The sequence below is a fragment of the Myotis myotis genome, unplaced genomic scaffold (assembly GCF_014108235.1).
Source record: "Myotis myotis isolate mMyoMyo1 unplaced genomic scaffold, mMyoMyo1.p scaffold_m19_p_11, whole genome shotgun sequence".
NCBI lineage: Eukaryota > Metazoa > Chordata > Mammalia > Chiroptera > Vespertilionidae > Myotis > Myotis myotis.
Genome location: NW_023416315.1, coordinates 76,085,573 through 76,229,751, shown reverse-complemented (window position 1 = coordinate 76,229,751; position 144,179 = coordinate 76,085,573). Strand labels below are relative to the sequence as shown.

The 144,179-nt window shown below is 39.6% G+C and overlaps 1 protein-coding gene across 1 annotated transcript; it reads right to left on the bottom strand.

Moving 5' to 3' along the window:
* Positions 1–63,295: 63,295 nt before the first annotated feature.
* On the bottom strand, positions 63,296–113,058 carry PPP1R3A (protein phosphatase 1 regulatory subunit 3A). Its single transcript, XM_036328925.1, has 4 exons — positions 112,222–113,058; positions 69,830–69,888; positions 69,610–69,734; positions 63,296–67,712 (listed from the first exon to the last, which is right to left on the bottom strand). The coding sequence occupies exons 1-4, from the start codon at positions 113,004–113,006 to the stop codon at positions 65,352–65,354; spliced, it is 3,330 nt and encodes a 1,109-aa protein (XP_036184818.1). The 5' UTR covers positions 113,007–113,058; the 3' UTR covers positions 63,296–65,351.
* Between the last annotated feature and the right edge of the window lie 31,121 nt (positions 113,059–144,179).

Genomic DNA, 144,179 nt, shown 5'->3' with positions numbered 1-144,179 from the left:
AGTGTTCCCAGATTCTCCCCTCATCAATTTTCTTCTTGGTTTTTGAAAGAGAGAAGCCCAAGTCATTTTCCAGACCTAGTTCCTTGTAATTACTATTGAAAATTGCCTTAATATGTATGTGCTATGCGGCTGTACATATTGAAAATAGGGGAGGCTCACTGTGTAATCTATGCATAACATGAAGGATTTATAAAAGAAAAGGCTATTTATAGATTATGACCTAAACTCTTATCATGTTCTTTTCCTTACCAGAGAATCCCACTTTGATTTCTCTTTTTATCCCCTACCTTGCTAATGAAATCTTTCTTTTTTAATGCCTGTCTTTGTTTTGCTTTTTATGAAGAGAAACTTCAGTTTTTACTCTTGGTTTATCCATTTTTATCTTGTTTTCTAATGGATAGATGGTCTGTTGCTTTGTATTTCACTGCTAAGTTGGGAAATTTTCCACCTCATTTATTTCATGAACTAATTACAATTCTTCCGACTTTAATTTGATCAACTACAATTTATGTTTGGTTACCTCAGGTTCCCAGACTGACAGAAATTGTGTCACTTCTAGCAGCTACAAATGCCATTGAAAATAAAAATTTGGTGTCTTTCCAATCAGTCAGCTCTCCCTTCTCCTTTTTAATTATTTATTTTATTTTTTTAAGGCTCAACTTCTGTCATTAGGAAGCAAGTTGTTCATTATTCCAAAACCTGCTAAGAACACGATTGCTACCCAAGCAGAAGAGAATCTGTTTTAAGTGGCGAGACATTGGGTTGATTGTGGAAGAAAAAGGTGCCTCATACTTTCCCTTCACTGGTAGAAATGCTTTATTTTAGAATTCTCAGACCTGGTCCTTAATCACATTATTCTCAAAATAGAACGTAGTGACATTTATAAAGGAGGAATGAATTTTACTTTTTTTTCGTTACACCTAAATGATTTAAAATTTAAACACATCATGAAGAAAGATCAACAAAGTTATCTATTAACAGTAAAATACTTAATTTAGTGGATTCAAGTCTGTAGAATGTTAAAACAATAAGATTAAGTGTTGAAAGACTTATTCTAAATATTTATTTAGCTACATCTACCTATATCACTGTAATTGGTGTTTCTCTGAGATACTAAGAAAGCAGAATTTAATTTGATTCAACAAATATTTATTAAGTTACCACTATAACCAAGATACTGTGCAAACTACTACATAAAATACAAATACAGAAATATAGTCTAGCAAAGACTTGAGTTGGGTTCTGTTTATTTCAGACAAAATTTATTGAGCAGCAAGGTACAGTGCTCAGTATTAAAAAATACACCCCATTCTCTATAGGCAGCTGAGCTTACAGTCTAGGAAATTAGGATTGATTAATATTTAAAATTATATACAAAATCTTGCACTCAGATGATGTGTATGAAAGCCTTGAGGGACATGTAGGGCTAGGGTAACTGGACACAGAAGACAGTACATGTGTGGTAGGGAAAGATGGCCTAAACAAAGCTGCAGAGGAGGGAGTGAAGAGCAAATGGACAGGAATGCTTTCCTGATGCTTCTGGATACATCCTGAACTGCTGGGGTTCTGGACTCAAACTCTATGGAGTCCAGTTGTTCTTGAACCCAGTTCCAAAAGTTGCTACACCTGTTATATTACTGCTGGCTGGGCCAGAAAGCAGACACTTGATGTGTACAAATTGGTATAATGTATGTGCCATATATATGTGTGTGTACATATATGTTATCAGCTCGCACACAGCTCTTTAATCACAGTTCATTAATTAATGTATTTATGAATACATACCTTTTGCTAAGCCTTGTGGAAGAACTAAAGATGAAAACTAGTTCCCATTATCAAGGAGTAAATGGCATCAAGAGAAGAGGAAGAAGGTAAATATTGTAAAGAAAACAGAATAAATAAAAACAAGGAGGTAAATAACCCCATGTCTCTTCCTGGACTTGACAAGTATTTAATTTGAACTATGGTTGAAAAAGGTGTCCATCCAGGAATGAATTTGATAAAGTGAGAGTTCATGGAATCAGAGTATATCATGTTCAGAAGCTTGGGTTTTACAAATCAGAGAAACTTTAAAAGGTTTTAAGCACAAGAATTGATACCAATTTAATAGCAGGAAAGGAGCAAAGGGAAGGCCACATATTATAGGCACATCATTTGGGCAGCTTCACTGGGAAGCTACAACTTTACACTCCTTATGGGTCCAGCGGAGGGGAGATAGACACATGCTCAGTAAAGTTGTGCTGACGTAGGGAAGGTACTTGCCTCTCAGTCACACCTGGGAGCAGGTCATTGGCCAGAATGGGCATGGCCACAACAAAGGCCTGAAATTTGTGGTATTTAATCCCCTAAACAAAGGAGTTCAGTCTCTTGTGCTCTTGGATCCCCCTAGGCTCTTGGGACTCTTACTAGTATTGCTTGGGGCACACTCTCCTATATTTGCCCACATGGCCCACAGCCCTGTGGACCCCACAGACAATGGACTAATGGACTGCAACTAGCCTGATGCTGAAGTGGACCCTGCTGGAGCATGGACCGGAACTCCGGACACTGGATTTGCTTCTTGCTTTACTGAAACCTCAGCTACACTTCTCCCAAGATGGGATGAAAGGAAATGGCACTCAGAAACCCAGGTATGTAATTCCATGCAAATAAAAATCACTCATTCTCCTGTGCAAGTCTCAGAAAATTCTTTTGCTTGAGATATTGTAAGGACTCCACCCCGCGCCCCTCTTCTGCCCCAGAACTCAGTGGGGAAGATGACACTCCAACTTCCTGATAACAGGACAATGTAATTAGATTTAGGTTTAGACAGTCTCTTGTAGCAGTGTTGATAATAAGACTGGAGATCAGGACACATTTTCAGGATTACAATAGATAAAGTGACAGCCATCAAATAGACATGGAGATATTGAGTAAAATTAGTAACATTTTGTCCCTTGTTAGATATGGGAAATGGAGGATAGGGAGGAATCTGGGATAAATACTGGGTTTAAGATTTGAGTGACTAAGTAGATGGTGCTTCTACTCAACAAAGCAAGGGACAAAAGGAAGTAAATATTTCTTGGGCCAAGTTGAGTGTGAGGGATATGAGGAAATAAAAATATGGAGTAATCTGTTTTATAAAATAAAGATTGAAAAAGACCTCTAGCAATCTAGGGCCAGCAGCCTCAATCTGGCGCATCACCTAATTTTGTTCACCGTGTAAGCTAAGAATATTTTTGCCTTTTTTAAATGGCTGCAAAAAAAATCAAAAGAAGAATATGTAGTATTAGTTTCAGAGAGCTTCTATAACAAAGGACCACAGACTGGGTGGCTTACACCACAGAAATTTATCTTCTCACCTAGAAGTCCAAGGTGTCCACATTGTGTCGGCAGGTTGGTGTCTTCAGAGGCCTCCTTCCTGGCTGATGGGTCTCTTCTCTGTGTTATTGCACCATTGGTTTTCCTTCTATATCTGTCTGTCCAAATATCCTCTTCTTATACAGGCATAATGGATTAGGGCCTACCATAATGAACTCATTTGAATGTAATTATACCTTAAAGATTCCATTTCCAAATACAGTCACATTCTGAGGAGTTAGGGCTTCAACATGTGAATTTGCAGGGGGCGGGGAGGAGGGTAACAATTCATCCATAGCATATGTCATCACATGTTCATCACATATAAAAGTTGCATGAAATTCAAATTCCAGTTTTATTGGAACATAGGCATGTTCATTTGTTCATATGTTTTCTATGCCTGCTTTTTTTTAAAGGCTTCTTTTTAAAAAAAATATTTCTTAATTGATTTCAGAGAGGAAGGGAGGAGAGACAGATAGAAACATCAATGATGAGAGAGAATCATTGATAAGCTGCCTCCTGCATGTCCCCCAACCCCCACTGAGGATCAAGCCCACAACCCAGGCATGTGCCCTTGGCTGGAATCAAACCTGGGACTCTTCAGTCTGCAGGCTGATGCTCTATCCATTGAGCCAAACCGGCTAGGGCTATGCCTGCTTTTTTTGTTTTTTAATTTTTTTTTTTTGCCATAACAACAAGGTTGAGTAGTTGTAACAGAGACAGAAAGCTTGCAAAGCCTAAATTAGCCACTATCTGTCCCTTTACAGAAAAGTTTGCTGTCCTCTACTCTGGGAGAAGGATGAGTTGGTGGTTACCAGTTTAGGACTGGTGATATGAGCAATGAGATTACTAAGGAAGAATGGGTTGTGTGGAAGGAAAGAGTGGAGGCTTGCACGGTTATGCAGACAGGTAAGAGAAGGAACAGGAAAATGAACTATCAAGGTAATGGAGACAGAATTAGCAGAGCTGTCAGAGAAAAGGACAGTGTTTCACAAAGAGGGTGCAATGAATAGTGACAAGAAAACAGGAGGCGTCTAATGTCATTGAGGACAACATTTCCCATAGGAAGAGCTGATGAATTAAAGCAAACACTATACAAAGCTGAGCATAATAAGCATTAAAAATGGCTTTAATGTTTAGGGGTGGGTCTGGTTTGCTGAAGGGATTCCTCAATGTTCCTATCCTACCCTCTGCTTTGGTTTTGCCTGTGTGCTATGCTCTTCCTGAGAACGGTCTCTCTCCATAATGCTCTCAACTTATAGACTGCTGCAGCTGCTGGTGGGAGTAAAGATATGGCTTTTAGATTTATTAATTAGCTATTTTGCTTGGAAATTTAATATGTATAAATATAATATATGATAAATAATTTATATGTTTTAGTTATATACTTTTAATTAATATATATTTACTTTTATGAATATTTCACATATAAATGTTTTATATATAAATGTTATATATATATATTATATATATAATAAAGATGTAATATGCGAATGATCATTACATAATGACCGACCGCATAACGACTGGATTAAGGATCAGCAGGAGGGTGGGGCAGCGAGCTACAAGCTGGAGGTGGAGAGCTGTGTGTGGGGGAGGAGCTACAGGAGGGAGGCAGCAAGCTCCTGGTGCATGGATTGTGCACAGGGCTACTAGTATTATATATATATACATATATATATCTAACCTAATAATAGACAAACATGTAAATTGACTGTACCTTTGCTATGCTAACCAGCCAATCAAGAGAGTATGCAAATTAACCTAACAAAGATGGCAGTTAATTTGGACAAGTAGGCTCCAAGTGGTGGAGTAAAGCCTGACAGCCCGGAGGCCGGAGCAGCACCACTGGCCCTGGGGCCATGAGGCTTCACTGTGCCTCTGGCCCTGGGGCCGGCTCCAACCGGAGCCTGGCCAGAGTAAAGGCCTGGGTGCCGGGTGCCGGAGGAAAACGGGTGCCAGCAGCCAGGGGAAAGGAAGGCCTATTGCATGAATCTCTTCATGCAACAGGCCTCTAGTATATATATATTAGTATATCACTGTGGTTTTTCTTTCATAGGGCTTGCAGAATGTTCCTCAAAAAAATAATCAAGTGGCTGTACCAGGGGTGGGCAAACTTTTTGACTCGAGGGCCACAATGGGTTCTTAAAACTGGACCGGAGGGCCGGAACAAAAGCATGGATGGAGTGTTTGTGTGAACTAATATAAATTCAAAGTAAACATCATTACATAAAAGGGTATGGTCTTTTTTTTTTTTTTTTAGTTTTATTAATTTCACGGCTGGTCTGTACTGTAAGTAAATATATTCTGAAAATATTTTTTGTGAAATTATTTCCAAAATAATATTTTAACTAGTGAGTAGAGTGTGATAAAAAGAATACTTTCCAATACATTCTAAAGTCAGTTGTTGGGTACACATTTTAAAGAGTGATATTTTCAAATATATGTAAAATTTACCAGAAAAATTACCAAATTTCTATTTTACTTTATAGAGAAAATAATGATATTTTGTAATTTATTTATTTAATGTTACTATCAAATTCTTAACTATTCCATCCTTAAACCAAACCATTTTAATATAAAGAGTGGTTCCTTGCACTATCTTCATATTTTTGGATTCTTTTTTCCTTTTGCTCTTCTGATTGGGTGATTTTTGCTCCTTCATATTCCAAATCATTGATTTGATTCTCAGAATCCTCTACTATTGAATCCCTGTAAATTATCTTCATTTCAATTAGTGTATCCTTCCTTTCTGAGTGGTCTTTTTCATATCTTTGAAATTCTCACTAAGATCCTTGAAAGTCTCACTACGTCCCTTGAAGCTCTCATTAAGATCCTTGAGAAACCTAATGACAAAGAAAGAATCTTAAAAGCAACAAGAGAGAAGCTGTTAGTAAGAAGAAGAAAAAAAGATAAAAATATGAACAATAAAATGGCAATACTTACATATTTATAACAATTGAATAAAAAATAAACAAACAAGGAATATAACGAACAAAATAAACTGATGAATAAAATAGAAGCAGAGGCATGGAAACATGGAACCGATTCAGGAATCCAAGAGGGCAGGGGAGAGGGTGGGTGGGAAGAGATTAACCAAAGAATTTATATGCATATTTACATTACCTCTGGACACAGACACTAGAGTGGTTGAAGGCATGGGGTGGGGTAAGAACCAGGTGGAAGGGGGCAATTGGGGAAATATGGGGGACACCTGTAATACTCTTAACAATAGAGATTAAAAAAAGAGTGGCTCTTGATAAAACTTTCATATTTTGTACTAATTCATATTTTACGCCTTGAATATAGTTATTTAAGAGAAATGACACTGAGAACGTTATTACCAGTAAAACAAGACACTTCAATAGAAAAGCAAGCCATAATCATGAGCCAGTGGTTTAAAATTGTGATAAGATCAAAACAGATGCAACCGTTCTGTGCATTAATTAATGAGACCAGCACGGAGGACCTATATATGCTTATAAGAATTACTTGCTATCAAGAAGAAATAAACTTAAATATTTAGCTTCAGTGTGTAGGAACATAAACATATTTCAAAAGTACTAAAGAAGGAATTTTCTCTAAAATTTAATACATTAAAGATAAATATGTGATGAACACAGAGAATGACAATTGTTCTTTTCAGTGTAATTTTATTACTGTTAAATTCCCTTGTACCTCATATTTATTCTTGAAAATTATTTTCCTCTATTATTATTATTTGTTTATTATCTTTAAATCTGCATTTTTTCCATAAGATTTTTACCCTTTCTACATTTCTTGGCATATTATTTATGTATTTTCTACCCAAAGTTACGTATTTTCTAACATCGTGCTTCTTAGGACAAAATGAAAAATATTCCTGAGAACACATCCATCTGAACTAAGTACTTTGACACATTCTAATATTTGTATTGGGCTAGACTTCTCATTGACCACTCTACCATTTCAGGAGCAATGGATCAGTGGTTTGCACATGAAAAAAGTACTTCTATGTGAAAGCCGCAACACTCTATTTAGAAATGACTCCTGTATATCAAGGTACTAGAAATATATTTTAATTAAGTGATTTTAATAAATAAGTGCAAATGACATGATGCTTGGTGTTCATAGCTAATATAAGAGCATAATTAAATTGCCAAGATAAATACTTCTTTTTAAAAAAACTTATCTTTATTATTGACTAGAGACCTGGTGCACAAAATTCATGCACTGGGGGGTGGGGGGTCCCCTCGGCCCAGCCTGCTCCCTCTCCAATCTGGGACCCCTTGGGGATGTCTGACTGATCCCAGGGATCGGGCCTAAACCGGCATTCGGACATCCCTCTCACAATCCTGGACCATTTGCTCCTAATTGCTCACCTGCCTGCCTGCCTGGTCACCCCTAACTGCCACCCCCTGCTGGTATGGTCACCTCCACTACACCCCCTGATGGCATGGTCATCCCCAACTGCCCCCCCCTGCCAGCCTGGTCACCCTTCACGGCCTCCCCGCTGGCCTGGTCACCCCATGCAGTCTGCTGTTCAGTCATTTGGTTGTCCCTCACTAACCCCCCTGCCAGCCTGGTTGTAGGTAGCCATCGTGTGATGGTGTGAGGGTTAATTTGCATATCACCTCTTTATTACATAGGATAGTATTACAGATGTCCCCCCCCTTTTTTTTTTCCCATTGACACCCTCCACCAGCACCTGCCTCTCCAGGCCTTCAGCACACTATTGTCTGTGTCCATGGGCTATGCAGATAAGTTTCCCAGTTAAACTCCCTCCACCCCTAACTTCCCTCTGAACTTCATCTGTCTGTTCAATGGTTCCATGTCTCTGGATGTATTTTTATCATCAGTTTATCGTGTTCATTAGCAAAATCTCAGGCATATCTCATAGGAATATATTAACCAGTATATCTCCTAGGACAGGAGTGGGCAACCTTTTTGTGAGTGTGTGCCAAAACCAGCAAAATCTCTGACTCAAAATTCTTCTGCGTGCCAACCCTAATTTTTTGAGAACATGTTACACCTACTTGATATCTCTTAAGGTGTACGTATGTGAAGAGCCTTGAAGAAATAATAAAATTCATTCGAGCGACATAAACACAGTATATGATGATGAAAAATACATTTATTTTTTTAATGTATACATGTACACTGATAGTCCGACAGAAAACTTTATGACTCCGTTTGATATTATCAATGGGACTTTTGCTGCTGCATCACTGATAACAGAGATTTTACATCAGGTTTATATTTCGTGACCTTCAGAGATATGCATGAGCTACTACTTTCATCCGTCAGGCTACTCCTATTATGAGACTTAACAAAATTCATCACTGAGAACAAAGATTCACAATTGTAAATGGAAGATTACAAGAGAGGGTTTCGCGTGCCAGCAAAAGTTACTGGCGTGCCATGTTAGGCACATGTGCCAGGGGTTGCCCACCCCTGTCCTAGGGCAAAGGAAACTAAGAAGAAAATAAACAATGGGACTACATCGAAGTAAAAAGCTTCTGCACAGCAAAAGAAACCATCAACAAAACAACAAGAGAGCCCACTGCATGGGAGGACATATTTAGTAATGATACATCTGATAAGCGGTTAACTTCCAAAATATATAAGAAACACATACAACTCAACAAAAGGAAGACAAACAATGCATTTAAAAAATGGACAAAAGGCCTAAATAGACCCTTCTCCAAAGTAGACATGCAGATGGCCAAGAGACATATGAAAGAATGCTCCAAGTTACTAATCATCAGAGAAATGCAAGTTAAAACAGCAATGAGGCATCATCTCACACCTGCCAGATGGATAAACCCTTCTTTAGTCACATACTGGTGCACTTACTTGACTTCAAAGCAAAAATTCTGGATTTATTGAATACTTGTATATATAAATTTATTATTTAATACCTTGACACTAACTCTATCTTGAATAACCGCTTAGTATCAATCCTTTAAAATGTGTTCTCAAAAAAGACTGTTTCCTGAAAATATGAGATCATCATCTCTTTGGTTACAGGCAAATCTGTTAAATGGATACTGCACTGATACAACTTTTAGATACATTTCACTGTTAAAGAGAAAAAAAGTACTCCTGGCTGTAGAGGGATCAAAAAAATAAAATGTGTGGTTAAAATGTTCTTAATACTGTCCCGCAATCAAACAGTTAGATGTTTTAATTATACTATGCTTTGCAGATTTTAGAATGTGAGTATGGATGTTTAATCCAGCATAAACTAATATCCCCCAAAAGAGAACAAACATTTTATGAGAACATAGTGATTCTTCATCTGACCAAAATGTACATGCTGGGTGCTCAGCTCACAAAGCATTTATGGGATAGTCAAGGCTAAACTCAAACTTCACTGTAGGACCTGCTAGTTGTTATCATGGTATATATTCCTAATTCATTAGGCATAGAAGGGAATTTAAGACCAACATTTGTTCAGTCAAAATACAGATGGGAGAACAACTGTAGTCTTCAGCTTATTTTCTAGTTAATCAGGAGTAAATTCAAAAATAATGGAGAATGAGTGAGTAATCTTTTTAGCAAGTATCTATATTTGGCATAGTTTTTCAGAAATAAAATTTATGTTTCTATGTGTGTCACTCATCGCTCACCTCCCAATTTTTGTATAAACCATGAACAATCTAGATTTGACCACATCTTGTGAGTTACAGATTTTTGGTTAATTTGTTTGCATGCTTCAACCATACCCCATCTCTCAACACCCTGTACTACCCTTAGATTGCCAGGTAGCCAAGCAGGAGAAACAAAAATCCCAGTCTCAGAAGCTTGTTTTCTAAGTTAAGCATGATTTTCAACTCTCCTAAAGGTGTTTTCTTTCATTGCTTTTTGGTGAAAATACTATATGACCCTGTGGTTCACATAAGAGAAGTGTAACTATAGACATTTGGACATGGTGAAAAATTTCAAGGCTAACCCAGGTGCCAAATTATGTTACCTTAATCTTTCACAGTTCAGGAAAAAATTGTTAACACAAATTAATATGGTCTAGAAGGACTAAAATGGCTCTATTTCATAGAATTTGGAATTGTAATTTTAAACCTTTTACATTTTTTAAAAAGCTACCAATTAAGCTACTAAAGTTTGGAGGGTTTTTGATTCAATATAAAACCCCCCATAATTCAATTTTCACTTGAATTATGTGAAAATTCACACACACACACACACTACACACACACACACACACACATACACACACACATACACACACGAACTGGTTGAATTATGAGCCTTGCCATTTTTATATTTTTTTCTGTTTACAGCCTCCACCCTTCTCTCATTCAACCTTATCTTTTGGTGTGTTCCTTAAGTCCCATTTTACAGCTGATAATCTTTTCAATTTTGATATAATTACATATTAACTGGGTCTCCTAAAATTCCCAAAGTATCGAGCTTGTATATGACAATACCCTATTTTAACTTTATTTTTCTTCTTTTCTTTTTTTAAAACATATTTTTATTCATTTCAGAAAGGAAGGGAGAGGGAGAGAGAGATAGAAGCACCAGAGATGACAGAGAATCATTGGTCGGCTGCCTCCTTCATGCCCTGCTCTGGGGATCGAGCCTGGGATGTGTCTTGACCGGAAATCAAACCGGGACCTCCTGGTCCATAGTGATGCTCAACCCCTGAACCATGCTGGCCGGGCTTAACTTTAATTTTTTTTAAAAATATATTTTATTGATTTTTTTACAAAGAGGAAGGGAGAGGGATAGAAAGTTAGAAACATCGATGAGAGTGAAACATCGATCAGCTGCTTCTTGCACACTCCCTACCAGGGATGTGCCGGCAACCAAGGCATATGCCCTTGACCGGAATCGAATCTGGGACCCCTCAGTCCGCAGGCCAATGCTCTATCCACAGAGCCAAACCGGCCAGGGCAACTTTAATTTTTTAAAAAAATTGTTTATACTGTTTCCAAAATGGTATAAATAAAGAACTTTGTATTGCTTTACAGTTTGACCAAAATATTTCTGGAGGAGCAACATGCATGTTTCAAGAGAAGAAATCAAGACCTACACCAAGTTGAAAACCATTTACTTTAGTGTGTTGTTTTGTTCTCTACCAAGTATCAGGCACAGTGCTATGTAAGTGAATTAAAAGAAATATTTAAGATATCCTTGGCCTCAAATAGCTGACAGTCTTTTGAGGCAGAATTCTCTTTGCCTCATCTATGCATGACAGACAAGAGGTTTAGACAATGTACAATGTCAAAACTGAGCAAAGCTAGCCAGTCTTTTCTGGGCATGTAGGAAGGCTTTTTTAAAGGTGTCTGTCTCAATCAATAGAAATCTGAAATTTTAGCTTTAAAAATGGTTTACAAAGCAGCCATTCATGCCACTAGAAGTTTGGAAAATTGTAACAATGCAAGATAAGACAAAAAATATCTGAGCATATAAAGCTTTAAATTCATTTTGTTTGAAATAAACATTAATCAACAAATTTTTACGCAGAAACAAAGAAATTTATCATTTTTATTTTTTCTTCCCCTTTCTTGTATCCTGTCCCTTTTAATCTTCTCCAGCACTATCCAAAGTCCTGTTCCCACAATTCCTTTGTACTTGGTCTCCATCTCCCAAACGAAAGGAAAAGGCAGGTCTGTTCATGGAGAAAATGAACAACATTGGGAGTCAAGAGGCTACCTGAGAAGGTGGCTTGGAAGTAAACCACAAAAGGCCCTGTGCGCCACATGCGGGCTGTGGTTCTTTCTCTGCAGGTGCTCTACTGAAAGGCTTTAAGTAAGATACTGACAAGATCCGATCTGTATTTTAAGATGTCACTGCAACAGCACAGAGATAAAAAAAAAAAATAGTTTCAATAATGCACAAGAAGAAGAATGAGGGTCTGGAGGGCTTTTCTAGAAGAATTTCATTATCACCTTTTTGGCATAAGAGACACTATATTAGTTTGTTAGGGCTGCTGTAAGCGAGTACCAAAAACGGAGTGGCTTAGGCATCAGGAACTTGTTGGCTCACAGTTCTGGAGGCTAAAAATCAAATCAAGTTGTTGGCTGGGTCAGTTCCTCTGAGGACTGTGAGAGAAAGGTCTGATACAGGCCTCTGTCCATGACTCACAGATGACTATTTTTATGTTCACTTAATTCTCCCAGTATGTCTGTATTTAAATAGCCTCTTTTTTTAAAACCACCCATCATATTGGATTACAGTCCACTCCAACAACCTCATTTCTAACTTGATTACCTGTATAAAGACCTTATGTCCAATATTCTGAGGTATTAGAGCTTGGTACTTGAACATATGTATTTTGAGGGAATATAATTCAACCCATAACACAGGCCAATAGACACGAACTTAATAATTTGTTTACAATCACACAGTTAGTCAGGATTAAAGTCTAGATCTGTTGACTCCTAGTCTAGGACTCTGTCTACTACACTAGAGACATTGCTGGAAAGCCCTCTGTTTCCAGCCAGCACTGTGATTTCAGTAAGTAGCTTCTAAAGTGTTGATATTGTCCATTAGGAATTAGTTATTAACAAATGGTTTGACTAATGTCTTGAAAAAATTTTAAATTAGAGTGTCCCTTTTAGCAGCCAAATTGGTTGTTTAATAGAATTTAGAAACTAGGGCTACTCCTCTTAAAGCAATCATGAGATAATTTGAAGTACTGCACCCAAGCCCTCACTCATGCAGTATTATTCAGCGCTGTCCCTTGATGCTTTCAACCAAGTCCCAGGAACACAGTTTTTGAAAAAATTAGATGGGACAGTTTGTTTTCACTGGTTAAAACTCCATGATTCTTTTATATGCAATAAGAAGATAGCATTTTTTGCTTTCATAATAATGTTTTAAGGCTTTCATCATATTACCCAAAACAAGCCAAGACAAGGACTATGTGGAGATAATATGAAGCTTAAATTTGAGAACAAATTTCAAATTCGCTTTCCCTGATGCTATATGTCAGCTCATATAATGATTAATAAAGGATTTATATGGATGGTACTCAGATGCTATAAACCATTCAACCACAGATAATTCAAATTAGTCATTATACTAAATCATTGCACCATAAAATGGACATTTACTTAGCACTACAAGAAAGACTTCATTACTTGAAGAGGTAGAACAGTTTTATAGTTGCCAGAATTATGTTAAGTCCATTTACACATTCTTTTTTTGGTGAGAGAAAGTGTATAATAATATTTCTTAATAAGTGTGAGGCTACCTAGATCTTGGGAATAAGTAAAATGAACTTGTCCATGGAGAAGTGAGTTGTAAAAGCAACAAGTAATGCATCAGAGGAGAGATAAGCAGTCACTAAAAGAGATAGGATGTCTCATAGGCTGTATAATTGGCCCTAACCAATTATACACAGACACAAACACACACATACTCACATACACACATGGTCAAAAACACTATGCCCATCAGAAAGGCAATTGGTCATCACAGAAATAAAAAAATAAGATTCATAGAGGCAGCTGTTAGCAATACCCATTCAAATACTTTGTAAAGTGAACACTCAGCCCTCAGCCACCATACATTTCCAATCCATATGGAAAGGCAATCCCTCCAATGGAGATGGATGGAGGTGATGACAGCTGATGAACTTTATTGATTTCTGCTACCATTGGCAAACCTTTTACTTTGTGAGGGGGAGTGTTCAGCCACCTTAGAATAAGGCAATTCTATATGTGATTCATTTAACTCCTTTTGTTCAAATTCTACTCTGAAATAACTTCTTCATGATTATGATTGAGTTCTTTGTATAGCTTGATTATAGAGAGAATACAAAACTAGAATACAATATCCACCAGCTTCCTCCCTCTCCCCTACTTATTTGAAGTTTCAATTTCCAGGGTTTCAGTTACCCACTGTCAACCGGTCTGAAAATATTAAAGTAAAAAATTCCAGGGGTGAGGTAGAAGAGGATAAATGTGGGGAAAATGGTGATGGAAGATCTGATACAGGCCTCTGTCCATGACTTAAAGATGACTGTCAAGAGCCTTGACTTGAGGTGGTGAACACACAATACAATATACAGATGGTGTATTATAGAATTGTACACCTGAAACCTATATAATTTTACTAACCAATGTCACCCCAATAAATTAAATCTTTTTTTAAATCCAGAAATAAACAATTCATAGTTTAAACTAATTTATTGATGAGAGAGAGAGAAAGGAAGGGATTGAGAGAGAGAGAGAAAGCGAGAGAGAAACATTGATTTGTTATTTCACTTATTTATGCATTCATTGGTTGATTCTTGTATGTGTTCTCACCAAGGATAAAACCTGCAACCTTGGCGTATTGGAAAGGTGCTTCAATCAACTGAGCCACCCAGCTAGGGCCAACAATATGTAAGTTTTAAATTGCACAGTTTGGGATAGATGATAAAATCTTGCACCTTCTCACTCCATCTCACCCAGGACGTGAATCATCCCTTTCTCTGGCATATCCATGCAGTGTAAGTTCCCCCCTCATTAGTTAGGTCGTAGTCAGGTGGACTGTCATGGTATCACAGTGCTGTATTCAAGTAATTCTTACTTAATAATGGTCTCAAAGTGCAAGAATAGTGATGCTCACAATTCAGATGTGCCAAAGATAGGTGAAAAGTGCTTCCCTAGGTGAAAAAAATAAAAGTTCTCAATAAGAAAAAAAAAAAGAGTCATATGCTGACGTTGCCAATGTCTATGGAAAGAACACATTTTCTATCTGTGAAATTGCCTAATTTACAAATTAAACTTTGTTAAAGGTATGCAAGTATAGGGGGGAAAGCATTGCATATCAAAGACTTGATACTATCCATGGTTTGAGGCATCCCCTAGAGGTCTAGGAATGTAGCCCCTGCAGATAAGAGGCACTACTGTATAACATTCTAGTCTGATATCATTGCTCTAGTTCTAATAACAAATGAATACATTGACATTCTAGCATCTGTTACTCAGACTTTTATGGGTGCTAGTCAAAAATTATTCTTTAAAACACACAAGTTGTTACTTTAAGAACTTAGAGTACTCTCAACACTGAGCCAGTTTCATCATAAAATTATAAATTGTACCCCATAATACAATTTACATTTCATTAATTCATATTTTTAAAATGTATCAAATTGATATGTGTTTGTGAAGTATTTCAGCCTCCTGAAGGTTTTTTATTTTTGACTAATGCTTCATCAAGAAATGACTTTTTAAAATAACCTAGTTTTAGAATTCCATCGATAAGTGTAAAGCTTCACAATAGGTCCTTGAACCTCCATTCTTAATAATAAGTGACTTTTATCTCCTTGTTTTATACGCATTACATGGAATTAGGGTCCCCTGTAGAGACATTAGATTTAGGAATTATAAAACCAATATGGCATGCAGTCAGTTATTGTCTTGCTATTTTCAAACCATCAACAAAGAATAGTAAGAGGGTCAGCTGGGCCATGATCTGCCACGCGGGACCATGTTATGCAGCAGGGTATTTCTATAAGATGCAATAACTAGACTGCCTGTGTAAAGTTAGATAAGTGGTAGGCTTAATGTTGAGAAAATCTGTAAATTATTATGCAGTTCACCAATCAAGCTAACATTGCACCTTGCAGGTTCTGAATCAGATGACTCAGTATGTGAAGAAAAGTATTTGTATGTAATTGGGATTTAATTTAGTTTCACATCCTCTCTATAGGTTAATCATCCCTAAAAGTAGGTCACTAGTTGGTAATGTTTTAAAGTGTTAATTTCTCTTGCCATGTATGTCATGTAGGCCAAGTTTTGAAGTTTATAATGTAAATCCACACTGATCCAGACTAATTTAATGCAATGGTGATCTATGATGGTTAGAATGAAGACTACCTTCTCTTAATAAAAGAATTTCAAGTGAAAGTCCTTCAAACCTAATTTAATGAGAAGGGATTCATTTGTAATTAGCTTCATCACTTTAAATATGTGTAAATAAGTATCTCTAAATATTCTCTGGTTCCAATTTATTTAATTAAAAAAGTACATATATATATATATGTACTAGAGGCCTGGTGCACAAAAATTTGTGCAATCCGGGGGAGGGGGGGTCCCTCAGCCCCGCCTGTGCCCTCTCGCAGTGTGGGACCCCTCAGGGGATGACCACCTGCTGGCTTAGGCCCGCTCCCCGGGGGATTAGGCCTAAGATGGCAATCAGACATCCCTCTGGCAGCCCAGCAGCCTTCAGAGGATGTCCACTTGCCAGTGGGGAGCAGGCCTAAACTGCAGTCGGACATCCTTAGTGCTGCTGAGGAGGCAGGAGAGGCTCCCACCACCACCGCTGTACTGGCAGCCATCAGCCTGGCTTGTGGCTGAGCAGAGCTCCTCCCATGTGAGAGCGCCCTGACCACCAGAAGGCAGCTCCTGCATTGAGAATCTGCCCCCTGGTGGTCAGTGTGTGTCATAGTGACCAGTCATTCCCAGTCTTTCTGCTATTAGGGTCAGTTTGCATATTACCCTTTTACTATACAGGATCGAGGCCTGGTGCACGGGTGGGGGCCCGCTGATTTGCCCTGAAGGGTGTCCTGGATCAGGGTGGGGGTCCCACTTGGGTGCCTGGCCAGCCTGGATGAGGGGATGATGGCTGTTTGCAGCTGGTCACACCCCTTTTAGGGTGGGGGTCCCCATTGGGGTGCCTGGCCAGTCTGGGTGAGGGGCTGAGACCATTTTCAGGCTGGCGGGTGACTGAAGCTCCCAACCTCTCTTTTTTTAGTTTTCTTTTTTAATTCTGGGATTTATTTACCTTCTATGGCTGTCACTGGAGCTGAGAGATGGCTTTAGTTGTGAGGCTCGGCTCCAGCTCTGAGACCTTGGCTGCTGAAAGCAGGTATCTGGTTTGTTTGAGTTCTATAATTGTAACACTGTTGCGGTCCTGCTCGCTCCAGCTCTGACGGCTGAAAGCAGGTTTCTGGGCATTGTTTAGCTTCTATAATTGCAACATTGTTTCTTAGATTGCAAGCTCATCACTGGAGCAAGCAAGCCTCCTGTTCGCTTCAGCTGCCTGGCTGCCGGCCGCCATCTTGGTTAGCAGTTAATTTGCATATCTCACTGATTAGCCAATGGGAAGGGTAGAGAAGTTATGGTTAATTACCATGTTTCTCTATTATTAGATAGGATATAATCAGCCAAGAAATCTTCAGATCAATCCAGATCTAATTCTTTTAACTCATGAATGGCTTTTGAGCACACAGTGGGTGATAGGCATGTATATTGTATTTCTTTACAAGCAAACATTGTCATACAGAAGCCACCAGAGCTTCCTGCAGCTTTGAAAGGAACATCAATTTTTGCATCCATCCAAAAAGCAATTGTCACTGTTATTTTTACCATTATCTTTTTACTCTCCTTCTGCCATGATATCATTATAGCCTGCAATTGTAGAGCCAGGTAATGCTATGATAAGTTCTTCTGGTTACTAGAGATGTTTATAATCCAACAGACAAATGTCCTCTGGAACACTTAAGTTCTTAAATTAACCTGGTAACTCATGTTTTATAAGTGCCAGTAAATATCCCAGTTCACTTTGGCAACCCAAGGAGATTTTATAAACTCAAAAGGTTAAGAGATGCAGCTCAGGTTCCGGGGACACTGACTTTACCTTATTTTATACTCACAATAGATCCTACAAGGTAGCATCAACTTATCAAATAAATAAAAACATTTAGGATTACTCAGGTAACACACGTTCATAACACAGATTTAGTACTAAATTAGATTGGAACCAAAAGAAAGTCAAGTCAGTAGTCATGGGATTAACACAGAGTCACCTTGCTTGATCTTGATCTAAAAATAGTCTAATGTACATATCAAGTTACTAAGTGAGTGTTTTCATTATTTTTAAAAAAGACATCATTTATCAAATACTTTCTTTTTAATATGCTAACATTTAGGTACAGGTTAAATTAATAAGGATATGGGTAGGTCGCGGAGAAGTGCTGTGAACAATGCTATTGCACATGGCCATATGTAACCAATCCTCTGGTTATCCTTGAGTGTACCCAAGCCTCAGGTGCCCAGCAATTTAGAAATACTCTTTGCTGTGACCCTCAGATAAAAGCAGTTTTATTCCCTTTCCTAGAGAAGAAACTTTAGTGTCCTATAAATATGGAAATTCTCCATAGGCTTAAATGTTTCTCCATGCTACCTTTTACTTCTTTTTATTTTATTTATTTATTGTTTAAAATATTTACTGTTGAAAGTATTACATATGTCCCCCTTTCTCTCCCCCCCCCCCCACTGCCCCATGACTTATTCTAACCCACATCCATCACCCCCACCCCTCAGGCCTTCACCACCTTATTGTCTGTGTCCATGGGCTACACATATATGCATACAAATTCTTTGGTTGATCTTTTTCCATCCACCCACCCTCCCCTGCTATCCCAAAATTTAAAGCTTCTGCACAGCAAAAAAAAAAAGGATCAACAAAATGAAAAGGGATCCCACTGCATGGGAGAACATATTTGGCAATGATACATCTGATAGGGGGTTAATTTCCAAAATATATAAAGAACTCATACAACTTAACAAAAAGAAGACAAACAACCCAGTTAAAAAATGGGCAAAGGACCTAAATAGACACTTCTCCAAAGTGAATATACAGATGGCCAAGAGGCATATAAAAAATGCTCAAAATCACTGATCATCAGAGAGATGCAAATTAAAATGACAATGAGGTATCACCTCACACCTGTCAGAATGGCTACCATGAACAAATCAACAAATGACAAGTCCATGCTACCTTTTAATTAGCAGGTTCCTGAAATTCTCTCTCTCTGTTCTGTGTCTCGCTTATTGTGCATGCTATTTCTATTTTGTACCACATTATTCCACTAAAGTAATTTCTTATTCTCAGAATCCTATCAGCAACAGATTGTGACCTGAGTGGATTCTTCTATAAACTGAGAGCTGAAAATGTTTCTAAGAATGACTCAAACTCTAGAAGCAGACAGAAAAAAGACTGATAAATTTGACTACACAAAAATAAATTTTATTTGCTATATAAATACACACACACAGCAACAACCACCACAACAAAGTAAAGATAAATGACAAGCTAGGAAATAAATATTTGTAATGTATTTTACCAAAATTTAATATCCTTAATATGCAAAAGGCTTCTAAAAGTAGAGAAAAATAATTAATAACAATAGAATAATGGACAGGAGATATGAATAGCAAAATCACAGAAAAAGAAATAAGTGCATGTGGTTCTCAAATATATGAAAGATGCTCAATATCACACATAAATTAAAATCCATTGAGATACAGTTTGTCATCTAACAGATTGAAAAAGTTCAAAAGTTTGTTATTATCTCCTAATGATGCAAAATCTAGACTCTAAAGGACAAATAATCCACTTTCATAAACATTTAAATTTATAGGAGAAAAATGAGATATTAAAAGAAAATCTTTGGAATTAAAGAATTTTGAAATATGTATCAACAATTTGCAAAAGTTGGACCTTATATGGTCTCAATTTGAAAAAAAGTTAAAAACATTTATAAGACAGTCAGGAAAATTTGAACACTGACTAAACTATTATAAAAAGAATTATTGGTAAAAATTATGTGTAGTAATGGTATTGTGGCTTTCTTCTTAAGTCCTTATATTTTAAAGAACAATGCTGAAACATTTATGTATAAAATGACTTTATATTTGGCATTTGCTTCAGAATAATCCAGGGCAGGCAGACAGCAGAGGAAGGGGAGTTATTTATAAAATAAAGTTAGATCATTGTTTATTTAGGTGATAACTTAATTACATTAATCTCTACTTTTTATGCTGTTGAAATTTTTCATAATAAAATGTTTTTAAAAGAGTATCAAAGCAATATATGTTAAACATAAATATAGTTTTCCATCTGAAGCTCATTTTCTATAGTGTGTATAAAATATTTTTAATTGCAATAATAAAAGCAATGTCTATATCAAACTCTGAAAGTCTGAAGACAAAGACAAGTTTTATTTTTTTCTGGGTTTCATATTAAACAATTTATAGCCCAAGATCAGTTACCCTTGTTCTTTCATGTCCCTTGACTTTTTTCCTAAGACACTCTTAAAATCCTCATCTTCTCATCCTTCCTTTCACTCTTCTCTGTTTACTGGGATCCACCAACCCTTCTTTCAGCTTCCATCCTAAAAATATTTTAATATGCAATAATTAAATTCTCTTTTTTTCTTTCATTGCTAGTTGAGAGACTGCCCTGAGAACAATCTTTCCACACACACAGTGATGGTAAAATTGTTTCACTTAAGGAAATCTCCCTCCAAATTTAACTCAACCTTCTGTGCTATAAATTCATTGCTTTATGTATAAAATAGATGTATATTTAAAACATTTTAGCCTTCTCATATAGTCATTGACTTATGCCATTCATATATCATAGAATTAGTATGTTAGGCATGAATTATATTGTTTTTATTTAATTTTTTTAATTTATAAAACTCATTTTGTTAGCTGTTAAGATAAGTATATATAAGGAGATATACATAAAATATCCTATATAATAAAACCCTAATATACAAATTGACTGAATGGTGGAACTACCAGCAGAATGACTAGTCGCTATGATGTGCACTGACCACCAGGGGGCAGACACAACGCAGGAGCTGTCCCCAGTCGTTGAGTCATTCTGGCTCCCAAGAGAGAGGTGACTGGCAGTGGAAATAAGGGGCGGGGCTGGCCAGCAGGTGGCACCAGGCTGCCAGCCAAGGCAGGTACCAGTGGGGCACCCCCGATTGCCTCACCCACTGGTTGCCCCAATTGTCCTGCCTGCCGGTCACCCCACAGATTGGCCCTGATTGCCAGCCAGGCCTAGAGACCCTACCCTATATATTGGGAACAGTCTCTTAGATTTTAAAATTAAAACCAGGCAAGGCTACTCTAACACTGAAAAAATAGGATGATGCAGTGATAACATGCATGGACGCTGGCTTGCACATTTTGTGGTCAACCCTGATTCTTGACACTTATAATAATTGTGTCACAAAGCCAATTACTTAACTTCTCTCTGTTTCAGTTTTTCCACCGCTAAGATGGAGAAAATGGAATTACTGCCTCAGAAGGATCATGTTATGTACTACTTTTTATAATCAGAACAAAAAAATGCAGCTGCCCATATAACAGCAAGATGCTTTTCACCTGTATGAAAAGTATGGTCACTGGTGCATGCAGTGTCCCAGATTGCGAGAGGGATGTACGACTGCCGGTATAGACCTGATCCCCGGGATCGAGCCTAAACCGGCAGTCAGACATCACCCAAGGGTGCAGGCCAGGCTGAAGGACTGCCCCCTGTGCATGAATTTCGTGCATTGAGCCTCTAGTGCCATGGTTGGCAAACTGCAGCTCGCGAGCCACATGTGGCTCTTTGGCCCCTTGAATGTGGGTCTTCCACAAAATACCACCACACTCAAGGGGCCAAAGAGCAGCATGTGGCTTGTGAGCTGTGGTTTGCCAAGGCGCAAGTTTGCCGACCACTGTTCTAGTCTATATATATAAAGCCAAGCGACTAGAACAACAGAACAACTGGAATGACCAGAGTGATAGGAACGACCGGTCGCTATGACATGCACTGCAGCAGCCAACCAGCCTGATAGGGTCCCCCAACCTCCCATGACCCCTTCCCCAACTGGCACCAGATCAGCCCCCCTGATCGGGGGTGCGGCCTGCAGGCCAACCACCCGTGGCCTCCCACCGGCTCCTGGCTGGCCAGGCCCTGATTAGGCCTTGATGTGAGGCAGGGCCAGTGGCCAACCTCCTGCTTCCCATACCCTCTGCTGGGCTGGTTCCTACCAGCCCCCATCATGGCGGTCTGGCTGGACCCCATATGCACATGAATTTGTGCACTGGGACTCTAGTGTAATATAAAAGAATATCTACACTAATAAAAGAGAAACATGCAAATTGGTGTCACTCTGCTACCCTTCCCATTGGCTAATCAGGGTGATATGCAAATTAACTGCCAGCCAAGAAAGCTGCCGGCAGCCAGGCAGCTTGAAGAGAACATGAGGCTTGCTTGCTTCAGTGACGGAGGACTCCAACGTTCCCCGCCTGCCACTGTCGGCCTCTGAGCTTGCAGTTTGAAACATTGTTACAAATATAGAAGCTAAACAAAACCCCAGAAACCTGCTTTCAGCCAGCTGGGATCTCAGAGCTGGAGTTGAAACAGTGTTTCGATTATAGAACCCAAACAAACCAGATACCTGCTTTCAGCAGCCGAGGCCTAAGAGTTGGAGCCAAGCCTCAAAGCTAAAGCTGGCCCAGAATAAAAAAATAAAAAGAAAAAAAGGAGCAGTTGGGAGCTTCAGTCACCCGCCAGCCTGAAAACAGCCCTCAGCCCCTCACCCAGACTGGCCAGGCACCCCAGAGGGGCACCCCGCCCTGAAGGGGGTGTGACCAGCTGCAAACAGCCATCATCCCCTCATCCAGGCTGACCAAGCACCCAAGCGGGACCCCCACCCTGATCCAGGACACCCTTCAGGGCAAACCAGCCGGCCCCCACCCATGCACCAGGCCTCTATCCTATATAGTAAAAGGGTAATATGCCTCCCAGCACCGGGATCCGCGGAGCTGCGAGGCCTCCCGGCACCGGGATCAGTGTGACAGGGGTCAGCACCCAAACCCCTGCGGCTCTGTGTGTGACAGGGGGCGGGGCCACAACCTCCCTATCTGCCCTGCTCTGTTCATGACAGGGGAAGGCACCCCAACCCCCTGATCAGCCCTGCTTTGTGCCTGATAGGGGGGAGCTCCCCAAGCCCCTGATCGCTCTGTGGCTCTGTGTGTGACAGGGTGCGGCGCCCCAACCCCTCCCCCACCACGGGCCCTGCTCTGTGTGTGACGGGGTAGAACCAGAACCTCCCCATCGGCCCTGCCCTGAGTTTGACAGTGGTGGTGCCCCAACCGCCCCCCACGGGCCCTGCTCTGTGTGTGATGGGGTAGAGCCATAACCTCCCCATCGGCCCTGCCCTGAGTGTGACAGGGTGCGGCGCCCCAACCCCCTGATCCGCCCTGCTCTGTGTGTGACAGGAGGCGGTGCTCCAACTCCCCTATCGGCCCTACTCTGTGAGTGACAGAGGGGAGCTCCTCAACCCACTGATCGGCCCTGCTCTGTGCGTGACAGGGGGGAGCTCCCCAACCCCTGATGGGCCCTGCTCTGTGCATGATAGGGGGTGGCGCTGCAACCTCCCCATCGACCCTGCCTTGAGTGTGACAGGGGCGGTGCCCCAACCCCCCAATCGGCCCTACCCTGAGCGTGACTGAGGGTGGCATCGCAACCTCCCGATCCGCCCTGCTCTGTGCATGACAGGGGGTGGTGCCCCAACTCCCCAATCGGCCCTGCTCTGAGCCCAACCACGGGCTGCACCTAGGGATTGGGTCTGCCTTCTGCCACCCAGGAGCAGGCCTAAGCCAGCAGGTCGTTATCTCCCGAGGGGTCCCATACTGCGAGAGGGCACAGGCCGGGCTGAGGAACCACCCCCCCCCCCCGAGTGCACAAATTTTTGTGCACCGGGCCTCTAGTCTATATATAAAAAGCTAGAGTCCATAATAACTGGAACGACCGATGACTGGTCACTATGATGCCCACTGTGGCCAGCAAACTGGCCTGATCAGGAGCCAACCTCCTCGGCTTCTCCCCCCGGCTAGTCCCACCCTTGATTGTCCCCTCCAAACCCCAATAGGGGCGGGACTGGCTGGCCAACCTCCTGTAGCCTTTCCACCCATCTGACCCCACCCCCAATGAGCCCCTACCACCCAAATTGGCCAGCAGTCCCTCCCCCCTGCCGGCCCTGCCCCTGATTGCCCCCCACCCCAATAGGAAGCAGGGCTGGCCAGCCAACCTCCTGTAGCCCTTCCCCTTACCTGGCCCCACCCCAGATCTGCCCCCCACACCCTGATCAGGGCCAGAGAGCCAGCTGACCAACCACCCATGGCCCCTCCCCAAGGCTGCCGGCCCCCGGTCGGCACCCTCACCCTATTTGGGGGTGGGGCCATCTGGCCCACCACCAACAGCCCCTCCCCATGGCCGGCCCTGCCCCCAATTGGACCCCAACCCCAATCGGGGATGGGGCCCGCCAGCCAATCAGTCCCTAATCCAGGTCCCACCATCTTGATAGGCCCAGCCCTGAAGCCCTGATCTATCCTGATTGGGGCTGGGCTGGCCTAAATCCACCTGTGCACGAATTCGTGCACTGGGCCTCTAGTATATATATATCATCACATAACATATAATAAACTCATGTTTTATGCTTTCACTTTAAAATATTGCTTTAATTTTTTTTCATAATTTTATTTCTTCAGCTTTCCCCAAAATTCTTACAAGTATACAAGTTACAACCTACTGCAAAACTTTTGTATGGTATTATAGTTTATTTACCTATGGCAATGTTTTTATTATACAGATTTTTATTATTGTCACTAGAGGCCTGGTGCACAAAATTTTGTGCAGTCGGGGGAGTCCCTCAGCCCGGCTTGCGCCCTCTCACAGTCTAGGACCCCTCGGGGGGTGACCACCTGCTGGCTTAGGCCCACTCCCTGGGGAAATGGGCCTAAGCTGGCAGTCAAACATCCCTCTGGCAGCCTGGGAGCCCACGGAGGATGTCCACTTGCCAGTGGGGAGCAGGCCTAAGCTGCAGTCGGACATCCTTAGTGCTGCTGAGGAGGCGGGAGAGGATCCCACCACCACCGCTGTACTGGCAGCTGTCAGCCTGGTTTGTAGCTGAGCAGAGCTCCCCCTGTGGGAGCGAACTGCTCCTGCATTGAGCATCTGCCCACTGGTGGTCAATGTATATCATAGTGACCAGTCATTCCCAGTGGCTCTGCTGTTAAGCTCCCAGTGGAGGCTGGCTGGAAGCAGGTATCTGGGATTTATTTATCTTCTATAATTGATACTTTGTTGCCTTAAGCGGAGGCCACAGCTGGCCAGGGCAGGCGGGAAGCTTGGCTTCCTCCATCACCAGGGCAACGAAGCCTCCTGGTTGCTCCAGCTCTGTGGCTGCCGGCCGCCATCTTGGTTGGGTTAATTTGCATATAGTCACTCTGATTGGCTGGTGGGCGTGGCTTGACACGTAGCAGAGGTGTGGTCAATTTGCATGTTTCTCTTTTATTAGATTAGATATCAAGAGTCTTTTCTTACAATTTCAGCAAACATTTATTGAGCCTTAGACAATGCATTTAGTCCCTGACAATACCAAGGTATCATGTCTTTCCCTATGTCCCTAAGGATCTTCTGGCATCTCTTTCCAAGGACGTATGGCTATAAATTGCAACTCCAGCTTCCCCTGCAACTTCTGTGGTTTGGATCAAGACTATGTTGTTGAGCCCTACCCAGTTTGGCTGAGTGGATAGAGCATCAGCCTTTGGACTGAAGAGTCCTGGGTTTGATTCTGGTCAAGGGCATATGCCCAGGTTGCAGGCTCAATCCCCAGTAGGGAGCCTGCAGGAGGCAGCCAATCAATGATTTTTGTCTCATCATTGATGTTTCTATTTCCCACTCTCTTCCACTCTGAAATCAATAAAGTTAAAAAAAAGAAAAAGAAAAGAAAGATGCTATTGATTCTTTTCTATATTTATTTAGTGCATAAAACCCTTGGCTTTTTTTTTTTTTTTTTTTAGAACTTATGTATCTCAGAACAATATACTTCTAGGAAACTGTTCATTTAAATTTTAGGCTTGGACAATCATTTTTGTATTGTCTCAAGTAAAAAGTAAAATTTGTTCAAGGAAAGATCCCCAAGTCCATTTGCAAACTTATGCATTAAATTATTGCTTAGTTTTTTTTTCAAATAATTTTTTATTGATTCCAGAAAGGAAGAGAGAGGAAGAGAGAGAGACAGAAACATCAATAATGAGAGAGAATCATTGATCGACTGCCTCCTGCAGGCCCCACACTGGGGCTCAAACTGGCAACCCGGGCATGTGCCCTGACCCTTGAATCGAACCATGACCTTGTGGTTCATAGGTCAACACTCAACCACTGAGCCACGCCAGCCTGCCATTGCTTAGTTTAAATGCAAGCAAATTATATCCTTGGTAAGGCTAACTATAGACAGGACAGTCATTTTCAGAAGAAGCTAAAAAGAGCATTGTAACTTTTGGGAATGATCACCATGTGTTGCTTCAGTGATTTCATTTGTCCAATATAAATTGGAATTCATTTTTGCTGCAAGACAAGCATGTTTCTTTTCACCATATGCACCTGAGTTGATTAGTTATTAAATTTACTACTGTAATTAAATGTGAAATAGGAAAACAAGCCTGATTCCTTTTTCCTAGAAGCAAGTTCTTTTTGAAAAATAGCACACCGTTTATCTAGTGGGTTTGAAAAGGACGCAGTAACTTTATTTGAGTTCTCCCAAATACAAGTGACATTATTCCCCGTGGCTTAAGTTCTTTCCTAGTTTCACCTGAGATTTCTTATTTAATGCGAAAGCTGATGTCACACATTTTCATCCTGAGGGAAGTTACTGGGACTGTTTTTTTCTTTATTTGGGCGGTTGTTTTTCCCCCATTTCTCCCCTCCCCAATTGTTGGCTGTTTCTTCCAGCTACACTCTAAGTTCTCATTGTGGTAGGGCGTGCTAGCTATCTCCTGAAGATGCATAGATAGAATCTTGGCCCTTCCTGTCATTTAGCCTTTTTACAATGCTCCCAGTTAAAGATGTTGTGTAATAAAGATAAATAAGCTAGTCTCTGTAAGTGCTGTCCCTCGCCCTCATTAAGCCACTGCTGCCTTATACGGCACTCTGCTGACTTTCCCTTCAGAGTAGAAAAGCTAACACACAGGCACTTTCCACAGAATTAAGGAGATATGGGTCTTATGGTTTAGTTAATCCAGACCCATGGGTCGCATTCTACATACATGGATCAGGAACATGCAACAAACTTCATAAAGGGAAAATAATCCACCAACTCCTTCATCCCAGCACATTTAGATGTAATATCCATAATCTGAAATCCACAAATCTTTCAAGAGTTGGTGTCTCTGGAATTTCTTCAGCTATGTGTTCCTGGCTTTTATAACCCTGAACAGAATAGACACTTTAGTTGCTTGGTTTCTTGTGGTGAGGTTCTCTTCCTAACCCATCTGCACTCCTCTCACAACTCCAGCTACTTCTGCACAAAGTCCTAGATACACCTCTGCATGTTTCCCTCCCAGAGGTTCAGATTCCTGTAAATAGATTTTGATCATTTGTTTTATTTCCTTTATTGATTAAGGCATTACATATGTGTCTTTATTGCCCCATCGCGCCCCCCCCCCCCATTCATCCCCTTACCCCCCTGGTGTCTGTGTCCATTGGTTATGCTTATATGCATGCATACAAGTCCTTTGGTTGATCTCTTCCCCTTAGTCCCACCCTCCCCTACCTTTGCTCTGAGGTTTGATTGATGCTTCTCTGTCTCTGGATCTGTTTTTGTTCATCAGCTTATGTTGCTCTATGTATTTATGTATTCCTATGATATGCACATCCTAGTAAATTTTCAAATACATTATTTACATATTGATGGGTAAGCAGAAAAGAAACAAAATTGCCTACCATTAATAGTTAATACTAATTAAAACACCAATGACACTTTTCTTGAAAAAGCAGCTTTTTATTTATTGACATATTTATTTATTTATTTATTTATTTATTTATTTATTTATTTATACATACATACATACATACATACATACATACATACATTTATCTTTATTGTTGAAAATATTACAGATATCCCCTTTTCCCCCAGTAAGCCCCCTCCCTTTCTGCACCAGACGCCCTCCCTATCCCAGGCCTTAACCACACTATTGTCTGTGTCCATGAGTTATGCATATATGCATACGTTTTTTGGTTAATCTCTTCCCGTCTTCTGCTCCCCTCCCCTTCCCTCTGAGATTTGTCAGTCTGTTCCATGCATCTATATCTCTTGATCTAATTTGTTCACTAGTTTATTTTGTTCATTGGATTCCATATATAAGTGAGATCATGTGAAACCTGTCTTTCTCTGACTGGCTTATTTTGCTAAGCATAATACTCTCCAGGCCCCTCCAGGCTGTCTCAAAGGGTAAGAGATCCTTCTTTTTTACAGGAACATACGACTTGTTTTTACAGCTTCATAGTATCCAAGGTGTAAATGTACCACAGCTTTTTTATCCACTCATCTACTGATGGGCACTTGGGCTGTTTCCAGATCTTAACTATTGAACATAGGGGTATAGATATTCTTTCTGATTGGTGTTTCAGGCTTCTTAGGATATATTCCTAGGAGTGGGATCACTGGTCAAAAAGCAGTTCCATTTTTCATTTAAAAATATACATATTTTATTGATTTTTTTTTACAGAGAGGAAGAGAGAGGGATAGAGAGTTAGAAACATTGATCAGCTGCCTCCTGCACGCTCCCCATTGGGGATGTGCCCACAGCCAAGTTACATGCCCTTGTAACCTGGGACACTTCAGTCCGTAGGCTGATGCTCTATCCACTGAGCCAAACCGGCAGAGCCATTTTTTCATTTTTTGAGGGAACTCCATACTGTTTTCCATAGTGGCTGCACCAGTCTGCATTCCCACCAGCTGCACTAGAGTTCCCTTTGCTCCACATTCTCCACAAGGTTTGTCCTTTGTTGATGTGTTAATGATAGCCATTCTGGCAGATGTGAAATAATACCTCACTGTCCTTTTAATTTGCATCTCTCTGATGATTAGTCCCTTAGAGCATTTTTTTCATATATCTCTTGATCTTCTGTATGTCCTCTTTGGAGAAGTGTCTATTTAGGTCCTTTACCCATTTTTTTATTGGATTGTTTGTCTTCCTTTAGTTAAGTTGTATGAGTTCCCTATATATTTTAGAAATTAACCCTTTATCAGATGTATCATTGGCAAATATGTTCTCCCTTATAGTGGATTCCTTTTCATTTTGCGGATGGTTTCTTCTGCTGTGCAGAGCCTTTTATTTTGATGTAGTCCCATTTGTTATTTTTCTCCTTTGTTTCCCTTACCCTAAGAGATATATTGGCTAAAAAATCCACCACAAAAATTACTACTTTTAATAAATGAATTTGGCAAAGTAGCAGGATACAGAATTAACATCCAGAAACTGATGGTTCTCTCCTACTGGTACTTAGTTTATTATTCAGGATTTTTTTTGGTATTTTTTTTGTAATTTCAGTTTGATCCTGGGAGCATGTCACTGTAGCTTCCACTTACTCTGCCACCATTTGTTCTCTTGTCCACAGCTTTTTTATCCACTCATCTGCTGATGGGCACTTGGGCTGTTTCCAGATCTTAGCTATGGTGAATTGTGCTGCTATGAACATAGTGGTGCATATATTATTTCTGATTGGTGTTTCTGGTTTCTTAGGATATATTCTTAAAAGTGGGATCACTGGGACAAACACTATTTCTTATTGTGGTTATAAAAAATTAAGTGTGAAAGCTAAAAGTTGCACAATAAACAAACAAAATAAAACTAGGAACAACTCAAATGTTCACTCATGGAATGATAAACTAAACTGAGATCTAGCCTTCCAAAGGAACATTATATAGCAGGAAATATTACAGCTGAGTATAGCAATAGAGAATTTTACTATTATCTTTGAAAAACTGCAAGAAGTGGTGCCACTTTAATTAGTAATACTTTCATAAATTCTATGGAAGTAAAATTATATAATTATATAAACAGAAAATAAACATTTGTAAGAACAACCTTTCTTACTAAAACAAAATACAACGCTTGATTAAGTTTTCAGTGAGAAGAAAATTGGATGCTTTCCTTTTGAACTTTTCCTCTAGCCTGTATGTTCTTCTATTTAGATTTGTCCTGTTACCACCACCACTAGTTGCCAGGGGTGCCTGCTTTTCTTTTCTGAGGCCTAAGCATGTATCAATAATTATTTCTGTATATATCAGGGTTGGGAAATTATCTAATCGGTTTATTTTCTCCCACTCAAAGACAAAAGGCAATTCTATTAAAATTAAAACATTTCCTGACTCAAATCATGGGAGATTTGTTATTTTATTTCAATAAAAGAGGTTGTTAAATTTCTCTGAGGTTTTCTAAAACATTAAGAATTTTAATGTCTAAATTAGATCCAGACTGTAGAACTTATTTTTTAAGCTCTACAAACAGATCGAAGTGTTGCAATACTAGATAATAAATCTTATAGAAGTTATTAAAAATATAACTGTTATGGCTAGGAGTTATTGTACTTAATTTACAGCTTTTTTGTCTGTATCCTCAGTGTTGAAGGAGTACAACATTGATTATGAAGGCATGCCAGTTCAAATCAACACAACTTTTCAAGCCATATTTTTTATAACATGTAAAGTGTAAATTTTGGGTAGATTGACAAAAGAGAGTAATACAGTTTACAAATAACAAGACATTGTTTCACTTGTTATCTATGTACAATATAGATACCTATATAATAGGTACAATTATCATCTATTACATTAGAAACATTTTAATTACACTCATCATGGTTAGTTTAAATAAGTATTTTATTTTGCTGATAATAATTATTAACTTCTTACACTACATCAGGCATCATTCTAATTGTTTTGCTGCTAAACCTTGCAATTTGTGAGGTGAGTACTTATATTATTCTCATTTTACAAATGAGAAAACTGAGACCTAAGGAGATGAAGTTATGAGATCAAGGTGACCTCGTAAGTTCATAAGTATCAGACTTAGTATTGAAATTCACATGTCTGACTACAGGGTTCATGCTCTCAAACTTTACCTTCTATTGCCTTTACTAAATAACTATATGCAATGAAGCATCTTTAAATGCTATTGTAAAGAGTAAAGCTAACAGCCCAAGGGGAAGCAGATATTTTTATTTTGGTTATGATGCAGAATTTTTGGACTGGAACCTGGATTCTTTGTCCATCAGAGTCGAAGAATGAATCCACAGACAGAAGGTGGTATAGCAAAGGTGGAAATTTATTAAAGAACAAGAACAGACTCCCACGTGGGGAGGGGGAAAGGGTCCCACTGAGTTCCTTTTCCCCATGGCTTATAAAGGCTGCAGATTGGTCACTAGTCCTTGGACTGGTTACTGTAGTGACTCCTGAGCTCAGGTTCTCCCCCTCCATCCTTATTGTTTTCCTATTCCCTTTGGGCTTTCTTCTTCTCCTTCTGGATGAAGGGCTTCCTTCTCTTTATTTTGTAAATATAGACCTTTTTCTGTTCCCAGCTCCCTCATTCTATGGAAATGTGCCTGTTGCAGCTTTTCAGCTTCCCTATTCTATGGAAATATACCTTCTGCTGCTCTGTAGCCCTGTGCTTCTTCCATGGTCCTCTTAATTTCTAAAATTTCCTAAAACCTGTCTTTTTCACCCCCAGAATTCCCTTTTCAGTTAGTTACTTTGGAAATTAATTTTCACAGTCCTTTTGCCTATATCAGTGGTTCTCAACCTTCCTAATGCCGCGACCCTTTAATACAGTTCCTCATGTTGTGGTGACCCCCAACCATAAAATTATTTTCATTGCTACTTCATAACTGCAATTTTGCTACTGTTATGAATTGCAATGTAAATATCTGATATGCAGGATATATTTTCATTGTTACAAATTGAACATAATTAAAGCATAGTGATTAATCACAAAAACAATATGTAATTATATATGTTTTCTGATGGTCTTAGGCAACCCCTGTGAAAGGGTGGTTTGAACCCCAAAGGGGTCTCGACCCACAGGTTGAGAACTGCTGGCCTATTTTAATTACAGTGGGGACTTGACTTACGAGTTTCCCAACTAACGAGTTTTTCAAGATACGAGCCTTCTCTCGGCCGATTTTTTGCTTTGAGTTGAGAGCTAAAATTCGGGTTACAAGCCAGCTTCAGATACCCCACCACTAGTTGGTGCAGCGAACATCACAGTGAATGCCACAACATCAGCCCAGCATTTCAATTTATTGTAATGGTGAAAATTGATTTGACATACGAGTAATTTGAGTTACGATCTCCGTCACAGAACGAATTAAACTCGTAAGTCAAGGCCCCACTGTAGATGCATCCCCCTCCCCCACCAATAGCACTGCCTGTGAGATTGTGACACTTTCCAGCATAAGGGCCACCTTTAACTATTTCTGCTCCCCGGAACCTGATACATTGCCTGTCACACACTCGAAAAATTGTTGAACAGATAAATGGAGGAGTGACCCCATTGAACAAAATGACAAATTAAAGGAAGCATTTGCGATAACTGGATGCTTCAGAGTGAAATTTTGTTCTTGAAAAACAGAAAAATACAAAAATACTTTGGTTGAATTAATCATATGGGTAGTCTATTGTACTCTATTTCATTGGCTAAGAATAAATTGATCACTAATTTAATTATCTTAGTTGATTACTTGTGCCCTTGCATCATAAAATACCAGATATTATTCCTGTGATTATTTTAACAGAGTCCAAAAAAATCAAACCTGAAAATTTGAATACATACCTTACTGAGAACACCGTGTTTAATAGTGCAAGCACAAAATTTTATCCAAATATGAACAGTTTTAGCAAATACCATAGTGTATTAAAATGTTACAGTATATTTTAAAAATCTATTAAGTTACTCATTCCCATTGAAAATTAGCTTAATGTGTACAAAGTTTTCAAGTGAAGAAAAATTTAAAACATTTGCTACTGCGCACCAAAAAATCCTTAGCATTGGTGAAATAAAGCTGAATTTTCATCCTCAAAACATTTCAATGGAGGAAATATGAGGTAAGCACGTGTAAGTTTCCTGTCTTTAGCTCCTGGCACTATCATTACAGAGAAAAAACACATAAGAGAGAGGTGAGTCAGGTGCTTGCCCCACTAGTCTGTATAAGAAGGCTGAGCCAGTTATTACAATGGTTCTGTTCACTCAGTTAATGTTTATTGAACTCTCATTATGCAAAAGGCACTGCACTAAGTTCTCTGTAATAGCACATTGTGTGCATATGGTACTTGAAAGTACTACTTTCATTCACGTTATTGTCTCTTTTTTTTTTTTAGTTAAAAGGTAGGCAACCTTGGTGTTCTTCTTTCATAGTATAAATGTGGAAACCGAGGCCCAGCATGGCTCATTATACTACCCAAAGTCACAGAAGTGGTGGTGAAACTGGGGCTACAGAAGCAGTAATAGTAATAATAAAAAGGAGAGAGAAAACAGAAATAGCCCATCAAAAGGTTCTGCTTCATAAACATCTTGATTTGAAAGCAATGTTAAATGGCTTGGTCATACATGAAATACCCATCAAACTCATTTATCACTAAGGGCTAAGTTTCTTTTGATTAATACAGACCAACTTCCTATAACAATACTGCTTTTAGATAGAGTTGGTATATTCTTATTTCATGCTTTTTCTCTTTTGCTTAAATTTAATGTAAAAAGCAAGCTTTAAAAAAGGCACCCTACGAATAAATAGGGTATGTAATGAGCAACCATTATACATGATTTCTTCACTCATGTGGAACCCCTATAACCCACTAATGAGTTCACCACTTGTGAGGTACTAAGGCCTTTTGTTACAACTAGGTTAATCATATTTTATGACCAGCCATTATGTCTCTTCCATTCATGTATAGTACTATTTCATTGCTAAGTACAGTATTCATACTTTATGGTCCAATTTATTATTTGGCTGCATGAAGTCTATATGCATATTTTATTTAATACGCAAAATACACTGAAGTTACTGTTACCTTTATAAACATGTAATAAATTAAATAAAAATGTATATTTTATAAAAGTAAGAAAATTGAATAGGGTATTTTTAAGCTTTCTGTCCTCAATGTCAATACATTAATCTTAAAATGCAAAAATTCATTTGGTCCAATATTGATGGTAATAGTGGCTATTATAAATTGAGCACCGTTTCTGCACCTTATTCTTCATGCATACATTTATATATTTATTATTTCACTTAACTAAATTTTTCAATTGGACATACAAAATAGTTATCTTCATTTTATAGCTAGAAAACTGACATAGAACAAGAATAGGTAACTTGCCCATGTCACAGAATAGAAAATTTGAGCTTTTATTCCATCCTGATCATACTGTTTACTACGTCATAGCTTTTCCTGTCTCCTACTTTTTCCATCCTCTCAGACCAGCAGGCTCTTGCCATTATCTGCAATTCAGTAATTTAGTTATTCATCTAACACATTTAGTGAATACCTAAGTCTAGGCATGGTTTTAGTAATTGAGGACACAAAGTTAACAAGACAGAGTTCCTGCTTTTAAGCATGTATAGACTCAGGGCAAAGTCAGGTAACAAGACATAGATAAACAAGATCATTTCAGAAAGCGGTAAGTGTTGGTAAGATAAACAAAGCGAAGAGATAGAGAATGCAGGAAGGGCAGCTGGTGAAAATGGAGAGTGTTCATTTTTAATTGGAAGGCCTTTTCGAGGAAGTGCCACCTGAACTGGAGCATGAATGACATGAAAAGACACCAGGTGATCTGGGGCTGGGCATTACTGTCAGATGGAACACGGAGTGCAAAGGCTTAAGGCAGAAACAAGCTTAGCATGTTCAAGGAATAGGTAGAATGCCAATGTGGCTGAAATTTAGTGAGCTGAGAAGGAAGTAGTAAGAGGAGATGAGGTTGAAGAAATAAGCCAATGCACAATTCTGTAGAGCCTTATAGATCCTGGTAAAGTTTGGTTTTATTTTAAGCGCAGTGGGAGGCCACTGGAACATGTGGAAATGTCCCAGTCTCAGCGAGGTCTGTAGTTCAGCCTCTTATTGCAGCCATTGCACCTCATGTTTACCGCTAGCCACTGTTTGTGATCTTATCATGATCACAACTACCAATCTCCCTATTAGACTCTCCACAATTTCCTTTGGGTTTGTCTGACAAATTTTACTTCCTGATGCTGATTCAGGAGCCACATTAGCTTGACACACATTTTGGATGCCATGGCACCAAAGCCGATGATCCCAGCTAAGTGTTAGAGAAACAGCAAAGGGGTGAAGAAGGGGGGTAATTCACTTTAAAGCATGGCAAACTGATACCAATTATTAAACTTTGTAATAAAAACTGACATTTTAAAAGGATAATTCATATTAAGCCAAATGAATTTTTAACCTGCAGCATATCATAGCATTAATAAAGTGGCCTGAATTATAACAAGGTGACTTGGAATCACCACATATACAGGTCTCCCCAGGGTTAGCCCTTCTAAGTTGATTCTGCTTTTCAAAGTTCCTTGACTTACCATCTGAACAGTTTTTTATAAGCTCCAAATTTTTTTCTACTCATATTCTCTGGGCAGTGATACTGGGGAGGAGAGCACCAATGGGGGAGAATGAGTCAGAGGTAAGTATTTTCAAGTATAAATTAGTTTTAAATTAAAGATTTGTTTTGTAGGTGCATATGTTCAAAAACATGTCTGATTTGAATGTATACAAATATTTCTAGAGAGAATGCATTTCAATTACAAAGCGTTGATATTAATGAAAAATTGAATCCTAAGATTGTTAATAAAAAGGGTTCCAAATCATATCTATGATCTTGAAAAATAGTTATAACAATTTCTCTAGTATTTTGCCCATAATTTAGTTGGACTTGTTAAGGGAAAGGAGCTGTGGAAAGCAATTATTATTTACTAGAGGCCTGGTGCACAGAAATTTGTGCACTTGGGGGGGGGGTCTCTCAGCCCAGCCTGTGCACTCTCTCAGTCTGGGACCCCTTGGGAGATGTCCACCTGCTGTCTTAGGCCCAATCCCCGGGGGATCGGGCCTAAGCTGGCAGTCAGAAATCCCTCTAGCAGCCCAGGAGCCCTCGGGGGATATCTACTTGCCAGCTAGGAGCAGGCCTAAGCTGCAGTCAGACATCCTTCGTGCTGCTGAGAAAGCGGGAGAGGCTCCTGCCACCACCACTGTGCTGGCAGCCATCAGCCTGGCTTATGGCTGAGCAGAGCTCCCCCTGTGGAGCGCACTGGCCACCAGGGGGAAGCTCCTGTATTGAGCGTCTGCCCCCTGGTGGTCAGTGTGTGTCATAGTGACCAGTCATTCCCAGTCGTTCTGCTGTTAGGGTCAATTTGCATCTTGCCTTTGTATTATATGCCTGGTGCACGGGTGGGGGCTGGCTGGTTTGCCCTGAAGGATGTCTCTAACAAAGATGGCCACCATCTTTGTGACGGAGTGACAAAGTGATGGAGTGATGGTTAATTTGCATGTTACTCATTTATTAGATAGGATATTAGAGGCCCAATGCACGAAATTCTGCAAGAGTAGGCCTTTCTTCCCATGGCTGTCGGCACCAGCTTCCCTCTGGCACCCCAGACCTGGGCTTCTCTCCAGCCATTGGCAGGCACCCGAAACCCGGGCTTCCCTTGCAGCCTTGGTTTCATCTGGAAGGACATCTGGTCTAATTAGCATATTATGCTTTTATTATCCTATCTAATAAAAGACAAAAAGGGTAATTAACCATACCTCCGCTACGCTTCCCATTGGCTGATCAGTGAGATATGAAAATTAACTGCCAAAAAAGATGGCGGCCGGCAGCCATGCAGCTGAAGCGAGGGGGTTTTCTTGCTCCAGTGATGGAGGAAGCCAAGGTTCCCCGCCTGCTGCAGCCTGCTCTAAGCTCTGAAAGCAACAGCTCCAAAAGCAACAGTTTCAATTATAGAAGCCAAACAACTCCCAGATACCTGCTTTCAGCCAGCCGTGGCCTCAGAGCTAGAGCTAGCAGAAAGGCAAAATGTTTCAATTATAGAAGGTAAATAAATCCAAGAATAAAAAAAAAAGAAAAAAAGGAGAGGCTGGGAGCTTCAGTTGCCGGCCAGCCTGAAAATGGCCCTCAGCTCCTCACCCAGACTGGCCAGGCACCCAAGCTGGACCCCCACCCTGATCTGATCACCCTTCAGGGTAAACCAGCCGGCCACCACCCGTGCACCAGGCCTCTATCCTATATAGTAAAAGGGTAATATGCAAATTGACCCTAATAGCAGAAAGACTGGGAATGACTGGTCACTATGATACACACTGACCACCAGGGGGCAGATGCTCAATGCAGGAGCTGCCCTCTGGTGATCAGTGTGCTCTCACAGGGGGGAACTCTGCTCAGCCACAAGCCAGGCTGAGGGCTGCCAGTACAGCGGTGGTGGTGGGAGCCTCTCCTGCCTCCTCAGCAGTGCTAAGGATGTCCGACTGCAGCTTAGGTCTGCTCCCCACTGGCAAGTGGACATCCCCCGAGGGTTGCTGGGCTGCCAGAGGGATGTCTGATTGCCAGTTTAGGCCCAATCCCCCAGGAGCAGGCCTAAGCCAGCAGGTGGTCATCCCCCGAGGGGTCCCACACTGTGAGAGGGCACAGGCCGGGCTGAGGAACCTCCCTCAACGGGTGCACAAATTTTTGTGCACCGGGCCTCTAGTTATAGATATTTAAGTATGATGGCCTAGTAATTACTTTATTATTTTATATAAGGATTATCATTCAGAAATGTCCACATATGTAAAATCTCAGAAATTTCACTTCTCTTATACCAAACATTAAGAAGTAGCTCCAGTGACACTAAAATCAAGTGTAAATCAAAAAAAGAAAGAGGGATATGACCAAAAGAAGTGGATCTAGCCCAGGAGGACAGTGAAAGGAACTTCAGGATAACTGCTGGGCAACAGATCAGGAAAGCAACTAGTCCCAACTGAAGCAGGAAAACTGGAAATAATTTCTGATATAATATAAAGTTTTTAAAAAGTGTACATGACAAAGGCAAAAAATGTAAAAAAAAAGAAATGCAAGAAGAAACACCATGAAAACCAAAAGATAAAACAATAAATGCAAATAAACTGAAAAAGTTAGCTTGAGAGACTACAATATTTGCAGGCATAATTATGCAAATATTCTTCATTAATTTAACTAAAAACAGGTATATAACTCTATAGGAGAATGGATGAAGGAAAGCATCATCTCTAACATCTGGTCAGCACAGCTGCTTGGGCACAATAGACAAAACACCTACTTTAGGGTAGACAAATCTGCAAGTGACCCCAACTCTGCCACTTTTCAGCTGTGATCTTGGGCAAGTTAGTTAACCTCTATGATTTTTTGAATACATCACCTATTAAATGGAACAATACTAAGTTGATAGGTTTATTGTAGGGATTATAGGGAGTCTATATGTATAAAAGCCTAAGCGACCATTTGACCATTCAGCTGTTTGACGGGTGGCTATGATGCATACTGACCACCCTTTCATACAGCTCCTCATGTGGTGGTGACCCCCAACCATAAAATTATTTTCGTTGCTACTTCATAACTGTAATTTTGCTACTGTTATGAATTGTAATGTAAATATCTGATATGCAGGATGTATTTAGGCAGCCCCTGTGAAAGGGTCGTTCGATTGCCAAAGGGGTCACGACCCACAGGTTGAGAACCACTGCTCTAGTTTATCAATAAGTTAATATAGCAAAATCAATATTTGAAAATATGAAACAGAAAAGTCCTACTTCGTAAAACTCCAATAGTATTATTTTTATCAATAAAAACGTTGCATTTATAATTATAAGTTTTATTTTCAATTTACTTTTTTTCCAAGTCAGAGGAATTTCCAGGTTAATTAGTTATGTAAAAGCAAAGAGATTTGGACTTTTTTTTTTTACATATTAAGCTCTTTTGCTGGTTTTGACTAGTTGAGAAGTATATTGTGCTTAGTTCTTAGAATCCTTTTCTTACTTTCCAGACAAAAGGTTTTCTGCTGCTAGTTTGTTAGTCTTAAACCTCATGGGACAGACTCTCTTTAGCCCTCTTTTCCCTTGTTTTTTGGGCAAGCAATCATATGATATTTTCTCCCTAATGCACACATTGCTTGCTCTAAATCAAAGCTTTCTAGAAGAAAAATTTACATGGAAATGAATCACATAGTAAGTATCAATGGTATCCTATATAATAAAAGGATAATATGCAAATTGACCCTAACAGCAGAACAACCAGAACTCCTGGACCAGTCATTTTGAGGTGCACTGACCATCTCTTGGTCCCTTTCCCTGGTCAGCAGGCTCCAATCGCCTGGTGGCCACCTGTGGTGGGAGCAGGGCTGGTGAGCAGGTGGGAATAGCCAACCTCTCGGTCCTTTACCCTGGCTGTCAGGCACCAATCACCCAATGGTGAATGGGGAACCCAGGGTGAGTGGCAGTGGGGGGTGGGGCTGGCTCAGGGCAACTGAGGAAGATGGCCCTGATCGCAGGCCAGGCCTAGGGACCATACCTGTGCATCAATTTCATGAACCAGGCCTCTAGTTTTGAAATAATAAACAGCAGCTATAATGGCTTTTAGCCAAGTCAAACTAAAAAAAAAAAAATACATTGCTATAAAGTAGAGGTTACCAAGTCCAGGCCGATGTTACTTTTCACATCATTTCTCTAGAGTTAGAAAATCCTTGAGGAATAAAAATAAAATCATCCAAACTGGACGCAACAAAAGAATTAGAAGAGTAAACCCAAGATTTCACACTTCTAACTCTAAAGGCAAGGAGAGTGAGAAACCTAAGCATATAGATCCATTCAAAGCCTGTATTTGTTTGGTTCCCCTTAACCCCTAATATCACATGTGTATTTCTATGGAGTTGCTCTCCGCATTCCTCAGATGAATTGCTGAGGGAGTTGCCGCACAGCATCACCTCTTCAGTGTTCACTCTAAAGCAGTCAGCAATCGCAGTTCACTCTTTTGAGTTTGAAGCACTTTCATGTGCACTGGAAAGTGTTGTACAAAATTGGAACTTTCCAAGATGTTGTTTATGTTCAAGGACAGATGTAAATGAGGGGTCATCAAGCTTGTCAGAGTTTCGGAAACAAAGACAGCCTATACCCTGCATGAATTAGAAATATTATTTGGAAAATGCTGTGAGTGGATGAATCCCAGAACACACATACAGCAGGATAATTAGCACCGGGATGTCCTGGGTCTGTAACAGTACTCACGCGATGCACTTGCATTGCAGTTTTCAGAGCCCACCCACATTTTGGAAGCAGTGAGCAGGAGGACTAATGAGTTGCTCAGCCCCCCTTCCTTTGGGTGTATACTTATTAATTCTGACAGAGGCATAGGGAAGTGAATGATAGAGAGGAGAGTTGAATACCTCATATGGCTTTCTGCCTTACTATGTTTTTGAAAACGGATTAAGACTGATGGCAAATAAGACTGTGCAGGAGAAAAGACACAGAAAATTATAATGGTCACATAGAGAGAGAGTATCCAGTTTTTTGCCAGATGCTATTTTTATAATCTAGGATTTTAGGCACACATAAGCTATTTTAATATCATGCATATGAATGCATTTGAAGAGTTATATGCAGTTTGCAGCCTTAGAAGCAAGGTTTTCCTGATGCATAGCACTGTAAGCTCAATTTCACATACCTGGGTCTGAAGAAACATCAGATTGCGTTCCTTTTTTATTATTATTAAAAGTCTTTTAATGTTGACATAATTGTAGAGTGTGTTCTTTTAGTCTCATATATCATCACCAATGAGAATTCTAGTGTTCAACCACAATGGCACTTTTGTTAAAGGTGTACCAAGTCAGTGGAATAGACCGTATTTCTCTACAGCTGTGGAGGCTCTTGAGGTCTGGCAGTGACAAACATTTCTTTGTCACTTAAATGAGACATAAATGACTTAGAAGAGAAGATGCAATTAATGTAGGGAGTATTGGTCTGTTGGTTTTCTTGTTTTGTTTTGTTGTTTTGCTAAGGTATGCTGTTGGCCAGACAAAATTTAGTTAATGATGAAATGATATTGGTATTCTCTCATTCCATTTGTCTTTAGCTTCTCTTATTTTGATGAGGTAAAATCGGTAGATTGAAAGCTAGGTCTCCATGTGACCACACCCTTGTATTAGTTTCCTAAGGCTGCCTTAGAAATGTACCACAAACTGCGTGGCTTAAAACAACAGAAATTTACTTCTTTTTACAGTTCTGGTGGCTAGAAGTCTGAAATCAAGGTATCAGCAGGGCCATCCTGCTAGTGAAATCTGTAGTGGAGAATCCTTCCTTGTTTCTTCTGACTGCTGGTGTTTGCCAGCAGTCCTTGGCTTGTAGACACATCACTCCAGTCTTTGCCTCTGTTGTTTTCTGAGCCTCTGTCTTTGTGTCCTCCTTAAAAGGCCACCAGTGATATTGTATTAAGTATTCATTTCACTCCAGTATGACCTCAACTTAAATTAAGTAATTGCATCTGAAAAGACTATATTTCTAAATAAGTTCACATTCTGAGGTACTACAGGTGAAGACTTTAATATATATTTTTGAAGGGCAAAGTGAATTTCATGTAATGCTTTTTTCCTAAACCTAATGTATTTGGGATGACATATTTACATGTAAGAAGCCCAACTTAGCAAGGAACAACATTGTAAGATTACCTAATGTCATATTTGAATTTCACTGACTGTCTTACGTTCTCAATCTAATTACAGCATTCTTCTTACTTTGTTATAACTAGAAAACTGTAGAAACTATGACTGAAGAACAGTTCCCTAGTTTATAAATTTGTTTGATGGAATTTAAAAAAATAACCTGAAATTAATTATTCTGTTCACCAACTAAGTGCTAATAAATTAGCATAGCTTCCTTAAACCCCTAATTCTAGCTACGATTCAAATTCTCTTTAGATGGGCCTACAACTCTGTTTATAAACTAAATGCCTACCACGTGCCAGGTTCTGAGCAAGAAGCTTTCCATTCATCTCTCCCTAAAATCCTATAATGTTGGCATTTTTCTATCCATTTTACATATAAGTGAATAAAGTAATTGTAGTTACATGAGGCCAACCTCTTCTTATCTACACTAATAAAAGAGAAACATGATAATTGGCGTACGACCGCTACCTTTTTCATTGGCTAATCAGCGAGATATGCAAATTAACTGTCAGCCAAGATGGCGGCCGGCAGCCAGGCAGCTTGAAACTAACATGAGGCTTGCTTGCTTCAGTGACGGAGGAAACCAACGTTCCCCGCCTACGGCTGCAGGCCTCTGAGCGGACAGTTTAAGAAACATTGTAACAAATACCACCGGACTTCAGCCAGCAGATTCGCAACATTGTCAGCAAAGGCCAGAAACCTACTTTCAGCTGCGGAGGCCTAAGAGCTGGAGCCAAGCCTCAAGGTAAAGCTGGCCCAGAAAAAAAAGAAAAAAAAAGAAAAAAAGGAGTGTTTGGGAACTTCAGTCACTCCCAGCCTGAAAACAGCCCTCAGCCCCTCACCCAGACTGGCCAGGCACCCCAGTGGGGACCCCCACCCTGATCCAGGACACCCTTTAGGGCAAACCAGACAGCCCCACCCATGCACCAGGCCTCTACCCTATATAGTAAAAGGGTAATATGCCTCCCGGCACCGGGATCAGCGTGACAGGGGGCAGAGCCCAAACCCCCTGATCTCCCTGCGGCTCTGTGTGTGACAGGGGGCGGGGCCCCAACCCCCTGAGCAGCCCTGCTCTGTGCCTGATAGAGGGGAGCTCCCCACCTCCCCCCCCCCCCCATGGGCCCTGCTCTGTGTGTGATGGAGTAGTGCCATAACCTCCCCATCGGGCCTGCCCTGAGTGTGAGAGTGGCGGCACCTCAACCCCCTGATTGGCCCTGCTCTGTGGGTGATAGAGGGCGGTGCCCCAACCCCCTGATGGGCCCTGCTGTGTGTGATGGGGGCAGCGCCCCAAGCCCCTGATTGGCCCTGCTCTGTCCATGACAGGGGGTGGCGCTGCAACCTCCCCATTGACACTGCCTTGAGTGTGACAGGGGGCGGTGCCCCAACCCCCCAATCAGCCCTACCCTGAGCGTGACTGAGGGTGGAATCACAACCTCCCAATCTGCCCTGCTCTGTGCATGACGGGGCGGCACCCCAACTCCCCAATCAGCCCTGCTCTGAGCCCAACCAGGGGCTGCACCTAGGGATTGGGCCTGCCCTCTGCCACCCGGGAGCAGGCCTAAGCCAGTAGGTTGTTATCTCCTGAGGGGTCCCAGACTGCGAGAGGGCACAGGCCTGGCTGAGGGACGCCCCCTCCCCCCCGAGTGCACAAATTTTTGTGCACCGGGCCTCTAGTATGGTATAAATGCAGAAAACCCACATTTTTAAATTCTACCTTAAGCCAAACAACTGGCTTGCCTGATTTTTCCTCACTGACTTAAACAGCTGTTTTGGCATTATGTACAGACTAACTTATTGTTTTATATTTGTCTGTGGGGGAAAAAAAGTCATCCTTACTTTCCCTTTTAGAAGATTTGTTTCTCTACCAGTCATTTTAAAGACTGAAAAAATTTTCTGCCTTTTTTAAGTTGATAGGGATATAATTTTATTTTACTTAATTTGCAAAGCACCTGAAGCCATTGGAGTATGACAATGTATTTGTCTACCTGGTAAAATCAATATTGAATTCAATTTAATCTACATAAACCTTTCATTTTAGCATTAATATGATGACTTTATATTTTAAAGACAATATCCCTAGACCTGGTCCATGTACAGAAACCTGAGGAAATAACTGACTTTGTTCTAATGGTAATACTTAGCTTTTATCTATTATCAAATCCTCCTTTTCCATCTCCCTGTGCTAATTATCTCCATCTATGATTTATTAGTGCATAGCAGCACAAGAAGGCCCTATTAGTTACTATCTGAAACCCATTACACATTAAGGGAGACTCAAGTTCCCCATCATGGTTCAGAAGATGCTGCCCGATCTGAAGCAGCTCCTTCGTCCTGCTGCCCACCACACTCCACACCAGGCAGGGGCCTCTTCCAACCAGGTTCCCAGCAGGAGCAGCTTCTTTCCCTCCCTGGCTCCTCCTCTCACGCCGTTCTCTGTGCGTTTTCGGGGCGGCTCCTTCTGGTGACAGGCTCCCGCTTCTATTTGGGACCCTTCTTGTGGATGCCTTCCTTGCTGACTTTTTTGAGTAGATTTCCCCCCAGGTCATTCTCCAGCCTCCTGCACTGTTCATTTCCTTAGGAGTGCTTAACACCCTTCATTACTTATGTACTTGCCTGTTATTACTATGTTCGCCTCTAGACTGTAAGATCTGTGAATGCAGAAAATATGACTGTTTTGTTGACTACAATGCACCCAATGTATATCGCATTGCCTGGCACATATTAGGTCATCATTAACTATTTATGGAAGACATGAATAGGCGCCCTGGCCCGTGTTCTCAGTGTCTAGAGCAGTGGTTCCCAACCTGTGAGTCGCGACCCCTTTGGCAGTGGAACGACCCTTTCACAGGGGTCACCTAAGACCATCCTGCATATCAGATATTTACATTATGATTCATAACAGTAGCAACATTACAGTTATGAAGTAACAACGAAGATAATTTTATGGTTGGGTCACAACATGAGGAACTGTATTTAAAGGGCCAGAAGGTTGAGTACCACTGGTCGAGCATTGGGGGCACACAAAAGGGTCATGGGTTTGTTTTCAGATTAAGGACATGCATCTGGTTTGCAGGTTCATCCCACCCCGAGGCACATGCAGGAGGCAACCAATCACTGTGTCTCTCTCACATCATGTTTCTCTCTCACCCCTTCCCTCCCTCCCACTCTCTCTAAAAGTCAGTGGGAAAAATATTCTTGGGTGAGGATTAACAACAAAAACAAAGAAAAAGGAAGGAAGGAAGGAAGGAAGGAAGGAAGGAAGGAAGGAAGGAAGGAAGGAAGGAAGGAAGGAAGGGGAAAGAAAGATTAAGAAAGAAAGAAAAGGAGAAAAAGAAATGAGTAAGCATTTCTCATTTGAGAAATGAATTGGTACATTTTAATATTATTGTTGTTTTTGGTGATCTGCTTACTACTCTACTATAAAACAGAAATAAAAATGCTAAGTCATTGGATGTTCTGCCTTTATTTTTGCTTTTTGTTAAGTGGTGTTTTTGAATGGCAACATTGATTTTAAGAGTATATTGACAGCTCTTTTAAAGATAATATTTGACCACTATTCCATCATTATATTCTAAAAGTAACAAAAGTCATCTTTTTCCATTTGTGCTTCACATTTTACATAAATTGAGGACATAAGAAGACAAAAATAAACTTTTTGGAGTTATTACCACAACTCCAAAGCACAAATTTAGAGAAGTAACTCACTATCCTTTCTGAAAAATATAAGAAATCACAAAGAACGTGGAGCTATAAAAAGTACTCATACCACTCATAGGCTGCTGAGGAATTTAATGTTGATATAAGTACCACAAATAATGACTCCACTATATATCAAAAGGTTGAATTGGTGGCTACTGAAATCTTTATTACCACCAGTTAGAGTACCAAACTACACTTGTTTAAACCATTCATGTGGTACATTGTTCTTTTAAAAAATTCCTCATGCTAATTGTTTGCTATTTTTCATATTTAAGACCAGCCCATAATGATACATTAAGTAAGCAATCCATATATATTAAATAAATGGGTGATCATTCAATATCTGCCTTTACGTTGAGAATTGAAGTATACAATTGGTTTTGTGACTTTTCCTAAATATTATCTATTCCCCGTAGTGTAAGGCTCAGAAGCAGAGACTTTGGGTCCTGTTTCCTAGCTGTGCCACCTACTGCCACTTAACCATCCTTTTCTATAATAGGTGACTCATATTCCTTATCTTTGTCCAATGACAGTGTACTTTTTTCTTTCATGTTACCTGTAGAGGTCACTGGTGTCACAGGGCAATTTTCCTCTGTTTAGGTTTTGATGGGTAATTACTTGCTGACAGGTAATATATTACAGGAATAATGATTTACTATTCAGTAAGGGATTCATTAACATAAAGATTATGACCTAGAATATACCCTTGGGACAATTTCATGTTGATATGCTTTTATTTGGAAGTTGAGTCACTGTGTTTGCTAGTGGAAAAGAGTTGACAGAAACTTCATTTTTAACTTACTTCTTATGTAACTCTGGGGTTCAGTCAAATGACAATAAACAAAGAAAAAAGTGAGTCAATTATTTAAAACTTATTAAATGGATATATCCTTGAATGTCATAAGAGGTATATGGTTGTCACAAGAAAAATGCATTATATATACCTCATTAATGGAACTAACTGTACACATTTTATTATGTATACTAGTAAATTCTAAATAGTAGCCTTCATTCCATTCAGGTTGTTAATATAATAGAGGCTACAAGAGATGCCTTCCATGAATTATTTAGTTAACATGATGGTGACAATGAACCTTAACATTTTATAGTCATATGCAAATTCAGTTTTTATATTCATATAACTAATTCTGGTATATGTGGTATTTACCTAAGTATCAAATGTTGATTTTTAAATAATTAATTTTCTAATTGGTGAAAATGGCCTGATTAGACTTATTGTTGACTTTCATTCTTCCCTTTGAATAAATAGTAAGAGATGGATGTGATAGACAAATTGGACTAAATCCAATCCACTTTCTTGTCGGCAACAGAAATGATAGTCAGGGAGACAGCTTAAGTATTGAAAGGTGTCACTGCAGCTCCTGCCTGGAGGAAGGTATCATCCACTGCCAATTACCCCTCGGCTTTGTTGGTCAGATAACGGTACTTGGAATTCATTGTTGTTGTTTATCAATTCAGAGAGTTTGTGTTTTTTTAAAGATATTTTTTAATTTTTTTTTTTTAGAGGGAAATAAAAGGAGAGGGAGAGAGAGAAACATTGATGAGCTAAATATCGATCTGCTGCCTCCTGCACCCCTTCCACCAGGGACCAAGCCAGGAACCCGGACATGTGCCCTGACTGGGAACCAAACCAGCAACTTTTCAGTGCAAGGGACAGCACCCAACCAAGTAAGCCACCCTGGCCAGGCAGAGTTTATTATTAAGAATCTGAATCTTTTTTGTCTTCAAAGCTTGAATTGGCAATGAGATCATCCTAAATCTATGCGATAATTGTGTAACTCTGTGATTGTTAGGTCTGGGTCCATTAGGTGTTTGCAAAAGTAAAATAGGATTTTTAAAGTTAATTTATTAATTCCTTGGAAATGTCTTCATAACCTTCCTCTGTTTCACAATGAAAGGCAAACACTATCTTGAAGTTGAAATGCAAGTGAATTAGCTCTGAAAAGAAAAAAGTATTTGTACTAGAACTGCAAATGTTTGACAGAAATTGGAAAGTGGCTCTTAAAGAAACTCTCAGAAGGAGAACCATAACTAGTTTTAAGATTTACTTCTAGTAGCTCCTCAGGCCAACAGGACTTTGTTTGCTGTAGCAACTTAAAGTATGTAGGGGACATTGAGTCTCCCAATATCAAGGCATGTATGTTCTACTGTAGTCAAAGAGCAATGTGAAAATATGATGTAAAAGTTACAACCCAAATGGAAGTCATTTAACCTGAGATCAGCTCTCCCTACTTGGATACATAACATGTATAGCCTTTCATAATCTTAAAATAATCTTTGTATAATGGTCTCATACTCTCTGGATTTGTACATGTATTTTGAGGATAAAACATTCTCCTTCACTTTTTTTGTGGAGGTAAGATATAAAAATACATACAATAAAAATTAATGTATTTTTTATTTTACATAAGTAGTGATGGTAAAACAAATGATCATTTTAATTTTACATATCAAATTTGTCAAAAAAACTGCTAAAATTTTTAACTCACTGGAAAAGGATCATAATCAAAGCATAGAATTTAAGATTGCCATTAATCAATTTAATAAGTGAATATTATTTGTCACCGAAATGATATACTAATCCCTGTTCAGATATAAATATAAAATGTGATCTTTCTTCCAATTAATTTACAGTTAGTTGAGAAGTGCAAATGAAGTAAAAAATAATGATCATGTAGTATTATGAGATAAATGAATGTAAATCTATAATAATAAAAGTGTAATATGCTAATTAGACCAGATGTCTGGATGAAGCCACAGCGGCAGGGACTGAGGCAGCTACTGCGGTGGTAGGGGCCGAGCCCTTTGCACACATTTCGTTCATTGGGCCTCTAGTCCTATCTAATAAAAGAGAAACATGGTAATTGGCGTACGACCGCTACCCTTCCCATTGGCTAATCAGGGTGATATGCAAATTAACTGCCAGCCAAGATGGCGGCCGGCAGCCAGGCAGCTTGAAACTAACATGAGGCTTGCTTGCTTCAGTGACGGAGGACTCCAACGTCCCCGCCTGCCTTGCCAGCCTCTGAGCCTGCAGTTTAAGAAACATTGTTACAAATATAGAAGCTAAACAAAACCCCAGAAAACAGCTTTCAGCTGGCTAGGATCTCAGAGCTGGAGTTGATACAGAGTTTCGATCATAGAACCTAAACAAACCAGATACCTTCTTTCAGCAGCTGAGGCCTCAGAGGTGGAGCCAGAGCTAACGCTGGCCCAGAATAAAAAAAGAAAAAAAAAGAAAAAAAGGAGCAGTTGGGAGCTTCAGTCCCAGCTTGAAAACAGCCCTCAGCCCCTCACCCAGACTGGCCAGGCACCCCAGTGGGGACCCCCACCCTGATCCAGGACACCCTTCAGGGCAAACCAGCCAGGCCCCACCCATGCACCAGGCCCCTATCGTATATAGTAAAAGGGTAATATGCCTCCCAGCACCGGGATCAGCGGAGCTGAGAGGCCTCCCGGAACCGGGATCAGCGTGACAGGGGGCAGCGCCCAAACCCCCTGATTGCCCTGAGGCTCTGTGTGTGACAGGGGCGGGGCCACAACCCCCCTATCCACCCTGCTCTGTTTGTGACAGGGGAAGGCGCCCCAACACCCTGATCGGCCCTGCTCTGTGCCTGATAGGGGGAGCTCCCCAACCCCCTGATCGCCCTGTGGCTCTGTGTGTGACAGGGTGCGACGTACCAACCCCCCCACCCCCAACCCACGGGCCCTGCTCTGTGTGTGACGAGGTAGAGCCATAACCTCCCCATTGGCCCTGCCCTGAGTGTGACAGTGGCGGCGCCCCAACCCCCTGATCTGCCCTGCTCTGTGTGTGACAGGGGGCGGCGCCCAAACTCCCCTTTTGGCCCTACTCTGTGAGTGACAGGGGGGAGTTCCTCAACCCGCTGATGGGCCCTGCTCTGTGCGTGACAGGGGGGAGCCTCCCAACCCCCTGATTGACCCTGCTCTGTGCTTGACAGTGGGGAGCTCCCCAACTCCCTGATTGACTCTGCTCTGTGCATGCCAGTGGGGAGCTCCCCAACCCCCGATCAGCCCAGCTCTGTGCATGACAGGGGGCAGTGCCCCAACCCCCTGATTGGCCCTGCTCTGTTCATGACAGGGGGTGGTGCCACAACCTCCCCATCGACCCTGCCTTGAGTGTGACAGGGGGCGGTGCCCCAACCCCCCAATCGGCCCTACCCTGAGCGTGACTGAGGGTGGCATCACAACCTCCCGATCGCCCTGCTCTGTGTATGACAGGGGGCGGTGCCCCAACTCCCCAATCGGCCCTGCTCTGAGCCCGACCAGGGGCTGCACCTACGGATTGGGCCTGTCTTCTGCCACCCGGGAGCAGGCCTAAGCCAGCAGGTCGTTATCTCCCGAGGGGTCCCAGACTGCGAGAGGGCACAGGCCGGGCTGAGGGACCCCCCCCCCCCCGAGTGCACAAATTTTTGTGCACCGGGCCTCTAGTATTAAATAAAATAGTAAATTACCACTATCTTGAACAAAAGTTATTTGTGAGAGTATTCAAGCACAAAGTCAAGCACGGAGAGTTTATGTATTCTAGAAGCTGATGATCACATACTTACCAACTTAACTCTTTTGTTTGGTAAATGAGGAAACAGGATGAAAATAGTAAGTGGCTTGTCCAGCAACAAACCATACAAAAAATTAAAACCTTGGGGGACAGGAGCAGGTGGAGGAGGTCAATGGGAAAAGAAGGGAGGATATCTGTAATAATTTCAACAGTAAAGATAAAAATAAATTAATGGTAGAGTATGCTGTTAGAATTATGAAGGTAGAATTTGTCTATGTAAGAATATGAAAACCTGTAAATAATTTTTATAAATGTTTATTTGAGTCAAACAGAGGAGAAACCTGGAAGCAAGGTTCACAGTTTCTTTTATGCATTTGAGATTAAGAAGGGAACATAAGGAAGATTATACAAAGGTAGGAAAAACTAATGGGGAATGGCTTGGATTATTGGATATTTAAAATTAAGTGCTCTCTTGGGGTGGTCTTATGAAGATTGAATTACAGGGCAGGTAAGATTATGTGATCACTTGAGGGATCTAAAAGGAGAGTCAGGTTTCTTAAGATTTATTCCTAGAAGTGAGATCACTGGGTCAAATGGCAGTTTGATCTTTAATTTTTTGAGGACAGTCCATACTGTTTTCCATAATGGCTGCACCAGTCTGGATTCTGATCACCAATGTACTTGAGTTCCCTTTTCTCCATATCCTTCTCCACTTGTCACTTGTTGATAGTAGTCATTCTGGTAGGTGTGAGGTGATACCTCATTGTCATTTTAAGTTGCATCTCTCTGATGATCAGTGATTTTGAGCATTTTTTCATATGTCTCTTGGCCATCTACGGTATATGTCCATTTGGGAGAAGTGTATATTTAGGTCCTTTGCCCATTTTAAAAAAAATGGATTGCTTGTATTCCTTTTGTTAAGTTGTATGAGTTACTTATATATCAGCCGTCCACATCTTGTGGCTCCCGCGGCTGGGTCTGGGGGCCTTTGGAAAAGACCAAAATGTACACCAGTGTCTGTTTTTCATACCCCTGGGCCCAGAAGGCGACCAAGCAAAGACTCAAAGCCTCAGGCTATCAACCACAGGATGGGGCAAGATGTCTTCCAACCGGGTGTGGCAACTGCCTTTCCCCCTAAGCCAAAACCACCTGGAGAGCAAAGGTCAGGGAGAGAAAGTCCTCCACAGTGTGGGGGAATGACTCAGCACAGAATACCAAGGTTCCTGCCCTCTGAGCTCCACCCCTAGAGCTCCCAACCATAGACTCTCCTCACACAGCTCCAGTCCACTCTGCCCTCCCTCTGTCAGAGCCCAAGGTGAGTGGTTACACATGAAATTTCGTGTGTTAGACCTTTAAGAGTGTGACTGCATTTCCAGCTATCTCTTACTGGCAGACAGCTACCCTTCTGCTTTTCACAGCCAGCTGTTATGTGGGCACCTTTCTCAGTTCTGATGCTCTAATATGGGGAGCCCAGCTTGGGGTTTAGACCACAGTGTTCGCATTGAGAACCTCTCACAGCTGAGCTATCCCTCCAGACCTTCAGCTGCTGTTGGTGGGAGAACAGCCACCCCTTTCATGTCTCCACACTTCCTACCAGTCTCTATGAGGTCTCCACTTTCCATCCTTGGTTATCAGGGTTCTCTCCAGCTAGTTTTCAGGTGATTTTTTCAGGGTGGTTTTTCTGTATTTTAGTTGTATTTCCAGTTTGGTCCTGGGAGAGTGTCAATGTTAGCTTCCACTTACTCTGCCACCTTTTAAAATTTCTACCTCAATATAATACAGCTTGTTAACTTATTTTCAAATACAACTAGTAGAGGAAATTAACAATCTCTACGTGGCCTTCAATTAATAATACATGAATTAATGGAATTAAAGGATGCTTTTTACCAAAGAGTAAAAACTTTTAGATATGTCAGAGACTGAAGTCTAATACTATTTCAAAAGACAAACAAAATACTCCCAAACAAAGGAGTTTAAATATTTTTTTAAATGTCAATTCTCCTCAAATTATTGTCCCCACTCAGTAAAATTTCTATAAAAATCAAGTGTTTCATAAGTCTTGATAAGCTAATCCTTCAATTCACATGGAAGAGCAAAGGGCCAATTGTTACAGAATTTTAAAGAGCAAGGTAAAGAAACTTGCCCCACAAATACAATATTCTATAAGTCTATACAAGTTATGGCTAAGTATATCTATGAAAAAAAAAGAGATATCAAAACATATCCATAAAAATTTGAGAATTGGTACATTATAGCTACACATTATAAGTCCCCTATACCCACCTACTCTTTGAGAACCTGGAAACATTTCCTTTAAGGTGAGTCCTTTATCACATTCACTATGAGAAAATGGCAAATGTTTGGCCTCCTGTTACTGTGATATCATGGATTGCATCTAGAATATATATCTGATTCATATTGAACCAATGAATTTCTCTCTTCTAGGAGTTTAAAACTGAGATCCAGACCAGTCTAACTAGTTAACTCTTGGGTATATTTATATATCCATATATCTACATATATATACTAGAGGCCCATTGCACAAAGAGATTCGTACAATAGGCCTTCCTTCTCCTGGCTGCAGGCACCGGTTTTCCTCTGGCACCTGGGACCCAGGCCTTCCCTCCAACCACAGCAGAGAAGCCAAGCCTCTTCAGTTTTCAGTTATCTTCAATCTTCAGTCTTCAGTCTTCACTCGGGCCAGAGCTTTCAGTCTTCGCTCCATGCCTGCATATGCAAATTAACTGCCATCTTTGTTGGGTTAATTTGCATACCCATCCTGATTGGCTGGTGGGCATAGCGAAGTGACACCAATTTGCATGTTTTTCTTTTATTAGTATATATATATATTCAAAATGTAAGACTACCATTGGAGAATTCTATTTTAGGAACCATGGATCTTTAAGACATAGTTCACTGAGGAAAACAGAAAAATGAACTGAACACAGAAAAATGAAAAAAAGATAAGAAAATATGAGAGCCAGGAGAAACTCTATTTCTGATGGCTTTTTATGTCCTGGCTTTTGTACCTAAAGATGCCTATTTCCACTTGCAGTTCTGGAGTGCCACATTTCCTTATGAATTTTTCCCCATTACTTAAACTACTTTGAGGGATTTTGGTTATTTCCAAGTAAAGAGCTTTGAGCAATACAGATTGACTATTATCAAATGGCCTTGGGCTTAGCAATAAAAAATGACATTGCTCAACTTTATCAAATATCATAGCCTCTATACCTTCAATGACAGAACAACTTACAGAGATATAAAATTGATGCCACTAATTTTTTTTGTTTTAATGAACAAAGAGTAGATATAGAAAGAGCATTTAGAAACTGTTTCTCTATGTCTTGTGTGGGTAAGATTGGGTTGAAGTCAGCAGAGACACAGCTATAAAGACTTTTAGGGCAACAAAGCTAGTCTTTTATCATTTATTTAGCAAGAACATGTTCTACAGTCTTAAATTATGCAGTTCTTTGGATAAATTTCCAATGCACATATTCCTTAAGTAGAAGTGAAGGCAATGTAGTTCCAATGTCACTCACAGTTTCAGCACTGCACATCTGTAAGACGTGAGACCAAATGTAAAGGCACTGCAAAGGCCCAAACTAGATGGAGTGACACTGGTTCTGCTTTAAAATGTCCTTGTCTCTTACTGAATATCTTGGATAATTTGCTTATATGTTAATTTATTATTGCTACTAGAGGTCTGGTGAATGAAAATTCCTACACTGGAGGGTGGGGGGGGGGGGTCCCTCAGCCCAGCCTGCCCCAGTCACAGTCTGGAAGCCCTCAGGGGTGGGAGGCAACCAGGTGATCAGGGGAAGGCAAAGCCCCCATCACACCTCTGCTGCTGCCACTGCTGGCAGTGCAAGCCTTGGCTGGCCCTGGTTACCTGAGCCTCAGGCAGCCCAGGGAGGCTGGGCAGCCACTATCCGAGGCTTGCCTGCACCTTGGGCCAGCCCTAGGTGGCTGGAGGGCTGAGGGGACTGGGGGACTCAGGAGGCAGGCATGTGGAGTGGCCAGACTTTCCTGGGGGCTGGCCCGGCCGTGCTGTGTGCCTGCCGCCCCGGCGGGGCTGAGAGCACTGGGCACCACCATCTTGTGGCTTTGAGGGCATGACAGTCAATTAGCATGTTCCCTCTTTATTAGATAGGATGGTTATAATACTGGCTTACTTTATGATTGTTAAATGCCAGCAATATGAGCTATTTTCTTTTCAAAATTTTTTTTCTTCTTACAGATAATTAGCTGAATGTATAGTCATAATATGGCTTCCAGGAACATATACCACTATAATTTTGAGTAACACACAGTGGCCACAATAACTTTTGAAAAAGTTTCTTCTATCTTGTTCCACTTTTTCTATCCTGGATGATGGATTTATGTCCTGAACCCTCTGAATAGGCAACAGACTATAGTAACTGGTTCCAGAGTGATATCATCGTCTGGCATCAGAAATGTAAATGGATTCTTTCTGATGGATTTTGGCCAGTGCATTCTTTACCAAATGTTCCTACTGGTGGTATTTTTATTTGTTTGTTTTTGTGTTGTTTTTTAATCATTTTACCCTGCATTACTGAATCTTCAAAAATGTTGCTTTACTTTGCTTAGGCCAACCGGGGGCTGGTATATCTGTATTATGTTCTATGACCCTAAGGACAATAGTTCTGTCTTTAAGTTGTAGATGACATTCATGTTGAAAGCTGCCTATTTTATTCATGTGACAGAGTATTTACACCTATGAGCTAGGATATTTTCTTGGATTTTAGGCTGACTTTATCATTTTTTTATCCAAATCATGTTACTTTTGAAAGTAAAACCTAGTATGCAAATCAACTGAATGGTGGAATGACCAGTCACTATGATGTACACTGACCACCAGCGGGAAGATGCTAAATGCAGGAACTGCCTCCTGGTGGTCAATGTGCTCCCACAGGGGGAGGGCTGCTCAGCCAGAAGCTCTGAGCCAGGCTCATGGCAGTGGTGGTGGTGGGAGCCTCTCCTGCCTCTGCGGTAGTGCTAAGGATGCCCGGGGGAGTGGGCCTAAGCCATCGGTCAGACATACCCTGAGGGTTCCCGGACTGGGAGAGGGCACAGGCCAGGCTGAGGGACACCCCTCCCCCCTGAGTGCAAGCATTTTGTGCACTGGACCTCTAATGCTATTAATAATTACACTTGGACAGTAGGGATAAATAAGCACTATACCAACCACATCAAATTGTATCTTTGTTACAGGATAGTGAGAAGCTAGGAAAATTCCAGGCAGGAGGAATAGGAACTGAGACAAGAAAATTAAACAAGGCCCAACAGTTTGGGCAGCTTACAGCTAGCTTGTGACTCCCAAGACCTTATCTTCCCCAAGGACACTTCAGAACAAATGGTTGATTCCCCTCTTCCCACAAACCAAAGAATTCAGGAAAGAAGAGGGCAGGGGGAAGAAAATTAGGGGGAGATTTATCTCAAAGAAGTCAGTCACCTGGGGGAAGGAGAGAGGAGGGAGTGTTCATCTCATTATTTTTGCTCTTTTTTTTTTTTTTAATCCTCACCCAAGGATATTTTTCCATTGATATCTAGAGACAGTGGAAGAGAGAGGGAAAGACACAGAGAGATATCAATGTGAGAGAAACACATTGATTTGTTGCCTACTGAACTTGCCCCAGATACGTCCCATAAATTCAGGGAAAGCCATAACAAAGTAAAAGGGAAACCTTGAGAGTTAATTTGCATCAAGATATTTGGCAGAGGAATTTTGAAATCTATAGGCAGAAGGGTATATAACCCCTTGAACCCCACCGCACTCACTTCTCAGACTAGCTGGGAAGTCTGTCTTTGCTTTTATAAGTTTGATGTATTTGATAGATTTGCTTGCCTTGCTTTTTTAATTTAATAAACTTATTTGCTTTACCTTGTAATAAATTGGCTTTACTACAATGCAATCATCTGGAGTCACTCACTTGAATTCCTTCCTAAGAGATTGACAAGAACCAAGGAGAGGACAGCCCTCTTGCTTCAACTCAGGGGGGCTATCTTACAACACTTTTCCCGGTGTTTGGAGTGCCTATAACATCTTCATTGTAGTTATTATGTTTGTAAAACTTAACGTAATGAGACATTTGGTGGGCTTTATTGTGGTTTCCTTCACATTAAAATTATAGTGTTAAAAATATGGCAAATCTCTGAAACATAAGTAGCAGAGTGCTTACAGGACCAAACAGTCTTTTTATGGGCTGCCTCTGTTCCTAAATCTTACCTCTATTATTGAACTGGTCACAATATATTGCAATTATTGGAGTATGTCTTCACCTCCTGGGACTAGAACAATGCTTGTGGCCTGGAAGGGAATCAATGTGTATTTTTTGAATTGAGGTTATATGAATAAGTTGAAAAAACAGAATATTTTTAGAAACTTTCTTTCTCTAGGTGCATTAACAAAGATAGGATTATCTGTGTAAAAGATATGGTGAATTCTTTATAACGTACTTGGATATTAATATAGTTCCATGAAACAAGCTAATATATTACTGTACAATTCTTAAGATAACTTGGTAGATCCGATTGAAGGAGCAACATGGTGCAATAGTTAAGAGGATCAACTATGGAGAAAGACTGCTGGAGTCTGAATCTAGACTTTGCCACTTAGTGTCTGTATGACCTTGGGAAAATGAGCTTCTCTGTGTATCTGTTTCTATCTGAAAAATGGGGTGGTAATAGTATTTATCTCATGGAGTTGTAATACATAAATGAGTTGTTTCACAAAAAGAGTGCCCAATTATTATAAACACAAAACAGTCAGCTATGTTCTTGTTATAATAATAATTATAACTACTACTAGAGGCCCAGTGCATGGATTCGTGCACCAGTGGGGTCCCTTGGAGTGGCCTACGGGGATCAGGCCAAAACCGGCAGTCCAACGCCGCTTGCTGCTCCTGCTCATTCCAGCCCCACTGTGCCTGCTACCGCCACTGCTCAGTAGGCTCGTTGCCACTCTGCTGCAGTCTCCTGGCTGTGGTGGCCAGCTGTAGTCTTGCATCTGGGACCCAGTGGTCAGCTGAGCGGTGCCTCCACTGTGGGAGCACACTGACCACCAGGGGCATCCCCTGTGTTGAGCATCTGCCCCCTGGTGGTCAGTGTGCGCCGTAGCGACTAGTCATTTGGTTGCTTAGGCTTTTATATATATAGACTAGAGACCAGTTGCATGAAGATTTGTGCAATAGGCCTTCTTTCCCCTGGCAGCCAGCACCAGTTTTTCTCTGGCACCCGGGACCCAGACCTTCACTCTGGCCACCGCCTTCCATCTTCGCTCTGGACACAGTCTTTGCGGCAGCTGGAGCCTTCAGTCTTTGCTCCTCACTCCGGTGGGAGTCTTCAGTCTCTGGCCAGAGCTGCTCCTGTAGCTCCTTCCACCCCCCACCCTCCCCCTCATAGCTTGATCGCTGCTTCGCCTGCAGACCCCGCCGATGGGCTCCTGGGTCCCAGGGGGCCGCCTTGCCTGCAGCCTGGCTTTCCGGTGGCTCCTGGAATCACACACGGGGGCCTGGATGGCGGCTCCCGGTGTCCCACCCTGCCTGCAGTATGCAAATTAGCAGCCATCTTTGTTGGTGGTTAATTTGCATATCGCAGTGATCAGCCAATGGCGATGGTAGTGAACGTATGGTTAATTACCATGTTTGTCTATTAGTAGATAGGATTATTATTAAAGATTGAACCTCACATGCATAGATCAATAAAGATACAGATGTAGATGTTATACTCAAAGATTCAGACTACAACCTGGTTCCTTGCTTATTCTTGTAATAAAAATTCAATATGTTGAACATAAATGAAATACTAATTTAAGGATGGGAATAAGATCAGGTAGGTCAAAGTATTCATGTGGGATAAGACAATTGACTTAAATAAAAACCTATCTGCCTGAGGCCAAATATTATGAAAGAATGCAAAATAAATGTAGAGGACATTTATAATCTCTTACTTCCTCTCTTCCTATCCATCTTTCAAAGAGTAGGAATATATTTAAGATATTTCCACATATCTCTGAAGGTAGGAATATATTATCTTTTCTTTAATGCAGAACTGTTTTACTTAAACATGGGGAAAGTTTATGTGCATAATGAAAAAATGACAATTTCATTTTCCAAAGGTTTTTTAATTAATTGGGAAGATCACTTCATGTTTAGAAGCACAATATCCCCATCATTTTATAGTGTAAGTATAAAAAGATATAAATGTGTAATATTTTCATAAATGCTTCATGTTAAAATATTTTATAAACTGCCCATTGAAAGCCTCCTACATAAAATTGTTAAAAGTAGATTATGCATTATTTAAGTGTTTACAAAGAGAATTTCTAACCTTTTATAGTTGATTTGAAGTGCCATCTTTCTGCTGTTTAATATTATGTTATAAACAGTGTGTCTTTAAAAAATTTTAAATGTTTCCACTCAAAGACAAGTCAACTGATACAAGATACTGATGACTTCTGTCTGCAATATATATACATGTGTCTGGCTTTTATGTAAGTCTTAAGAGACCAATTCCTGGTGGTCTTAAGCTGTTATATGACATGCTTCTACATTTCTAGGCCATATACTGCTTTTCTTTAGACTCTGACTCAAAAATAGGCATATCTTTGCATTATCATTTTAATTTCATATCTAAATAGGATAGAATGAGTTTCTTCAAGGAATGGATAACTCTCATACATATTATATGTATATAACTAAATATTGTTTTAGTTGACTATGTTCTCTGCTATTACTGTCATCAGATATTGGAATATTGTGTCTGCGTGTATGTACATGTATGTATGCATCTGTGTGCTCATGTGTGTGTTTGTGTATATACATACTCTTATATGTTAATCAAGCAAATGTTTTCTTTTCACAAAAACACTGACTATTTTTGCTAGTTGTTCTGTTTGCTTACCCTAAAGGTTGACACGTAGAACAGGTGTGAAATTGAGAGGTCGGCCATTTTCAAAGGGCACGGGGGCAGTTGGGAAGATTGAGTTTCTTACACTTTATACCTTGTGATGTTTATTCATTTTTAAGCTACTGAGCTACTTTATCTAAAAACATGTCTTGTGCTATTTTTGTCTCCATATTCTCTTGGTATCTTTCTACCTTGTCTTTGGTGGTTTACTAAAACATCCTAGCTCTGTTTTGATTAAGTTTATTCATTTTAAAACCAGCCCTAGAATATCCTGTCTATGTTTCAGGAACAGCATAGGAAGGAGACAGCACTGCAATTCAATTCCAGCCACAAGTGTTGACTAAGGATTACCACAAAACAAAGTAGGCCTTGTGAGGTCAAAAGGGAAGGAGAAACCATTGTCTCTGTCTTGAGCAAGCAGACAGGCTAGTTAGTCAAATGCCCAATGCACGCAAGAAAATTAGTGTCCACAGAGGTGTGAAAGCAGCGTGATCCCAATGTCATCTGAAATAGTAGGAGGCTTCAAAAAGATGCAAGACTTGAGCTGTACACAGAAAATGTGCAGTGTTGGATAGGGAGAAAGGTTTAGAGACAACTGAAAGTGACCTCCAGAGAGAGGGCGCACATGAGCAGTTACAGAGAAACCAGATGAGTGTATTCTAGGGACAATGTGACTGGCTTGGCTGACAGAGGACTTGAAGCAGAGAGCAGTGGAAATAAGGCTGCATGGTGCAGGCAGGATGATATGAAGGGCAAAGCTGATGCACTACTTCTGACAAAGACTAGTAACTTAATTAGGCATTGAAATATATGTGCAAAATCAGATCTTGGCAGAATCTCAGCCACATAAAAATAATTTCTCTGTAATCCATTATAATACATGGCTTTATATTTGAAAAATGAAGCTAATATCTACGTATTTAACAAATATTGGAATGACAAAAAATGAAAATCCTGAACTTTTAAATAGTTGTTTAATAAGGTTTTACCAAACAACAATAATGACATTTCTTGTTAAACATGATAATTCAAAGTTAGGCTGAAAATCTAATGAAAGTTTAATTTGCAGTTTTAAAGAGTTGGGTAAAGTTATGGAAACATTGGACTAATGAGAAAATCTATTTTTAAAAGATGAAAACTAAATTATGTTGCCATAAATTAATACAAGTTGTTTCTGAAAATAGAAAAAAAAAGAATTAATTTAATAAATAAAATAAACTCTAAATAATATTTTTATTGGATGTATCATTGGCAAATATGTTCTCTTGTTATTTTGTTGATGGTTTCTTTTGCAGTGCAGAAGACTTTTATTTTAAAGTAGTCCCATTGGTTTATTTGATCCTTAGTTTCCATTGTCCGAGGAGATGTATCGGTAAACATATTGCTAGGAGACATGGCTGAGATTTTGGTGCCTATGGTTTCTTCTGGGACTTTGATGGTTTCATATCTTACATTTAAGTCTTTTATCCATTTTGAGTTTATTCTTGTGTATGGTGTAAGTTGGTGGTCTAGTTTCATTATTTTGCATGTGTCTGTCCAATTTTCCCAACACCATTTATTGAAAAAACCGTCTCTGCTCCAATGTATGCTCTTGCCTCCTTTGTCAACTATTAATTGAGCATAGTGACTTGGGTGAGTTTCTGGATTCTCTCCAAAATATATAGGGAAATCATACAACTGAAATGGGCAAAGGACCTTAATAGACACTTCTCCAAAGTGGACATACAGAAAGCCAAGAGACATGAAAAAATGCTCAAAGTCACTAATCATCTGAGAGATGCAAATCAGTATGACAATGAGATATCACTTTACACTTGTCAGAGTGGCTATCATCAATAAATTTCCAAATAACAAGTGTTGGCAAGGATGTGGAGAAAAGGGAACCCTCGTGCACTGCTGGTGGGAACGCAGGCTGGTGCAGCCACTGTGGGAAACCGTATGGAGTTTCCTAAAAAAATTATAAATGTAACTCCCATTTGACCCAGTGATCCTACTTCTAGGAATATATCCCAAGAAACCTGAAACTCTCATCAGAAATAATATATGCAGCCCTATGTTCATAGCAGTGCAATTTGCAATAGCTAAGATTTGGAAACAGCCTAAGTGCCCATCAGCAGATGAATAAATAAAAAACAAACAAACAGTGGTACATTTACACAATGGAATACTACACGGCAATAAAAAAGTAAGAACTCCTACCATTTGCAATAGCACTATGGACCTGGAGAATATTATGCTAAGTGAAATAAGCCAGTCAGAAAAAGATAATTATCACATGATCTAACTCATATGTGGAATCTAATGAACCAAGTAAACTGATGAACAAAAGTATACCCAGAGACATAGAAGCGTGAACAGACTGTTGAACCTCAGAAGGAAGGCAGAGGAGGGTAGGTGGGAAGAGATCAATCAATGAACTTGCATAAGCCCTGGACACAGACAATGGGGTGGTAAAGGCCGGGTTCGGGGGGTTGAATGGGAATGGGATGGAAGAGCTTAATGGGGGAAAAAGAAGGACCTATGTAATACTTTCAACAATAAAGACTTAAGATAAATAGGCAAAAAAGAAAAAAATGGAAAGAAAAGAGTGGCCCATGTGGCTCTAAGTTTATTAGGTGACGTTACTGCTCTTATCTTGCAAGGCTCAGACGAGCACATTAAATTTTTTTTTTTAATTGATTTCAGAGAAGAAGGGAGAGCGGGGTAGGGAGAGAGAAACAGAAGCATCAATGATGAGAGAGAATCATTGCACACCCCCTACTGAGGATCAAGCCTGCAATCTGGGCATGTGCCCTGAACAGGAACTGAATGCCAACCACTTGGTTCATAGGTCACCGCTCAACTACTGGACCACATGACCTGGCTAAGAGAACCTTTTTTTTTTAGCTGTTTTCTTCATATAGGTGTACAACGGAGGAGATGCTGGCCTGTCATATTTCTTTTGAACCTTACTGCAAAATTATAGTAGATTCTATTCTTTAGTTCCACAAGAATTGGCTAAGATAGGAGTCAAATAACCAAAGACAAGCCTTAGTGTATGTTTCAATTTCTATGCTCACTCACTGAAAATTTGAAGGAAAAGTCAGAAATCAGTAGATGAACTGGCCCTAGAGACAACAGCCCTCCTGCCTCATCTGTATTAGTTCTCCTGCTAGTTGACTTTTTTGTGTTGCTTACTTTTCAGTTTTGATTTATGTATATGCAAAAAGTGAGCCAAATAAAGGAAACAACAAGCCTCCTGATACAAAATAATATTCATGACTAAAGAAATTATTAAGAACATAACATATATGCTAATGGGAAAAGTAAAGTATTTTATTCATTTCCCTAAATTTGGTACGTATATTTTAAAGTTTTCCATTTAACCAGCAGACTGGCTTAAGATGACAAGTAAAAGATAATCTTGTTTCTCTCACAAAATTGTAACAGAATACATATATTCTTTGAAAGAGTTCACTATCAAAATATTGGAGCTCAGCAGGGAAACACACTGCATTAATCCAATGTTCTTAAATCTTGAGGGATGAATGTCATATCAATGACATTTCTTCTTACATTAAAAGTATATTATTTGGCTTATACAGATGCGAATTTTTTTCCTTCTTTTTTTTTTTTGGACGCATTTTTATTTCTTTAAATTTATCTTTATTGTTAAAAGTATTACAGAGGTCCCCTTTTCTCCCCCTATTGATCCCCTCCACTCCGCTTCCCACTCTCCACCACCCACCACCCCCTGACCTACCGCACTATTATCTATGTCCATGGGTTATGCATATATGCATATAAATTCTTTGGTTAATTTCTTCCTGGCCCTGCCCCCTTCCTTCGAAGATTTTTTTTTTTTTTGGTCTGTTCTATGCTTCCATGCTCTGGATCTATTTTGTTCATCAATTTAGTTTGTTCATTAGATTCCACATGTAAGTGAGATCATGTGATACTTGTCTTTCTCTGCCTGACTTATTTCACTTAGCATAATCCTCTCCAGGTCCTCCATGCTGCCTCAGAGGGAAGAGATACTCCTTTTTTTTACAGCTATACAGATGTGGATTTTTAAGATGATTTTCCTACCTATACTTGCTAGAGTTGCCAATTTATTTTTATAATTTTGTTTCTAATAGTTAGAAGCACAGCAAGTTAAAAGGTGATGGTTTCATACATCCCATTTCTTACCCGCTATAAGATGCAAGTGTGCAATGCATTTCCCTTAGCTTATTCTCATGCCACACCCACTCTTGGCTCTTAACTAATACTTGGGAAGACACCGTGGAAGCAGCTATGCTTTGCAGAGGTCACCTTGCCATGATGGTTAACAATCAAATCTTGATTAACCAGGCTTTGACAGTTCTTTCTGAGATGTACTTCTCTTGTTCAACATAGTGATGTGACCAAAACATATACCAACAGTCTACCTCTCCACTTAGCAATAGTTTTATAAGTCCTTAGGACTTATGTTTTCAAATGCTTCATAAGTAATGTTTGCAAAGTCAGGTAAATCACCAATTTTTTCTTTATTGCATGCAGAAAAATACACAACCTTTTAGATCCTTTGATTGTCATATTACAAAGATGTATGAGAATGTTAATACATTTGTTACCAAAAATCAAATAAACAAAATAAAATAAATTACATTCTTTTATGCATAAGGGAATAATTACAGTCCATGTTCATGTGTTCATGAAGTAATGTAGTGTTCTTTGCAGTAAAAAGATGTGATATTTTGACTGAAATTCTTAAAGATAGAATGAAAAGCCAAACTATTAAGAACTGAAGAAACTATTAAGAATTTTCAGTTCTTAATAGTTTGTAGTTTAAATATGTCAACAAAGTTATCAGGACAGCAATTTTAGAGATAACATTCTAGGTACAGCTTACAGTATTCCACTTGTATTTAATAAAAAAAGGTGCTTTCTCAATCAAATATTTGCCCTAAGTTCTACTTCAAGATATTTGTATTTGTTCAACTTTCATTTACTACCACATGAAAGTCAGTTAAAATGTTTTGCTCTAATATTATCTTCTCATAAATGCATGTTTCTTAGATGTGTGGAATGATATATGCAAGTTTCACTCATTGGATTTACCTTTACAGGTAAATAAACATATAATCTTTTTCTTTCTGAAGATCAATGCTATATGCTCTCTGAAAAAATTTCCTATGAAAAAATAATCACCCAAAGTTGCCCCCTCAATGTGGCTTTTTCACATACTCCTGGCTAAGTCCTAAGTGTCTAACTACATACTTATGCCTCCTCCCGAGGACTGGCCTGTCAGGGTATCAAAGAGAATGTTCTGCCATAGAACAGACTGCAGGGTTTTTCATATAGTAGTCATTCAATAAACGGTTATTTAAATCAACTGTATAAGAATCTTGGCATTATCCCCTTGCGACTAAAATGACTAGTTCATTATTTCACAGACTTAGACATAGATAACAACAGCCTAAACCACTGCTATTTTGGGTCACCTCCCTCAGTAGATTTCCATATCACTTATTTGCCTAGTTTACCTGATCATTATATAATAAATATCACCAATGACTACGTGTGTGTGTGTGTGTGTGTTTTATCTAAAGGCACTTGGAGGAATAATTCTTTGTATCATAATGAGAAAAGATTAAACATTTGTTTGAGGACAATAAGTACTACCAAGTAGAACAGTTCATTTGGAAACATTTTAAAAAAATTATTATTAATTAAAGTTTTATAGGTACAATTCATTATAAAGCAATGTTTGTAGAACTTTTACATTTTCAACTTTGAATAATAGTTGACATTGAAATCATTCAATTATGTTACACAGTCTCTCTTTATAAGAGAAAAGCAGATTAAAAACAGACCACCCACAACATTTTGTAGAATTGAAAGGTCATCTCCAAATTGTTTCAGTCTTTCTCAGATTTGGCTTATGAATGCCCCGCTTTTGTAGGTGTAAAGAAGGTGAAAGGTATGTGTAAAGTATTATTTAAGCAAGTCATGTGTTCCTTCAATTTAAGTTTACATATCTTAATATACATGTGTGTTCTTAAAAATCTTAAATTGAAAGATTTGATCTATCAAAATGTGATGATAAATGATACAGTGGTAAATGCAAATTTCATGGCCAATACTGAAAAAGAAGTAAAAGTCCTCTGCTGTTGTCCATGTTTTATCCATTTTTAAAAACCATACAGGGGAAAAATACTCTCAGGGGGGAAAAATGAAGCTTTACTGCAAAAGTAATGAATGCAAGAAATGGCACTTGAAGTGGTGAAGAGACGTGAAGCATTGCAACTTCACAGCCTGGTAAGGAGCAACAGCTGTACCTAATTTCAACTTGACGTGCTTCAGATCTCATATTCATATAGGTATTTAATGATCCAAACATAATGGTCCTATATAGAATAATTACTTATATGAAGGAGCAAACTTCATACGCATTCATTTTAAATGATCCTTTAAGAGGAAAAACTGCACTGGCGCTTTGAATAATGAATAGTCTTTTTCAGCAACCCAACTGTTTGGGGCTAAATAGCTTATCTTTGAAGAGAGAGTAATAATAGTGCTGGGGTCACTTCTTTCTGACAGACTCTTTTTGTCTCCTCCCTTCCCAGGACAGCCAGTACAGCGAAAACAGGTAGAAGGCCAAGCCGATCATTAAGTCATACTGATAGATGGTTACAAGAAATATCAGAAACAATAGGAAATAAGATATTTTTGAGTTGGTGTATTTCAAAAGCAGAGATTCACTGCTTTGAGCTTGACTTTCGTGGGCAGGGAGATTAGCAGGAGCCGAGCTCTCAGATTCCTTGTCACCTGAAAAACACGGCGATTGTCCAGAGTTTAGTAAGCCTTCATTTTTGTGCCTTACCTCTGCTATGTTTTCAGCAGCATCAGTGATTAAAACCTCTGGCCCTACACACGTTTCCACATTGCATTCTCCTGTATGTGTTTCTCGTCTACTAACTGATCTCACTGTTCCTGAACTTTTGCAAACTTCTTCAGTTGTACCCCCAGTATGCGGGTATTTCTCAATGCCCTGGATTTCACTTGCTGGATTACAGTTATATTCTGATTTAGTATGAGTAGATGTAGATTGGAGAGTCATGGTACTAACTGTATTATCTACAGCAGTTGCCTGTTCGTAAGATGACACTGAAGTTTTAGCACGGTGATTGGAAACCTGAGAGCCATTCTTAGATGCTCTATTAGTGTCTGAGTTTAAAGCAGACTGAATAATAGCACCTGCATCCATTTCCTTTGATAATTCTTGGACCTGACCAGGAACTCTATTTTCTGAAAATATTTTTTTACCTATTGGTGACAGCCCCAAATTCAGTTTTGGGGCTGTTTTTTGATCGTTTTTAATGACCTGTAAGGATTCTCCTACAGATGTTATATTTCCAGTGTCACGTTTCTTCCCATCATGTGTATTTGCAGGATTGAGCATAGGTATGGCTTCTTCACTCTCCATTTTATCTACATGTACATTACGAATATCTAAATATGATTTTTTTTCAAAATCATCATCATAGGTATCTCCTTGACGAAAGGTATAATGTGAATCATCATTTCTTCCTTCATGTGGATCAAACGCTGTTTCCTTTACCTTGATGGGCCTGTCACTTCGTGCTGTCTCTTGAGGTAGCTTAGCAATTATTGCTTTTTCTCCAGCAGACATGCTTTCTAGAGTACTTTCTGATATTGTCTTAATTATATAAGCTGTACCTGCTTCTGCTTTCTCAGTAATACCATGATCAGCTAGAGAAGACAGTTCATAGCTCACTGTTTCTTGGCAGGTAAACAATTTTTCCGTAGGAGTAGCAGTCAAACTCCTTGTATCATCTCTTTCCCCCCACGTATCTTCACAGTCTGCATGTTCTTTGATCTGCTGGGTTGTATTTGTCTTACTCTCTCTTGCTTTTCCCTGACTTTCCAGAAAATTCCATGGTTTTTTATGCTGTTTGTTCTTATTCTGATCTTCAGGGTTAATCCTACCTACATTTTCTTCTTCAAACTGGAAAAGATAATCATTCTTCAAAATATTTCCATTTCTTGGTGAACAAACTTGAGTAGGCATCTCTCCTGAAGTACTGCCTTTACTAGTTGAGAGATCATGCTCTGTGGTTGTTAACACAGCTTCTCCCCAACTTAGACTTCCTCTTGGTGATTGAAATGAGTCTTTTCTGATTGCCTGGTCGGGAGTTGAGGTGTCTTTACTCAGCAGGACAGTTAGTCCTCTGCTACTAGCTCCAGTCTCTTCCACACTTATTTCAGAGTGGCTTATCTTTTCTTGGTCATGTAAGAGTGATTGAAGATTTTTGCTTTGTTTTTCATTAACACCCAGATGCATTCTTTGCTCCTCATTCTTACCATTTCCATAATCTTTCTTGGAAGACTCCTTTTCTATTGATTCTTCCAAATGGAAATCTGAATGGAAATCTCTTCTTAAACATTCCAAATCTCTCATTTGAATTTCCATAGCTCCTCCTTCATGTTTTTTATTAAGGTTGTCTTCCACTAGTTGATCTGAAGTGGGACAAGATATTTGCACACTGCCTCTCCATTGAGCTGGATTGGCATTATCATCCAATACTTCTTTGTTGCTAATATGTAATTGCACTAAGTCATCACTGCCAGCATTTCCCAATGGTGGCTTGATTTTTCTCGTATCTGAAGTAATTTCCTCTGAAGGTTGATGACTACACTCATTTCCTGAGAAATATTTTTCATTGCGGTAAAAATCTCTCTTTAAGGAGCTTTCTGCTGATGAACTTGGAGACAAAGTCCTTTTAAGCAAGTCACTGTATACTTCCTCATGAACATGCTTCTTCTCTAACACCTCACCTTTATTTGGAAAATTGACTGGATCTGTTGAAAATGTATTCCTTTCATCTCTGGAAGCAGTGCTTCTTAGTGAGCCTTGATTTATCTTAAGGAATAAGAACAACAAGAAATAATGACCAATTGATTTTAAATATACACAATGAATTAGGTAGGTTTCATTAATTTGGCTAATGATTATCTGGTAGATTTCCTTGGCTCATTTCATTTGTGGATTTAGTACAAATTCTGGAAGCTAGGTGTTTTGGGAGGATCCTTGCAGGCTATGACTTGGGAATCATATTAATAAGAAAAGGGGCCAAAATTAATCACTCTCCTTCCCAGCTTCCAAATATCACATTGTATTATTCAACTATTCTTGCTTGTCATTGCACTTTCTCCTCACTTAGGATATACACATTGATAGCTCCATGCTAATCAATTAGAGAGCAGCTTCCTGGGTGCCCTTTGCTGCATTCACACTTGCTGTAGGTGCCCCTATTACAGTTTCTCTTATTAATATGTTTTCTGCAAAGCCTCTGCAAACTATTAATAGCAAAACGTCACTCAAAGAAAAGTGAGGGAGTTAATGTCTCTGCAAATTCTGTTTTAATGACCCTCTGCCAACTGGTACTCAAATGTATTTGAGCTCTTCAGTGATGCCAACTGTCAGGATTTAACAGTGAGATGCCTGTGTGTGTGTTTTTTTTCTCTCCTCATAACTGACATTTGCATGATCTCAATAATTATATGCAAATCTTACGTTTTCCCCTTCTTCTCACATAAGGCTCATGTTACTTGTCAACTGCACAGCTGTCTTGTAAGCCAATGCCTGTGGGTTCCACAGATTTGGTTGTATTTCCATCTATTATAGAGCTTCATTGTTTTATGCATTAATGTCAGCATGGAGCAAATTAGCTTCTAAATTATAGCTCCCTGTTCATTTATTGGACATTCAATCTCAGTAACTTCTAAACAAACTTTTATATTTGAGCCTGCTCATTGTAATGAGATGTATTGGTGAAGTATGTGATTTTTTAAGGCCCTTTCATTATATTCTGTTGTTTGAAAAAAATGGCAATGTTAACTTTCAGCTGCTGAGAATTTTCACAATGGGTGACAACTTTGTAGTTTTTTAAAGTTAGAGCAAAGTAAATTGCATACTTCAGTGATGCAGCTTCCATATCACTATAGAAAATGGAGAATGTGTGGGAAAAAAGGATGAGCTTTATTTCTTTTCTGTCTCAGCCCTGACACTTGAAAAGGCAAATTTTAATCTTAGATGATTATGAATCTATGTATTTTAATGACAAGAGCTCCAACCAACTACAGTAAAGGATAAATTACATTATGTGATTCATTTCTCCTATTTCTTCCTTTGTAATAAAAATGCTATCTAAACCATCCCCCCAAAATTCCAAATAGATTGAATGTTCACCGAGTGTGAAATTTATAACAAATATAATACTACATTTTACAGTACTGCACTTGTTTCCTGTTTAAAAATATGGCACAGGATATTTTCTCCTTATTTCATAATTTAATACTGTCCAATGATATAGAACATTGAGATTCTCACAAAGATGTAAGTAAGAAAAAATGCTGCTAAATGCAATACTTGTCGTGCTGGACAGAACCCTAACATCATCTAGTGCAGCCCTCTCGTTTTACAGATGAGTTTATGCTAAGTGTACACTTGTCACCAAGATGAGAGATGCACATCAGAATAGTGCTACCTCTTCTGTAACTCCTACAAACTGTTACTCAGAGCTTCTGGTAAGGAGATAAAAAAATGAATGCTATTAATTTACCACTGTAGAGAGCAGAAGCAGCACACAGAAATCAAAGCGTCTTGTTGATCCAGCCAGAGATGCAAGGACAGAATAGGCTGTGCTTTCACATTTGCAAATTACATTAGTTGAAGCTATTGAAAGGCCAGCATCGCAGCATCTTTGAAGCATAAATGGATTCATCTTCTCTAATAACGTGGCAACCAGAGCACTTACCCTCATCTCTAATTCTTTTCTGTCGTGTTCATCATGGTCCCTGTTTATGTCTTTTACATTTTGAATACCGGTTTCCAAGTCTTCCTTATCCTCTTGGGAACAAACAATTATGGGGATACGGGTATCTGAAAAGTTAATATAATTGTATCTATGTAAGATTGTTATAATTGTAGGCTTTAACAAAAGTGGCAGATTTTGTTTAAAAGTTAAATAAGATTACCTGTAATCTTTGAATTCTCAAAGTTATTCTCATCTGATGTTACTGATGATTCTTCTTTACTGTTAAATTTAAAACAAAATGTTATACATTTTTCTGGGAAAATATCTCCTAAGTAATTCTATAAAGGGGGGGAATTCAAACCAATGCCAAACCAAATACATGTTATGTAAACTTTCATCTTTTCTTTTACTACTTTGTATATTTTTCAAATAAAATTGATCCCTCAAATGATGCAAAGGTATGTATTATTGTAGAAAAAAATCAAAAGTAATTCATATAATGCCATATTTCTAACAAAGAATATGTTGCTTGTATTAAAATGTATATAACCAAAATGAAAATAAATGTAAATGTAGATTATTTCATCATTCATGAATTTAATGTTTGCAAGTGAGAACATTTTTCTCTTAGTTTAATTGATAAAGTTTTATGAACTGACAGTTCATTTGTGGCCATGGAAATTGCTTTCTAACATCCCAATTTTTAATTTTTTTGTGTTCTATCTTTATCAAAACTCACTTGGATTGATATAACATTAGCTTTTTCTCTCCAGAAAAGGAGAAGAAAAACACATTAAACTCACTAAAAACTGAAAGGCAGCTAAATTTATACTCAGTTAAAAGACTTTCTGTGTGTATTGCCACAGGCAAATTTTATAACCAAGACTTCAGATTGCTCATATGAAAGCATATATTTTCTTTCTTTAAAATGATTCGAGTTATACTCCCTTTTCTTTTGTATTCTGCATACTGATTGAGAAAGATAAATACCTTCTAATTTCAAATGTAATCTGTTTATAGGTGTTTTTAGATTTCGAATTAATCTAAATGATTCTAATTTAGAATCATTAAATTTAGATTTCTCCAGGACACTCAGGAAAACAAAAACAAAGCTTTAGTGAAAAAACCCACTTTGTGAAGTTATGTCATAAGTCAAGCTATCAGATATTCTTGTTCTGTTTCAGCTGAGTCTGCAATAAGAGAAATCTAGAGAGTTGGCAATGACTGATACTTATGTGTAATAGTCTATTTTTCAATAGACAATGTTGATCCAAATCCCAGGTAGGCTAATTTATTTCAACAAATCATGAGAAAATTGCAAATTCTTTCATCCAGACTATCTAAGAAAGTAATTCAGTTTTATTTGTTTTTATGATGCTTAATTTTAAGTTAACCTAAAATATTTGGCAACTTCCAGTGGATCCATGAATGAAAATAATGTTTCTATATAAATATAATTTCATTAGTAGTATTTACATAATTGATATTGAATCAATCTATGAATCTATATTATTTAATGAGATCAATAATTATGTAAAGGTCCATTTTTGTGGAATACAATTGCAAACTGACACACTTTTCCTTCTCCATATACATAATACCTAGGGTTTAAAAATATATAAACCATTAAATATCACTTAATTCTTCCTGCTTCCTCTTTATTCCTATAACAATGCAGAAAAATAAATCTCACTTGTAGAGGAAAAATAATAGTCATTTAAAGCCTTTTGTTTTTGCCTAACCAAAACTCTAGCAATCTTTTTTGTTGTTGTTGTTAATCCTCACCAATGATATTTTTCCATTGATTTTCAGAGAGAGTGGAAAGGAGGGGGAGAGGCAGAAACATTGATATGAGAGACCAGGGCCAAGGACTGAGCCTGGAACCAAAGCATGTGCCCTTGGTTGGAATTAAACTCAAGGCTCTTCATTCTATGAGCTGATATTCTATCTACTGAGCAAAATTGGCCAGGGCTAGCAATTATTTTTTTTTTAACTCAATTCTCAAATCTATCTCATTTAAAAAAAAAGTGATTGAATCAAAAGGAAAGGATCCTGCTTTTAACTCATTTTGGGGACAAATAATTAGGTAAACTTTGTATTTATTATACACAAATATAGGGGGAATATTAGATTCAGTGATAAATGCAAGAAAGAGAAGATGAAATAGATGACATTTAATGTCTATTAAAAAAAACCAATGGAAGATGTGTAGTAAGACTTCCAAATAATAAAATTGTATCAAGACATAGAAAAACTGAGAAATATACCATGTTCATAGATAGGCAGAACGTATTATGAAGAGATTCCCAAATTGATCTATTTTCAATTAGATTCTAATACAAATTCCAATAGAGTTTTTTACTAAATTTAAAAATATGATTCTAAAGAAAATAAGTATGGGGCTAAAGGTAGCTGGAATATTTATGAGAAAGAGCAGGAAGGAAGTAGCTGAACTTAAGAGTTTTTATGAAGATTTATTTAAGACAGCTACTTTGGCACAGAGACAGATGAGGATTGAGAAACTTATTGATAGATCTAAACATATTGAACTTTGGTATATGACAAACATAGCATGTCAGACAGCAAGAAAATAAGGAACTTTTTAGTTAATGGAGATAGGGAAAATGCAACTCCTATGGGAAAAGATGAAATTACCACACCATATATTCAAAAATCAACTCAAGATCAATTACTATCTTAAATGTCAAAAACCTTAAAATTGTTAGTAGAACATAAATGTAAATATCTTTCGGATCTCAAAATAAATCAGTTTAACTTTCTCAAAATTCAAAACTTGTTCATTAAAAAATATCCTATTTCTGGGTGGTGTTTCGGGATTCTTAGGATATATTCTTAGAAGTGGGATCATGGGGTCAAAACGGGAGCTCCTTTTTAATTCTTGAGGAAACTCCGCATTGTTTTCCACGGTGGCCGCACCAGTCTGCATTCCCCTGGCAGTGCACTGGGGTCCCTTTTCTCCACATCCTCTCCAGCACTTGTTTGTTGATTGATTGATGACAGCCATTCTGGCAGGTGTGAGGTGATACTTCATTGTCATCTTAATGTGCATCTCTCTGATGTTTAGTGACATTGACCTTTATTCAAATATCTCTTGGCCATTCATATATCCACTCTGGAGAAGTGTGTATTCAGGTCTTTAGCCCATTTTTTAATTGGATTGTTTGTCTTTCTTTTGCTGAGTTGTGTGAGTACTTTATATATCATGAAAATTAACACCTTCTGATATGTATCTCTAACAAATATGTTCTCTCATACAGTGGGTTCCCTTTTCATTTTGATGGTGGTTTCTTTTGCTGTGCAGAAGCTTTTTAGTTTGATGAAGTCCCATTTATTTATTTATTTTTCCCTTTGTTTCCCTTGCTGTAGGAGATGTATCAGTGAAAATTCTGCTACATGAGATGTCTGAGATTTTTCTTTTTATGTTTTCTTCTAGGATTTTTATGGTTTCAAAATTTACATTTAAGTTTTTTATCCATTTTGAGTTTATTCTTCTATATGGTGTAAATTGCTGGTCCAGTTTCATTATTTTGCATGTACCTGTCCAATTTTCCTAATGCCATTTATTGAAGAGACTGTCTTTACTACAGTGTATGCTCTTGCCTTCTTTGTCAAATATTAATTGAACATCCTGAAACACCACGCAGAAAGAATATATGCACCCCTATGTTCATAGCAGTGTTATTTACAATAGCTAAGATCTGGAAACAGCCCAAATATCCACTACTAGATGTGAGGATAAAAAAGCTGTGGTACATCTGAAAAAAGGTACATCTGTAAAACGTCAACAATAAAGATAATTTTTTTAAAAAGACATATTTATAATGAAAAAATATAAATTACAAACTTGGAGAAGATGCTTGCATTACAAAAAATCAACACAAATACATACTAAAATATATAAAGAACTCATACAAATCAATAAGAAAGCACATAGATTTCAAAAGAATCAGAGGAGAGGGGCAGACACTTCACAGAAGATAAAATACACCTAGCCAATAAGTACATAAAGGGATGGTCAGCATTATTAAAGGACAGAGAGATAAAAAGACTCAAGGAGTTGCTCTTTTATACCACTTAATTGATAAAAATTGCTATCAACAGCATAAACTTGAATCAACCCAAATGCACATCAAATGAGTAAACATAAAACTATGTCAAAACACAAAAGGAATATTATATGCCACTCAAACATGATAAACCACAGAGAACTACAACAATATGAATAAATCTTACCAAACTATATTAAATGAACAATCCAAACATTACATAGAGGATGTTATTTTATTATCTAAAATAAAAATACCTAAAATAATTTAAATATACATGCCAAGGAACACATAGAATATAATAAAACTAGAGGCACAGGGCATAAAATTTATGCACTGGTGGGGGGCATCCCTCAGCCCAGCCTGTGTCCTCTCACAGTCTGGGAATGCTTGGGGGATGTCCGCCTGCCGGCTTAGGCCTGCTCCCTGTGGGAAATGGGCCTAAGCCAGCAGGCAGACATCCCTCTTGCATTCCAGGACCCTTCACTCCTTAACTCCCATCTGCTTGCTGCTACTTACCACTCAGCTTGCTGCTCCTTCCTTAGCGCTGCCACGGAGGCAGGAGAGGCTCCCGCTACCACTGCTGCACTTGCCAGTCGTGAGCCCAGCTTCTGGCTGAGTGGTGCTCCCACTGTGGGAGTGCACTGACCATCCGGGGGCAGCTCCTGCATTGAGTGTCTGCTCCCTGGTGGTCAGTGCACATCATAGCAACCAGTAGTTCTGGTCATTCTGGTCATTCTGCCCCAATGGTCACTTAGGCTTTTATTATATAAAAGTTATATAAACAAGAAAGCTTGGTTTTCAAGATAAGGTTTCATCAGGTGGGGCAAGTTGGGGGACAGAAATAGTTAGAGTCAGTTACAGTTTTGAGCAGTTGTTTTCAAGGTGCTTATTACATTATTTAAAATATTTAAATAGTTAAATTCTAGTTTTAGATAATTAATTCTCTGGTATAGATTAGAAGATATCTACAAATATATTATTTATTATAATATTTATAATATTTATAACATTTATTATGATATTTACAATATTTATTATAATATTTATTATAAAATTCCACTCTGAAATTCAAATTATCCATTATATGACCAATTACATCTGAAGAGTATAATTAAAACTTTAGAAAACTGAGGCAAAAGACAAACTGAGGGTTGATGATGGTAGAGCCCAGAATTATATAGAATTGTGATATAAAAGAAAGATATTATTAAATGTTTCTAGTCCCCCCTTTATGTTTCCTGAGTCCTTTTTGAATTTATTATTTATCTGTACTCTCAGTGGCTAGCACAGTGCCTAACACATAATAGTGGCATAAAAATGCTGCTGAATAAATGTGTAGCATCCTTTCTACTCTCCCCTTCTTTCCACATCTGTGAATATTATCATAACTTTGTTCTTCTCCTTCCATATTAAAATTTAATTTCAGAAAAGGATCTATATAATAAAGTAAAGTAGGCATATTTTTGTATGTCTTATAAATCTTCAAATATCACCCCTCCCAAAGTTCAGGATAATAATTTTAATTATGAATTCAAATAATTAAAGAAAGTTTTAAATATCTAATATAAATTTAGAAATTAAAGTCAATAATGTTAACATTAAGATGTATTTAAATGAAAAAGTCAAAAAGGTATGCACTTTGTAGAGAAAGTTAATTTCTAGTGAACCTTTATTATATAATGTATCATTTAATGATAAGAGGGGTCATTTGTTCTTCTAATAGATATTTTGAATACACACTATGCACCATAAATTATAATAAGCACTTGGGAAATCACATATGGATAATCTATAGCCTCTTACCTCAAGGAAGTTATAATTATGGAAAAACACATCAATAGGCAATTGTTACAATAAATGGTAAATATTATAATAAATAATATGATAGATATTCCCTCAGTAAAAAAGAGGACAGAAATGAAAAGGGCACTCTGTTGGGGGAAATCAGAGAATTTTTCACAAAGAGATCAATATTCTGAGTTAAATTTTAGGGAAAGTAGAACTTCCCCAATTAGAAAAAAATGGTAAGGTAATTCCAATTAGAGGGAATAACAAGTGGACAAAGATTTAAAGGTAAGCACATCCCCCTGCCCCTAAGAAAAAAGATACACATTGGGAATAATGAGATGTTTGAGTTTTGGACTGTGTTTTGTGGAAAGAATGCCAAGGAACAGAACTAGGGGTAGCATCATCCAGGGTTAAAGATCTCAGCAGGCCATGCAAAGTGGGGCTGAGTTCTTTATGCACTTTTTAATCAGAATCGGGGCACAAGGGTGGGGTGTTAAATGGGAGAGAGACATGGTCAGATTTACACTTAAGAAGGTACATTTAGAGAGCCTGGATGGAGTGAACCGCAATATGGCAGAAAGACTAGTCATGAGATTCCTGTAATATTTCAGGCACAAAATGATGAGGATTAAAGGTCACAGCAATGAGGAGAGAGAAGAGGAATAAATTTAAGTTACAACTTTTGATGTAACATTGATGAGGAAGGGCATGCAATAGAAATAGAATCACAGTTGTTTAATAGCTACTCACCATGAAGAAGAGATTTTCTTACAGACCCTGGGGACTGAGGGACGTGGTAGAAGAAGGAGAGCAGGCCCTGAAGATAAGGTAGCCTGGAGCCCAGGTCAAGGACAGACATCTCTGAGGGGAGACCGTGTTCCAGGTTTGTCTTTGAGTGTTCCGGGGCTGATCTTTTCCAGGACAATGAAAGAAGGCAGACCCTAGGAGCTCACTAACTTTAGATTTTTTCTCACCACTAACCCATAAATAATCAGCCAACTGGTGAGGGGAGAGAAGGCAGAATTCCACGGTGACCTACTGCTCTCCCCATGTCAGTATCAATATGATTTGTTGATCACTTTCTTATAAATACATTTAAAAATGCCTCTCTCTGTCTGAACTTAGTTCCATGCCTGGGCTTTAGAAATCCAGTATTTTCCCTTCTAAGATCTTACCAAGGGAGAGTTAAGTCTGGTGGTTAACGGTGGCTCCTGCACTATAAGTCAATAAGGTCATATGTTAATCTGAAGTCTGATTTATGATGTCTTATGGGCTATGTTATTTGCTTCCCAGGTGCTCATAAACACAACCTTTCTCTAAAAACTACCTTCCTCTCTAACCTCTGGTGCATGTGCTGAACAGTGGACCAAGAACTAATGCTTAGGTCCCTGACTTTTATTCTAGTCTTACACTGGGGAAAAATAAGATGCTTTATCAGCCATATTCTGTTCATCTGGGTTTATACCCATCTAAGTAGATCTTTTAAAAAAATATTTTATTTATTTTTTTCACAGAGAGGAAGGGAGAGGGATAGAGAGTTAGAAACATTGATGAGAGAGAAACATCAATCAGCTACCTCCTGCACACTCCCCACTGGGGATGTGCCCGCAACCAAGGTACATGCCATTGATTGGAATCAAACCTGGGACCCCTTGGTCTGCAGGCCGACGCTCTATCCACTGAGCCAAACTGGTTAGGGCTCATCTAAGTAGTTCTTAACAAACTTGTAAGTGGTAACTAACCTGCTTTGCTAGATTTAGGCATTCTACTTAGAGGAATTTCTAAAAAACTAGAAATTAAGCTCATAAAGGAACTTTCAGCATCTCAGGTGTTTAGTAGCCCTGCTACTCTGGCCCTTCCTTCCACTATAACACTATAGCTTTCAAATCTAACAGTACTTCCCCAAATTACCTTTCAGATCCTGTCTCTGTAAATTCAAAATTAACAGACCTGCACATGGGGGTGGCGAGTGGGAATGGAGTGTGATGGTACTAGGAATCTCCTAAGATGGTTTTGATGTGAGGCCAGATTTACAAACTCCAGAAATACACAATGATGTATCTCAGAGCACTAAGCCCATTGGACTTAGCTTTTTAGACTGTCCCTTTCCTAGGCAGTTGGGAGAATCTTGGGGCCCCAAATCTAGTTCTCTTATTTTGTATTAGTTTTACATGTGAGTAGCATTCTTTGCTACTATCTAGAAAATATGTCTGAATGAGGCAGAGGCTTTTAATCAATAATGTAAAGATGGAACCCACATTACTTGAGGTGGGGACTTCAGAAGGTTAAACGAGATCAAGGAAAGAGGATGATTTCTGTTGAAGGAAATGTGTTATGCCTAGAAGGTCTTTGGGATATGTATTGAATGCCCACCAATTTCCAAGTATTGTGCTAGATCACCACAATAAACAAGACAGAGTCCCTGCCCTCAGAGTGCTCACAAGCCAGTGGGGAAGATGGGCAATTAAATAAAAACAATATAGACCTTGGCCAGTGTGGCTCAATCATCCCATGCACCAAAAGGTTGTTGGTTCATTTCCTGATTAAAGAGCATACCCAGATTGTGGGTTTGATCCCCATTGGGGTGTGTGTGGGAGGCAACTGATGGATGTTTCTCTCTCATATTGATGTTTCTCTATTTCCCTTTCTCTCTCTCCAAAATCAATAAAAACACATTTTAAAAATAAATAAATAAAGCAGCACAATCATCCCCCATCATGTGAAGTTTTGTTTTCTAGAGTTTCACTTGCCCATGGCCAACCATGATCTAAAAATATTAAATGAAAAATTCACAAAGTAAATGGTTCATGTGTTTTAAATAGAATACAGTTCTGAGTATTGTGATAAAATCCTGAACCATCCTGCCTTGTCCTTCCCAGGACGTGAATCATCTCTTTGGTATTTCCACACTATAAATGCTCCCTGCCCATTAGTCACTTAGTACCTTCTTGCTGATTACACAGACAGCCACACTATTGCAGTTCTTGTGCTCAATTTCACTTACTAACGGGACCAAAGTGCAAAAATAGCGATGCTGGCAATTCAGCTATGCCAAAGAGAAGCCAGAAAGTGCTTCCTTTAAGCGAAAAGGTGAAAGTTCTTGACTTAATAATGAATAAAAAAACACACACACTGAGGTTGCTAAAATCTTTGGTAAGAACGAATTTTTTGTCTGTGAAATTATAAAGAACAAAGAAATTTAGGCTAGTTTTTCCTTTGCACCTCAAACTCCAAAAGTTACAGTCATAGTGCATGATAAGTGCTTAGTTAAGATGAAAAAGGCATTAAATTTGTGGGTGGAAGACATGAACAGAAAAAAATATACATATAACTTGGTACTATCCATGATTTCAGACCTATACCAGGCTCCCCAGTCCAGCGCTCCAGTACCAGAAACAGAATTCCCCATGACTTCTGGCTATAAAAACCAATGGAGATTGAGACAGAGTGAGACAGAGGCTGCTGGAATCCCAGGGGTTCCTCTTGAAGGGTCTGCACATGGATTTACTTGTGACGGACTCATTTGCTAATGGGCTCACTCGCTCTGAGATGCAGCACTGAGGCAAGAACTCAGAAGGCACCAGGGATACAGAGAAGGGATTACATTGTCTGGCTTCAGGGCAAGGGCTGGAAGAGCAGCTTTCTCCCAGACAGAAGTGCTGGCAGAAGAAAGAGAGCAAGGGATTCAAAACGGATTGAAAAAACAATGACAGAAAACCTCCCTAACTTGGAGAAGGAAATAGACATACAAGCCCAGAAAGTGCAGAAGGTCCCAAACAAGACGAAACTGTTAGCGCCCCAGATCAGGGGTTCCAATAGGACACAAAGGATACTCGGGAGCCAGACAGCAAGGCAGATATCTTCACTCCTGCAGGAGGGTGCACACCAACACAGGGCCTGGGAGTATGCACACTAAGCTGGCCATGCCCTCGGGCTTTTATTCCTGAGGCACATCATCTGTCCCTCACTCTTGATTGGGAGAGCTCAGGCTCCCACTCTTGCACGATTGGCTAATTTAAAGGAAAAGGGGAGGGGTTGCTCTTTGCCATTTCTAAATGGCGGTCCCCAGGGGAACTGCAAGTCATGGGAGCCAAAATGGCAGCTGCCTAAACTCCCTTCTTTGACAGAAAAGCTTACTTGTTTATTCTCACAAAACCAAAGAGGCCCACACCAAGACACATCATTAAAATGCCAAAGGTTAAAGAAAAAGAGACACTCTTAAAGGGGCAAGAGAAAAGCAGTTAGTTACCTACAAGGGAGCTCCTGTTGACCCATCAGCGGATTTCTCGAAAGAAACTTTGCAGGCCAGAAGAGACTTGCACAAAATATTCAAAGTGATAAAAAGCAAGGACTTAAAAACAAGATCACTCTATCCAGCAAAGCTATCATTTAGAATAAAAAGACAATAACACACAAAGAGCTTCACAGGAGAAAAAAAAGAACAAAACACACAAAAAAACTAAAAGAATTCATCACCACCAAACCAATATTACCAGAAAAGTTATTTAAGAAGAAATATAAACTATATGAATAATAAAATGGCAACACATACATCTCTATCAAGAATTACTTTAAATGCAAATGAATTAAAGGTCCTAATCAAAAGAAATACGATGGCTGAATGGATAATAAAACAAGAAGCTTACATATGCTGTCTACAAGAGATTCTCTTCAAATTGAAAGACATGCACTGACTAAAAGTAAAGGAATAGAAAAAGTTATTTCATGAAAATAGAAACAAAGAAAGAAAAGCTAGGGTACCAATACTTATACCAGACAAAATAGACTGTAAAACAAAGGCTATAGCGAGAGGCAAAGACGGACCCAGCAATTCTACTTCTGGGTATTTGCCAGAAGAAACCCAAAACACTAAATCAAAAAGACATATTCATATGCTCATTGCAACATTGTTTAAATTAGCAAAGGTATGGAAGCAACCTAAAAGTCCATACATAGACAAATGTATAAGAAGAAGGGGTGCACATATACAAGTGGACTATGTCTCAGCCCTAAAAAAAGAATGAACTCTTGTCATCAGCAACAGCACAGATGGACCTGTAGGCTATTCTGCTGAGTGAAACTAGGAAGACAGAGAAAGGGAAATGCCATATGATCACACTTATTTATGGAATATAAAAAAAACAAAAATATACAAACACACGAGACAGAAACAAACGCATAGATAAAGAGAACATTTTGATAGCTGCCAGCGGGCAGAGGGGTTGGAGGGTATGTGTGAAAAGAGGATGGGATTAAGAAGTACAAATTAGTAGTTACAAAATAGTCACAGGGCTGTGAGGTACAGCATATGGAATAGCGAATAATGTTCTGATAACTATGTATGCTGTAAGATGGGTACTAGATTTATCAGGGTGACCACTTTACAAGTTATATAAAAGCCTAAACACTATGTTGTACACCTGAAACTAATACAATATTTTTAAAATAAGTGAGTGAAGAATGTTGTATTTGTGTCCTCTTAACACCCTGCATGAAATTATTCAGCACTGTCTAGAGGGAGCAAAACTTGTAATTCTTGAGCTTCCCCTCTCACTCTATGATAAAAAGCTAAAAAAAAAAAATGAATGTGAACTCCTCAAGAACTTTGCTGTCATCTTTGTTCAGCGTGTGGTCTTATTTTATTTCCTCTACCCTCCTCCCCTAAAGAAAAAAAAGTAAAGTAAATGAATGGAGAGATTTTAAATTAGAAATAATATGTAACTCATTAGAGACTTGTTTTTTTTTAAAGACATTTAAAGAGAGTATATTAGCATTGACATTGATAATTGGGTATTTATAGAAATACTGAGGTTTTCCTAAGGTAAATAATTACATATTGTGTGTTATTTCTAGTACTTGACATTTTATATCCACTTATAAATGGGAGAAAGAAGGAAAGCAGAAACTTGTGCTTAATGAGAAGAAAAGTTTATAATAAATAAATCAACTAATGTCTACCCTTTGGTGTTACAATACCTATAGTCTTCTCTTGATCAAGAATAAAACTAAAAGTAGAAGGAAAACATTTCATCAAAAGAGAGACAAATTGATAAGTGTTTAAGTGTGAAGAGAAGAGTCTAAGAAAAAAAATGTTAAAGAAATGATGCAGAAATAATTTAAGATGAAAACATAAATTACATCTACTTCCTTGATGATAATGCCAGGAAAAAAAAATGCTTTCATTAATTATATATTAACAGGGGTTTGTAAGAAGCAAGAAATTATCTGAAACAATTTGTAATGACTTTATATTTCTCTTAGATGTGGAATAGGAAGGCTAAAACTAGCATGGCAATGAACATGGCTTTTGTGCATATTACATTCCTTATCTTCAAAGATAAAGCTCTGGATTAGATAAAAGATATCAAATACAATACCTTCATGTTGGCTTCTCTCTCTAACACCCAAGGCAAGCACTGATACAGATTCAGGGTGACCCTTCTCTGCATAAGCAGGCAGCCACTACTGATCTACCCCTCAATTGCTCAAAGTGGAACCAATTCTCAATCCTATATAATAAAAGGGTAATATGCAAATTGACCCCAATGCCAGAATGACTGGTTGCTATGATTCACCCTGACCACCAGGGGGCACTCAATGCAGGAGCTGCCCCCTGGTGGTCAGTGCACTTCCATAGTAAGCTGCACTCAGCCAGAAGCCGGCTCATGGCTGGCCAGTGCAGTGGCAGTGGTGGAACCCTCTCCCTCCTCTGCGGCAGCACTAAGGATGTCTAACAGCTTAGGCCCGCTTCCCAGGGGAAGTGGACCTAAACTGTTAGTTGGACATCCCCTGAGGGCTTTTGGGCTGTCAGAGGGATGTCTGACTGCCAGCTTAGGACCAATTCCCTGGGGAGTGGGCCTAAGTCGTCAGTTGGACATCCCCCAAGGGATCCCAGACTGTGAGAGGGTGCAGGCCGGGCTGAGGGACCACTCTGAGTGCATGAATTTTTGTGCACAGGCCCTCTAGTTTTAATAATAAATAATATGCATTCCAGTTTTAGAGTTTTATATTTATATAACTAACAGGAGTATTCCCTAAATATACTTTAAAAATATTTAATTAAAAGTTTCTTAAAAATTTTTTCCAAAAGAAATATAAATATAGAATCAATATAAATAACTGTTAAAATTGCAAAAATAAATTCTCAAACTTTATGGTCAGCATTAGCAGTTCAAATTGATAGAAATCTTACCTGCACACTTTGCTAGCTAGTCTTACATTATTTGTAGTGCAGACTATGGGAAGATTTAGTCCCACTTTATTTTACTTATGTCCAGGCAAAACTTTTCAAATAGTGGAACATTAGCAATGTCTACAACTCACTTGAATAAACAAATGCATTGGATAAAACATATTATACAAGCTAATATATTACTTTTAAAAACTTTGTTTTTATTGCTTAAAGTATTACAAAGAGTATTACATATGTCTCCTTTCCTCCCCCCCGGGCTTGACATTCCCCTGGCCTCCCCAACCCCCCAGTGTCTTATGTCCATAGGTTATGCTTATATGCATGCATACAGGTCCTTCGGTTGATCTTTTACCCCCCCCTCCCGCCCCCAATCCTCCCTGGCCTTCCCGCTGTAGTTTGACAGTCTGTTCGATGCTGCTCTGCCTCTGTATCTATTTCTGTTCATCAGTTTATAATGGTTAATATATTACTTTTAAAATATAATCATAAGACATGACAAACCACAAGTCTGTTGAGTATACACTCGTGAAGTGTTCAAGTATTCAAGTATGTAAGAACATTACCATTTTGTTAGTGACTAGATGGTTTTATTGTCATTTTCTTATTTTCCATGAAGTGGAAATATCACATTTCTAAAACCTTTTCTATCTCTATTTCTAAATTAGGACATTGTCTATTACCTCAGTGCTTGATCTTGAAAATGTACTGGAAACAATGGTACCGTGCCTTCTTGATGCAGATTTTAATAGCGTAGGAAGAAGAATTCTTGTTGAATAATTCTTTTATAAGTTTTTTTCCCCAAAGTTTCTTCATTTCCTAACTCCTTGTTTCCTACCAAGGAATGCCCATACAAATCTGATTTGTCATGTCAAAGTGGTGGGTGTTATTTTTTCATGCTCATACCACAGGAATCAGGGAGAAGAAGACTATTAAAATTTAATTTTGTGATTGAATTTGTATACCACTTGTAATTTTGTATGCATATGTATATTCTCAAGAGGGACTAACTAAATTGTGAGAATCTAGTGCATATATATGTAGAATCCTGAGGGTCAAAGCACAAGCCAAAAAATTTTAGGTTGCTTGGTCATGAAATATCCCAAGTGTAATTTATGAATTTTAAGTGGAAAAAGATTTATAGGTAAACGTGGCTCAAGGGACACCTCTGCCATTACCTACCAATTATATTCTATTGCAGTGGTGGTGAACCTATGACACGCGTGTCAGAAATGACACGTGAACTTATTTTTTTGGTTGATTTTTCTTTGTTAAATGGCATTTAAATATATAAAATAAATATCAAAAATATAAGTCTTTGTTTTACTATGGTTGCAAATATCAAAAAATTTCTATATGTGACATGGCACCAGAGTTAAGTTAGGGTTTTTCAAAATGCTGACACGCCAAGCTCAAAAGGTTCGCCATCACTGTCCTATTGAGAGAGAAATGTAAATGTTTTTGTTTTTAAGTGAATGACATTGGAAAAAATAAAAAACAATATACATCAGAGAGAAATCAGAAAAATTTTTTAAATTTATTGGCTTAAAGTCTTTATTTTACCTAATTTCTTTTCTTTTTTAAAAAAATTAAATTTATTTGGGTGACAATGGTTAATAGGGACATATAAAGGCTGTCCCAAAATTCATGCAAGAAATAATTTTGATAGAAAAAACAGGTTTATAATTAAAAATTGTAAATTTTTTATTGATTCATAAAGTATACAGTATAAGGTTATGTAAAGAATAGCATATTGGATAAATGGCCTCCATGGCTTTGCTGGAACATACACACTCTTTTGTTGAAATTTGCTATGACTGTTTTGCATAAATGTGGCTGAATCTCAATGAGGCTCATTTTCATCTTGATGGCTTGGTTAATCGACAAAATTGTCACATTTGGGGTTCAGAAAATCCATGACTGATTGTTGAGAAACAAATGCATCCACAACGTGTCACTGTTTGGTGTGGATTTTGGGCTGGAGGCATCATCGGACCATTCTTCTTAAAAAATGCGGCTACTCAGGCAATAACAAAAGAGTGTGTATTTCCAAGGTCCATCTGTGTTATCCCAAATGGCAGTATTTCATGTTTTCTTATGGCTGAGTAGTATTCTATTGTGTATATGTCCCACATCTTCTTTATCCAATCCTCTGTTGTAGGACACTTTGATTGTCTTCATGTGTTGGCCACTATCCTACATAATAAAAGCCTAGGTGGCATCATACCCTTGCCTGCACCTTCGCGTGATGTCATCACAAGATGGCCACCACAAGATGGCCATCATAAGATTGTCACACGCACAATGGAGTCAGGGTCTGGTGGCCGTTCCATGCAGTGAGGCCTGGGGATCCCATGGCTCTGTGCAGTGCGGAGGAGGTCACTCCCGGGGTCTCCACTGCCTCGTGTGGAGGAGGCGGGTCCCGGTGGAGGAGGGGGGTCATGGCAAGGGAGGGCAATTGTTGGTGATCAGGCTGTTAGGGGAGGGTAATTGGGAGCAATCAGGCCAGAAGGGGAGCAGGTAGGCATCAATCAGGCTGGCAGGGTAGTGGTCAGGGGCAATCAGGCAGTCAGGCAGGCGGGCAAGTGGTTAGGAGCCAGCAGTTCCAGATTGTGAGAGGGATGTCCAACTGCCCTGCGGGATCAGGCCTAACCCAGCAGTCAGACATCCCCCAAGGGGTCCCAGATTGGAAAGGGTGCAGGCCGGGTTGAGGGTCACCACACCCCTGTGTGCAAATTTTGTGCACTGGGCCTCTAGTGAATAATAATGCTGTATTGAACATATGGGTGCATATCTTTGAAAATACATGTTTTTGAGTTTTTTGGATATATACCCAAGAGAGGAGTTGCTGGGTCATATGGTCACCCAATTCTTAATTTTTTGAGGTATTACCAGACTGTTTTCCATAGTGGTTGTACCAGTCTACATTCCCACCAGCAGTGAATGAGGCTTCTCTTTTCTACACAACCTCTCCAACACCTGTTATTACTTGTCTTGTAGATAATAGCCATTCTAACAGGTGTGAGACGGTCTAACATTGTAGTTTTGGTTTGCATTTCCCTAATTGCTAGTAAGGTTAACATTTTTTTCATATATCTATTGGCTGTTTGTATGTCTTAGGAGAGGTGTCTGTTTAGGTCTCCTGCCCATTTTTTAAATTGGGTTTGTTTGGTGTTGAGTTTTATGAGTTCTTTATATATTTTGGATGTTAAACCTTTATTGAAGCTAGTATTTGGAAATATCTCCCATTTGGTCATCTGCCTGTTTGTTTTGTTGTCAGTTTATTTGACAGAAGCTTTTTAGTTTCCAGATTTGTGGCCAGAGCTAATAAAATATTTTTAGGTGTACTATGTAGCAAATTGCCCAAACAATTATTGTAAATGCAAGCAACATAAAGTATCTTGTCAAAGACACTACTAGAGGAGATCCTATAAAAGAAACAATTAATCTTGAAATGAAAATAATAGAGATGAGGTAACAGTCACTGAAAAAAAAGGTAGAGTGCGATATAATAGTTTAAATATAAGTTCATGTGTAATGCTGATATTTTCATGTTTTAAGTTTATCACATGTAAAAGAATGCTTCATATAAAAATAAAGTAACTACATATGTTATGATTTTTTTCCTTATTTGGTAATAAGTGAAGGTACTGCAAGATTATACTTGCTGTCTTTCAGAAACATCCCTTTACAATGGTTTTGCTTGATTTATATGTATATGGTATTGATTATACAAAATTTTTCTTCTTCTCACAAATACTACTTTACATAAACTTATCTGACTGTAATATTTGGGATAATAAAAGCATTTGAAAATAAAAATAATGATAGATACAATTATCTAGTACTTTTCAAGTTAACTCAAATGCAGAATTTCTTCTTTGATTAGGTTAACTAAGCACAACTCTACCTTTGCTAAAATTGCAACTGGATCTATCAGTGGAAAAGATAAATCTAGTGAAAAAAAATGGTGGTGGGGTAAGTGGATGATACACTGACAAGATCCCAGGCCCAAACTGAAATTACAACTAAAATACAAAATAAATGATCCTGAATAATCAACTGAAGACTAGCTGGACAGAACCCCGATAACCAAGGACAGAAAGTGGAGACTCCATAAAGACTAGTAGGAAGGACAGTGGTGCTAAAGTGCTGGCTAGATTTCCAAAGACAGCAGCTGAAGTTCTAAAGAGATATCACAGCTATGGGGATTGCCACTGAGAACTCTGGGGTCTAAACCCTAAGCTGGGCACCCCAGCAGAGAGTACCAGAACTGAGAAAGGTACCTACATAACATCTGGCTGTGAAAAGCAGCAGAGTTGCTGTCTGCCAGCAAGAAATGGCTGTGAATGTAGACATTCTCTTAAAGGGCCAATGAAGAAAATTATGTGCATAGCCACTCACCTTGGTTCTGGCAGAGAGAGGTCAGAGTGGACTGGAGCTGTCTGAGCAGAAGCCAGGGTTGGGGGCTCTGAACTTAGAGCTTAGAAGGCAGACACCCTGGTTTCTTGTGCTGAGTCATTCTCTCATGCTGCAGAGGATATGTTTATCCGTAAGACCTTTGCTATACTGGAAGAATTTGCCTGTGGGGAAGGCAGTTACCACACCAATTGGAAACCCCTTTGCCACAACCTATGGAGTTTCTGAGTCCCATTAAGAGACTAAGAAAAATAATTAACCTCCAGGCAGAAGCATTCGCCCTACCCTGTTAGAAAACCTCAAGACAGAATGTAATCAGTCTACAGGCAGAGGCAGGACTCTGGAGGCTTTGAGCCTTTACCTGATCTAATTGTTCAGGAACAGCATTTTACACTGTCCTGCACTAGAGATTGAGAGGCATAGCAGATCTACCTAATACATAGTCACAAGCCCAAAAAGGTAGCCAAAATGGGGAAACAAAAAAACAACAACCCTCAAATGAAAGAACAAGAGAATTCTCCTGAGAAGAGCTAACTGAAATGGAGATAAGAATATATCAGATATAGAGTTCAGAATAATGATGGCAAAGATGCTCAACAGCATGAGAAAAGATATAGTAAATATGAAGAATAACATAGCACTAAAAAAGAATACAGTGGAAGAAATACACAGCAGATTAGAGGAAGCCAAGGTTCAGTGAATTAGAAGGCAGGGAAGAAAAAAATCACTCAATCAGAGAACCAAAAGAAAAAAAAAATTAAAAAACAGGAGGACAGCTTAAGAGAGCTTTGGGACAACATTAAATGTAACGATATTTGTAAAATTGTAGTACCAGAAGGAGAAGAAGGTGAGCAAGGGATAGAGAATGTTTTTGAAGAAACAATGGCAGAAAACTGCCCTACCCTGATGAAGGAAAAAGTCACACAACTCCAGGAGGCACAGAGAATCCCAAGCAGGAAGAACTCAAACAGGGCCATGTCCAGATACATCATAATTAAAATGCCAAAAATTAAAGACAAGGAGAGAGATTCAAAGGCAGCAAGAGAAAAACAATGTGATACTACTAAGGAGCTTCTATAAGGCTGTCAGCTGATTTATCATCAGAAACTCTACAGGCCAGAAGGGAATGGCATGAAGTAGTTAAGGCAATGAAAAGCAAGGATCTGAAACCTAGATTACTATATCCAGCAAGGCTATCATTCAAAATATATGGTGAAACAAAGAGCTTCCCAGACAAAAAAAAGGCTAGAGGAGTTTATCACCATCAAACCAGTACTACAAGAAATGCTAAAGGGAATCAAATGAAATGGAGATTCTAAATTACTGCTGTAATGAGAACAAGAAATACAGAGAGAAACATAGGCATACAGTATTAAAATGGCAATAAATACGTATCAATCCATGATAACCTTAAATGTAAATAAATTAAATGCTACAATCAAAAGACATAGGGTAGCTGACTGAATACAATAACATGACCCAAATAAATGATACATGGTGTCTACAAGAGGCCCACCTCAGAACAAAAGACTCACACAGGATGAGAGTAAAGAGATGGGAAAAATTTCCATGCAAATAGAGTTAAAAACACACACACACAAAACTGCTGGGGTAGCAATATTCATATCTGACAAAATAGACTTCAAAATGAAGGCTATCACAAATGACAACAAAGGTCACTACATAATACTAAAGGGAGAAATCCAATAGGAGAATGTAACCCTGGTAAACATATGTGAATATATATATATATATATATATATATATATATACTTCTAGAGGGCCATGTCCAGATAAGGGAGAGGTTGACAACAATACAGTCATAGTAGGGAACTTTTTCACCCCACTGACTCCATTGGATAGATCATCCAGATAAAAATTAACAAGGAAAAAGTAACTCTAAATGGCATACTGGATTTAATTGACATTTATAGAACATTTCACCCCAAAGCTGCAGAATATGCATTCTTCTCAAGTGCACATGGGTCATTCACAAAGCTAGACCATATGTTAGGACACAAAACAAGAGATGCAAATTCAAACAACAATGGTGTATCACCTCACAACTGTCAGAATGGCTACCATCAACAAATCAACAAATGACAAGAGCTGGCGAGGATCTGGAGAAAAGGGAACCCTAGTACATTGGTGGTGGGAATGCAGACTGGTGAGCCATTATGAAAAACAGTATTAAATCTCCTCAAAAAATTAAAAATGGAGCTCCCATTTGACCCAGTGATCTCACTTCTAGGATTATATCCTCAGAAACCTGAAACACCAATCAGAAAGAATGTAAGCACCCCTATGTTTATAGCAGCACAATTTACAATAGCTAAGATCTGGAAATACCCCAAGTGTCCATCAGATGAGTGGATAAAAAAGCTGTGGTACATTTATACCATGTAATACTATGCAGCAGTAAAAAAAGAAGGATCTCTTATCCTTTTGGACAGCATAGAGTGATCTGGGGAGTATTATGCTAAGCAAAAATAAGCTAGTCAGAGAAAGACAAGATTCACATGGTCTCAGTCATATGTGGAATCTAATGAACAAAATAAACTGTGGGGCGTGTTACGGTGTTTTGGCCAGGTTCAAGCCTCGGACTAATGAAAGGACAGGGTCCTCTCATTGCCACGTGCAAGTCCCAGCTGGAGGGCAGGGCCCCCCCCCCCCAGCACAATTATAGCCAACGGCTGTGGTTGTAAGCTTGAACATATGGTCCAAACACGTAGCCCCGCGTGCCTTGTACTAGAGTTCAGGTACAACGTGATCATGCCCCTACTTTGCCTCGTGGCATCTGCTATAAAATAAAGACATGGCTTGTGGGCGCTGTCGTTGTCTCCTCATCGGGGAGGCAGTGTCCCACAGAGACCCAGCTATTATTCTCTTGTCTGTCTTTTCCTTAATCCTTTCACCTCCCCGCCCCCCACTAGGGATCACCCTTGGTCGTGCAGCCACAATAAACTGATTAACAAAATAGATCTTGAGACATATAAGCATGGGACAGAGTGTGAAATATCAGAGTGTGAAATATCAAGGGAGGGTGGGTTGTTGGGAAGTGATCAACCAAAGAACTCATATGCATATATGCATAACCCATGGACCCAGACTTTAGGGCAGTGAAGGTATGGGGTGGGGAGATGTGTGGGTGGGCTAGAAGGGATCAGTGTGGGGGGAAGGAGCCATATGTAATACTTTCAACAATAAAGATTTAATTTAAATAAAAGATGAGTCTAAAATATAGCCTATGGGGATCCTGGAAGCTGTAAAGCAGCCAGAGAAAGGTGAAAGGGACCCTAAAAAGATTGGTGTCCAAGACAACAGGTAATTGTATGTTTCATCTGTGCTTTTGCTGCAGTCCCTATTTCTCTCAGAGACTCTGTGGGTAGTACTGGTCCTATGGGAAATAAGCACAAGACTCTAAAAGACCTAAAGTAAAGGAGAACCCTATGCAAGCAGAAGAGAAAGTCCATTACTTGAACTTGTTTAGTGTATTTGCACTGTTGCTTCTTTTAGCATGGAACTCTAGTCCCCCAGATTTCTTCATGACTATCTTTGAGTCTCTGATCAATTTTCACCTTCTCACTGAAAAAATACTTTGCTCCTTATTCTTCTTATTCTGCTCTGCATTTTATATTCTTAATTGCATGTATCACCTTTTAATATAGTTATTCTTTATGTTTATTACTTCCTAGTTTTCCCTCCATTAGAATATAAGCTACATGAGCACAAGAATTGTATTTTATTTTTATTTTTATTTTTTGCTGATGTATACTCAGTGCTTAGAATAGTACCTGACACTTAGTATGTTTCAATAAATATTTGTGGAAGGTATAAAGATTCTATGTTAATTTCTTCCAGTTATTGATTTTTTACTCCCAATCAATACACAAACTAAAGAGCATAATAAGAGCTTTGTAGCTGACATAATTATTTTTATTTCATGTTAACAAAGACCCATACCCTCTCAATTTTGAGGTCATTAGTGTTATAAAATAAATCATACTAGTAGAATTATTTCCATGTGATTTCCATATATCCAAGAGGGCAAAGATTCAAATACCTGAGCTAGTCTTTTTTGTTAAGTTAAAATATCAACCTTAATTTTTGAAGGAATAATTGGGATTGAAACCAATTGCAAAAAATAAATCTAAGTATGATAAAAGTAGTATAATAAATCACTCATGAAATAGGTATATATATATATATCTTATACAATAAAAGCCTAATATGCTAAGACTACAGAAAGTGAAATATAACTATTTGCAAATGTCATGCATTTTCCTACCTCAACAATACATGTATACTTTGTGTGAAGACTTTAGGTTTTGTACAATAAATTTGTTTAGGATATTAGGAACATTATAATTAAAGTCTTAATGAAAACTAATATAAGAGCTATATTATAGATATGTTATTATTTTTACCATGTAAAATATATAATTATTTATGCTATTTCCTAAAATATACATTTGTCATAAAAATAATATAATTTTAAAAGTTTTAAAAGCATTATAATATATTTGATATTAGTGCTATTTCCAATTGAGTTTGTTAATATTTTCACAGAACATTTAAAATGCATTTTATATTCTGCAAAATAGGCCATTAGTTGCAAACTAGAAAGTTACCACTGCGTAAAGTTTTCAAAAGTAAAAGATTTTACCTACAAGAATCAATGCAACTAGAACCCTCTGTTATATAATTTTAAAACATTTGTCTACAAGAATATGGGAAATCTTCATATTCTTCCTGTTGCTTTCTTTAAAATCTAAAATTATATCAAAATAAAAAAAACTTTTAAATAGTGCTCAGTAGAGTGCTGCCGATTGATCACACTGTCCTTTTGTAGGTTTTAAGGTTAAACATTTTAGATGCATTGTATTGATCTAGGTTACATGTAGGGTAAGACCAAGACTGCAATCTAAAGACAGAGATGACAGTGGTACCCAACTTGGTAATGTTTAGGTACATAGGAGGAATCTGGTAGAGGTAAAAGAGAAGTCAATACAGTAAAAAAAAAAAAAAGCAGACTGGACAACCAGGTCCAGATATACTGGTGTCAGAATCTGTGAGTGTCATATTAGCAGCAGAACTAACAGGAGCTCTGGCCCTGATCCTGGTCCTGGCAAGAACAAAGAGTGAATGACTCAGTTCTAATTAGTGGACAAACAGTATCTGCCTTTGGTCTTTTATTATTCAGCCTGTTGTATTTTTCTGGTTCTGGTCCCCCTGGTCTAGACCACAGCATAAAGGATGTCAAAGGCTGACCAATAAGTATTTTTTTCCTGTGAGATGTTAAGATTACCTGACATTACTGAAAAGTAAAATTGTAGTGACTCAATGAATCATTTCCTTAAAGGCATTAAACAAGAGGAAAGACAATAATGAGATTATCAATTTATTCCTCAATTTGATCCTTCCTTGATACTATGGTAACTGAAAGTAACATCTAAATTTAGACTATCTACAAGATGTTAACATGGCTAATATATTTAATTTTGAATTAATTTAGGCAACAAATATGTGGTTATTGCAGAAACAAAATTCATTTTCATCTATTGTTTTTATAATATACAATATATTTTAAAGTGATTTTTATTTTTCACCAAATGAACAGTTATTATCTCCACAGCCATAGAATAGAATATGGATGTGAAATTAAAAGGTGTTAGCAAAAGAAAAATCAGTAGTTATGTTGAAGTTTCCTATTTGCCTGGAAGGAATGATGACTATGATTTTAAACAAAATGTAGAATAAAGGAAAAAGAATTAAGATTGTAGCAGAAATGTAATTTTGTTTTGGGACTTTATGGAAATTAATTTGACACCTGGATATCCAGATGGAGATGTCCAGAGGCATCTTATTTTTAAAGATTATGAAAACAATAAAAGCACTCAATATTAAAACTATAGAAAACATAGTTCATTCTCTGAATACTTGGAAGGTACTGTTGTGTTTTACCAGGCCACAGCATTATCAATGAGAAAACCAGCTGCCTTTAATATTTTTTCAGAATTTTTTTATGTGCAAAATCCTGAGTTGGTCACTATGGGTAATGATGCCTAGACTGATATACCATTAGTGACCTCAAGGAACTTGCAATCCACTTGGCTAGATGGCACACACTTAAGGTATTTAAAAGTTCAGGGAAAGGCCACCATTTTGTAAATGACACCATTGTGAACATTCTGACTGAATAGATAAAGAGAGCCATGTAGCAAAAGCCCTCTTCCTTATCGACAAAAAAATCTGATAAACCTTAGGTGTTTTGCTAAATGTTAATTTTGTTGCCTATAAATAAATTGCAACAGATGCAAATGTGGCCAATTCAAACCCTTTTATTTAAGAAAAATTTTTATTTTTGTAGCATAGGTGTAGTTATTTCATGGGAAAATATTGCTAACATACTGGTAATTTAAAGGAAGTATAACAAAGAAATGAAATAGCAAAAGCAAGTCTCACAATATTGATAAATCAACAATAAGAGTAGGGGTCTTATTGAACTACATGAATTTTATGAGATTTGGAAACAAATGCCTTGTATGTTCATATAACTAGCATTTTCTAGAAACAACTTGGTTTGCAAAAGTTTCGTTTGATTGACATATTACTAATACAGAAAAAAAAATATATCCTATCTAATAAAAGAGAAACATGGTAATTGGCATACGACCCCTACCCTTGGCTAATCAAGGCCATATGCAAATTAACTGCCAGCCTAGATGGCGGCCGGCAGCCAGGCAGCTTAAACTGAACATGAGGCTTGCTTGCTTCAGTGACGGAGGACTGCAATGTTCCCCGCCTGCCTTGCTGGCCTCTGAGCTTGCAGTTTAAAAAACATTGTAACAAATATAGAAGCTAAACAAAACCCCAGAAACCATCTTTCAGAGAGCTGGGATCTCAGAGCTGGAGTTGATACAGTGTTTCGATTATAGAACCCAAACAAACCAGATACCTGTTTTCAGCAGCTGAGGCCTCAGAGCTGGAGCCAAGCCTCAGAGCTAAAGCTGGCCCAGAATAAAAAGAAAAAAAGAAAAAAAGCAGCAGTGGGGAGCTTCAGTCCCAGCCTGAAAACAGCCCTCAGCCCCTCACCCAGACTGGCCAGGCACCCCAGTGTGGACCCCCACCCTGAAGGGTGTGTGACCAGCTGCAAACAGCCATCATCCCCTCATCCAGGCTGGCCACCCCAGGGGGGACCCCCACCCTGATCCAGGACACCCTTCAGGGAAAACCAGCTGGCCCACACCCATGCACCAGGCCTCTATTCTATATAGTAAAAGGGTAATATGCCTCCCAGCACCGGGATCAGTGGAGCTGAGAGGCCTCCTGGCACCGAGATCAGCGTGACAGGGGGCAGCGCCCAAACCCCCCGATCGCCCTGTGGCTCTGTGTGTGACAGGAGGCAGGGCCACAACCTCCCTATCCGCCCTGCTCTGTTCGTGAGAGGGGAAGGTGCCCCAACCCCCTGATCGGCCCTGCTCTGTGCCTGATAGGGGGAGCTCCCCAAACCCCTGATCACCCTGTGGCTCTGTGTGTGACAGGGTGCGGCGCCCCAACCCCCCCACCCCAAGGGCCCTGCTCTGTGTGTGATGGGGTAGAGCCATAACCTCTCCATCGGCCCTGCCCTGAGTGTGACAGTGGCGGCGCCCCAACCCCCTGATCCGTCCTGCTCTGTGTGTGACAGGGGGCGGTGCGCCAACTCCTCTATCGGCCCTACTCTGTGAGTGACAGGGGGGAGTTCCTCAAACCCCTGATGGGCCCTGCTCTGTGCATGACAGGGGGGAGCTCCTCAAGCCCCTGATTGACCCTGCTCTGTGCGTGACGGGGGCGGGGGCTCCCCAGACCCCTGATCGGCCCTGCTCTGTGCATGACAGGGGGTGGCGCCACAACCTCCCCATCGACCCTGCCTTGAGTTTGACAGGGGGCGGTGCCCCAACACCCCAATCGGCCCTGCTCTGAGCCCGACCAGGGGCTGCACCTAGGGATTGGGCCTGCCCTCTGCCACCCGGAGCAGGCCTAAGCCAGCAGGTTGTTACCTCCCGAGGGGTCCCAGACTGCGAGAGGGCACAGGCCGGGCTGAGGGACCCCCCCTCCCCCCTGAGTGCATAAATTTTTGTGCACCGGGCCTCTAGTATATATATATAAGCCTAAGTGACCAAACAACTGGAATGACCAGAACGACCAGAATAACCAGTCACTATGATGCGCACTGACCACTGGGGGCAGATGCTCAATGCAGGAGCTGCCCCGGGGTGGTCAGTGCACTACCACAGCAGGAGCACCACTCAGCTGACCGACCCATCCTGGTGGCCCACCAGCTCAACGGCAGCCATTCAGTCCTTCAGTAATCCTGCAGGTTCAATCTCTGGAGAACAGGCCAGGCACTGACAGACCAGCGTTGCCAGCATGATCCTGACAGTGCCACCAGCCTCCTGGAAGTTGGCCTTGAGCACTGTGGATTCCCCTCCCTAAATGCTCAGCAAGGAAGAAACAATAAAAAATGGCTGCCAGGTGGCTCCCAACAACTGGTGTGAATATCAGCAGGATGGATCCGGATCCCGGGCTGGCAAGGGCATCCCACTACCCACCCAGAGGGCTGATCGCGTCCCAGCCCCCTCCCCTACCCCATTTGGGACCCCACCAGTGCACAAATTCATGCACTGGGCCTCTAGTGTAACATAATAGAAAAACTAAACTAACTGAAGAATGTTTTTATTATATTTAATACATACACATATGTATACACAAGACAAATTTTAAGTAAAGCTCATGCATACATATGTGTGTATTTTTTCTACATAAAGAAACACATCAAGGATAATTAAATGTAGATGTTTTGAATGCATACTGCTACCTATGTTCAATTTACTAAATAAATTATCAAGTGGATTTGCACATATTCATTGACCAGAAAAAATAGCTCTTAGTTAAAATTATACACACATACAAGCATGTCAAGAAATTTAACATATATTACATGAATTCTGTCTATAGACACAGTATTAACCTTTCTACAAAAGGATGCACTTCTAACAAACTTAAATTTCAGCTGATCTATGTTACATTGGATTTTTACAAATCTAATCAATAATTATTTTCAATGTCTTACTTATGCAATTACATTTTTGGGTAAAATTTTATTTAAAAATTAGATATCTAGAAATTAGTGTAACTAGTATTTTAATTATTTTTTATATGTTTAAGAGGGTTTCAGAAACTCTAACACAGCTATCTTTTTAGGTAGGATTGAGATATGAACTAAGTAATCTTCTGAAATACTTTAATTTTGTAAAAAAAAAAAAAAGAAAGAAAGAAAAAGTATCCTTCCTGTCTCTGACTACCAGAGGAGGTATAGTAATAATATGAATACTACTTCTATTACTCAGTCCTATCAACTAAAGAGGGAGAGCTTCTTAGCTAGCCTGCTATTAACCTATTGGGCTTCCTCTTGTTACATTAGTTCTGGCAAAGCACAGTCCTTAAAATAACAGTATAATTAATTGCTTAAGAGAATCCAGTTGGTAATGAGTTTCTTTTTTTCTGAATTCTGAATTAAAATGCTACAAACTATTTTTATTAGTTTACTAGTTAGGACCTCAGAGAAAAATAAAAAACTAAAGTTATTGGGTAACTTGACAAAAAAAATAAAAACCAGTGATAGAAACAATATAATTTTGCTAAATGTTATTTTATTTTTGTGTTTTTTTAAATACATTTTTATTGATTTCAGAGAGGAAGGGAGAGGAAAGAGAGATAGAAACATCAATGATGAGAGAGAATCATTGATTGGCTGCCTCCTGCATGCCCCCAACTGGGGATCGAGCTTGCAACCCCGGGCATGTGCCCTTGACTGGAATTGAACTTGGGATCCTTCAGTCCACAGGCCTATGCTCTATCCACTGAGCCAAACCAGCTGGGCTAATTTTGTTAAATTTTAAAGTATAATGATAGCGACTCCAACATTTAATTCTAGTGAAAATCAGAGAAACAAATGACAAGATTGAAGACATAGAACAATATGAATAGCTGCCTAAAACTCACAGTATTTTCTATAGAATGCATTACTGAAGAATACTGTCTTCCAAGGAGATGATTAAGAAATTTATAACTATTTGGCTTGAGTAGTTTTCAGAATTATTCTGCCTGAAAACAAAAGATAAACTTAGATGGTATCTTCTAACAGCGGTTCTCAACCTGTGGGTCGCGACCCTTTTGGTGGTTGAACAACCCTTTCACAGGGGTCGCCTAAGACCATCCTGCATATCAGATATTTACATTACGATTCATAACAGTAGTAACATTACAGTTATGAAGTAGCAACGAGAATAATTTTATGGTTGGGTCACAACATGAGGAACTGTATTTAAAGGACCAGAAGGTTAAGAACCACTGTTAGAACAATACAATTCAATGGATATTGTTAAGAAGTCATTAGAGACAATGATTAAAACTTTACACTAAATGCAATAGTTTTATATATCTACTTAAGATTCCATGTGAAGACTATATTCTTTTTCTGCTACACCTCAACGTGATTTTTAAAATCTGTGCAACTTTTCTATTGATAAATACTCAAAAGATTTAAGTTGTAACAATATATTATGAAATTATTTATAAACGTTCTCAAAAGAAGATATTAGCAAAATGTGCATTTTTTTTTGCCCAGCTTCATGTTACATATGGCTTATGAGGCTGAAATGTACCTGAGTGATTCTATGTGATTTGTATTTGTGTGAAGACATCCACAGTAATTTTCAAGAATGAAAATCAGCTTGAAGTTTTTCTTATAAATTTTGTGTCATTAGGGTATATTTGTATAATGGCTTAATTTTATTAAACAAATCAGAATGCCATGAGTGTTAAATGGGCTCTAAAATCTGTTTCACATACTTAGGAAAAGCATCTACTATTTGGCAGGCTTTACAAATATAAATTGAGCAAATATTTTTATCTTTTTGACTACCACAAATTGCAAAAGGGATAAGTAAAATTCAAATCCACAACTGCACATAAGACAATCATTGCCTTACAATGTTAAATTCTACTTCTAGTTGTGATTAGAATAGGCTCCTGTACAACACATACAGACCATTTTCAGAGTAGCCTAATGGGGAGGGAATAGTAAAATTTTATAAGACAGGTTTGTTTAATGTACAATTAGTGGCTCTCACTAAACAATGCGTAACTATTTAGCAATTTATTTCTATTTTTCATACAACCTTTAAACAGCAAGATGGTATGATGTAGGTTTCAAAACCAGTTATTAACAGTACCATGCTAGTTATGAAGTAAGTCTATCAGAGGAGCAGAATAAAAATGTGAAAACAACTGAGAGATATTCTGAGGAGCTTTTACTCTTTTATATAGTGGTAAGGTAAAGAGAATGCTTAAGAAAAAGGAATGGCTGAAATGCAATGGTATATAATGTATTTTTTTGGAGGAAAAGATTTTTATAAAATGCAATTTTATCTCCTATTCATAGATATTCTGTACAGGAATAATAAGGTGAAATTCTGCACAGCCAACTCAGTTATTTAGTCCAAAAGAACCACTTTAGGAAGAACAACTTTAAAAAAAAACCCACACCATATCATAGTTTACTTTAAAAAAGTGCCTAGTGTCAACTTCCTGTCAAGATGGCAGCATAGGTAAACATGGTATTTACCTCCTCCCACAACCACATCAAAATTACAACTAAACTACAGAGCAACCATCATTTAGAACCATCTGGAACAGCTGAATGGAAGTCCTATAACTATGAAATTTAAGAAGAAACCACATCAAGTCTGGTAGGAAGGGTTGAGGCATGGAAGGGCTGGTCCCACACCCACATGTGGTGGATAAAGATGAGGAGGGTAATCTCAGCTGTGGTGGTCCCCCTGAGGAGCATGGGGGTTTCAGTCCCACATCAGGCCCCCCAGCTCAGGGGTCCAGTGCCAGGAAGAGAAGTCCCCATAACTTCTGGTTGTAAAAACTAGCATGGATTGAGGAGGGAGGCTCAGGCTGCTGTAGTCCCAGGCAGTTCCTCTTAAAGGGTTTGTGCTTAGACTTACTCAGACTCACTCTCTCTGAGCTGCAGCACTGGGGCAGCAGCTTGAAAGGCTCCAGAGGCCTATGGGGAGGAACTGAACTGTTTGGCATCAGGGTAAAATGAGAGCTGGAGGGGCAACTTTCTCCCAGGAAGAAGTGCTGGCAGGGCCATTGTTCCTTTGATGAGCCCTTCTCCCCACAGAGCCAGCAGGTGGGTGCCATATCTGAGATTCCGTCAACCTAACTCACACTGTTTGCCCTACCCTGGTGATTCCCTGAGATCCCACCCCATCCAATTTTCAGGCTCATCCAAGCTGTTTTCAGTGGCTTTACCATAGGAATGGCCTATCTTAGCACAGGCTTCAGATTTTCCTAAAATCTCTCAAACAAGAAGTATCTGGCATCAGGGAGTGCCATACCTATTGTAAGTGGCCCCAGGCCTGGCACTAGCAGTGCTGGCCTTGGTTCACAGCTTGGCCTTGCTGGGGCACCCCCAAGCCCAGCACAAGAAGCAGCCATCTCCAGAGCACTTTGATGTTTATGCCTGGTGGACCTGGGCAGAATACGGGTTGTGGCTGACCTTGGCCTGTACCTCCTGGGAAGCCCCAGAGCCAGCACATCCAGTGAACAACTCCAGACAAAGAGAGAATCTTAGAAGCAGCAAGAGAAAAGCAGTTAGGTACCTACAAGGGAGCTCCCATAAGACTCTCAGCTGATTTCTCTAAAGAAACTTTGCAGGCCAGAAAGGAATGGTAAGAAATATTCAAAGTGAATCAGTGGACATATAAAGAGCTTCCCAGACAAGAAAAGCTAAAAAATTAATCACCACCAAACCAGTATTATATGAAATGCTGAAGGGTCTTCTTGAAGAAGATAAAAAATATGAACAATAAAATGGCAATAAATACATATCTATTAACATTTGAATCTATATACAAAATAAACAAGCAGAACAGAGACAGACTCATAGATATAGAGAATTTCTTGTTGTTTGACAGATTGGAGGTGGGGGGAAGGAGTATTGGAGGGTAGAGGGGTGGGGTGGGAAGAGATTAACCAAAGAACTTATATGCATATATGCATAACCTATCGACTCAGACAATAGGATGGTGAAGGCCTTGTGGGGCAGAGTGGAGGGGGTCAGTGGAGGAAAAGAAGGAGAAATCTGCAATATTTTCAATGATAAAGATAATTTTTAAAAAACTGGAAGAAGATCTGAACAATTAGTTCATAGAAAATGAGATGAAAATCACCAGTAAACAGCCTGGTCAGTGTTGCTCAGCAGTTGAGCATTTATCTATGAACTAGGAGGTTACGGTTCAATTCCCAGTCAGGGCACATGCCCTGGTTCTGGGCTTGATCCCCAATAGGAGTGTGCAGGAGGCAGCCAATCAATGATTCTCTCTCATCATTGAAGTTTCTATCTCTACCTCTCCCTTCCTCTCTGAAATCAATAAAAATATATTTTAAAAAATTATCAGTAAGTATAAACATTTTTTAAGCATTCAAGAAATAAAAATTAAATTTTCATGAAATGATATTTAAATGAAAATAAAAACAATAATTTTTTTTTTAAAGTACCTAGTGTCCAACTTATGAGGTGATGTTTCAAAATCTTTTATAATCCAGAAATTGCTAAAAGTTGGAAATATTTTCCCCCATAGAAGCAATGCCATATATATACATTAGTTTTTCTGATTAGTGACTAAAAACATTGAACCCATAACATAACTAATTTTGAAACTATTTATATTATCCTGGGTCATGGCAGCAGAAATAATATTGAGAGAAGCAAGCATTTCTCCATTAATCGGGCATATGACTTGCCAATGCAAGATTTTAAAATGTAGAATTTATCACTTATGCTGTTTTGAGGCTCTACAAATTCTCAGCAACTGGGAGACATATATACATATCCTATATAATAAAAGGCTAATATGAAAATAGACAGAATGGTAGAACAATCGGTCAGTATGATGCACACTAACCACCAGGGGGCAGATGCTCAATGAAGGAGTTGCCCCAGGTGGTCAGCGTGGTCCCATAGAGGAGTGCCGCTCAGCCAGAAGCCAGGCTCATGGCTGGTGAGTGCAACAGAGGTGGCAGAAGCCTCTCCTGCTCCCATGGCAGGACTGACGATGTCCCACTGATGGCTTAGGCCTGCTCCCCATCCCTCGAGGGCTCCCAAACTACAAGAGGGAACAAGCCAGGCTGAGGGAATCCCCCCTTGAATGCATGAATTTCATGCACTGGGCCTCTAGTATATATATATATATATATATCTCCTATTTAATAAAAGAGAAACTTGCTAATTAGCCATACCTCTGCTACCCTTCCCATTGGCTAATCAGGGCGATATGCAAATTAACTGCCAGCCAAGATGGCGGCCGGCAGCCAGGCAGCTTGAAGAGAACATGAGGCTTGCTTGCTTCAGTGACGGAGGACTCCAACGTTCCCCGCCTGCCGCTGCCGGCCTCTGAGCTTGCAGTTTGAAACATTGTTACAAATATAGAAGCTAAACAAAACCCCAGAAACCTGCTTTCAGCCAGCCGGGATCTCAGAGCTGGAGTTGAAACAGTGTTTCGATTATAGAACCCAAACAAACCAGATACCTGCTTTCAGCAACGGAGGCCTAAGAGCTGGAGCCAACCCTCAGAGCTAAAGCTGGCCCAGAATAAAAAAAAAAAGAAAGAAAAAAAGGAGAGGTTGGGAGCTTCAGTGACCCGCCAGCCTGAAAACAGCCCTCAGCCCCTCACCCAGACGTGCCAGGCAACCCAGTGGGAACCCCCACCCTGAAGGGTGTGTGACCAGCTACAAACAGCCATCAGACCCTAAACAGGCTGGCCAGGCAACCCAGTGGGGACCCCCACCCTGATCCAGAATACCCTTCAGGGTAAACCAGCTGGCCACAACCCGTGCACCAGGCCTCTATTCTATACAGTAAAAGGGTAATATGCCTCCCAGCACCATGATCAGCAGAGCAGCGAGGCCTCCCGGCACCGGGATTAGCATGACAGGGGGCAGTGCCCAAACACCCTGATCACCCTGCGGCTCTGTGTGTGACAGGGGGCGGGGCCACAACTTCCCTATCTGCCCTGCTCTGTTCATGACAGGGGAAGGCATCCCAACCCCCTAATCAGCCCTGCTCTGTGCCTGATGGGGGGGGGGCTCCCCAACCCCCTGATCACCCTGAGGCTCTGTGTGTGACAGGGTGCGGCGCCCCAACTCCCCCCGCCCCCACGGGCCCTGCTCTGTGTGTGATGGGGTAGAGCCTTAACCTCCCCATCGGCCCTGCTCTGTGTGTGACTGGTGCGGCATCCCAACCCCCTGATCCGCCCTGCTCTGTGTGTTTCAGGGGGCGGTGCCCCAACTCCCTATTGGCCCTACTCTGTGAGTTACAGGGGGTAGCTCCTCAACCCCCTGATGGGCCCTGCTCAGTGCGTGACAGGGGGGAGCTCCCCAACCCCCTGATTAGCCATGCTCTGTGTGTGACAGGGTTGGTGCCGTAACCTCCCAATAGACCCTGCCTTGAGTGTGACAGGGGGTGGTGCCCCAACCCCCCAATCGGCCCTACCCTGAGTGTGACTGAGGGTGGCATTGCAACCTCCCAATCCGCCCTGCTCTGTGCATGACCGGGGGCGGCGCCCCAACTCCCCAATCAGCCCTGCTCTGAGCCCCACCAGGGGCTGCACCTAGGGATTGGGCCTGCCCTCTGTCACCCGGGAGCAGGCCTAAGCCAGCAGGTCGTTATCTCCCGAGGGGTCCCAGACTGGGAGAAGGCACAGGCCGGGCTGGGGGACCCCCCCCTTCCCCCCGAGTGCACAAATTTTTGTGCACCGGGCCTCTAATATATATATATATATAGATAGATAGATAGATAGATAGATAGATAGATAGATAGATAGATATAGATATATATAGATATATATAGATATATATATATATCCTATCTAATAAAAGAGAAACATGGTAATTGGCGTACGACTGCTACCCTTCCCATTGGCTAATCAGGGCGATATGCAAATTAACTGTCAGCCAAGATGGCAGCCGGCAGCCAGGCAGCTTGAAACTAACATGAGGCTTGCTAGCTTCAGTGACGGAGGAAACCAACGTTCCCCACCTGCCGCTGCAGGCCTCTGAGCTGCAAGCAACTATGTAACAAACATAGAAGCTAAACAAAACCCCAGAAACCTGCCGGGCTTCAGGCAGCAGGATTGCAACATTGTAAGCAAAGGCCAGAAACCTACTTTCAGCAGCAGAGGCCTAAGAGCTGGAGCCAAACCTCAAAGCTAAAGCTGGCCCCGAATAAAAAAAAAGAAAAGAAAAAAAGGAGCAGTTGGGAGCTTCAGTCACCCCCAGCCTGAAAACAGCCCTCAGCTCCTCACCCAGACTGGCCAGGCACCCCAGTGGGGACCCCCACCCTGAAGGATGTGTGACCAGCTGCAAACAGCCATCATCTCCTCACCCAGGCTGGCCAGGCACCCCAGTGGGGACCCCCACCCTGAAGGATGTGTGACCAGCTGCAAACAGCCATCATCCCCTCACCCAGGCTGGCCAGGCACCCCAGTGGGGACCCCCACCCTGATCCAGGACACCCTTCAGGGCAAACCAGCTGGCACCCATCCATGCACCAGGCCTCTTCCCTATATAGTAAAAGGGTAATATGCCTCCCGGCACCGGGATCAGCGTGACAGGGGGCAGCGCCCAAACCCCCTGATCGCCCAGCGGCTCTGTGTGTGACAGGAGGCGGGGCCACAACCCCCTGATTGGCCCTGCTCTGTGTGTGACAGGGTGCGGCGCCCCAACACACCCACCTCCCCACGGGCCCTGCTCTGTGTGTGACGGGGTAGAGCCATAACCTCCCCATCGGCCCTGCCCTGAGTGTGAGAGTGGCGGCACCCCAACCCCCTCATGGGCCCTGCTCTGTGCGTGACAGGGGGCTGTGCCCCAACCCCCTGATTGGCCCTGCTCTGTGGGTGACAGGGTACAGAGCCCCAACCCCCCTGATGGGCCCTGCTCTGTGAGTGGCAGGGGGAAATGCCCCAACCCCCTGATTGGCCCTTCTCTGTGGATGACAGGGGGTGGCGCCGCAACCCCCCCATTGACCCTGCCTTGAGTGTGACAGGGGATGGTGCCCCAACCCCCCAATCGGCCCTACCCTGAGCGTGACTGAGGGTGGAATCACAATTTCCTGATCGCCCCGCTCTGTGTATGACAGGGGGCGGCTCCCCAACTCCCCAATCGGCCCTGCCCTGAGCCCAACCAGGGGCTGCACCTAGGGATTGGGCCTGCCCTCTGCCACCCGGGAGCAGGCCTAAGCCAGCAGGTCGTTATCTCCTGAGGGGTCCCAGACTGCGAGAGGGCACAGGCCGGGCTGAGGGACTCCCCTCTCCCCCGGGCCTCTAATATATATATATATATATATATATATATATATATATATATATATACACACTAGAGGCCTGGTGCACAAAATTTGTGCATTGGGGGGGGGGTCCCCTCAGCCCCGCCTGCTCCCTCTCCTCTGATAGTCTGGGAGCCCTTCGGGGATGTCCGACTGATATCATCCACGAGGAGCGGGCCTAAGCCATGAGTTGGACAACCTTAGTGCTGCCATAGAGGTGGGAGAGGCTCCCACCACTGCCGCTGTGCTTGCCAGCTATGAGCCCGGCTTCTGCTGAGTGGAGCTCCCCCTGTGGGAGCGCACTGACCACCAGGGGGAAGCTCCTGCATTGAGCGTCTGCCCCCTGGTGGTCAGTGTGCATCATAGCAACTATTCGGTAAATTTGCATATTAGCCTTTTATTATATAGGATATATGTATTTCTTATAGTAATGCTGGCAAGTAGAAATTATCATCCTTATTTTACTCCTGAAAAAAATGGATACAAAATATAATTTATCCAAGTTAACAGTAGTTAGAATAAAAACCCGAATCTGCCCCACTTTAAAGCTTGTGCTATTTCCACACACACACACACACACACACACACTCCATACTCTCGGAGTCTTCAGGCTTCTACAGAGCCCTTACCATAATTGTGTACTCAAATCTGCCTGAAACCTCATAGTACTTTCTGCTCTTGAATTATCCATATCCATGGTCTCAATCCAACATCAAAGCCCATTTGTGCAACAACCTTAATTGAGTATAAGATAGGGATAGCTCCTGACATTGCTGACATCTTAGAGGTGTCTGCATTTAAAGAGGGGAAATTTTATGTGTGTGTGTGTGTGTGTGTGTGTGATATATGTCTGGGTACATACCCATATAAATACACACATACATATGTACACACACACGTGTGTGTATATCCATATCTACACTAATAAAAGAGAACCATGCAAATTGGTGTCACTCTGCTATGCCCACCAGCCAATCAGGATGAGTATGCAAATTAACCCAACAAAGATGGTGGTTAATTTGCATATGCAGGCACAGAGCGAAGATTGAAGGCTCTGGCCCGAGCAAAGACCGAAGACTGAAGACGACTGAAGACTGAAGAGGCTTGGCTCCTCCACTGCGGTCAGAGCAGAGAAGCCTCGAGGCTTGCCTTCTCTGCTGCAGCCGGTGTGGAGAAGCTTCCAGGCTTGCCTTCTCCGCTGAGGCTGGAGCGAAGGCCTGGGTCCCGGGTCCCAGAGGAAAACCGGTGCCGGCAGCCAGGGGAAGGAAGGACTATTGCACTAATCTCTTTGTGCAACGGGCCTCTAGTATATTATATTTTTAGGCATAGTTTCAAAGTGAGGTATCATAGTAGAGAGGATTTTTAAGTTTGACAGGACACAGGGCAATTAGGCCCACCTCAAGTGTGTGTCATTTAGGCCACTTCCCTTACATTATTCCTGTTGAGGCATTGGGATAAGAACTTGGAACAAGGATGAGTCACAGTTAGCAGAATAGGAAGATGGTATAAAACTGTGTCCCACTTCACAACCTTGTTTTTTTTTGTTTTGCTTTGTTTTTGGTCTGGAGCTTTATTTATTTATTTATTTAAATATATTTTATTGATTTCTTACAGAGAGGAAGGGAGAGAGATAGTCAGAAACATCGATGAGAGAGAAACATCGATCAGCTGCCTCCTGCACACCCCCTACTGGGGATGTGCCCGCAACCAAGGTACATGCCCTTGACCGGAATCGAACCTGGGACCTTTCAGTCCTCAGGCCGACGCTCTATCCACTGAGCCAAACCAGTCAGGGCTGGAGCTTTATTGGGTCAGAGTTCTTGAGCCCTTCTCCATTTTCTACGGTTGCAGATGGGCTTTGGGTGGAAAGTTAGGTTTAGAGAGATCCCAGAGGATCCAAGTCAGGCATGATATCCATAGTGGTTCTCTTCAGCTCGAGCTTGAGAGAAACGTTGAGTGAACAGACCCTCTTCTTCATCTCTCAGAAAAGGTTCACACGTACTCCAGGGAAAGTCTAGGCTGAATGGTACGAATTTTCAAAAACCAGAAAACCACGAAACCCTGGTCGATCTCCAAGGAAACACTGAGCTATTTGGCTCCTTTCTGCAACCAGCTGGTAGCTTGCAAACAGTCCTCTCGCTGGGGCCTGTGCAGCTGTGTTTTATGTTTCTATATGGCCTTCACAGAGGCCCCTCCACAATTAGTGTGGACTCAAAACAAGGTAGCTATGGAATACACGAAGCCCTCAAGGCCTCCTGGGGCTATTTACACCTCTTTGGACTATTTCCAGGATCCCAGGTGATACTGCCAGTGTAAATTAAGGAAGTCTCACAATTCAATGGCACTGGCGGAACATGCCACATGACCATATCTTATGCCCCATTTTCCAATGCTTTCCTTGGCCTTCTTTTAATGATTTTACCACCCTGTAATATAAACTCTCTGGAATCATAAAATCGTGCTTTAGAAAGTATTTCTCTCCCATTCTTGAATGTACCCAGTTCTACTCCTCAATTAAAAAAAATTGACCACTGATCAAATTTCTTCTTTGGCATTAAAATTTTTCAGAAACGTATTTGCATTCACCTGGCCAAGTTATAAATACCACCCAACACCTATATTATGCAGTTTCTTTATTTAAAATAATAAATTGGTTTCACTTACAAAAATACAAACCAGATGAAGTTAGTCTATGTACCCAATTATTGGGAACATACATAGAGCAGCTGGTGGAAGGGAAAAAAAAAAAAGATGTTGAAAAAGTAACGCTCTTACCCAATGCACAAGATCAGTTACAGATCACACATTCTAGAAAACTCTGAATGTACAATAAATGGTTCTTACCTCATTTTTTACCCAGGGCTTCCATTGTGTACCCAAAGAATCTGAGCTTGGTTTGGGTATTCTCTCTCTCCAACTCTCCGCTTTCATTCCCTGTGAGGCCTTTCCCTAGGGGCCTCTCCTTGTTTTCACAGGATCATATTTTCCGCCATGCTTCTTACGCGGATACTGACGCCTAACAACAAAGTACCTGACACCCAAGCACGTGTGAAATGAGTTTTGGAACCTGAACAAGGGTGGCTGTGCTGTCTGGGAGGTAATGCAGGTCCAAGAATCAGGAAATTAGCTGAATAAGATGATAGTTGGCTTTTGATGACTATTCTGTATATGCCCCAAACTGTACTGAAAACGTTAAAAATACAATGTCATTTTACTTTAATTTAATCATCGCAACATCAGGCATCATTACCCTATTTACATATGAGTAAACTGAGGCTCTGAGAAATTAAGTACTATGCCCATGGTCACATAGCTAGTCAGTATACATTTACTGGGATTAATACTGCACATGTCTTTTTAAAGGCAAAATTAATGGCTTCTTAACCTTTCTGATCTGGTCCTCCATCGTTTTATCTATTAAATATGGAAATATTAATAATCCTTAAGATCTCTTCCAACTTCAAGATGTTCTAGATATACTGACACACATCTCAGAAAATTTGCAATTCAAATAGTTTTGCTTATTTATTGAAATCTTGCAAGAGGCAAAGAAATGGCTCTCGACAGCTGAAAATTTAGGAACCCTGAAAGGAAAGAGGAGAGGACCTTTTGGGCAGGTTGAGCCCTTCTGGGATTTTTTAGATCCAATTAAAGCTAGATTGAGCCTTTTCTTTTTTCAGCAGTTCATATTTACTGATAGCTTACTATGTGCCAGACACTGTGTCAAAAGTTTATAAATATGATGTCATGCATCTCAAAAACCCCTATGAGATATTATTATATTGTTCCTAATTAACAGATGAGGAAATGAAGTTTAACTTGCTCAAGGTCACACAGCTAGCATGTGATAAAGCTTGGACTCAAATCCAGATATGATTTACTGGGAAGCCCATAATTTTTAAAAAATATGCTTTTATTGATTTCAGAGAGAGGAAAGAAAAGAGGAAGAGAGGGAGATAGAAACATCAATGATGAGAGAGAATCATCGAGGGGCTCCTCCTACACATCCCCTCCTAAGAACTGAGCCCGAAATCCAGCCATGTGCCCTGACTAGGGATCAAATCATAAGCTCCTGGTTTATGGGTCGATGCTCAACCTCTGAGTCACACCAGCCAGGCTGAAGTCCATAATTTTAACTTTGAGGTTATTATACTGCTTCTGTATGCTACTTTTAGCCTATTTATCTATATACATTTAATGCAAATTATATCAATATCACTTATTTCTTTGGAATAAAGCCTATGAGATGTAGATCAGAAATCTGCTTAGTTCATCAGCACATACTTGAGTGCCACATATTTGATGACACTTATCCTGTATCTCATGAGGCATGACTTATTGGTGCAGTTAATTGCCTTTGGGCAGCTCTCAGTCACATGCATATGAGTTACAAACTCTGCTTTCTGCTCCCTCATGATGTTTCTTTTTGTCCAAAGTGGATAGATTAACAAGCATCAAAGAAAATAGATAACTACATCAAAGAAAATAGGCAATGTCTGATCTGGAAAAAAAATTAAAATCTCTGTAGAAAGAACTTATTGCCTAGGGTGATCGACTTAACTGAAATCCTACCTCGCTAAACACATTCCCACGGTTCATTCTGAACGTGTTAGAAGGGATTGTTGACATTCTCAGAAGATACAATCTCCAAGACCCTGATAGCAAATTAACCTTGGTATTAACAGGAATTCAAGTGAGATGTTACTCTCTAGGACAACTTTATATTCATCTTAACTTTGACATATATTAATCTACTTGAATGTCTGAAGCTAAAATTCACATACATTTCCCTTCTCTATCTTCAGAAGCAAGTGACCTCCAAAGTAAGCTACATGGAAAGTGTGGGAATGTTTTTGTTTTAAAAAGGCCCATTTAGATTCTGTAACCTTTTTAGGGGAGGAGGATATTTTAGAGGCTATAATTATTTATTAAATAAGTATTAGTTCATTTTTATTTTAACCAAATACACATTTTGTAAAATAGCATCAATACAGCGTGGTATTTCTCTCTAACCAAATTCTTCACAATGAAATCCATTTGTAATATTCATTAAAAAATTTGGTAATGCTCTCTTGTGTGAGTTTTGGGAATATTTGAAACACCATTGCATATCAGTTATATCATGGAAAAGCTGTATAAACATTCTGTAACGGGACATTCTCTTCTAAGGACCTGTCAGATTTCCTTCGTACACTTCCTCATGAGTGTCATATACCAGGTGTAATTACTCATGTTGGACTGAAACAGCACAGAAGGCCTCCTCCAGAGGCAAGTGCTTCTCTTCAAAACGTGGCTGGAATGATGTTGATGTTGGTGGTTTCTAAGTTAGTTATAGACATGCATTCAATGTATTTGTAGTTTTGAAGGAGAGAGATTTTTTCCCCATTTTTATAAATCATTAGGAAAGTTTACAAGCCTTCAGGCTATTTTATGGTTTTGCTCTTCTCAGGTTTTCCCCCAAAGCAATGTTGGCCTGGTGGTTGGTGGGAGGGAGTCAATGGGGAAAAAGGCAGACATCTGTAATACTTTCAACAATAAAGATAATAGATAAATAAATAAAAACTTGAATGGTGTCCCCTATGAATCCAATGGTTACTGTTCTGAATACAAATGTGTGTATGGATATATATACAGGGTGGGGCAAAAAAGCAGGTTTCCAGTTGTAAGTACACAAAACACAGAGTTTATTCTTATGTTATTATTTATTAATTATTTTATTATTTTCCATACAAACAACTGTAAACTTACTTTTGCCCCACCCTGTATCTAGTTGTACATATCTTACACTTGAAGTTCCAATAATATAGTGACTGGGGTAGATTAGGCCTATCAGGTGCCCATTTGTTCTTGATAGCAGATGAAAGTTTGGTTTATCAAAGAAATCCCTTCTATATACCATAGTTCAGCATGTATTTCTTGTCATTTTGAAACTCTATCTTTAACGTGCACAAAAATCCTAAGTCAAACATTGCTTTTCTGATGAGCTCTTTGATAATAAGGATGTGCCTTTTCTAAAATCTGCTTTCCTCTATAGAGCAAGTTGTAGCACATTTAATAAATATCATGGTGACAATCTCATTTGAAGGTATTTAACACATAAATGTTTATGTATAAAAATTAGTTTGTTGCCGAAACCGGTTTGGCTCAGTGGATAGAGCGTCGGCCTGCGGACTGAGGGGTCCCGGGTTCGATTCCGGTCAAGGGCATGTGCCTGGGTTGCGGGCACATCCCCAGTGGGAGATGTGCAGGAGGCGGCTGATCAATGTTTCTCTCCCATCGATGTTTCTAACTCTCTATCTCTCTCCCTTCCTCTCTGTAAAAAATCAATGAAATATATTATTTAAAAAAATTAGTTTGTTAAATAGTGTTGAGCTACTTTTTTCTATATAGCTAACATGTTGCTGAGTAATTTCATAAACATCTAAATTATTATTTCAGCACATGTAGAGATTATGATATCTCTCTTAACAACATCAGTTAAAGTCTGAGAAAGTTTTCTTTAGACTGAGAAAGTTGGCATAATTCACAAAGTTGAGTAAGGTAATCTTTCAAATGACTTTAAAGGATAAGGAAAATGGAAATATTTTATATGGTTCATCGCTTCCATCTATTTTATACTTAGTTCATTAATGCATTAGAATTACACATTTAGATCAGAACTTGAGAGCACAAAGATGTTAAACATGTCCCACATCATATCTTAGGTTTTTATTTAATTTTGTTTAGAATCCTTAATGCGGTCCCCTTTTCATCATATTATACTATTTCTGTTGCAGTTATTTGATCTTTGGACAACCCAGGAGACAATCAAACATTTGCCTGTGGCTGGGGGAGCACTGTGGACTTTCCCAGTGGGACAACGCGCAGCGGAAGAGGTCTATCTCCTCCTCGGTGTTTTACTACTGACCCAGAGTCATGGAAATTACCCAACTCCACAATAAAGAGATCTGAATGCTAGTTTTCTTTTTTGCATATTAATAGGAGAGCAAGGTTACTAATGAGGGAGTCACAGCCCCAATCTCTAATCTATAAAGCTGAATATTTATATTTCTAGTTGTTTTTATTTTAATTCTGCTCCATTTACTTTTATTAACTTAGACTACCTGTGTTCCATGTTACATTTGATTATAATTATATTATGATGTTTTATGTGTAATTCATATGTCATTCACATGTTTATGTGTTGCTCTTAGTTCACTAAGAAAATCATAGCTTTCATGATTTAACTTAAAATGTATCACTCCAAACAAAAATGTGTTGCAGCTTTTAGGGGAAGGCTAAAAATTTCTGAGCACTAGGTACATTGCAACACACTTTTATATTGATCAGAAATGTTTTGAAGTAAAACAAAGGCATTTCAAAACTGCTGAAAATAAATAGATTTTAAATGACAAATAGTTTCATATGTTAAGAATCTGGATCCCATAGTTTCAACTGAAGGAATTTATATCTCATTAGGCAAGCGATACACACATTGCATTCCCCCTTCCAACTATTAAATTATACCCTATTTTTTCTTATATTAGCAGGAGAGTTAGTACAGTGCTATTATCTAAATAGCATTGACCTTGTTAAGGCCTAACAGCATTGTTTCATACATAACAAGCAGTATATTTTTAAACAGAATGGCAATCCCTTAACAGCCCATGAAATAATGACATGAAGACTTTGAGATTTTAAAGAGTAAAGAATGTAAGATACATTCTCACCTTGGCTTCACCTTTAGGCAGCCTTTTATCTGTGTGTTGGGAACCTCTTCCTTAGGTTTCACAGGCTTTGGCTCTTGTTCTTTCTTTTGATAAACCAACACATAATTTGTGCCATTATTATTTGACCAAAATGTACCAACAGAAGTTTCATAACGTATACAAAACTCGACTTTACTGCCATCTTTTTGATAATGGGGAACCAATGAAATCTTAAAGGAGAACTGGTCAGTCTCTCCATCACATGAATTTGGCACATATTCTGCTAAAATGTCAAAATGTGTCTTCCAGTCATCTAAGGACATTCTCACATATACTGACTTCTCAAAAGAAATATTTAAAACTCGAATAATGCCCTTTATACTTGCAGACCCGGGAAGATACTCCGCTGACTCCAATATCGCTTTCTGGACTTGAAGTTGTTGCATAAGATCTTTCGGAGAAGGCAAGTCAAACAGTGGAGATAAAACATATTCTTCCTGGTGGAAAATGTCCTTTGTTAGGTTGAAATTGGTTGAAACATTCGGTAAATCCCAGCAATCAAATTCTTTGACAGATACAAGATTGAACCCAAAGGTGTCAGCAAATGAAACTCTTCTTGTACCCGAAGACGGAGTGTCCAGATACATATCTTCAGAGGAGTCAGAACCTCGCCTCCTAGGCTGAGGGGAGAAACCAGGTTTCAAAGTAGCTTGAACTTCTTCATCTTCAGAAAGAGAATCAGATAAATTAGGAACTTCTAAAAAGTTATCTTTGCTAATCTGACTGGGTGCTTCGGAAGGCTCCATTGGGCTCTCTGATATCAAATAAGAGAGAACTATACAACTAGGAAGGCTGATATTCGAGATCCAGCGGCTAAAATAAGTGTAACGTTACAGTTGACATTAAAAGAAGGAGTCAGCTCTATAAATAGGCTCGTTGACATGTAAACTATGCCAGCTTGCCTCCAAAGGCCATTAATATGATAACATCCATGCTACTCTCACCAGTATGTTTCAAAGTTACCTCTTAGTTTTAAAGTTAATGTGTTTATCAGCTGAATTCCAAAGAGACACTTAGCTGTGCTAGAAAATCTAAAACTTAAGGATAAAAATATGATTTTATTCAGTTGCTAGTAAAAAGTAAATCCAGGCTCATTTATTTTAAAAGAAAATAAATGTAGTGTCACAATACTGCATATGCAGTTTAAGCTAGACCAATCCATTGGAGCAGGCAAGCACAACAAGAGAGAATCAGAACATTTATAGAACTGAAAATACTCAGTACCTAATGATAATAATAGCTACCATTTATAAGGGACTTATTATGTAAAATGTGAAGTATAAAATAGTTAAATAGGAGTGCTGGGAATTCTGAGGAAGGAAACATGACTTAAATGGAGAAGGTACCATTTAAATTAAACCATGAAGGGCAGGTAAGACATCAACATGCAGGATTGAAGTAAGGTGGTTTTTCCAAGTGGAAAAAAATAGCATGAGTTAATGTCCAGAACAAATCTTTGGTTAAATACATTATTTTGAACATTAGTACATTTTTTTAATCCATGGAAAAACACACACAAGTAATGTGTTTTTGACTTGAAAATATAAGTGAGCAATGCTAAGTCTTGCCCAGGAGTAAAACATTTATGTAGAATAAAATTTTCATCTTTTATTTGTGGCAAATTTCCATTTTATACCCACAAAACAGAAATTACTCACATCTTGGAGTTCAATGTGAGTTTTAAAGGGTGAATAGCCTGTTTAGATACTAACTTTTGTGTGTGTTGATTTAAAGTCCACTTTGGGGATAGCAATTGAGTAAAAACCTATAAAAATGTTATATACTTTGACCCAGAATGCTCCAGCTAGAAATATACCCTATCAGTATGGGATAAGTATGCAGAGGTAATTGAAAATAAATGTTTCTAACAGACTTTTTAAAAAACTCTAGAAATATCCAATAGGTAACTGAATAAATAATGTTACAGCCATATGATAGAGTGTCATTAAAGTAACACTTTGTGTGTTGAAATGAAAAGTTAACTAAAATAAATGGCTAAGTGAAAAAAAAAAGTGCACATATATGTGCATAGAAAATTCCTGAAAAGATCTAAGATGTTATCATCAGTGGTTATCTCTAACCACAGCAGTTGAGGGTTGTAGGGAAAATTTTCATTTATTTCAGTTTAACCATTTGTACACCATAAGCATCTATAGATGCAAGCAGTGGACCTTTGTTTAAATTGAATTAAAAATATAGTGGCAGTTAACTGGTTAAAGTTGTCTGTACTGTTTGAAATGTTAACAATGAGCAAGATTTTTTTTCAATTTCTCTTCAACTGAAATAAATTTAAATATTTTTGAGAGTCAAAGATGGCTACAGAGTAGATGGAAGCCACAGTCACCTGCTCCTGGCCCCAAACAGGATTTACAGATAAATTATAGAGCCATCAACCTGAATAACCAACTGGAAGCTGGCTGAAATGAAATATTATAACAAAGGATTTACAGAAGAAGCCACTAGAGGCTGATAAGAAGGACAGAAACATGGAAAGGGCTAGCCCCCACAACTATGTGCAGTGGCTAAGAAGCCAGAAAGACGTTTTGGCTGCAAAACTCCCTCCCCCCAGAAACATGGAGTCTCAATAATCCAGAGCCACAAAACCAGGAATAGCAGCCCACATAGAAACAGGTGGTGAAAGTAAGTGGAGAGTCAGCTGCCGGGGAGAGAAGAGGGTCTGCTAGAGACCCAGATACCACCTTCCCAGGATTGAGCACTCCTATTGTTACAACACCAGCCTGTGGAGCACACTTCCTGGTCCTCTAACTGCTGGCAACACCACTCTGCCATGCTCAGGTCCTGCAAAAATGCCTGCTGGCTGTACTAAGCAGGGGCATTTGGGGCACTTTTCCTGAAGAATCTCTTGGCAAAGACACGGGCAGTGATTGAACTGTGTAACTTTAGAAATAGGACCATTCATCCCCACTTTGAGGACACAGTCAGCGCCCCGCTCCAACTTGTTGCATCACTTCCCTATCCTTCCACTCTGTGGACCTGTCCTGTGCATTAAGTCATGCAAAGTGAACAGAGTACTGCACAGAGCTGGGACTTTACCAGAGTATCACCCAGAAAGACTTTTGTCTGGGAATCAGGGTTGCGTGGCTACACTGTGGGGTGTGCACTTCTACCTCCCCTATGAGCTCAGCCCTTGCTGTCCTGGGAAGGGGAAGAAGTACCTGCTTTCCTCCCCCAGGCTTGTCAGCACCAACCCACACAGGAGATTCTTTGGATCTTTCCTCCCAAGTCCCAGTGGCCATTCCCTGCTGAGCTCACTTATACAGGGGGAAGCGTCTGCTGCTTGGAGCTGGGGCATTTAGAGTGTGTGTCCCTCAAAGGCTATTGTCTGGGACCGGAACAAAGTGGTTGACCTCCTCCTGCAGGATTGGCCAGCACCACCCTCAACTGGAGATTTGTAAAAATCTGTCCTCCCTAGTCAGGGTGGCTCTGCCTTGCTGAGCTTGCTCCTACAGAGAAAATGCATGGCTGAGCCAACCTGAACATATGGCTCCTGTGGGAGCTAGAGTTAGAGACTCTGGCAGAGACTGAGTGGTTTGGCTCTGGAATAGGAGTCATTTTCCCTTCATTGAATGCTTAACTGTGCAGTGCTCTAGGAGGAGATCCACTAGCCCTTTTTCTCTACTCTGGTCATCCTGCCCTACCAAGATCATGAACTGTGGAAGTGTCTGTGCATTGAGACCAGCCACAGCCCACTCTACAGTCTTCCTTTAGAAGGCTCTGGAGGAAGAACAGGCAACCTCAGGGGGCGGAAGAGTAGCTGACAGGAGGAGACTGACCTCAGGGCTCCTAGGACCTTTTATAGAACTGTCCACACATTTAAGCTGGAGGAAACTGACTATCGGACACAGATTGGCCCTTCCTACACACACCAAGGCCAAGTAGATGCAGCCACAAACACTGTAAAGCTATGTAGCTCCAGACAGGTAACCCAAGGCCAGTTAAACACAATGTATGAAATCAACCTTTACCTGAGTCTTGCCTAAACAAACCCAGAGCCAACACAACCAGTGGTGATCTTCAGAACACACCAGAGCTCAGTCCAACTAGTCACATAAGTGGCACACTGAAAGGGGACGCCAGCAAGCACCCTGCTGAGAACAACTCTCCCTCAAGGGCAGCCCCTGCAGAGTGACTCATACACAATGATCAAAATTTATCCTTATAGTCAGCCAGCCTGAGGTGTTAACTCCACCCACAAAGGGGCCAATGGCAATCAAGATGCAACTACAACATTCTTGGAGCACAGAGCTCAGGTTATCTGCAAAATTGTGCCACTGAGCCAACAAGACACCTACGTAATATAGCCAACATAAAAAGCTTGAGACTTATAGCTAACCTAACTAATATGCACAGACAAAATGGGCAAAGACATATGCCCCAAATGAAAGAATAAGAGAAATCTCCAGAAGAAGAATTAAATAAAATGGAAGCAGGCAAGATTTCAGATGCAGAGTTTAAAACAATGTTTATAAGGATGCTCAAGGACCTTAGTGAAAAAATGTATAGTCTCATTGATAACTTAAACAAAGAGATAGTAAGCATTAAAAACTACATAGAAACCATAAAAAAGAACCAGTCAGAAGAGAATACAATTTTTGAAATGAAGAATACACTGGAAGAAATCAATAGCAGGATAGATGAAGCAGAGGGTCAAATCAGTGAGAATATAAGATAACAGTAAGCACCCAAGCTGAGCAATAAAAAAAAAGAAATATTTTAAAAATAAGAGAAGTCTAAGGGACAACATCAGGTGTAAAAATACGTGTATCATCATAGTAACAGAAGGAAAAGACAGTGAGCAAAAGATTGAGAACTTCTTTGAAGAAATAATGCCTGAAATGTCCCTATCTCAGTGAAGAAAAAGTCATACAAGTTGAGGAAGCACAGAGATTCTAAATTAAGATGAACCCAAAGAGGTGCACACTGAGACACATCATAATTAAAGTAGGAAAGGTTAAAGATAAAAAAAGAATCTTAAGAGCAGCAAGCTAATGATAGATATGTTTTTACAAGGGACATCTCATAAGGCTGTCAGCTGATTTCTCAACAAAAACACTTCAAACCAGAAGGGATTGGCATAAAATATTAAATGCAATGAAAAGTAAGGACCTATAAACAAGACTACTTCATCCAGCAAGGCTATAATTTAAAACTGGAGGCAAATAAAAAGGTTTCCAGGCAAAAAAGAAAAAACACAAAAAACAAACAAACAAAACTAAAGGAGTTCATTACCACCAAACCACAATTACCAGCGATGTTAAAGGCCCTGCTTTAAGAAGAAGAAGAAAAAAAGAAAGAAAGAGAGAGATATACATAGGTATAAAAAATAAAATGGCAATAATTGAGTACTTAGCAACAGTAACCTAAAATACAAAAGGATAAAATGCTCAAAAAAAAGACATAAGGTAGCTGAATGGATAAGAAAATATGACCCATATATATGCTTTCTAGAAGAGACCCACCTCAGAACAAAGGTACACACAGACATAAAATCAAAGAATATAAATAAACTAGAGGCCTGGTGCACAAAAATTTGTGCACTCGTGGGGGAGGGGCGGTCCTTCAGCTCAGCCTGTGCCCTCTCGCAGTCTGGGACCCCTCGGGGGTGACCACTTGCTGGCTTAGGCCTGCTCCCCGGGGGATTGTGCCTCAGATGGCAATCAGACATCCCTCTGGCAGCCCGGCAGCCCTCGGGGGATGTCCACTTGCCAGTGGGGAGCAGGCCTAAACTGCAGTTGGACATCCCTAGCGCTGCTGAGGAGGCAGGAGAGGCTCCCACCACCACCGCTGTACTGGCAGCTATCAGCCTGGCTTGTGGCTGAGCAGAGCTCCCCCCAGTGAGAGCACACTGACCACCAGAGGGCAGCTCCTGCATTGAGCGTCTGGCCCTGGTGTTCAGTGTGTGTCACTGTGACCAGTCATTCCCAGTCTTTCTGCTGTTAGGGTCAGTTTGCATATTACCCTTTTACTATATAGGATAGAGGCCTGATGCATGGGTGGGGGCTGGCTGGTTTGCTCTGAAGGGTGTCCCGGATCAGGGTGGGGGTCCCCACTGGGGTGCCTGGCCAGCCTGGATGGGGGACTGATGGCTGTTTGCAGCTGGTCACACCCCCTTCAGGGTGGGGGTCCCCACTGGGGTGCCTGGCCAGTCTGGGTGAGGGCCTGAGGCCCGTTTACAGGCTGGCGGGTGACTGAAGCTCCCAGCCTCTTTTTTTCTTCGTTTTTTTTTTTTTCTTCTGGGATTTATTTACCTTTTATGGCTGTCACTGGATCTGAGAGCCGGCTCCAGCTCTGAGGCCGTGGCTGGCTGAAAGCAGTTATCTGGGTTTGTTTAGATTCTATAATTGAAACTCTGTTACCATCACTGGCCGCTCTAAGCTCTGAGGCCGTGCCTGCTGAAAGCAGGTACCTGGGGTTTGTTTAGGTTCTATAATTGCAACATTGTTGCATCCAGAGCTCAGAGCTGGGCTGCGGCAGGCGGGGAACCTTGGCTTCCTCCATCACTGGAGCAAGCAAACCTCATGTTCGCTTCAGCTGTATGGCTGCAGGCCGCCATCTTGGCTGGCAGTTAATTTGCATATCTCGCTGATTAGCCAATGGGAAGGGTAGTGAAGTTACGGTTAGTTACCATGTTTCTCTATTATTAGATAGGATCTTCCATGAAAATGGAATGAAAAATAAAGCTGAGGTTGCATTACTTATAGTAGACAAAATAGACTTCAAAACAAAAACCATTGCAAGACACAAAGAAGGTCACTGTGTAATGCTAAAGGGATCAATCCAAAAAGAGAATATAACCCTTGTAAACATACATGCAACCTACAAAGGAGCACCTAAACATATAAAGAAAATCCTGGTGGACTTTGAGGAGAGATTGACAGCAATACATAAAATCTCATAGTAGGAGATTTTAACACCCCACTGAAATCAGTGGATAGATCTTCCAGACAAAAAAATCAACAAGGCAATGGTGAACTTAAAGAATGCACTGGACCAGATGGATTTAACTTACATTTACAAATTATTTCATCCCAAAGCAGCAGAATGTACATTTTCTCAAGTGCACATGGAACATTCTCAAAGAGAGACCACATGTTAGAACACAAAATAAATCTGAAATATTCAAGAAGATTAAAATAATATCAAGTTTCTTTTCTGATGACAAGTGGTATAAAACTAGAAATCAATAACAATAAAATAACTGAAAAACATTAAGACACATGAAGGCTAAATAACATGTTGTTAAGCAATGAATAGGTTAACAATGAGAAGAATGAAAAAATCAAAAGTTACCAGGACACAAAAGAAAATAAACACACAATAACCAAAAATCTATGGAACACAGTGAAAGCAGTCTTGAGAGGAAAGTTTATACAGACCTACCTCATGAAGCAAGAAAAATCTCAATTAAACAATCTACACGTACACCCAAAAGAACTAGAATACCGCAACCAAGCCCAGAGTATGTAAAAGAAAGAAAATAATGAAGATTATATCAGAAATAAATGACATAGAGACTAAAAGAACAATACAAAAAGAATCAATAAAACCAAGAGCTAGTTCTTTGAAAAGATAAATACAATTGATGAAAATTTAACAAAACTTATCATAATAAAAAAGAGAGGACCTAAATTAAAAAAAAAATTAGAAATGAAAGAGGAGAAATAGCAACTGACATCACAGAAATACAAAGGATTGTATGAAAGTACTGTGACCAACTATATGCCATAATATTGGACACCTGGGCAAAGTGAACAATTTCCTAGAAACACACAATCTTCCAAAGCTGAGTCAGAAAGAATCAGAAAACATGAATAGACCAATTACAACTAATGAAATTGAAACAGTAATCAAAATCCTCCCAGCAAACAAAAGTTCTGGATTAGATGATTTCACAGGCAAATTTTACCAAGCATTCAAAGAAGAAGCAACACCTCACCTTCTCAAACTATTCCAAATATTTCAAGAGGAGGAATAATTCCAAGCTCTTTGTATGAGGCTAGCATTACCCTAATTCCAAAATCAGATAGAGACACTACAAAGAAAGAAAATTATTCCTGATAAACATAAATGCTAAAATCCTCAATAAAATATTAGCAAACCAAATCCAGCAATACATTAAAAAGATTTACACCATGAGCAAGTGGGATTTATTCTGGGGATGCAAGGTTAGTACAGTATTTGCAAATCAATAACTGTGATACATCACATAAACCAAATGAAGATAAAAATCACATGATTATATCAATACATGCAGGAACAGCATTTGATAAAATTCCAGCACCCATTTATAATAAAAACACTCAGCAAAGTGATAATACAGAGATTTTACCTCAACATAATAAAGGCCCCTATAACAAACCCACATACTCAATTGGCAGAAAATAAAAGTGTCTCCATTAAAATTGGCAACAAAGTGTTTCCATGTTCATCAGTCTTATTCAACAGAGTACTGTAAGTCTTAGCCACAGCAATCAGAAAAGAAAAATAAATGAAAGGCATCCAAATTAAAAAGGAGGAATTAAAACTGTAATTATTTGCTGAAAACATGATATTGGATATAAAAAAATCCTAAAGATACTACCAAACAACTACTAGAACTAATAAATGAATTCAGCAAAGTAGCAGGGTACAAAGTTAATATTCAGAAATCAATGGCATGTTTATATACCAATAATAAATTATCTGAAAGAGAAATGAAGAAACAAATCCCATTTACTATTGTAGGGGGAAAATGTACCTAGGAATACATTTAACCAAGGTGGTAAAAAACTTGTACTCGGAAGATTATAAGGTACTGAAGAAAGAAATTGAGAGAGATACAAATAAGTGAAAGCATAGACCGTGTTCATGGGTAGGAAAAATTAACATCATTAAATTGTCCATACTACCCAAAGCAATCTATAAATTTAATGAAATGCTTATTAAAATACCAATAGCATATCTCACAGATCTAGAATAAATATTCCAAAAATATTTGTGGAATCACAAAATACCCAAGTAGCCTCAGCAACCTTGAGAAAGAAAAACAATGTTGGGGGTATCACACTGCCTGATATCAAACTATACTACAAGGCCGTAGTAATCAAATAGTTAGGTATTCACACAAGAATAAGCATATAAAGCAATGGAACAAAATAGAGAGCACAGAAATAAACTCATGCCTCCATAGTCAATATTTGACAAAGCAGGCAAGAACATACAATGGGGTAAAGACAGTCTCTTCAATAGATAATGTTGGGCAAATTGAACAGACACATGGAAAAAAAATGAAACTAGACCACCAACTTATACCATAGAAAAGAATAAACTCAAAACGGATTAAAGGATAAATGTAAGTCAGGAAACCATAAAAAACCCAGAAGAAAGCATAGGCAGTAAAATTTCAGAGATTTATTGTAGCAAAATTTTTCTGATTCACCTCAGCCAAACAAAGCAAAGGAAAAAGCAAACAAATGGGGCTACAGCAAACTAAAAAGCTTTGGTTCAGCAAAAGAAACCATCAACAAAATGAAAATAATTCCCACTGTATATAAGAACATATTTGCCAATGATACATCTGTTAAGGGGTCAATTTCTAAGATATATAAAAGACTTATATATGATATTCAACACCAAGAAGACAAGCAACCCAATTAAAAAATAGGCAAAGGATCTTAATAGACACCTCTTCAAAGAGATCATACAGATGACCAATAGACTTATGAAAAGTTGCTCAATGCCACTCATCATCAAAGTGCTGCAAATTCAACCACAATGTGTTATCACCTTATACCTATCGGAGTGGCTATCATCACTAAATCAACAAGAGCTGGTGAGAATGTGGAGAAAAGGGAACCATAGTGCACTGTTGGTAGGCATGCAGGCTGGTGAAGCCTCTTTGAAAACAGGATGGAGTTACCTCAAAATATTAAAAATGGAACTGCCTTATGATCCAGTGATCCCATATCTGGAATCCAAAGAGAACTGAAACACTGATTTGAAAGAATATATGCACCCTATGTTCATTGCAATTTTATTTGGAATAGCCAACATTTGGAAGTGGCTCAAGTACCCAATCAGGGAGCACCGAAATATATAAAGCAAGTACTCACAGAACTATAGGAAGAAACTGACAAAAACACAATCATAGTTGGGAGCCTATATGCCACATTGACAGCTTTGGATAGATCACTCAAGCAGAAAATCAATAAGGAAATAATGGCCTTAAATGACACATTAGACCAAATGGACATAATTGACATTACAGAGCCTTTCATCCTAGAAAACCAGCTTACACATTCTTCTCTAGTGTGCACGGAGCATTCTTAAGGTTAGGCATATGTTGGGCCACAGAACTAGCCTCAACAATTTAAGAAGATTGAAATCATACCAAGCATATTCTCTGACCACAATGCTTTGATATTGGAAATCAACTGCAAAAAGAATGTGGGGAAAACCACAAGTATGTGGAGATTACGCAACATGCTACTACAAAACAAGTGAGTCAAAGAAGAAATAAAAGGAGAGGTTAAAATATATAGAGAAAAATGAGAATGACAATATGAAATATCAAAACGTTTTGTATGCAGCAAAAGTGGTAATATCATTATACTATTACAGGCCTATCTCAGTAAACAATAAAAAAAAATCCCCCCCCCCAAAAAAACCCCCTAACATTACATTTTAAAAACCTAGTAAAAGAAGAAAAAAATTATCAAAAAGTCAGAAGAAAGTAAATAATAAAAATTAGAGCAGAATAAAAAGAAATAGAGAACAATAAGACAATACAAAATTAATGTAATAAAGAGTCAATACTTTGATAAGATTAATAAAATTGACAACTTCTGGCTAGACTCACTAAGGAAAAAAGAAAAAAGCTCAAATATAAACAATTAGAAATGAAAGAGGAGAAATTATGATGGACATCACAAAAATACAAAGGGTCATACAAGAATACTGTGAAATACTCAATATGCCACCACATTAAATTACCCAAAGAATGAACAAGTTATTAAAAATATATAATCTTTCTGGACTGAATCATGAAGATATGAAAAGTCTAGATAAATCAATCAACAGTGAGGAAATTGAAACAACCATCAAAGACCTCCCAAAAAGTAAATGTCCAGAACCAGATGGCTTCAATATTGAATTCTATCGAACATTCAAAGAAAATTTGATGCCTAACCTTCTTAATCTCTTCAAAAATATTGAAGAAGAGGCAATAGTTCCCAAAACATTTTATAGTCAACATAACCATGAAACCTGACAAGGATAACACACAAAAAGAAAGCTACAGGCTAATATCTCTGGTGAATATAGATGCAAAAATCCTAAACAAAACAATAAAGCAGCCTTCATTCCAGGGGGCACAGGGATGGTTCAACATATGCAAGTTGGTCAATGTCGCACGCCACATCAACAAAATAAAGCATGAAAACCATGTGATCATACCAACAGATGCAAAAACAGCATCTGACAAGACACAATACCCACTTATGGTTAAAACTCTCAATAAAATGTGTATAGAAGAAACGTATATCACCATAATAAACCCTGAGCTAATAACATATTCAATGGTGAAAACTTGTTTTCTGAGATCAGGAATAAGTTAAGGATGCCCACTCTCATTCGTATTATTCAACACAATACTGGGAATCCTAGCTAGAGCAATCAGGCAAGAGAAAGACCTAAAAGGCATTCAAATTGGAAGCAAAAAGTGAAATTATCACCTTTGCAGATAACATGATTCTTTAAACAGAAAATCCTAAAGACTCCCCCCCACAATAACACTATTAGAAACAATAAACAAATACAGTAAATTTTCACGATACAAAATCAATGTTCAAAAATCCATTGCGTTCCTATATACTAACAATGAAATTTAAGAAAAAATAAATAAAAAATATAATTCATTTGCAACTACGACAAAAAATAGTAATGAACTTAAAACTGCAAGACATTATGAAAAGAAATTGAAGAAGACACAAATAAATGAAAAGATATGTTGTGTTCATGGGTGGGAAGAATCAATACAGTTAAAATGGCCATATTACCCAAAGCAATATACAGACTTAGTGCAATCACCTTCAAAATATCAATGACACTTTTTAAAGAAATAGAACAAAAAAATCATCAGATTTGTATGAGACCCCAAAAGACCCCAAATAGATAAAGCAATCCTAGAAAAAAATAACAAAGCATGAGGTATAACAATCCCTGATTCAAAATTATACTATAAAGCAACAATAACAAAACAGCATAATATTGACAGAAAAACAGACACACATAACAGTGTAGCAGAATTGAGGGCTCAGAAATAACCCACAGGTATATGTACAAAAAATGTTTGACAGAGAAGAAAAAAATACAATGGAGAAATGAAAGGGTCTTCAATAGGTGGTGCTGGGGAAATTGGAAAGCCAAATGAAAAATAATAAAACTAGACTATTTGTCACCACACACAAAAATTAAGTCAAAATTGATCAAAGACCCACATATAAGACCTGAAACAATAGAAAACATCATTACTAAACATATGGACCTTGGTCTTACAGAGGATTTTATTAATTTGACCTCAAAGGCAAGGAAGTAAAAGCAAAAATAAATGAATGAAACTATCTAATCTAATAAAAGAGAAAGATGCAAATTGAATGTACCTTCGCTACACCCCCAAGCCACGCCCACCAGCCAATCAGAGTGACTATATGCAAATTAACCCAACAAAGATGGTGGCCAGCAGCCACGGAGCTGGAGCAAGCAGGAGGCTTGGTTGCCCCGGTGATGGAGGAGGCCAAGCTTCCTGCCTGCCCTGGCCGACTGTGGCCTCCTCTAAAGGCAACAAAGTTTCCAATTATAGGAGATAAACAAATCCCAGATACCTGCTTCCAGCCAGACTCCACTGGGAGCTTGGGTGGCTGGGGGCCGTGGCCAGCCTGCAAACAACTTTCAGCCCCTCACCCAGGATGGCCACACCCTCATGGGGTGAGGGTCCCCACTGGGGGGTTGGCAGCCAGCAAACAGCCATCAGCCCCTCACCCAGGCTGGCCAGGCACCCCAGTGGGGACCCCCACCCTGAAGGGGGTGTGGCAAGTCTGAAAACGGCCCGTAGCCCCTCACCCAGGCTGGCCAGGCACCCCAGCAGGACCCCCACCCTGATCCGGGACATCCTTCAGGGCAAACCAGCCAGCCCCCACCCATGCACCAGGCATATAATAAAAGGGTAAGATGCAAATTGACCCTAACAGCAGAACGACTGGGAATGACTGGTCACTATGACACACACTGACCACCAGGGGGTGGATGCTCAATGCAGGAGCTGCCCTCTGGTGGTCAGTGCATTCCCACAGCGGGAGCTCTGCTCAGCCACAAGCCAGGTGGATGCCTGCCAGTACAGCAGTGGTGGTGGTGGGAGCCTCTCCCACCTCCTCAGCAGCACTAAGGATGTCTGACTGCAGCTTAGGCCTGCTCCCCGCTGGCAAGTGGACATCCCCCGAAAGCTCCCGGGCTGCCAGAGGGATGTCTGACTGCCAGGTTAGGCCCAGTCCCCCAGGAAGCAGGCCTAAGCCAGAAGGTGGACATCTCCCAAGGGGTCCTAGACTGCGAGAGGGCACAGGCAGGGCTGAGGGACCCCCACAAGTGCACAAATTTTGGTGCACCGGGCCTCTAGTATCAAGCTAAAAAGCTTTTGTTCTGCAAAAGAAGCCATCAACAAAACAACAAGCCATCAACAAAACAACAAGACAAACAACCAAATGGGAGAAGATATTTGCAAAAAACAGCTCTGACAAGGGTTTAGTATCCAAAATATAAAAGGAACACTTACAACTCAACAACAAAAAGACAAACAATCCCTTTGAAAAAATCAGCAAAGAACCTGAACAGACACTTCTCCCAAGAAGACATATGAATGGCCAACAGATATATGAAAGATGCTCAACTTCATTTAACCCCTGTTAGAGTGGCTATTAACAATAAGACAAGTAGTAACAAGTATTGGAGAGGTTGTGGAGAAAAAGGAACCCCTATTAACTGCTGGTGGGAATGTAAACTGGTACAGCCACTGTGGAAAACAGTATGAAGTTTCCTCAAAAATTAAGAATAGAGTTACCATATGACCTACCAAATTGTCTTCTGGGTGTCTGCCCCCCAATATTGAAAACATTTATCCACAAATATATATGCACTCCTATGTTCATTGCAGCATTACTCATGGTGTCCAACACGTGGAAACAACTGAAGTGTCCTTTGTTAGATGATTGGATAAAGAAGATGTGTACATTTATACAATGGAATACTAATTAGTCATAAGGTGAAATACAGCCATTTGTGACAACATAGATGGATTGTTAGAAATATCATGCTAAGCAAAATAAGTCAGACAGAAAAAGTCAAGAGCCATATGCTTTCACTCATATGTGGAATACAAAACTAAAAGCAAAAATAAACAAGACAAACAAAAACTCATAGACAGAAAACAGTTTGGTGGCTACTAGAGGGAAGTGGGGCAGGAGGTTGTGAAGGGTAAAGCAATCCAAATATATGATGATGGAAGATGTTTTGACTTAGGATGATAAACATACAATGCAACATACAGAATTTTTATGAAATTGTACGCTTGAAACCCATATAATTTTATTAACCTACTAGAGGTCCAGTGCATGAAATTCGTGCACTTGGGCAGGGACCCTCAGCCCAGCCTGCATCCTCTCACAGTCCAAGAGCCCTCAAGGGATGTCCGACTGATGGCTTAGGCCCACTCCTTCTCTGTCAGTCGGACATCCTTAGCGCTGCTGTGGAGGTGGGAGAGGCTCCTGTCATCGTGGCTGTGCTCACCAGCCATGAGCTGGGCTTCTGGCTGAATAGTGCTCCCCCGGTGGGAGCACACTGACCACCAGGAGGCAGCTCCTGCATTGAGCGTCTGCCTCATGGTGGTCAGTGTGCGTCATAGTGACTGGTTGGTCCACTGTTTGGTCGATTTGCAAATTAGCCTTTTATTATATAGGATGGCCTTTGGTTGATTACCTCCTACCCACCCACCCATGATTGGGGCCAGGGAGGGATGCAGGAGGTTGGCCAGCTGGGGAGGGACTGCAGGAGGGCTCCAGGGCATGTCCGGCCCATCTCACTCAGTCCTGATTGGCTGGACCCCAGCAGCCAGCTAACCTACCAGTTGGAACATCTGCCTCCTGGTGGTCAGTGCACATCATAGCGACTGGTCAACCAGTCAACCTTCTGCCCCCTGGTAGTCAGTGTACGTCGTAGTGAGCGGTTGAGCAACATTAGCATATTACACTTTGATTGGTTGAACAGATGACTGGACACTTAGCATATTAGGCTATTATTATATAGGATGTCACCCCAATACATTGAATTAAATAATTTTTTAAAAATAATAGCAAACATTTTTATTTCTAAATATGTTTTTGAAAGGGTGATTTCTAACATATATCAATGGATGAGAGATAGGTTGATATAGATATATATACTTTAAAAAAATCTACATATAAAATATTTTTCTTTTATGTATTTATTTTTAATTGAACTTATTTGTTGAAAATATTACAGATGTCTTGTTTGTTTGTTTGTTTGTTTGTTTGTTTTTCCATTGACCTCTTACCAGCCGTGGGCAAACTATGGCCCGCAGGCCGGATCCGGCCCGTTCGGCTGTTCTATCCTGCCCGCGGAGCCGAAAGAGCGGAGGGTTCTCTTGCTCTCCCCTCCGCTCCTTCACCAGCAGCAGTGTTAACATGGCAACGTCGGGAAACACGGGCCGCAGCTCCTTCTTCTGAGTCCAGTTTAAGAACCCATTGTGGCCCTCGAGTCAAAAAGTTTGCCCACCCCTGCCTTATACCCTGCAACTGTCCCTCCCAGGTCTTCACCACTTTATTTTCTGTGTCCATATTTGCATATAAGTTCCCATGTTAATCACTCCTCACTCTCCTCCCCCATCCCCACCTTCTCTCTGAAATTCATCAGTCTGTTCTATGCTTCTATGTCTGTGGATCTATTTTGTTTATCAGCTTATTTAGTTCATTAGAAGCCACATATAAGTGAGAACATGTGATATTTACTTTTCTCTGACTGGCTTATTTTGCTTAGCACAATACTTTCCAGGTCCATCCATGTTGTTTCAAATAGTAAGTGAGGATGTGGAGAAAAGGAACCCCTCATACACTGCTGGTGGGAATGCAGACTGGTGCAGCCACTGTGGGAAACGGTATGGAATTTCCTCAAAAAATTAAAAATCAAACTCCCATTTGACCTAGTGATCCCACTTCTAGAAATATATCCTAAGAAACCAGAAACACCAATCAGAAAGAATACATGCACCCCTATGTTCATAGCAGCACAATCTACAATAGCTAAGATCTGGAAACAGCCCAAGTGCCCATCAGCAGATGAGTGGGTAAATAAGCTGTGATACATTTATATGATGGGATACTATGAAGCTGTAAGTCCACATATATAACAGTAAAAAATGATTTGTTTCATTTTGTCTTTTTCAAAGGCTATAGTATGTAGCACTTAGCTTTACAAGACATAAAACAGCTCTACTTTTAAAAATGGTTCTGTTATTTGAGTTAAATTTTACCCTTCATAGTTTGTCCTTTACACAGGGTATGACTTCCATGATTTGTCGTAATCACTACCTATCTTTTGCGTTTACAACCTTCACAAAATTATAGATGGTTGACATGTTCCTCCTAAGTCACCTCTTATCTGAAGCAGGTGATTTCATATTTTAATCTCTTCTCACATGTCAATCCTCTAGTGCCTTTTATCATTTTGTTACTCCTCTATGAACTTCTCCCAGCTTGACTATACTATTCTTTTAACGAGTTGTCTCCAGATGAATGTAATATCACGGATCAAGTAAAGAGGCACTCTCAGTTCCAGCCTTGTGGCTTGGCGCTTGCATTTAGTTGAAAGTCACATCTTCCTGCTTCTCTTTTCTGTCTATCATAGATCAGACCAACATCCCATTTTCCATGTTCACTACTGTGTCCATTTCAACATGACTTTTACCACACGCTTCCTCAACTGTTTAGGTATATTGTTTAACAGTGTTAGGGTTTTTGTTGTTATTTTTTTATGTTTTTATATTTGTTTTTTATAAACTACAGATCAATTTTCCATATGCAGCACTTTTTATTTTGTATTAATCAAAGATTGTAAAAGATACATTTACATGAAAGACTGCATCCATCAGGATCCCAGCAAATAAGAGTTAGATGGCATGCTCAAAATAAGGTAATTCCAGGAGGGCTTATTTACAAGGATCTATTTATAAAGTATAAATGCAGAAAAGCCAGAAGGACTAGTGCAGTAAACTGAGGCCAAGTGCACAAGAGCTGTTACCATTTTTCAAGGGATAGTAAAAGGGGGGAAATCATCACACCTTGAAAGCAAAGAGTGCCAGGAACAATTCACTGGTTAGAGAGGATTAAGGGATACAGCCAGAGTGATCCAGGAGCAAAAATACACTGAATTCATTCGTCTTTCCTATGATGTCCTACTAAGGCAGTAGTTCTCAACCTTCTGGCCCTTTAAATACAGTTCCTCATGTTGTGACCCAACCATACAATTATCTTCGTTGCTACTTCATAACTGTAATGTTGCTACTGTTATGAATCTTAATGTAAATATCTGATATGCAGGATGGTCTTAGGCGACCCCTGTGAAAGGGTCATTAGACGGCCAAAGGGGTTGTGACCCACAGGTTGAGAACTGCTGTAATAAGGCTACCGATTGGCCAGAAGCTGTGAGGACTATTACAATTAATTCACGTGAGTCTCCTGGAAGCAGAGAAGAGGGTGGAGAAAGGTCAAAAGAGTGGTGAGTGGATTTTGAGGAGCAAACAAAAGATATCAGAGATTTAAAGTTTATTATTTATTTGTCTTTATGTGCATATGCACTATACTTAAACATACATAATTTAAAATATGTATGCGTGTTTCTATTTCTTTATACATATTCCATCTCAATGCCAACTGATTTTCTATTATCAGATCTTTTATTGTCAAACCAAAAAAAATAAAAAATAAAAAAGTTCAAATAGCGAGGATCTGTAAGCTCTGATCCTGTGGAAGTCACAAGAAAGAAATACTGAGTTTATCCACAGATGGCTCATAAATAAATTATCTTTTTTGAGATTAATTATAATGTTGCATTTGTTTTCATTGTTGGCATAAGTCTTTGTGACCTAAACTCAAGTAGCATTTTATCAGAAGAAAACTTGGAACAGTAATTCTTAAATGGGGGTACACATCAAAATCACTGAGAGGCATGTTCCAATTCCATAGGCTCAGGTCACTACCAGATCTACTGAATAAGAGCTTCAAAGTTAATGATGCTCCAAAGGATCCTGGTATATAGATTAAGATACGTGATCTGCTAGTCTGTGGGCCACAGGGTCAAAGACTTATGTTCTTCTTAGAAAGAAGTTCAACTACCTTCCCTTAAATGTTATGTAATATTTTGATATAGAGGCTATAAAATACTCTATAAAAATGACATGAAAATTAGTAGTGTTATAGAGTAGCACAACTTAAGATATTTAGCCATCATCTAGGCCAGCCCTTAATTTCCACATATAAAAACTGAAATACAGTACAATGAAGGACCCTGTCATTTTGTAACAGAGCTGGAACTTGAATTCAGCTCTCTTGATTTCAGTCCAGTATTCTCCATATTATACTTTTAATTATAGAATTCATAACTAATAAATTAATCACTATTTGAAAAATAGCAACTAAAATTCATTTGTTCTAGATTTAGTTTATTTTTTAACCAATTAACTTTTGTGAACTTTTTTTTTTCTCTTTGATAAAAAAATCTCTAGAGGTGTTCAATTCTTTATGACAGAATTGCAAACTTATTTAAGCTATGTCCCCTTTGGTAAATATAATACCTTACACTGTTCTTTCTCTCCCTCTGTGACTCTGCTGTACTCCTATTTGGGAATTAAAGGTCTAAGTTATAAAAATGATTTATGTGATCTCTTTAGAACTAATATTGATACTTAAATATTTTTTAAAAACTATTAGTTAAGGAACACCATTTCAAACATAGTTTGTAACAAAGATTTGTTCATCAGATGACAGTCACTGGAAAGAAATTCTTCTGAAAATGTTCACATCTACCAATAGAGCATATACAGGTAAGTCAGTAGAAAATGGAAACTTTGCCAGATGAAGGTAAATTTTTAAAGGGACATGTCATTTATTTCATGGAGAGATAAATAATGATTCAATATAGATAACTGATCATGTCATAACAGAAGAGTTTGTCACCAAAGGAAGCATCTATATTCTTTAGTTTAATTTACAAAAGAAAAACTAGTATAATACTCAAGCACCAAGTACTTATTTTATATGGATTGTATGATATGTTTTACAATCCTTTGATCAAAATAAGGCATGTAAGTTTATAATTATAGAAATCTAGAGCTCTAAGTGTGCTTAGCAAGTAAGCATCAGGGCTAACTCCTTCATTTTAGATGTAAAAAGATTGAAATCTATGGGGTGAACTGGATTCCTTATCTTCGTTGTTGATGATTACAGTATTAGCCCTAATAGAAAATATATTAAACTTCTTAAAGACAGAACCATCTGCTAATATCTTAGTAAATAGTTAATTGACCTCTAAAAACATGCTCTAATATAATATTATATACCAACTATAATTAAGAAAGAAAGGTTTTCTTCTAATTTTTACAAAATATTTAAGTGCAGTAAGAACATTTAATGCACGATTATTACATAGTGTGGTCTCATCTGTGTACAACAGGCGTTAGCAGTATTAATGGGGGAGCGGGGAACATCTCTGATACTGTCAATGATAAATTTAAAAAAGAAAGAATAAAGGTTATCTATAAAAACATGCTCAAAATAAGTGCATTTTGATATTAAAAAGTACAGGTAAACACACTGCATTAGGAATCAGTAGTGCCAAATTCTGGAGTCATGTTTATCTGTAAGAAACTATGATGTTAGAAATCATTTACCTGCTTTGTATAAATTTCTAGGTATTTATTATTTAAGATCTCAAAACTGGGGAATCTGCAAACACGTGAGCCTTATATTATGACAGTTTCCATTTATTTGTGAAGCAAACATATTATCAACTTCCTCCTATGTGCCAGGCACTGTACTAGATCCTAATGCTACAAAGTTAAATATAAAATATAGAATCTATTCTCAGTAGGCTAACATCTAGTGGAGAGCCAGGCAACAGTAAAAACTCTATCACCATCGAGCTCAGCTTAAGTTATTGATTCAAAAATCTTGGGGATTATCCTTGTAAGCTTGGCTTCAGGGATTCTTCCCACATTCTTCTCTTTCTTGTGTTAGAATTGCATTGTATTAGAATTCTACTGTTGTTTCATAGATAAGTTTTTGAATTCTGTTATCTGCAGTCAGGGCCCTCCCATCCACTTTTCAAAGGAGTTCAGACTACAAATACTACAAAATACTGATTCTTGTGGCTGCTATTTTACTTTGTTAATATTATTGACTATTTAATTGCAGGGACTCTAGGGTTAGAATGCTAATTGAAAAATGTTCTGCTCATTTTTAACCCCACATTGTCACTGTAGGTGAGAGTATCAGCTAAGAAATACTTAGGAGTCCATATCATAGTGCAATATCCTTTGGTATGATATAGATAGCCTTAGCCTAGAATGACCACTTTACACAATTAAGAAAAAAGTAAAATTTAAGCGTTTTCTGATTGTGAATTATCAAAAAATTATTAAAAACAGAAATTTAAGAGTTTAAGTTATAATTTCCAATACTTAAATTTTACATGTTTATTTTGATTCATTTTGAACATATTTGTTATATTTTCCAGACACAAACTTTTATTTCATTAAACATATTTAAATGGAGGAAGTTTAATAAAATACTTAAGAGTTTCCAGAACCAAGATGGCGGCTTAGGTTAACGCCGGAGTTTGCTGCTTTGAACAACTACTTCAAAAGTGAAACCAAAAAACGGAAGGGACATCACCCAGAACCACAGGAACGCTGGCTGAGTGGAAGTCCTACAACTAGGAGGAAAGAGAAACGCATACGGACACTCAGAGGAGGCGCAGTGCTGAAGTCAAATTCTGAGGTGCAGAGTGCGCGGAGCGGGCTGGCGGCGGAGGGCGCGGTTGGCGTTTTCAATCGGGAGGGAGTCGCAGACTCTGAGCTCCAGATCCGGGCGAGTCTTTAGGGACCCAGACTCAAACGGGAGAAGCGGGACTGTCTGGCTTCGGTCAGAGCGAGTGCAGCTTTCTCTCTGAGCTTTGCAGCGGGTGCTGGGACTCAGAGAGGCAGAGCCTCTGGGGACAGGACTGAGAGAAGCCATAACTGCTCTCTCCGGCCCACCCTGTTGATCCTGTGCGACCTGCCCCGCCCAAGCCCTGCACACAGGCATTTGCCGGATAGCCTCAGGCAAAGGCTAGATTAGCACCTCCCTAGAGGACAGAAGTTCTCTCACTGCTGACACAGCTGATTCTCATAGCCACTTGGCCTGGAGGTCAAACCCTCCCTGGAATTAGCTACAACAATCAAGATTTAACTATAAGACTGCGAACAAAGACCACTAGGGGGTGCACCAAGGAAGCATAACAAAATGCGGAGACAAAGAAACAGGACAAAATTGTCAATGGAAGATATAGAGTTCAGAACCACACTTTTAAGGTCTCTCAAGAACTGTTTAGAAGCTGCCGATAAACTTAATGAGATCTACAAGAAAACTAATGAGACCCTCGATCTTATATTGGGGAACCAACTAGAAATTAAGCATACACGGACTGAAATAACGAATATTATACAGACTCCCGACAGCAGACCAGAGGAGTGCAAGAATCAAGTCAATGATTTGAAATGCGAGGAAGCAAAAAACACCCAACCGGAAAAGCAAAATGAAAAAAGAATCCAAAAATGCGAGGATAGTGTAAGGAGCCTCTGGGACAGCTTCAAGCGTACCAACATCAGAATTATAGGGGTGCCAGAAGATGAGAGAGAGCAAGATATTGAAAACCTATTTGAAGAAATAATGACAGAAAACTTCCCCCACCTGGTGAAAGAAATGGACTTACAGGTCCAAGAAGCGTGGAGAACCCCAAACAAAAGGAATCCAAAGAGGACCACACCAAGACACATCATAATTAAAATGCCAAGAGCAAAAGATAAAGAGAGAATCTTAAAAGCAGCAAGAGAAAGAAACTCAGTTACCTACAAGGGAGTACCCATACGACTGTCAGCGGATTTCTCAACAGAAACTTTGCAGGCCAGAAGGGAGTGGCAAGAAATATTCAAAGTGATGAATGCCAAGAACCTACAACCAAGATTACTTTATCCAGCAAAGCTATCATTCAGAATTGAAGGTCAGATAAAGAGCTTCACAGATAAGGAAAAGCTAAAGGAGTTCATCACCACCAAACCAGGATTATATGAAATGCTGAAAGGTATCCTTTAAGAAGAGGAAGAGGAAGAAAAAGGTAAAGATACAAATTATGAACAACAAATATGCGTCTATCAACAAGTGAATCTAAGAATCAAGTGAATAAATAATCTGATGAGCAGAGTGAACTGTTGATTATAATAGAATCAGGGACATAGAAAGGGAATGGACTGACTATTCCTGGGGGGGAAAGGGGTGTGGGAGATGCGGGAAGAGACTGGACAAAAATCGTGCACCTATGGATGAGGACAGTGGGTGGGGAGTGAGGGCGGAGGGTGGGGCGGGAACTGGGAGGAGGGGAGTTATGGGGGAAAAAAAAAAAAAAAAGGAGGAACAAATGTAATAATCTGAACAATAAAGATTTAATTAAAATAAAAAAAAAGAGTTTTGACGTGAAACAGACCTGGTTCAAAAGCCTGCTGTTTTTCTTATAAGTGGCTTGGTCTTGAATAAGATACTCAACTATTCTGTGCCTCATTTTTTATTCTATGAATGGAGCACAATAATGCTTACTTAAGTCATTGGGTTGTCTTTGTAAGGATTAAGTTATAACATGTAAGGATTAAGTTATAACATGTATACACCCAGAGCTTCAATAAAATGGTGTATATTTTCATTGTTATTCTTGCTGATGTTAATATTGATATATTGTTGATTACCATGCCTCCATTACTGAGAGACAATACAGCTGTATGTTTTAAGAATACAGTGTCTGGATATGTACTGCATATGTTCAAATCCTGCTTTTATTTATTAGTTGAGTAACTTTAGTTAATTGCTTAAGCTTTATGTGCTTTTATTTCCCTTCCTGTACTATAGGAATACTAATATTCCCTACCTCCAAGAATTGTTACAAGGAGCAAATTATTTATTACGTGTAAAGCTTTCAAAACAATAAACATTTATGAATATCAGTTAAAATTATGATAGTTAAAAATTCACAAGAAAAAGTATCACTTAAAATTTCATTACATTATGTGATGTGATAAAATTGGTGATAATCATATTGTAATATACAAATATGTCAAATCAAAATGTTGTAAGACTTAAACTACAATTTTATATTGTCAATAAATTTTTAAAATCCCATAATCTAGTATGTTAAAATACATACTTGTTACTTTTTGCTTTATGAAAGTTCCATGTGTACCATTTTCTTCCCATAGATCCTATAGTATATAAAATGGATGGATGGATGGATGGATCAGACAGAATGACTGAATTTAACATATGCATGATTTTGCTAGTATTCTATTAACTATATTTTGTTACTATTTCTGTATTTCTGCAACATAGTAAAAACCCCAATATTTATAATGTAAGATCCTCAAGTATTACAAAATAACTACTCATGTGTGCTATATATGTGACAATCCTCAATCTGCCAAAATATTTTGTTAAGCAGAACACTCTATTCTTGCAAGATATTTTCCATAGTAAGCAGAGTGTAAATACCAATGAACTGCACATTCAGATAAGAGCAGAGGAAAGAATTGCATTAGTTGTTTAAGATTCATCTTATCCTATACTATTTTAAAGGCATATATTTTCTTTGCACTGAGTCACCATGAGTTCAATTCACGGGAAGATTTTTTACCTTCATCTTTACTGCATACTAGTCCTTCCTTGTTATTGAATTTAACGAATCATTTAGGATTGGATAAAACAACACAAGGCAAGGAAAGAAATAAGATTTGATTTAGGAAAACTAAGTGTTTCTGGGATTTTGCTAAAGGATCATTACATTAATAAGGAAACTACATTTTCATCTACTCTACTTGCAGGCTAGTATTGTAATATATGTGACTTACTTTCTTATAGGTCTTATGTCATTTGGGGTAATTATTATAGACAAAAAATCAGCATTAACAATGAATATTCCCAGAGTTTCAAAGACATGTACATGAATTATATAATGCATTCTTTTGGGTGATGATAAGTACTTAATGCCTCTGCAGCATCATAAAGAACCTTAAGCTGAGCCCTAGCTGGTTTGATTCAGTGGATAGAGCATCACTTGTGTACTGAAGGATCTCAGGTTCTATCCCAGTCAAGGGCACATGCCTGGATTGTGGGCTCGATCCCAAGTTGGGGGCATGCAAAAGCCAGCCAATCAATGATTCTCTCTCATCATTGATGTTTCTATCACTCTCTCCAGCTCCCTTCCTCTCTGAATTCAATTATATATAAAAGAGAAACATGCAAATTGGTGTCACTCTGCTACCCTTCCCATTGGCTAATCAGGGTGATATGCAAATTAACTGCCAGCCAAGATGGCGGCCGACAGCCAGGCAGCTTGAAGCGAACATGAGGCTTGCTTGCTTCAGTGACGGAGGACTCCAATGTTCCCCGCCTGCCTTGCCAGCCTCTGAGCTTGCAGTTTGAACATTGTTACAAATATAGAAGCAAAACAAAACCCCAGAAACCTGCTTTCAGCCAGCTGGGATCTCATAGCTGGAGTTGAAACAGTGTGTTTTGATTATAGAACCCAAACAAACCAGATACCTGCTTTCAGCAGCCGAGGCCTCAGAGCTGGAGCCAAGCCTCAGAGCTAAAGCTGGCCCAGAATAAAAAAAAAAAAAAAAAAAGAAGGAGCAGTTGGGAGCTTCAGTCACCCGCCAGCCTGAAAACAGCCCCAGCCCCTCACTCAGACTGGCCAGGCACCCCAGTGGGGACCCCCACCCTGATCCAGAACACCCTTCAGGGCAAACCAGCCAGCCCCCACCCGTGCACCAGGCCTCTATCCTATATAGTAAAAGGGTAATATGCCTCCCAGCACCAGGATCAGCAAAACTGCGAGGCCTCCTGGCACCGGGATCAGCGTGACAGGGGGCAGCGCCCAAACCCCCTGATTGCCCTGAGGCTCTGTGTGTGACAGGGGGTGGGGCCACAACCTCCCTATCTACCCTGCTCTGTTCGTGACAGGGGAAGGCGCCCCAACCCCCTGATCGGCACTGCTCTGTGCCTGATAGGGGGGAGCTCCCCAATCCCCTGATTGCCCTGCAGCTCTGTGTGTGACAGGGTGCAGCATCCCAACTCCCTGATCGGCCCTGCTCTGTGTGTGACAGGGTGTGGCGCCCCAAACCCCCCCCCCCCCCATGGGCCCTGCTCTGTGGGTGACGGGGTAGAGCCATAACCTCCCCATCGGCCCTGCCCTGAGTGTGACAATGGTGGTGCCCCAACCCCCTGATCGGCCCTGCTCTGTGGGTGATAGAGGGCAGCGCCCCAACCGCCCCCCATGGGCCCTGTTCTGTGTGTGATGGGGTAGAGCCATAACCTCCCCATCGGCCCTGCCCTGAGTGTGACAGGGTGCAGCGCCCCAACCCCCTGATCTGCCCTGCTCTGTGTGTGACAGGGGGCGGTGCCCGAACTCCCCTATTGGCCCTACTCTGTGAGTGACAGGGGGCAGCACCCCAACCCCCTGATTGTCCCTGCTCTGTGCATGACAGGGGGTGATGCCGCAACCTCCCCATCGACCCTGCCTTGAGTGTGACACTGGGCGGTGCCCCAACCCCCCAATCGGCCCTACCCTGAGCATGACTGAGGGTGGCATCACAACCTCCCGATCCGCCCTGCTCTGTGCATGACAGGGGGCGGCGCCCCAACTCCCCAATTGGCCCTGCTCTGAGCCCGACCAGGGGCTGCACCTAGGGATTGGGCCTGCCCTCTGCCACCCAGGAGCAGGCCTAAGCCAGCAGGTCGTTATCTCCTGAGGGGTCCCAGACTGCGAGAGGGCACAGGCCGGGCTGAGGGACCCCCCCTCCCCCCTGAGTGCACAAATTTTTGTGCACCGGGCCTCTAGTATATATATATATATATATATATATATATATATATATATATATATATATATATATATATATATGTATCTTAAGCTGAATTTGCCATGCAGGGTAGAATGCCTAGTACTATTTAATATTATAACAAAGCCAGCAACATCGTCTGTAGTGTTAATTGTCTCAATAGTATATTATATTAGTTTACCTGGCCAAAAGTTTGTAACATCTTGTATGTAAACCCTGCGGGGTATGTGGATGGGAAAAAAGGGCCTGGGAATTCTCTAAGTTAAGTTTTTCATGTCTAAATTTTACTGTGCTGAGTATACAAAATTTTCATCCAGGGTCCCTGAACCAAAAGTTTAGCAATTATTTATATGTACAAATAATTATTTGATGATCAGAAGGTGTTGGTCCTGCAAATTAAAAATAGAATGTATTTCAGTCTGTCCCTTTATGAACCTTCTCTTTGCTCCCACTCTGGCCTGTCACCTTTAGTCAAGGTCCCTGCTTTTGCCTCTGTAACTTGTTTCCTGAGCCCAGTTCATCTACCTCTGTGACTTTCTGAGTAAATTTTCCACTATAGTTTGGCTCTAAATTCTTTTTCAGCCAGAACTCAAGTACTGAGGTTGCAAAACCAAGGTCCAGTCTGATCCCCCCAGTGGAACACGGGGGGTTGTTCTCACCACTGCCAACAATTCTGCAATTGACAAAGGAGTCCTACAACGCTGATAGGCCACCATTGCTCTGTTTATCCAGACTGGGAGCTGATTTCCCCTCTGCCTATCTAGAGTCGAAGCGAGAGTGCTTTTTATCTTTCTGAAGAACCCCTTACCAAAAAAAAAGCAACTAAACAGGTTTTAATGTGTTAAGCAACATAGAAGGCCTCATATATACAAAGCTATTTACCATGCTCATTTATATAAGAAGACCTATTTTCATAATGTATTATATAGATCTCTCAAAAAAAGAAACTTTAAAGAACAATACAGTACCAAAGAAAACAGAATTATGAATCCATAAATCAGTAGACTAATATAAAATCATTTTCAAGTATAGTTTCATGTAAAATATAAATATGTGAGGGAAATGATTCATTAAAAACTGATACCAGATTGGGGGAATGAGAAGAGATAAACTAAAGAACTTATACACTTGTTGTATGCCTAGCCCATGGGCATGGGCAATAGGGTAGTGAAGAGCTGGGAGGGTGAGTAGGGGCCAGGAGGAGGGGGGTAAAAGTGGGGAAAGAGGAGATGCCTTTAATACTATCAACAATAAAAATATATTAAAAAACTGATATCAAGAAATTAGACTTGTTAAGAGGAGATGTGATAAATACATACTGTCACTGCTTCCATCTAGTTGTAAAAATTTTAAATTTAGGAATGGCTTCTTTCCTTCTCCCATGAAACTAACTAGAATTTAAATTGGGGTTGGGGATGTGCTTCACAAGGTTTCCGATCCAGAACCTTCCCAGACATGGAGAGAAATGTCAAGTAAAAATGCCCTTGCTTACTTGGAAGGTGATATTTTCTTCCACTTTTTAAACAGTGAAAATTATGATCAACACAATAAAGAACAAAGATTAATCATCTCATATCATTACAGGTTAAGTCTTCTGAGCATAGGTGACATGAAAATGGAATGTGAATGAAGTTCATTGGCCCAGTCTGAAGTGCAGAAGTGGCATAGCTATCTCAGTTTCCAAGTTTCACATTCCATTCCTTACAGCATGCGTGATTTGTAGCCTGACAACGCAAATTCAAACAGGAAACCAGCACGTACAGTCATTTTATCCTGCTCCGGGGGTCCAGGTGTCGCTCATTCACCCTCTACTAAAAGCTGAGGAGTCTGGAGACCAAGTAGGTGAATTTCCTTTCCATACCATCCCTATGTGCTTTTGTCTAAATTATCTAGCTACATAAAAGATCAGCTGGAAACGTATTACTCGCTTCTTATCTATTCCATGGTTCGATGGAACAGTAAGGAATATCATTAAAGACAATGAGGCATCAATTCCTTTAATTATTCTCTTTTAAGAATCTGCCATTTCAGACCATCTATTTCAGATTTAGAATCATGATATTTTAACCTCTTCTTGATTAAAGGTTTCTATCTCCATCTCAAAGAATGCTTACTTATATGTGGTTCTCACAAGTGGCTTAGCCTTTCTGTTTCTCAGCTTTACTCTTTATAAAATAGAAATAATTACTGTGGGTTTTATTTGCCCAGCGTTTGGCAGGCATGTTCCATGCATGGGCTCCCTGTAAGGTCTTTATATGAAGTTTGAAATATGTCCTAAAAACAAATAGAACTGAAAATAGAATTGGTATTAAAACCAAGGCAGAGCTCAAGACAGAGAGCAATTGAATGTTGGTGTTTGAGTCCTTTGATATTTTCCTACCATTACACACTTACTTAATGTACTTGAAAAAAGATTAAGAATATATATATCTTGCACAATAAGCAAATAGAACTTTAAAACTAGTATAAATTAAAATTCTCAAAATTCTCAAAATGTTTCACCAAACTTACAAATAATGCAATACTTTTTAAGAGTTGTAGAAACACTAAGTTGAGAACTGATGTGGTTTATTTTCAGTTATTTTTTTAAAGGAGATAAAAGATGTGGCATACTGATATTTTAATGAAGTGAATTATTATCCCATAATTTCTCCATTAAGAATGAAAATAGCATACACATGCAGAAGGGTTTGTATTAATTTTTTAGTAACTTTAATTATAATGGCATTTATGCTTCTATTTTTGAATTATAGAATTTTTGTTTTGTAATTGAAAAGTGTCTTTAGACAATTTGCTCCCTTAGTCATTAGTGATTAATGGTTTCAGTCTATATCAGTAAGTATTTTGAAAATGTTTCTCACACAACATCCTATATAATAAAGGGATAATATGCAAATCGACCGAACAGCAGAACGGCCGGTTGCTTTGATGTGCACTGACCACCAGGGGACAGACGCTCAACTCAGGACCTGCCCTCTGGTGGTCAGTGCGCTCCCACAGCAGGAGCACCGCTCAGCCAGATGCTGGGTTCACGGCTGGCAAGTGCAGCGGTGGTGGCAGGAGCCTCTCCTGCCTCCACAACAGCACTAAAGATGTCCGACTAATGACTCAGAGAGCGGGCCTAAGCCATCATTCAGACATCCCCCAAGGGCTCCTGTACTGTGAGAGGGCACAGGCTGGGCTGAGGGACATCACCCCTCAAGTGCACAAATTTTGTGCACCAGGCCTCTAATAGATAATAAATAGTCAATAAATTTCTTAAAGAATTTTTTCTTTCATTATATTAGAACTATGTAGAGCTATTTCTAATAACATACTATCAAAATTTGATCCATAATTGGTTATAAATCCAATACAGCTATTAGTCAACACTGAGAAACCTTTCTATGATTTTAGGTTTTTTAACCACAATATTCACTGTTAGCAAAATGTCAGCAGCCTTAAATATTCTTTTATGACTTCCATTTAGTTGAATAAAGGCTTACCAATTAACTAGAAAATGCATGTACCTTAACCAAAATGTTGTCGCTAGGTAATATCGCCATGCTTTAGATAAAACAGCTAGGCCAAGACAAAAAAGGAGACTAATTCTGTGTCAATAGATTATGATTTTATTTCTCTTTCAATAAGTGGTTAAGTGGAATGTTCTCATTCATTTTTATGTGAGGGAGGTTGAAGTGGAAAGAAGTTTTCACTAAATTATTATTGATTTGCCTATTATTTTTAATAGACTTGGAAAATCAGATTCTAATAAAATTCTGACAGGAAGAAACTATTTTCCAATAAATAAATCCTAGTAAATTGGCTGATGAGACAGAATTCTAATATCTTTAAATTTCCTTCTAAATATAATAGTTCTTTGTGATGTAAAGTTTATACAGTTGCATGTTTTGTAATATACCTTCTAAAACAAATGTATAAAATCTTCTCTATAAATCCCAACTGTTTGAAGAAATAGTCTATTTATAGATTTTATTATGAGCATTTATTTTTTTCTCGTTTCATTATTCTTTCATGCCAAGTAACTTTGTGTTCCCGTTTTGTGTGTGTGTGTGTGTGTGTGTGTGTGTGTGTACCAATAAAACTTTTTTACAAAAATAGACAGTGGCCCTCAGGCTGTAGCTTTCCAACTCCTATTTAATTTAATTTATTCTTTTTCTGGGGGAGGGTGTATTTTTATTTTTAAAATTTTTATTGAATTTATTGGGGTGACTGGTTAATAATTATATAGGTTTCAGGTGTAAAATTCTATGATACCTCAACTGTATATTGTATTGTGCATTCACCACCTGCAGTCAAGTCTCCTTCTGTCAACATTTATCTTCCCTTTACCCTCTTCTAACTCTTCCCACCCTTTTCTTTCTGGTAATCACCATACTGTTGTCTCTTTATTTGAGGTGTGTTTTTTTTCTCTGCTTAATCCTTTCACCTTTTTCCATGCAGCACCCCAGCCCCCACTCCCCTCTAACAGCTGTCAGTCTGTTCTCTGTATTTATGAGTCTGTTTCTATTTTGTTCCCTAGTTTATTTTGTTCATTAGATTCCAAATGTAAGTGAAATCAGATGGTAACTATCTTTTTCTGACTGGCTTATTTCATTTAACATAATAATCTTCAGGTTCACCAATGCTGTTTCAAAAGGTAAAATGTACAGCTCTTCTATCCACTCATCTACTGATGGGCACTTGGGTGCTTCCAAACCTTGGCTATTGTAAATAACACTGCAATGAACATAGGGGTGCATATATTCTTTTGAATCAGTGTTGTTGGTTTCTTTGGCTATATTCCCAGAAGTGGAATTATTGGGTCATAAGGCAGTTCCACTTTTAATTTTTTAAGGAAACACCGTACTGTTTCCCACAGTGGCTGCACCAGTCTGCATGAGAGTTCCCTTTTCTCCTCATCTTCACCAACACTTGTCATTTGTTGATTTAGTGATGGTAAATTCTGACAGGTGTGAGGTGATATCTGATTGTGGTATTAATTTGCATTTCTCTGATAATTAGTGATGTTGAGCCAGCTGTATGTTCTCTTTGGAGACATGTCTATTCAGGGTCTTTGTCCATTTTTTAATTGGATTGTTTGTTTTCTTGGTGTTGAGTTGTATGAGTTTTTATACACTTTGGATATTAACCCCTTATCTAATATATCATTGGTGAATATGTCCTCCCATGTGGATTGCCTTTTCATTTTCCATTGATGGTTTCTTTTGTTTCCGTTTCTTTTCTGCATCAAAGCTACTGGCAAATATAATAATATCATTAGGGTCTACACGTATAAAGGCATCAGATAATGGGAAGTAGCTGATCATTCCTACAGACTTCTCCTCTTAATCCCAAATGGACTCATTCTAGAATAAGATTAGTACAGTGGGGCCTTGACTTACAAGTTTAATTCGTTCCATGACGGAGCTTGTAACTCAAATTACTCATATGTCAAATCAATTGTGAACGAGTGAGACACGTGATGCTGGGCTGATGTTGTGGCGTTCACTGTGACGTTCGCTGTGCCAACTAGTGGTGGGGTATCTGAAGCTGGCTCATAACCTGAATTTTAGCTCGCAACTCAAAGCAAAAAATCGGTCAAGAGATGGCTCGTATCTCGAAAAACTCGTTAGTCGGGACACTCGTAAGTCAAGGCTTCAATGTATGAGTCTTTTTAACT

What these genes read in the sequence shown, in the direction of transcription:
- PPP1R3A (XM_036328925.1), bottom strand. Translation starts at nt 113,006, where the DNA reads ATGGAGCCTTCCGAAGCACCCAGTCAGATTAGCAAAGATAACTTTTTA. An exon ending in TGAGAATTCAAAGATTACAG is followed by an intron (nt 69,735 to 69,829) that starts GTAATCTTATTT and finishes TTAACTTTTCAG; the next exon opens with ATACCCGTATCCCCATAATT. An exon ending in GAAAAGAATTAGAGATGAGG is followed by an intron (nt 67,713 to 69,609) that starts GTAAGTGCTCTG and finishes TTATTCCTTAAG; the next exon opens with ATAAATCAAGGCTCACTAAG.